The 142280-nt window shown below is 43.6% G+C and overlaps 5 protein-coding genes, 1 long non-coding RNA gene, 1 other non-coding gene and 2 pseudogenes across 7 annotated transcripts in view; 5 read left to right on the forward strand and 4 right to left on the reverse strand.

The window, feature by feature from the left end:
* Positions 1-644: 644 nt before the first annotated feature.
* On the forward strand, positions 645-6438 carry LOC127687064 (SNW domain-containing protein 1-like; annotated as a pseudogene).
* Positions 6413-12756, reverse strand: LOC127687893 (mRNA export factor GLE1-like; annotated as a pseudogene).
* A 902-nt stretch (positions 12757-13658) lies between these two features.
* LOC127687894 (far upstream element-binding protein 2-like) lies at positions 13659-18278 on the reverse strand. The gene is made up of 2 exons (XM_052186714.1): positions 18265-18278; positions 13659-16066 (listed from the first exon to the last, which is right to left on the reverse strand). The coding sequence occupies exons 1-2, from the start codon at positions 18276-18278 to the stop codon at positions 13936-13938; spliced, it is 2145 nt and encodes a 714-aa protein (XP_052042674.1). The 3' UTR covers positions 13659-13935.
* Positions 18279-39278: 21000 nt separating this feature from the next.
* Positions 39279-60681, forward strand: Snw1 (SNW domain containing 1). The gene is made up of 14 exons (XM_052185320.1): positions 39279-39341; positions 42058-42211; positions 45754-45915; positions 49783-49878; positions 49969-50075; positions 50949-51053; positions 51929-51998; positions 52622-52687; positions 54374-54490; positions 55592-55733; positions 56517-56613; positions 58007-58124; positions 59985-60145; positions 60240-60681. Exons 1-14 carry the CDS (start codon positions 39328-39330, stop codon positions 60439-60441), a joined length of 1611 nt encoding a protein of 536 aa, XP_052041280.1. The 5' UTR covers positions 39279-39327; the 3' UTR covers positions 60442-60681.
* On the reverse strand, positions 60637-67554 carry Slirp (SRA stem-loop interacting RNA binding protein). The gene is made up of 4 exons (XM_052185322.1): positions 67323-67554; positions 63464-63522; positions 61593-61700; positions 60637-61185 (listed from the first exon to the last, which is right to left on the reverse strand). The coding sequence occupies exons 1-4, from the start codon at positions 67552-67554 to the stop codon at positions 61114-61116; spliced, it is 471 nt and encodes a 156-aa protein (XP_052041282.1). The 3' UTR covers positions 60637-61113.
* On the forward strand, positions 67524-84093 carry Alkbh1 (alkB homolog 1, histone H2A dioxygenase). Its single transcript, XM_052185321.1, has 6 exons — positions 67524-67706; positions 71717-71825; positions 73548-73710; positions 78610-78700; positions 80303-80496; positions 82470-84093. Exons 1-6 carry the CDS (start codon positions 67524-67526, stop codon positions 82897-82899), a joined length of 1170 nt encoding a protein of 389 aa, XP_052041281.1. The 3' UTR covers positions 82900-84093.
* On the forward strand, positions 74517-74651 carry LOC127688204 (small nucleolar RNA SNORA58). The gene has a single exon (XR_007978614.1). It is a non-coding gene; the product is annotated as a small nucleolar RNA SNORA58 (small nucleolar RNA).
* A 34399-nt stretch (positions 84094-118492) lies between the features above and the next one.
* LOC127687067 (uncharacterized) lies at positions 118493-126849 on the reverse strand. Its single transcript, XR_007978317.1, has 3 exons — positions 126504-126849; positions 119263-120248; positions 118493-119109 (listed from the first exon to the last, which is right to left on the reverse strand). It is a non-coding gene; the product is annotated as an uncharacterized LOC127687067 (long non-coding RNA).
* The window catches only part of Sptlc2 (serine palmitoyltransferase long chain base subunit 2), an 83654-nt gene continuing 67241 nt past the window's right edge, over positions 125868-142280 (forward strand). Inside the window, exons 1-2 of the mRNA XM_052185324.1 lie at positions 125868-126150; positions 139484-139678. Coding sequence (XP_052041284.1) covers positions 126025-126150; positions 139484-139678 — 321 coding nt within the window. The 5' untranslated portion in view covers positions 125868-126024. The remainder of the gene's footprint in view (positions 126151-139483; positions 139679-142280) is intronic.

The raw sequence follows: 142280 nt of genomic DNA on the forward strand, positions 1-142280 counted from the left end.
TCTGCCTCTTCCTCCCCAGTGCTGGGATTAAAGGAATGAGGACCAAAGAAGCACAAGATGCAATTTCTATCCTCAGGTTGCTCAGTCTGGTAAATGAATAGCTAATCATAATGCAGAAAGATAGATGGCCTGCACTACTCTAGAGAGCTTCAATTCCAGAACTGGGGAAGCACCAGGAACTACACAGTGAGTCCCTGTCTCCAGACAAAAGAAAAAGAAACCAATAAAGAAGCACAGTAGCATAGTGTTAAATTAATTCTCCTATAATCTCATTCCTCAAATGGCAATAGGGTAGCAAACTGAATACCAGCCTGGGCCACCTAATTAGACATTGGCGAACAAAAATGAGGAAGGATTCTTAGAAAACCATACACTGGAGGTTGGATTCCGTATTAAGTATAGAAAAACAGTCAGCTATGTTAAAAAAAAAAAGAAAGAAAAAAGAAAAAAAATACCTGTGTTTGACTAAGAATTTGTCTTTGGCATAGTCAAGGGGACTTTACTGTTTGCCTCTAAGTAAATTTTCCTTTTCACACATTAGGATGTAATAAATACTGAATGCTTCTACAAATTGTTGAAAAGGCTATGTGCTGAGCAAAGGAATATCCTAGATGAGGTGTGAAAATTAAATTCTGACTTTGATTTCCTGTAGCTTTCTGCCTGCGCCGACTCAGCCAGCTCAGGAGCAACTTGAAGCTGAAGAAAGGGCAAGGTCTCAGAGATCATCGCAGACCTCTCTGTGTTCCTCTTGAAGAGAGCCTCCCTCCTATGGATACAGGCAAGGCCCACGGTTGCCAGAAGATTTTGGAGATGGAGGTGCTTTCCCTGAAATCCATGTGGCCCAGTATCCTCTGGCTATGGGGAGAGAGAAAAAACTGTCCAATGCTCTGGCCATGCAGTTGGATCAAGAAGGGAAAATTAAATATGATGCGATTGCTCGGCAGGGACAGTCCAAAGACAAGGTCATCTATAGCAAATATACCGACCTTGTTCCCAAGGACGTTATGAATCCGGACGACCCAGAACTGCAAAGGCCCGATGAAGAGACCATTAAAGCAACAACGGAAAGGACAAAAAAAGCCTTGGAGGAGATCTTTGCAAGGAAGCTTGTTGGGGCCAAGCCTGTCCGTGCAGCTGAGTAGCAGCCCCCTTCTCAGTAAGTCCCCTACACGCCATCTCAGCAAGGAGGAGCATTCAACTCAGGAGCTAAACAGAGGATTATTCGGATCGTAGAAAGGCAGGTAGACCAGATGGAGCCTCCAAGATTCAGGATCAGTAAGAAAATTCCCCAGAGACCACCATCCCCTCCTGTCCCTGTAATGCACTCTCCTCCTCACAAGGTGACTGTAAAAGAACAGCAGGCCTGGAAGATCCCGCCAAGTATATCCAAATGGAAGAACAAGTATATCCAAATGGAAGGGTTGGTTATCCAGTGCCCCTGGATAAACGGCTGGCTGCTGATGGAAGAGGCCATCAGACTGTCCGCATCAATGAGAATTTTGCCAAACTGGCTGATGCGCTCTACATTGCTGAACGGAAGGTTGGTCTTTCCCAGTTTGCTGAATCTTCTTGCATCTGTGAGCGAGCCCACATCAGGTCCCCGCACGTCCAGAGGGACACTGTGTGTATATGCCAATGGCATCAGGGGCTAGCTCCAGTTCTGTCCTGAGACCTCCAAGCAGTGATGAGCTCCCTGTTCCAGATTAGTGCTTTCCTAGGGTGATCTAAGGCTTTCAAGAGTCCTAGGTACTGTTGTATGTTGCACAGTTCTCTTCTATTTTAGCTGTTTCCCAAATTTTGGACAGTTGTAGTGAAGGGCGGGTAAACTTTGTCATTTAGTTCACTCACATAATGTCACTCACTGATGGCATTGTCTGTGGACATTACAGATTTAGTGCTATGTTGATATGCAGATGCACATACAGATGAGTGGAGATCTGAATCTTTTATTTTCAGATGTAGGCAAGGATTTTGTCTTGAGGTAAAGTCATACTTAAATTTAGGTAGATTTTGTTTTTTGAGAGAGGAACTGAGTTTCAAGCTCAGGCTATTGTGGCACTCACTGCAATCCTTCTGCCTCAGGCTCCTGATTTCCAGATTCCATGTATGCATTACCGTGTCCAGAGGCATTTATTTATTCTTTGTGCTAGGTGCTGGCTGTTGTGTTCAGCCAGTATTTCATTTTTGGATTGTTCATAAGAAAGCATTAGTAATGTACTCGACTTATAAAATCAACTGGGCTTGCTCTGGTTGTACCATTTAAACATTGCCTAGAGACAGAAGCCCAGCCTTCCGAAGTCATACACTTAACATCTCACCTTTCTAAACAGGCTCAAGAAGCGGTGGAAAAGTGAGCCCAAGTAGAGAGAAAGATGGCCCAAAGGAGAAGGAAAAACATGAAGAGAGACTCAGGGAAATGGCCCAGAAAGCCAGAGAAAGGAGAGCTGGGATCGAAACCCATGTGGACAAAGGTATGACCATGCTCATTGTGGAAATTACATCTTGACAATGTATATGTCATCTTAGAAAGTCTCCATCCACAGAGCATGTATGTGGGAGGGTATTTTACACCGTACCAAAGTAGTTTATATTTATAAGGAAACTTGAGTTATTTCAGAAGTATGTAGAGCTGAGTTATCAAAAGAAGGAAGTACATTGAGTGTCCTTGCTCAGTCACTATTTGCAGACCTGAGAAAGGGTCTGAGTTGGAATCTCACCGGGTGGCTGACTAGAGGAGTTTTAGAGAAACACTACAGTGTCTAGCAGTCTACCTGTCTGCTAGAGATATACACTCAGGGCCTCATGGTGAACAGCGGGCATTTTACCAACTGAGCCATTCCCCCAGCCCTTTCTTTGCCTTTTATCAAGACAATTTTCAAACATTAAGAAGAGGTGAGGAAGCCAGGCAGTTAGGAGTCTCCAGTCTTGATGCATTCTTGGATTCAGTTGGCCAGGATTTTGTTCAGTATTTTTGCATCAATGTTCATGAGGGAGATTGGTCTGAAGTTCTCCTTCCTTGTTTGGTCTTTTCTTGGTTTAGGTATAAGCATTATTGTAGCTTCATAGAATGAGTTGGATAGTGTTCCTTGAGTTTCTATTTTCAGGAACAGTTTGTAGAGTATTGGTATTAACTCTTCTTTAAAGATCTGATAGAATGCAACACTAAAACCATCTAGTCCTGAGCTTTTTTTTTTTTTTGGATGGGAGACTATTAATGACTGTTTCTATTTCCTCAGGACTTATGGGACTATTTAGATCCTTTATCTGATCCCGTTTTAGCCTTGGCATCTGGTATGTATCTAGAAAGTTGTCCATTTCATCCAGGTTCTCAAACCTTGTTGAGTATAAACTCTTGTAGTAGAATCTGATGATTTTTTGAATTTCCACAGTTTCTGTTATGTCTCCCTTTTCATTTCTGATTTTATTCATTTGGATACTGTCTCTGTGCCCTCTGGTTAGTCTGGCTAAGGGTTTATCTATCTTGTTGATTTTTTTTTAAAGAACCAGCTCCTTGTTTTGTTGATACTTTGTATAGTTCTTTTTGTTTCTGTTGATTTCAGTACTATGATTATTTTTGATTTTTATACTTTGATTATTTCCTGTTGTCTACTCCTCAGACCTGGATTTCAATTGAGTGTAAGGAACTTTAAAGGGCTGAGTATGACCACAAAGGCTTGGTGGTGCACACCTGTAATCCCAGTAGCACGGTGGGACACAAGAGCCAGAGTTTGAGGCTAGCCTTGGACATGTCTAAAAAAAAAAAAGAAAAAAGAAAAAGAAGAAAAAAGGAAAGAAAGAAAGAAAGAAAGAAAGAAAGAAAGAAAGAAAGAAAGAAAGAAAGAAAGAAAGAAAGAGAAAGATACAAAGAAAGGGAAAAGAAGAAAAAGTAGAAATACATGGCATTTTTTAAGGTTGAAGAGCCCCTTGTGCAAAATATGAGTAGCTTATAGAGTGACAAGCTAATTTTCAACTGTGTCCACAGAGGATGGAGAGGCCCGTGAAAGAGATGAAATCCGTCATGACAGGCGAAAAGAGAGGCAACAGGAACGGAACCTTTCCAGGGCAGCTCCTGATAAGATAGGAGGAAGGGCAGTTCTTCAGCTTGGTAAGAAATTAAGAACTAAGTTTGCCATGCTCAAACAGTTTATCTTAACAGAACTGAAGGTCCTAGAAGGCTCCCTGTTTGTTCTTCACCTTGTAGAACTAGTAGTTAGTCTTGAGAATGTCTGGGATAGGAAAGGGAATCCAGATCAATACTGAGCAAAAAGAATGGAGGGATTACAATTCTGGTGTGAGCTTTTGGACTCCCAAGTGTGGAATGAGCTGCTCGCATGCCTGTGTGTAAATGGAAAGGCAGCCACCCTGGCCTTAGTGCAGACATCCTTTCTAGCACATGTGCTCTGCCTAGTGCAGGGGGAAGGAGAGTAGTCCAGAAAATACTGTGCTCCAAAGGTGGAATTTAGGGGTTTGTGCTAAATGCAAATAGGAAACTCTTTCTTCCAATATGAGCAATTTTCCATGCTTCTCTTTGCAAAACTGAACCCATGGAGAAGAGAGAGAAATGAAAGACCTATCAAGGTGGTCAGTGAGTTGGGGACTTGCCACGTTGAAAAGTGACCCTGGATCTGTACAGAAATTGGGCTCTTAAAGCTACTAAAGTGGCTGTGAACTTGTAATTGGATGAAAATAAAGTTATCTATACAGTTATTTTAAGACATGAGCACCGTGTAAATTGGTGACAGTTACCTTGGTTTCACTGAGATTGACAGCATTTACACTAAAGCAGCAGAGGAATGAGTGTAATGTCAGAAGTCAGGCAGAGTCATCTAGTCATTGTCATTTTTCCAATGTCAGATCACGGAATCCTAGTAGGGTCAAAATTACTACATGTAGATAGGTCAGAGCTGAGAATAGCCTGTTGAGAAGGATTGAAGGTGTGTGATGCATCCATTTTTATCCAAGAAGCAGTCTCTTCTGTGTTCTTCTGAGCTAAGGGGACTCATACCCACCTTTTCTAAGCATGCATCTCAAGTGCTCCTCAGGGCTGCCAGTGTGAATGTGGATCATCAGACTCTATATGTTCATGAGACCTATGACATTCATTTCCCTTGCTTCTGAGAGTGGTTGTATTTATATTGCATATATTGCTCTTGTCTGTGAAAGTAGACTAATGAATCTGTATTTCAACTAGGTCAGAAAATACAGAGGAATGAAAATAGAGATATCAGTGAAGTCATTGCTCTTGGTGTGCCCAATCCTCAAACTTCCAATGAAGTTCAGTATAACCAAAGGCTCTTCAACCAATCCAAGGTATGCAGAACTTAGAAAACAACTTTATCTTGAGTATAGGTTTCTTATAGTTTCTATTGCTGGGACAAAGCACCATAACTAAAAAGCCATTTGCAAAGGAAAAGGGTTTGTTTTAAAGGCATATACTTTCATATTGCTGTTCATTGAAGATTGTAAGTGCAGTGTTAGCTCAAATGTGTATGAAGATGGTTATATCTGTTCACTTGATATAAATGTTGCTGTTGAGAAATTTCAATTAACTCTAAACATGGAACTATATTGTTTGTTTCCGTTTTTTTATTGTTGTATTTTTTGTTTTTGGATTTTTTTTTTTCGAGACAGGGTTTCTCTATATTGCCCTGACTGGTCTGGAGCTCACTCTGTAGATTAGGCTGGCCTCTAACTCAGAAATTCACCTGCCTCTGCCTCCCAGAGTGCAGGAATTACAGGTGTGTGCTGCTGCCAGCACCACCACCACCACCTGGCAAGAAACTATTAATTCCTATGCTGAATTTAGATTCAGATTTGATAAGTCTTAAGTTTTTTTATGTGTGTGTGTGTCATTTTTCCACAGGGCATGGACAGTGGATTTGCAGGTGGAGAAGATGAAATTTACAATGTTTATGATCGGGCCTGGAAAGGTGGGAAAGATATGGCTCAGAGTATCTACAGGCCCAGTAAAAATCTGGACAAAGACATGTATGGTGATGATCTTGAAACCAAGATAAAGACCAACAGGTACTAAAGCAGACAGTTGATGGCTTGATGGTTGGTCCTGCTTACCCCAGTAAAGCAGAAGTACTTCATGACCTTTTCTCTTTCCTCTCCAGATTTGTTCCTGATAAGGCATTTTCTGGCTCAGACCATAGACAGAGAGGCCGAGAAGGACCAGTTCAATTTGAGGAGGATCCTTTTGGTTTGGACAAGTTTTTGGAAGAAGCAAAACTGCACCATGCCTCTAAAAGACCCTCTCATGGCAGTCGGACCTCGGAACATGAGGCCGAAGGCAAGAAGCAGAGGAAAGAGTAGAGGGGCCTCTTACAACTGATCTGAATGAAGCAGAGGACTTCCTGGCATGGCTTCATGAGAACAGATGTACCTAATCCTCAAGACACTTGGAAGCCTAGGGAGTGGGGACATCCACTAGAAGCAGGGGGAAGAAGAATAGAATGAGGAACTGTCAGGGGGGATCTGAAGGGGAATAAAGACATTAAAAAAATTATATAACACAAACAAAAAAATCTCTCTGATCCATTTTATTCCATGAGATTGAACAGTTGAATATTCTACATAGGAGGGATGCTTATCTGTGTACATGTGTATGCAGGTACATATGCTGCATGTGTACAGTGGGAATCTGTCCATGTGGCAGCCAAGTACAATTTATATCTTTTCTCTTAGGCCACCACCTTTTCTTAAAAAGACAAGATCCCATTGTCCTGCAATTTGACTAGTATAATAGCCAAGTTCTATGGATCCTTCAGTGGGTGCCACCCTGGTGCTGGAATTAAAAGCATATGCTGCCGTACCTGGTTTGTTTTTCTGGGAGGGTTTCAGATAATCCAACTGAAATGCTCATGTTTGGAAGAGAGGTACTTTACTTAACTGACATGTCTTTCCAGCATCCTGTTAGAATCAGAATCCTAAACAAGCTTCTTGGAATAGTATAAATCTGTACATCTTTGAATATGTCCTGTGTACTATGCTTATCTGGATACTTTCAGTATAATTTTGCATTTAATCTTCTTGATATATGCAATCTCATCATTATTATAGCCCATTATTATAGTTGAGGAAACTATGGTCCACAGCCCTAAATGGACAAGATCACACCATAAACCAGTGGTTCTCAGGCTCCTTAATGTTATGACCCTTTAATACAACTCCTCATGTTGAGAAGATTCCTTCAACCACAAAATTATTTTGTTGCTACTTCATAATTACAGTTTTGATACTATTATTATTCGTAACATAAGTATCTTCTAAGCAGGTTATCTGATATGTGGGATCACATATCCCAGTGATGGATTCAGAAAGGAAATCATTTTGGGCAACGATTTAAGGCTAAAGTTTCACCTTAGGGTCTTCAGAGGAAGCCGGGCAGTGGCTGCGCACACCTGTAATCCCAGCACTCTGGGAGGCAGAGGCAGGCGGATTTCTGAGTTTGAGGCCAGCCTGGTCTACAGAGTGAGTTCCAGGGCAGTCGGGGCTGTACAGAGAAACCCTGTACAAGAAAATAAAAAAAAAAAAAAAAGAAAATTCCAAAAAAATAATTTAGAAAAGGGTCTTAGGACGATTTGATTAAGAAATGAGCAAATGATGAAATGTTACTTCTTCATAACTAACCAGTCATTAACTACATTGCCCTAATGAAGGGACAAGTGGAGATTTTGAAGTTGGATTCCAACCCTCACCACACTGCCAATTTGCCACAGGGTCTTGTGTCTTATGTAAAACAAAAGAGGTCTTCTAACCATCATAGTCCATGACTCTTCAATTTTATAGCAACTTCTAATCTCCTGTTGATGTCCACACACTGAAAATGGGCTACTAGTGTGGAGAAGAGTGCTGAGTAAGCCCCTGAGCTGAGTAGTTTCTGTATTTATCCCAGAGCCTTTCTCTCCCCTTCCCTTCCCTGTTCCCTTGAATGCTGGCCACAAGCCCAGGGTTCAGCAGCTTTGTCCAGATACCTAAAACGGGAGAGGGAGGTTCTTTTCGGTCAATGCTTTTGGTGAGTTCTGTCCATAGGCATCCAGCCCACAGTGGAGTGGGCCTATGTGAAGAGCATCATGGTAATGGGAGCATGTGACAGAGAAAGATGGTCATCTCAAGGGCAGGAAGTAGAGGAAGGGAGCCATCATCCTTATTTCACTAGCCTTTAATGTAGTGATACTGCTCACATTTGAGCAGGTCTTAGGTCTCCCCACCTCAACCAACCTAATGTACAAAATCCCTCTGACATCCCTAGAGGTTTGTTTCCATGGTGATAAGCCCAATCAAGAAGGCAATCAAACTGAACCATCACAGTACCAGTGTGGCTTCTCCAAAAATGCCACACTATGTTCCTCTGTTCACGCTCTGTTCCTCTGTTTATCATAAGAATGGCATGCGTGTCTTGTGACAGTGAATCAAGTCAGAATAGAGAGAGGGAGAACATCACAAACCAGGGTATCCTGGGAGTGGTAGTGTTAAGCTTTAATCCAAGCACTCCTGAGGTAGAGGCAGGCAGATCTGTAAGTCTGAGGCCAGCCTGGCTTACATAATTAATTCCAGGACAACCAGGGCTATGTACAGAAACTCTGTCTTGGGAAACGAAAAATGAGAAAGAAACAAGGCTTTTATCTAAAGTGGAAAGAAAGCAAAAGGAAAGAAAACAATGCCCAGATGCAACTGCAGTGAACAATTAGAGAAGACTAGATCAATGCTTTCTGTAAATAGAAGGAGCAAACCCATGAAGAACACCAGAGCTGCTTTGCCTCTATTGACCCACTGCACCCAAAGAAGGTCTAGACTCAGGTGAGATGCAGACCAGGGATTTGAATGTAGGTTTTAGTTGTCCTTCTAAGTGAAAATCTTATATCAGCATCCTGCTGTCAGGAGAGGGACACATGGAACGCTATGCTGGTGGGGCTCGCTTATATGATATTCATTTGTTTTTACATGAATTGCCCTGACCTCAAGACTTCCTGCTTGAGCAGTAAGTACTGCACTGAGTGTACAACCTCCTCCTCAGCCCTGGTCAGCTCACTTCAGCCTCCTCATGACTTAATATTCCATGGGCAAAACTGAGATAGAGAAGGAGAAGGAGGAGAAGAAGGAGGAGGGGGAAGAGGAAGAGAAGGAGAAGAAGGAGGAGGAGGAAGAAGAAGGGAAGGAGAACAAGAAGAAGGAGGATGAAGAGGAGGAGGAGAAGAAAGAGGAGGAGGAGAAGGAGAAGAAGAAGAAAAAAGGAGAAGAAGGAGAAGAAGAAGGAGAAGGAGCAGGAGAAGAAGAAGAAAAAAGAAGAAGGAGAAGAAGAGGGAGAAGGAGCAGGAGAAGAAGGAGAAGAAGAAGGAGGAGAAGAAGAAGAAGGAGAAGAAGGAGAGGAAGAAGAGGAAGAAGAGGAAGAAGAAGAAGAAGGAGGAGGAGGAGGAGAAGAAGAAGACGACGACTATGACGACAAAAGAGCTAACAGTGGGCTGGAAAGATAACTCAGCGGGTAATGGCCCTGACTGCTCTTCCAAAGGTCCTGAGTTCAAGTTCTAGCAACCTATGGCTCACATCCATCCACAATGAAATCTGACACCCTTTTGTGGTGTGTCTTAAGATAGCTACAGTATACTTACATATAATAATAAATAAATCTTTTTATTAAAAAAGAGGTAACAGCACCTCAATTCCCGGCTGTTAGCATGCAGTCATGGGCTGCTTGCATCATGGAGCCCCAAAACTTCTGAAGAATGGCAGGCACGTTCATATCACTGAACACTCCCTGACTCACAGTCTCAATCTCTCTCTCTCTCTCTCTCTCTCTCTCTCTCTCTCTCTCTCTCTCTCTCACACACACACACACACACACACACACATTTCAGTTTCTTAATAGCTAGGGCAAAATCCTTGTCTCCATCTTATTGTGCATTCCTGTAATTCCCAAAGTCCCTTCTCCAGGAAAAGAGAGCAAGTGGCTTCAAAATGTCAAGAAAAAAAAAAAGGATCAACCTAACATGAAGCAATAGACACATGTCATTATGGCTAATAATACAATCCAATAGGGGAAATCTTAAAAAACAAGTAATTAAAAGAAGAGGATAAATCTAAAATATGGTCTGACTTTCCTAACAACTCGAACAAAAGAACACAACTTCAGGAGAAAGCAAAGTAAAGCAGCAGGAGGATTGAAAATCCATTCCAATGTTTAGTTGTGGTCTGCAAATCCAGAGTTAGAGAGAGAAAGAGAGAGAGAGACAGAGAGAGAGACAGAGACAGAGAGAAAGAGACAGACAGAGAGACAGAGAAAAAGACAGAGAGAGAGGAGGGGGGGGGAGAGAGAGAGAGTGTGTGTGTGTGTTTGTGTGTTTTGATCACAACAGAAAACCTCTACCCTCTCAGGTGCAACCTCTTCCCGGGATGTACAAAACCTGGAGTCCCTTTGCTTCCTGCCTGCCTGCCTGCCTTTTCTCCCAGAATCTTACCTCTGAGTTGAACCGAAGTTGGGATCTGTCAGTTTGGTGTTTAATCAACTGAGTTTGCTGGGTGTTTCCTCCTTGGAAAGATTCATATCCCAAAATCTTTCTGGCTCCTTTTCCTTTTTCTTTCTCTCCTTTTCTCTCTGGGAGGGAGTGGCAGGGAAGAAGAGAGAGAGCTGGCGTGCGAAAAGCAGGTCCTGTGTGTCTGGAGCTGCCGGTGGCTGCCTGAGGGGAGGATGCTTTGCCTCTCCCTCGCTCAGTGAGTTGCTTGCTGGACTGAGCTCTGAGCTTGAGACTGCCAGCGGAGCCCAGGAATTTCACGCACTCCAAAGTTGGCCCCTCCCTCTCCCACACAGACCCCGGCATTTAAAGAGACAGCTTGGCTGCCTGGCCCAGGGCTTCGCCACCTCCCTGGGTGTTTTGCAAACAGCTGAGAAGATACTACCAGGGAAGGGGCACTCTGAAGCTAGCGCTCTGTGAGTAAGAACTGGACTCTGGAGTAGCATTTGCCCTCACCCCAGCCTGAGAGAAGAGTTCCTCTCCAGAACTGGAGCAAGACTCCAAATAAAGATTTCTGCCAGGCGGTGGTGGCGCACGCCTGTAATCCCAGCACTCTGGGAGGCAGAGGCAGGCGGATCTCTGAGTTCGAGGCCAGCCTGGTCTACAGAGTGAGTTCCAGGACAGCCAGGGCTATGCAGAGAAACCCTGTCTGGAAAAAAAAAAAAGATTTAAAAAAAAAAAGATTTCTTTAAACGAAATGGAAATCCTCACACACCTGTACACTAAAAGGACTGCCCACTTCCCTGAGTACACTTGATTACTGCTGACTAAAGGCAGAGAGAGGATGCTGACTTGACAGGTACCTGACACTGAACGCCCACCAGATTGGACAGGCTTTCCTGAGAGCAGGCTCTGGGTCTTGTGGAAGACCTCCTTCAGCTTTGAACCCGCAATGCTGGAGATCTGGCTCACCGGGATGGTGGCTGCCTTCTGCAGGTCCATCCTTATCTTTTCCGTTTGACTGTCCTTGCTGCTGCTCAGGTCCTCAAAGGCCATCACACATTCTGCAGAAGCATCCTGGAGTTGCTGGTTCCACTGCATGGTACTATGTTGTTCCTTCCCCTGCAGGTCTTCAGTCTGTCATCCTGCTGGGCTTGGGCTGGGTGCAGGGCTCTGGGCAGGAGCCACTGACCCCTGCTGCATCTGTGACTCCTGTTGCTTTACCTGCTGTCCCCCACTCCTCCTTCTCCTCCTCCTCCTCTTCCTCCTCCTCCTCCTCTTCCTCCTCCTCTTTCTCCTTTTCCTTGTCCTCCAGTTCAGAGGCTCTGGTGATTTCCTTCTCCAAATTCAAAAGGAGGTGCTGCATTTCCTGCAGGCCCAGGTCAGCCTCAGCTTGGTTCTCTGCTGTGGAATAGCCACTCTCCTAGGTGCTGTGAATGATTCCAGAGATGAGGGCACACCAGTGGTTGTCCCGGTCTAGAAGGCAGCCAGGTCCACATTCAGCAGGTCTTTGTGCTGACTGGAGTTGCTGGTTGAGCTGCAGGACCTCCTCTTGCAGGGTGTACAGGCTACACAGACAGACCTGGCCTTCTTCCTTTCGAAGCTGCTGCTACTGCTGCTGCTCTGCCTCTGGAAGCTTGAGGTGGAGAATCGTGACTCTGAGGCGATGCTGCTCAGCCTTCAGCTTCTCCCGAGGGCCCAGGGCTTCTCTGCTGCCCTTCTCCATCATGTCCTCTGAGTCCTGGAACTCCTTTTGCAGCTTCAGCTGCTTCAGCTCGTCAAACCTCTCTAGCTGTTCTCATGCCATCTCTGAGAGGGCTCGCACCTTCCTCTCCTGCTCCTCCTGCCACTGCCTCAGGCCCTCTGTTCCTCCCATTCTGAAGGCCAACGCGAACATTCAGATGCAACCTTCCACTTTGACAGCCAGAGAGGACTGAAGTGCAATAGGTTCTGTGAACGGGGCCTCAGGTGCGCTCTGGGTTCCATTTGGTGTTGAGGCTGAGGGGCATTGTGCGGGACTTCTCACAGGCGACTTGAGCAGTGAACATTGGTACAGGCCTGAAGCAGATCCAGAGGATGGTGGGTTATCCAAGGAAGGAGCATTCTCTTGTATGTGGTGTGAGGTGTTGGGTGGGATTTGATCTATCACCCATCCAGAGTATGAAGACAGTTTGGGAAGAGACCTCCATTCTTCCAAAACATCCTCATAACACAGCAGTCACTCACAGTCGTAGTGCAGGCAGACTTTGCTGGAGTCATGGAGCGCCCTCAGAGTTTCCCAGCAGCGACCCTCTGACTGCATTCCCCTTTAACAAATAATTTTTTTTCTTGAGCTTTCATTATTTGTGAAGTTAAAATGAGCAATAAAAAGTAAAATCTGCCATCCAATTTTTTTTGTTTTTTCTCATTTTTTTTCTCATTTTATCTCATCTTCAGCAGATGACAATGTACCCTGCCAGTCCTGGGGTTGGGGTGGGTATAGGGAGGGGCAGGGAAGAGGGGGGGTATGTAGGGAGTAAGGTGAGAGAGGGAGAAAGAGAGGAGAGAGAGAGAGAGAGAGAGAGAGAGAGGGAGGGAGAGAGAGAGAGAGAGGGAGAGAGAGAGAAAGGAGAGGGAGAGAGAGGGAGAGGGAGAGAGAGAGGAGAGGGAGGGAGGGAGAGAGGGAGGGAGAAAGAGAGAGAGGGAGAGAAAGAGAGGAGAGGGAGAGAGAGAGGGAGAGGGAGAGAGAGGAGAGGGAGGGAGGGAGAGAGGGAGGGAGAAAGAGAGGAGAGAGAGGAGAGGAGAGGGAGAGAGAGGGAGAGAGAGAGAGGAGAGGGAGAGAGAGAGGGAGAGAGAGAGAAGAGGGAGAGAGAGAGGGAGAGAGAGAGAGACAGAGAGAGGAGAGGGAGGGAGGGAGAAAGATGGAGGCAGGGCAGGAGGCATCCATGGATGTGGCATCCATACCTGGTCCAAGAAAAAAGGAAAAAAAGAGATGGCAATATTGACTGTGTCTTTCCTTTTAAAAAAGTTTATTTAACAACAAAAATAGAGCTGTGGACAGTAGGGAAAGAGTGAACTGCTTCCCTCAGAGGGTGGGCTCAGAGGCTGGGATTAGAGATTTATACGTTTCTGTACAGATATTATCTTATAGGTTTGGTTTTGCTCTTTGCAATGTAAAAAAAAATTTTTGGCAGAGGTTACATCCTCACTATTTTCTAAGGATGGCTCAATATGAAGGATCCCGATTTTGCAAAGGAAAAAGCTGAGACACACAGCCTGAGAAAGAGAGGAGGGCCTCAAGCATAAGCCTCTGCACCCATCAAGTGCTCCCCAGTGATGGGACTTCTAGGCTCTGGGAGACTCTGGCCATACACCTGAGGCTGGCATCAAGGGCACACCCTCCAGGGAAAGGGTTTCCTGTGCTACCCACTGAGGCAGGATGGAGGGTGGCCAGGGGTTGGAAGGAGAAAGGAGGGTAGCAGTTCCCACTTGTCTGCTGCAGTCACTGCTGGGTGGGAGGTGGCTGGGGAACACCAGGGCCTGGGGTCTGTCCATAGTAAGCAGCCTGCTGTCTGTAATACTCAGCCCAGGCAGCACTGTAGTCAGGCTGGGAGCCAGGGGGTGCTCCAGGACCCCCACCACTGACTGCTTGTGCTTGTTTCTCGTAGTACTCCTCCCAGGCCTTGGTGTAGTCCTGTTGTGGGGGTACCCCAGGCTGCTGGGGCTGCTGGCCAATTGTTTTGTAATACTCTTCCCAAGCCTTGGTGTAGTCTGATTGGCCAGTGGGTGGAGGCTGGGGGGCCTCACCCTGTGCAGGTGGCGCTGTAATGCCTGGGCTAGGGCCTGGCATGGGATCTGGGGGTGGCTGGTAGTAGTGGGAGTAGTAGGCAGCCCAGGCAGCATTAGGGTCTGTAGCAGCTGCAGCAGCTTTCTTTGGGTCGTGAGGGGCAGGTGGTTGACACTGGGGGTAGGTATTGCCCCAGCCTTGAGTCTGGTACTGGTAAAGAAGGGGACCACCAGCATGCGTGGGTGCCCCTGCAGACCCCTGTTTGAAGGATCCATGATTGAAAGTCCCCATGTGTCCAGCAGGGCCTGGTCCCCCAGGGCCTGGTCCAACTGGGCAGAGGGGACTTTGTATCTTCTCCTCAATGAGCTGCTGTGCATGGACAATCTGCTGGGGCGATCCCCGGATGACAAACAACTTGAAATTGGGGTCCCTGTTGGGAGGCAGCTGCTGAGATATTTCCACAAAGGCGCCTGTCTGCTGGCTAATGGCCTTCACGACCTCCCCGCCTCGACCAATGACCAACCCACACTTATGGGTCGGAATGAAGAAAGTCATCTCCCCTGCAGGAGGACCCCAGTTGCCTTGGGCTCGCCCCCTGCCCCCAGGGGGCGTGCTAGGGGCTCCTGGAGGACGTGGGGGCCCACCCCGACTCAGGAGGAGGTCATTGATGATCTGAGCTGCGTGTTCACACCGATCTGGAGGCCCCATGATGTGAGCAATCTTCTGAGGGCCGGTCCCGTCATCTCGCTTGAACTGGATGTGCACACCAGCATCATTCTGAATCTTCTTAATCATCTCTCCATTCCGGCCAATGACTACACCAACTGAATGCCTGGGGACAGGCAAATAAATGCCTCTGCCAACCAGAGGTCTGTACTCATTGAGGTCCCCAAATTCACCCTGGTCACCTTCTCGCAGGATGTCCATCACCATCTCACAGGCTTGCTGTACTTTGTATGGGTCCCCGATAATCTGCAGTGGTTTATCCACATTTGTGTTCCGGGAGTCATCCTGAATTAAAATCATCTTCACCCTGGCCCGCTTCTGCAACTTGTTGATGGTTTCTCCACCCTTGCCAATGATCACGCCAGCCTTGCCAGCAGGGATCATGATCTCCTTCACTGTGTCATTCTGACCCCCATTGCCTTTGTCGTGGGACTGTCCTGGGAGTTTCCCACGGCCCCGAGTCACGATGTCATCCAGCATCATCTTTGCCTTTTGGACAGACTCAGGTGCTCCAGTCAGAGATACCCTGCGCTGAGAGGGGCCACCACTATCTGGTAAGATCTGAACTTTGCAGCCTGAGTCCTTCTGGATTTTCCTTATCTGCTTACCATCTCTGCTAAGGACCAAGCCCACCATGCCATCTGGAACCCTATACTCTTCTGTCACTGAGGTCCTGTGGGGAGGATGAATGGGTCCCGGTCTAGAACCAATCAAGTCTTCCTGGGAAGTCAGTTTCTTGCTGGCTGGCTGGTCTCCATCTTCCAGCTGTCTCTTCTGGTCCCCCAAACCAATATTAGGAGTGTTGTTATCCTTGGTGGTAGCAGTATTACCTCTGATTTCGGCCGCAATCTGGCGGGTCCGCTGCATGGCGTCATTGATGGCATCCTTCACCACTGGGAGGCTGTGAGGGGCACCAGGATGAGCCTCCTCCACGCCGGCCGCTGCTGCCAGGACCTCCACTGTCCTGGTCTCCTGTGCCTGGCAGGGCCTACTGAGGGCCTCCTCCAGCACCACAGCTCCTTTGTCACCACCAGAAGGGGGCGGCGGCGTGCCAGGTGGAGGACCTCTGGTGCTGTAGTCCAGCTTGGAACAAGAACTGTCCTGGGACAGAGGCTTCAAGCTGAGGAGGAACAAATAAAATTTTAAATAAGTTTTCCTTTGAAATCTATTTGAGAAAGAATTTTTTTATCAAAATTTCTGCACACAACATTGAAATGTATAGCTTAATAAAAATTTCATCTTATTCTGGGGAAAGTTGTTTTATATGTATATAAAAAGAAACAGTCTAAGATTTAATTAAACACTTAATAGACTCAGATACCATTTTAATAAAATTTTTTGGTCTTTTGGATTTTGGTTTTTTGAGACAGGGTTTCTCTGTATAGCCCTGGCTGTCCTGGAACTCACTCTGTAGACCAGGCTGTCCTTGAACTCAGAAATCTGCCTACCTCTGCCTCCCTGAATGCTGGGATTACAGACATGTGCTACCACCACCTGGCTCCATTTTAATAATTTTAAGAAGTTTAGAGTAGCCAAGATTATATGGTCGTTGGCATTCATCAGACGTATAAGATAGCAGTAGAACACTCACACATATGTACCTCTGCACCTTGAATGGGCATGCTCAAAACATACAATAAAAGCAATTTCAGGGCTGGAGAGACTGCTCAGCACTTGAAAGCACTGACTGTTCCTCCAGAGTTCCCGAGTTCAACTCTCAGCAATCACATGGTGGCTCACAGCCATTTGCAATGAGTTCTGATGCCCTCTTCTGATTGCTTGGTGTGTCTGAAGACAGCTAGAGTATGCTCATAGAAATAAATAATGTGTTTTTCCTGATATATGGTTTCTCTGAGTAGCCCTGGTTGTCCTGGAACTACTCTGTAGACCAGGCTGGCCTCGAACTCAGAAATCTGCCTGCCTCTGCCTCCCAAGTGCTGGGATTAAAGGTGTGCGCCCCCACTGCCTGGCCCTTAAATAACTCTTACAAAATTTTTTTCCAGTTCACAAATTGAATGAAAAAATTGAGGAAGCCACAGGTTTTGTTACTTAGTTCTACTTTGGGACACAAAATAACACATGAAAGCAGTTGACATAGACAGAGGTGACAATTACATGAAGTCCCGGTGCATCCGTGAAAACAGAACAAAAAGGCCAACCAGAAAGTTCATCTCCATCTCCTTAAGATGTGAGCAAGGCTTAGCAGCAAACCCACCAGCCAGAATAAGACAAAACAAATTCACAACAGCAACAAAACATCTCCAGAAACACTAGTGAGTTCATTTTGTGTTGGCCGTCCACTTCTGCGTGTGGATGGGACTTTCCCTTAAGAGTGGTTTTGGACATAGTGAGACTCCCTTGGAGAAAACTAACTTTCCCTTTGTGAGCGGTGACGGAGATAGTGTCTGAAAGCAAACCTGGTCCTATGCAAGAACAGCCAATGCTCTGAAAGACTGAGGTGTTTCTCCAGCCGGTGTTTGCTAGTTTTTACACATGACACTTAAAAACATACAAACGAAAGGTAACTGAAAGTTTGGTATTCGCCAAGCCCGGCCATTTCGGGACTTCACTTTTCGCCTTTGCTATGAAAAGCACACCGTATGCCCTGCATGCCTGGTGTTTTTCTTGGGTGCATCCATTTCAAATTCTACCTTTCCCCTCATAGTCCTACTAATCTATGTCATACTGCCTGAAGAAGACTCAGATGTTTGCTACCTCTAAGACTTACTCAGCACAACACACTCTTGTGCCAAGTCTAGGATCACACTAGTGAACATCATCTGTTGATTCTAGTTTCATTTCGGTGGCTGTTGTTTAAACACTCCAGGCGCACACCTTTAATCCCAGCACTTGGGAGGCAGAGGCAGGTGGATTTCTGAGTTCGAGGCCAGCCTGGTCTACAGAGTGAGTTCCAGGACAGCCAGGACTCCACGGAGAAACCCTGTCTTGGGAAGAAAAAAAAAACACTCCAGAAAACCACAATTTACAGGAGGAGATGCTTATCTGGCTTACGATTCCAGGTCACAACCCACCAAGCGATGTCAAGGCAGCTAGTGAAATGCCCCACACACTCAAAGTCAAGAGGGACTTGCTTTCTTGCAGAAAAGGAAGGATGGAGGCAAGAGTGCCTGAAGGCATCTAATGAAAGACCTAGGCTGCTTCTGAGCTGCCTAGTCGCCAAGGAAGCCCGCAAGAGGTTCTAGCTGTGGGTGTGGCCAGGTTACCTCTGCTCACCAGCATGAACAATCCCAGTAGAAAAATGGAAAATATATGTACTTCCAGATCATTCCACAAGCAGAACCCGAATCAACCACTTACCCGTTGAGCGCCATCTTGTCTGAAGGAGGACCAAGACACACGTGAGAAAGATTATTCTTCCTTTCTGAGATAGGATTTGTCTGTGTAGTTCCAGCTGCCCTGAACCCTTTCTGCAGACCAGGTTGGCCTAGAGCAGATTCCGCTTGCCTCTGCTTCCCAAGTCCGAGGCAGCAAGGAGCAACTACTGTGTCTCACCCTGGGCAGACCTTGAGTGTATATACTTTGCCCCAAAGCCTGCCTCCACAGTGACACACCTCTAATCCAACAAGGTCCCACCTCCCTATAGTACCACACCCTGCTCCAAGCATAATTCAATCACCAAACCCACACCAAACAAACAAACAAAAGGACACTTCTTACAGCATACTGCTTTTCTATGGTAATGAAAGACAAGAGTCTACTGAGGACATGGTTAAAATAATGAATGTAGAAAATCAGAAGGGCATAGGCTAAAACCTGGGATATAGAACTGAAAGAAAGGAATGGCTATGTGTTTCTTACAGTCAAGACTCATTTTTCCACAGAGGCATATCATATGGGGTGCTTGGACCATGATGATACCCCATTGTTATATAGAGAACAGCAATTTTATACTACAACACCATTAAGAGAGTAGATCTGAGCCAGCTGATGGTGGCATATGCCTTTAATCCCAGCACTTAGGAGGCAGAGGCAGGCAGATTACTGAGTTCGAGGCCAGCTTGGTTACAGAGTGAGTTCCAGGACAGACAGGGCTTCACACAGAAATGCTGTCTCAAAACACAAACAAACAAACAAACAAACAAAAAAAGTAGATGTGTAAAACTGATTGGGTGTCACAGTGGGTGAAGGCTCTTGCTGCCATGCTTGGCTACCGGAGTACGGTAGATTCCCATTTGGTATGGGGAGTTTTTTGACTCTATAATAGAAGAAGGAGAGAAGAGTCAACCAGTCACCTCTAGTCTCTAAGGTCAATTTAGTTAAGGTCTCTTTTAGGGTTCTATTTATCATCTCTACCTGGCATGGACTCTGGGGTCTGTAAGCACAGTAAGTTTCCAATCAATCCCCAGAATATTAGCTAATGCCTAACTTAACTAGGACACAAGTGTAAGTCCACTGTCTGATCCTATAAACTTAGCAAAAGCATAAATTGGAAGATTTTTTTTGGTAGTTTCTTTGTTTTTCACAGTCTCATGCTTAGTTAAGAAAGCCTCAGTCCGCCAGGCGGTAATGGTGCACACCTGTAATCCCAGCACTCTGGGAGGCAGAGGCAGGAGAATTTCTGAGTTTGAGACCAGCCTGGTCTACAGAGTTAGCTCCAGGACAGCCTGGGCTATACAGAGAAACGCTGTCTCGAAAAAATCTAATCCAAAAAACCAAATTAAAAAAAAAAAAAGAAAGAAAGAAAGCCTCAGTCCATCCTGGAAAAGGTATCTATGAACACCATCAAATATCTGCATCTAAATTTTACCTCCCTGAAGTTCATTAGTCTGTTTTCTGATAGACTCCTGACTTGTTGTTCTGGTATTTAATACCAGGGTTCTTCTCATTGGAAATTATATTATTCAATTGATATTCTTTATAGTTTTTAACAATTTTAGCTCTCAAAGTCAAGTGTCAGTCATCTGTCAAAGTCATCAAAGTTGCCGGGTTGTAGTGGCGCACGCCTTTAATCCCAGCACTTGGGAGGCAGAGGCAGGCAGATTTCTGAGTTCCAGGCTAGCCTGGTCTACAGAGTGAGTTCTAGGCCAGCCAGAGCTACACAGAAAAACCCTGTCTCTAAAAACCAAAAAAAAAAAAAAAAAAAAAAAAAAAAAAAAAAGCAGAGGCAGGCAGATTTCTGAGTTTGAGGCCAGCCTGGTCTGCAGAGTGAGTTCCAGGACAGCCAGGGCTACACAGAGAAACCCTGTCTTGAAAAAAACAAATCCAAAAAACCAAAAAAAAAAAAAAAAAAAACCAAAAAAAAAAAAAGAAAAGAAAAGAAAAGAAAAGAAACAACCAGAAAGTGGTACTCATGAAAAAGACCTCTCAAGGACACACAAAACACAAGTCCAACCATTTAACTCTATCAGGTAGAAATGAGAAACAATCAAAAGTGGTGCATACTTACAAGAAAGAACCAGATTAGTGGGCATCTCTAGGCTCCCATGAGCCCACACCTACCCCAGACCAGAACTTGGGACATCTCCTGGTCCCACTGCAGCCACAGTTTTCAGATACATCTATTTCTCAATGCAATCGGCCACAGGTACAAATCAAGGCCTTGTTCCTAGGTGGGTGGATGCCTCAGCTCCTTGAGCCACACCCACCCAAACTGAGACTCAGGATGTCTCCTGGTCCCATCATTGCCAACACATCTGTCCTAACCTCAAATCAGCCATGGAAAAATTTCAAGGCATTGTTCCCAGAAAGATATGGCACCATTTAAAAATCAGTGAACAGAAAAGGCAAAACTAGAAACAAAAACCAACCTAAATTAAAAAAGATGTAGGCTGAAGTACCAGGAACCAACTAGAAGGTGGCACTCACAGACGATGGATGTGCTGCCACTCAGAATCTGTGACCAGAGACTGCCTGCAAACCAAAACCAAAACCAGAAAAAGATACAGCTCACAATAACAAGAATCAACCAGAAGGAAGCCCTGGAAGATACAGCATGCAGTAACAAGAACCAACCAGATGGTGGAGGTCACACACATGGCAACTGCAGTACTGATGTTTACTCAGACCTGGGAAAAGTACCATGGCAACACAAGTCATTTATCTTTACAGAAGCTTGCTTCTGTTTCATTCTGCAGATCTTACAGAAAGTTCAAATTCACCACTAAGGCAGGCAAGAAGCAGGAAGTTTTAACACAGTGTTACCTAAAAACACAAATACCTAGACTAGTTTTGCTGCCTTCAAGACCGGTCACATCTGTAGTTCTGAAAGTCATGGTCAACTTTTTGGCAAATCACAAAAAATGTAGTACCAGGGAAATGTTAGTGGTCCCCAAAACACAGACATTTTCACAGGATTTTATCTGATGCAACACACAGCAGCATCTTTATTCTATTTGAGCTACCTCCCCCACACCCCAACAATGAAACACTCACACAGGACGATTTTGGTGGTAGGAAAAACAGGAATATTTTTCTCAGAAAGGCTTTGTAGTAAGCAGCAAGCATAAAGTACCCGTGCAAGTATCTAATTAGAAAGCCACTGTGGGGTTTAACATAATTGGCTGGTGCTGGCAGTCAAATCATAAACTTAATTTCTGTTCCCCTCTGCACTGCAGAGGGTGGGCTTATAACCTGGGGTGCAGAACTGCTGGAGGATTAACCTGGAGATGTTCATCTTTGGAGTGTAAACTGGAGAAACTGGTCTTGTTGAGTATTAGCCTGGAGTTAGGCTCAGGTTTAGTTGGGGAGCAACTTGGAAACTTATGCTAGATACCAGCCTGTTAGTTTACCTGAGTTCAAACTTAGATCTGATTTGTTTCTCTTTTTTCTTTCTTTCTTTCTTTCTTTCTTTCTTTCTTTCTTTCTTTCTTTCTTTCTTTCTTTCTTTCTTTCTTTTTTCTTTCTTTCTTTCTTTCTTTCTTTCTTCTTTTGGGGGGATTTGGTTTTTTGGAGACAGGGTTTCTCTGTATAGCTCTGACTGTCCTGGAACTCACTCTATAGTCCAGGCTGGACTCAAACTCAGAAATCTGCCTGCCTCTGCCTCCTAGAGTGCTGGGATTACAGGCAAGCAGAACCACTGCCTGGCTTAGATCTGATTTGTAAAAATGGAGTCTGACCTTAAAAGATTTGGCATCTCAAAATCCTCTGGAAAGTATTTTCTGAGAGCACAAAGGAGCTGTGTTCCAGAGATAGGCAAGGTTGTACCTTGTGCCGCTTGGTAATGTGCAGGTGTTACTAGTTTTGAAGACATGAAGGATTCATAAAGAGCAGCTGAGTCTTGTCACTGTGAGAGGTCATTGAAGACCATTGTTGAAAATACAGTCTCAGTTGTAGTTGACAGCCCAGGACTGAACAAGTCATGCAGAAGGTTTGGTGCTTGGCACCATGAGCACAGCCTATGATCCACTATTGGTAAAGCCTGGCTGCAGCAGAAGACCCCAGTGTATTAGAGATGCCATCACCTTGGGATGATCCCCATGAATAGCAGTGGTAGTGGAGTGAATCAACCTGAGCTTAGAATGCTACAGAGAGCAGAGCTGATGACATGATGGTAGCCCCATGGAGTGGCCCAGAATATCATGTATGGATCTCAGACATTGAAACAAGAAGCTGTAACACAGAGGTTGCCTTGGAGACCCCAAGTTGTTCAAGATGCCATTGGCACGGGCTATCTGCTGAGGAAAACTGATAACAGAGTGTAGAAGCAACCCAGGAGAAAGAAGTCTGTTGTAGTTAATAAAGCCAATAAAGGAGTTGGAGATGTGAAGGCTGTTTGAAATCAGACACAGAGATGCAGAGTTTGGAGTTTTCCCAGCTGGGTTCCTGTCTTGCTTTGAGGATTAATGTTATATGATTGGATGAATCTCAGAAGAGACCTCGAACTTTGGAATTTTAACATTGTTGAAATTGCTATAGTCTATGGGGGCTTAGGCAGTTAGACAAAGTATTTTTTTTTTTTACTCTGCTATGGGTAGGTATGGCCTCCATAGGCTCATGTGTTCAAAGAAGCCTTTGGGAGCCAGGGTGTGGAATGTGATGGTTTGTCTATATGTTTGCTCCAGGCAGCGGCACTATAAGGAAGTGTAGCACTATTGGTATAGGTGTGTCACTGTGATCTTAGACTTCTCCTAGCTGCTTTGAAGTCTTCTGCTAGCTGACTTCAGAACAAGATGTGGAACTCTCAGCTCCTCTAGCCCCATGACTGCATGGACACTGCCATGCTCCTGCCTTGATGATAATGGACTGAACCTCTAAACCTATAAGCCTGCCCCAATTAAACATCATCCCTATAAGTGTTGCCTTGGTCACAGTATCTGTTCACGGCAGTATAGCCCTAAGATATTTACAAAGTATTACACTAATTATTAATATTAACATAGTCCAAAGTGTTAATATCAATAATCAAGTTTTGACTATCCATGGCTTTTGAGATTTGATCCTGCAGCCCCTCTGGACTGAGCTGTTCTTTGGGTGAAGGAGGAAGGAGAAGCATTTCTATTGGAAGCTTCCTTGCTAACACTGATATTTCCTATTTAACATCTCTAAAGGACTTGCAGACCCCATTCCTTCCCAGATTTTATTTTTCCTTTGAAACATTGGCTCAAATTTCAAGGGGATCTGAACCACAAGGATGAAGGTTTAGACCCAAGTTCATTTCTTTTTCTATGGAACAGTATGTCAGGGCAACACGTAACCCCTTGCTCAGAGCCCTGCCATTTACTTGGATAATCTTCATTACTATCAAGCATTCTGTGGGTCAGAAGGCAACCATCTGATACCTGAGGCCAAGCCTTTACAGTCTGTCTTAGTGTTTCTATTGCTGTGAAGAGACACCGTGACCACGGCAACTCTTATAAAGGACAGCAGTGAATTGAGGCTCACTTACAGTTTCAGAGATTCTTTATTGTTATAGTGAGAAGCACGGCAGCATGCTGGCACGAGTGGTGCTAGTGAGGTAGCTGAGAGTTCTACATCTTAACCATTAGGGAGCAGAAAGAGAGTGCCACACTGGGCCTGGCTTTGAGCATCTGAAACCGCTAAGGTGTGTGTATGACGTAAGGGGAACCATATGTCTGTGGAGGTGCATGTGCATGCAGAGATCTGAGGTTGGTGCTGTGCGTATTTTTAGATCGTTCTTCGTCTTACAGATTGAAGCGGGGCTCTTGCTGAACTGGGGGCTCTTGCTGTCTGGCCAGTCTGGATAGTCAGTTTGCTGTGGGGACTTTCTGTATCTGCATTCTGTATGCTGGAATCACAGGCAGGCTTCCATGCACACCCAGATTTTTATGTTGTTTCTGGTGATCCAATCTCTGGATGTCATGCTTACACAGCGAGCACTTTACCCACAGAACCACCTCCACACCGCTTTTAGTTTTTAAATAATTAGAAGCTCATTTCCCTGTAGTAGATGAATACCTCACTCCATGTCTCTCAAAATCACAAAAGCAACAACCTACTTCCAAATGACAGTTCCTGACAAAGTTAAACATAAATGTCTCCCAGTACAATAAGAAGAAGCATCTATACATGAGAGAGTTTATCTGGGAGGGATCCAGAAAACTAAGAGAGTGGGAATTTGGCTTCTATCTACATGGATAAGACTAGAATCAGCCCATAGAAAAACAATGTTTTTCATTGCAGGTAGACGTTGAGCAAACCTACACACACACACACACACACACACACACACATCTTTTAGAAATAGTTAAGGATATAGCAGGCTTAGACCCAATTGGTAGAAAGGCAAATGAAGATGAAGATCATGGGCCTGATCTTTTCAGACCTGGACAGAAGCTCCCTTCTGTCAAAGGCAAAGAGAGATGACAGAGGCCAGAAAAAAAGGATTTTCTTTTTAAAGTTCAAGATTAAATCCATCTTACAGTCAGGAACTCTGCTGGGCTCTCCAGCACCACTCACTAGATTGGCTAGAATCAAATAGACAATAACAGGCTCAGGGAGAATGTGTGCAACGTTCTGTGAGAAAACTCTTCCTGGAGTGATGAGACACTTGTCTTCTCAGCCCAGAGAGGGAAACCACGAAAGACCATAGTATATTACCAACAAAGTCCAGCTTGGTGGACCAATGTATTTTATTGTGGTTATTATAGGAATATGGGTGAGTGGTTGCTTATTAAGTCTTGTTAGCACACAATAATGATTTCATTAGGGGATTTTCATACATTCATTGCACGTTGCTCTCAGTCATCCCTGTTACCCTCCTTCATCCCCACTCTACCGCCTCTCACTAACCCACCCCCCAATAATCCTCTTTCTCCTCTCATGTCTCTATACATGTCTCTATACAACATATGTTATTTAAACTATATTTCACATATGCAATAAAACCTGTAGGAAAGAAGAGGTAAAATTGTCTTTACATGTAGATCACATGCATTTGCGGTTGTTGCTGTTGTCTTATTGTTATTCTTAGTTTTGTTTTCATTATTGGGTTCTCAAGGTTTTGATTATTATCTGCTTTCTTTATATGAATATTTTATAGGATATATTTTAATAATACTTCCCCTCCCTCAGCTCCTCCCAGATCCTCTCCATCTCCCTACCTACCTAATATCTATCAACCTCTATTTATCTATTTCTCTCTCTCAAAAAAAAATGAAAATCAAAACAAGTAGATAAACAAAAACTCAGTAAGACAAAAAACACCAAACAGACAGCAGCAGGGTGGAGGGGATTTGTTTTTGTGGTGGCCAACTGTTTCTGGACTTGGGGACACCCCTGCAGTGTGGCTGATGTACCCAGGGACAATACATTTAGAAAAAACTGATTTTTTTCCTCTCCCAGCAGCTTTTAGTCATAAATACATTCTTGATTAGGGTATGACTTTGTGGGACTCCCACATCTCAGTGCTAGGATTTTGTCTGGTTTGAACTTGGACAGATCTTGTGCATGCTTTCATACTCTCTTTAAGTATCACATATGTCCATTCGTGTCTGGAAGACACTGTATTCTTGGAGTCATCAGCCACCTCTGTCTCATAATTTTTCTGCTTCCTCTTCCACATAAATCCTTGAGCCTTGAAAGCAGGCATTTGATAAAGACAACCACTTATGACTGAGCGTTCCAAAGTCTTTCACTCTCTACACACTGTCCAGTTATGAGTCTGTGTTGATTTTTATCTTCTTCAAGAAGATTGTCTGATGAAGGTTAAATAATACATTTATCTGTGGGTATTGATAGTATGTCATTAGGAGTCATTGCTATAGTCCCTTACCAGAATTCTACTAGCAGGCTTTCCCCCAGTGTCCATGACCTATCTAGTCTCCAGTTCTTGTCCACTTAGACAATGTTGAGTTTTATCTCATGGAGTAGTCCTTAAATCTGATTTTTTTTATAAATAAAAAGTGGCTCTTGATTTCCATAACACAGCTATAGACACCTGATTTTTGACAAAGAATTCAAAGATACACACTGGAGAAAAACAGCATTTTCTAAGAGTGATGCTGGTCAAACTGGATGTACTAGAATAAAATAGATCTATATCTATCACAAAACCCAGAACTAGGTAATGCCAGAACTAGACATCAGAACATCAAGGAGTTCAACATAAGTCTAAGTATTCTAAATTTGGGAAAAGAGAAAGCAGTGAATAGGTTTGAAATTATCATACGATAGACGCTTCTGAACCTGGGTACAGAAGTGGAGCCTGTGCTCTGGATCTTCACCCACTCAGCCAAAAACCAGACCCAGCTAGACCCACAGGAGTTCTGACACACTCAGGATAACAGGACCACAGAAACACAGCATCGCAGGCTCACAGGAAGGACAGGCTCCAGTCAGAGACTGCAAGACCAGTTAACACCAGAGATAACCACATGGTGAGAGGCAGTCACAAGAATATAGGCAACAGAAACCAATATAACTTGGCAATATCAGAACCCAGTACTCTCACCACAGCAAGTTTCAGATACTCCATAACACCTAAAAAAGCAAGATTCACATCTAAAATCCCATCTCATAAAGATAACAGAGGACTTTAAAAAGGACAGAAATAACTCCCTTAAAGAAATACAGGAGAACAAAGGTAAACAAGTAGAAGCACTTTAAGAGAAAACACATAAATCTCTTAAAGAAATACAGGAAAACACAATCAAACAGGTGACAGACTGAACAAAACCATCCAGGATATAAAAATGGAAATAGAAACATTAAAGAAAATACAAAGGGAGACAACCCTGGAGATGGAAAACTCAGGAAAGAGAGCATGAGTCATGGATGCAAGCATCACCAAAAGAATACAAGAGATATAAGAGAGAATCTCAGTCACAGAAGATATCATAGAAAACATTTACACAACAATCAAAGAAACTACAAAAAGCGAAATGATCCTAACTCAAAACACTCAAGAAAAGCAGAACACAATGAGAAGACCAAACCTAAGAATAACAGGTATAGAAGACAATGAAGGTTCTCAACTCAAAGCGTCACTAATATCTTCATCAAAATTATAGAAGAAAACTTCCCTAACCTAAAGAAAGAGATGCCCATAAATATACAGAAGTCTACAGAAGACCAAATAAATGTGACCAGAAAAGAAATTCCTCCCACCACATAATATTCAAAATACCATATGCACAGAACAAAGAAAGAATATTGGAATCAGCAAGGGGGAAAGGTCAAGTATCTTATAAAAGCAGACCTATCAGAATTACACAAGACTTCTCAACAGAGACTCTAAAAGCCAGAAGATCTTGGGCAGATATTATACAGACCCTAAGAGAACACAAATGGGACCCAGGCTACTATATGAAGCAAAACTCTCAATTACCATAGATAGAAAACCAAGATAGTCAATCAATATATTGAATTGGACAAAACCAAATTTAAACAATCTTTCCATTAATCCAGTCCTACAGAGGACAATAGAAGGAAAACTCAAACAAAAGAAGGGAAACTACACCCAAGACAAAGCAAGAAATTAATCTTCTCACAACAAACCAAAATGCAACACAATTCCAACTCTAACAACAAAAATAACAGGAAGCAACAATCATTGGTCCTTAATATCTCTCAACATCAATGAATTCAATCTTCCAATAAAAAGAAATAGCCTATCAGACTGGACCCGAATCAGGACCCAGCATTTGGCTGTATACAGGAAACACATCTCAATGACAAAGACAGACACTACCTCAAATTAAAAGGCTGGAAATTTTTTTCCAAGCTAATGGTACTAGAAACAAGCTGCAATAGCCTTTCTAATATTCAATAATATAGACTTCCAACCAAAAGTTATCTAAAAAGATGGGGAAGGACACTACATACTCATTCAAGGAAATAGCCACCAAGATGAACTCTCAGTTCCAAATGCAAGGGTTCCCATATTTGTAAAAGAAATGTTACTGAAGCTCAAAGCATACATTGAACCCCACACAATAATAGTAGGAGACGTAAACACCCAACTCTCACAAACGGACAGATCATAGAAACAGAAACGAAACAGAGACACAGAGAAGCTTACAGAAGTTATGAACCAAAATGATTCAAAAGATATCTAAAGAACGTTTCACCCTAAAACAAAAGAATATACTTTATTCCCAGGACTTCATGGTACCTTCAACAAAATTGGTCATGTAATCAAACACAAAACAAGCCTCAACTGATAAAAGTACATTGAATTAATCCCATGTATTCTATCAGACCACCATGGACTAAGGCTTGTCTTTGATAACAACAAAAACAACAGAAAGCCCACATATACATGGAAGCTTAACAATGCTCTACTCAATGATAACTTAGTCAGGAAAGAAATAAGGAAAGAAATTAAAGGGTTTTGAGAATTTAATGAAGATGAAGGCACAACATACCCAAATGTATGGGACACAATGAAAGCAGTGCTAAGAGGAAAACTCATACCTCTGAGTGCCTCCATAAAGAAACTGGAGAGATCATACCTTAGCAGCTGAACAGCATATCTGAATGCTATAGAACAAAGAGAAGAAAACACACCAAAGAGGAAAAGAAGGTAGGAAGTAAAATCAGTACTGAAATCAACCAAGTAGAAACAAAGAGAACTATGCAAAGAATAAGCAAAACTAGAATCTGGTTCTTTGAGAAAACTCAACAAGATAGATAAACGTTAGCCAAACTAACTAGAGGACACAGGGACAGTATCCAAATTAACAAAATCCAGAATGAAAAGAAAGGGAAATATAACAACAGAAAATGAGGAAGTTCAAAAAAATCATCAGATCCTGCTACAAAACCCTATACTCTACCAAAGTTGAAAATTTAGATGAAATGGATTGTTGTCTAGACAGATACTAAGTACCAAAGTTAATTCAGGATCAGATACACCATCTAAACAGACCCATAAGCCCTAAGGAAATAAAAGCAGTCATTAAAAATCTCCCAACCAAAAAAAAAAAGACCCAGGACCAGAGAGTTTTAGTGCAGAATTCTATCAGACCTTTAAAGAAGACCTAATAATAACAGTACTTCTCAAACTACTCCATAAAAATAGAAAGAGAAGGAACACTACCCAATTTGTTTTATGAGGCCACAGTTCATGCTGATACCTAAACCATACAAAAACCCAACAAAGAAAGAGAACTTCAGACCAATTTCCCTTATGAATGTCATTGCAAAAATATTCAATAAAATTCTTGGAAACCGATCCAAGAGCACATCAAAATGATTATTTACCATGATCAAGTAGGCTTCATCCCAGGGATGCAGGAATGGTTCAATATAAAGAAATCTATCAGCATAATCCACTATACAAACAAACTAAAAAAAATTGCATGATTATCTCTTTAGATGCTGAAAAGGCTTTGGCAAAATACAAAAGCCCTTCATGTTAAAAGTATTGGAGAAATCAGGAACAAAATGTCCACACTTGAACATAATAAAAGCAACATACAGCAAACCAATGGCCAACATCAAACTAAATGCAGAGAAAATTGAAGCAATCTCACTAAAATCAGGGACAAGACAAGGGTGACTATTCCCCCTCTATCTATCCAATATCATACTCAAAGTTCTAGCCAGAGCAATTAGACAACAAAAGGAAATCAAAAGGATACAAACTGGGAAGAAGGAAGTAAAGATATCACTATTTGTGGATGATATGATAGTATATAAAAGTAACCCCAAAAATTCTACCAGAGAACTCCTTCAGCTGATAAACAACTTCAGAAAAGTAGCTGGATAAAAAATTAACACAAACAAATCAGAAGCCTTCCTCTACTCAAAGGATAAATGGACTGAGAAAGAAATTAGGGAAATGACACCCTTCACAATAGTCTCAAATAATGTAAAATATCTTGTTGTGACTCTAACCAAGCAAGTGAAAGGCCTGTATGACAAGAATGTCAAGTATCTGAAGAAAGAAATCTAAGAAGACCTCAGAAGATAGAAAGATCTCCATGCTCATGAATCGGCAGGATTAACATAGTAAAAATGGCTATTTTACCAAAAGCAATATAAAGATTCAATGCAATCCACATCAAAATTCCAACTCTCAAAATGTCTATTTCTTCATAGAGATAGAAAGAGCAGTTTTCAAATGCATCTGGAATAACAAACAAAAAACAAAAAACAAAAAAAAAAAAAAAACAAAACAGGATAGCGAAAACTATTCTCAACAGTAAGAGAACTTCTGGGAGAATCACGATCCCTGACCTCAAGCTGTACTACAGAGCAACAGTGATTAAAAAATTGCAAAGTATTAGTACAGAGACAGTCAGGTAGATCAATGGAATAGAACTGAAGACCCACGAATAAACCCACACACTTATTGTCACTTGATCTTTGACAAAGAAGCCAAAACCATCCAGTGGAAAAAACACAGCATTTTCAACAAATGGTGCTGGTTCAACTGGCAGTCAGCATGTAGTAGATTGCAAATTGATCTATTCTTACCTCGTTGTACAAAGCTCAAGTCCAAGTGGATCAAGGACCTCCACATAAAACCAGATACACTGACATTAAGAGAAGAGAAAGAGGGGAAGAACTTCAAACACTTCAGCACAGGAGAAATTTTCCTGAAAAAAAAAATGGTTAATGCACTGAGATCAGCAACTGATAAATGGTACCTAATAAAACTGCAAAGCTTCTGTAAGGCAAAGGACACTGTCAATAGGACAAAATAGCAAACCACAGATTGGGAAAAGATCTTTCTTTTCCCTACATCCTACACCTACCCTACATCCAATATAGAGCTAATATCCAAAGTATACAAAGAACTAAAGAAGTTAGACTCCAGAGAATCAAGTAACCATATTGAAAAAAAGAGAAACAGAGCTAAAGAGAGAATTCTCAACTGAGGAATGACGAGAAAAATGGACGAGAAGCACCTGAAAAAATGTTGAACATTAGACATCAGGAAATGCAAATCAAAACAACCCTGAGATTCTACCTCACACCAGTCAGAATGGCTAAGATGAAAAACTCAGGTAACAGCAGATGCTGGTGAGAACGTGGAGAAAGAGGAACAGTCCTCCATTGCAGGTGGAACCGTAAGCTGGTAAAACCACTTTGGAAATCAATCTGGCAGTTCCTGAGAAAATTGGAAATAGTTCTTCCTGAAGACCCAGCTATACTTCTTCTGGGTATATACCGAAAAGACACTCCAACACATAACAAGGACACATGCTCCACTATGTTTATTGCAGCCTTATTTATCATAGGAAGAAGGTAGAAACAACCCAGATGTCCCTCAATAGAAGAATGGAAACAGAAAATGTGGTACATTTACAAAGTGGAGTACTGCTCACTATAAGAAACAATGACTTCAAAAATATATCGAATAAAAAAAAGAAAAGAAGAAAAGAAAAAAATTTAAAAAAAAAGAAACAATGACTTCATGAAATTCAAAGGCAAATGGATGGGGCTAGAATATACCATCCTGAGTGAGGTAACTAAGATCCAAAAGAACACAAGTGGTATGTACTCATTGATAAGTGGATATTACTCCAAAATTTGGACTACCCATGATACAACCCACAAACCATATGGGGCCTAAGAAGAAGAAAGACCAAAGTGTGGATGCCTCAATCCTACGTAAAAGGGGAACAAAATGATCACTGAGGATAGAGGAAGGGAGAGATTTGGGAGGGAGAAAGGAGGAGGGGAAGGGGCAGGATCAGATATTGGAAGGGACAGGAGAGAAGTACAGAAAGTCAGGAAATTGAATAAAAATATGCTGCAGTGGGAGATGAACTGGGGATATCCAGAAGAGAGTCCAAGATGCCATGGAAATGAGAGGCTCCCAGGACCCAATGGGGATGATTTTAGGCAAAATGCCCAACAAAGGGTGATAGAACCTGTAGAGACTGCCTCCAGTAAATAGGCATGGCCCCCAGTTAGATATGGGGCCACCCACCCATCTCAAAATTTTTGACCCAGAAATGTTCCTGTCCAAAGACAAGATAGGGGCAAAAAATAGAACAGAGACTGAAGAAAAGGCCATCCAGAGACTTCCCACCTAGAAATCCACCCCATCTGCAGACACCAAACCCCCAACACTATTGCCAAGAAGTGCTTGCTGACAGGAGCCTGATCCCTGGTTCCCTCAGAAGTTCCTACAAACAATTGACCGATACAGATGCAGATTCTCACAGCCACCCATCAGACTGAGCCCCAATAGAAGATGTGGGGGAAGGACTGAAGAAGCTGAATGGGATTTCAACCCCATAGAAAGAACAGTATCAATTAACTGAACCACCCAAAGCTCCCAGAGACTAAACCACTAACAAAAGAGTACACATGGAGAGATCATGGCTCCATATTCACATGTAGCAGAGGATGGACTTATCTGACATCAGTGGGAGGGGAAGTCCTTGGTCCTGTAGAGGGCTGATATCCTAGCATAGGGGATGCTGGAGCAGTGAGGTGGGAGTGGGTGAGTGGGTGGAGGAGCACCCTCATAGGACATAGGGAGAAGGGAGAGGGGGGATGGGATGGAGTGATTGTGGAGGGGAAATGAAGAAGGAATATATCACTGGAAATGTAAACAAATAAAATGTGTAAAAAAAAAAATTAATGGGACCTCATGAAGCTAAAAAAGCTTCCACGCAGCAAAGGACACCATCATTCAAGCCAAGTGGCAGACTACAGAATAGGGGAAAAAATTCTTTACCAAATAGACATCTCCTAGGAGGTTAGTTCCTAGTATATGTAAAGTTTAGCCATAGGTGAGAAAATAGAGGAGAACACAGCCTTATTACCTGGCAGACAGCCTTGTGTATATTCACAGGGATTGATTACCATGACAAATCCCCACAGTTTGAGTGATTTTAACAATAGAAGCACTTCCTAATGGTCTTAAGGTAAGCTGTCCAAGACCATGGTGTCAAAAGATATGATGACTTCTGCCATTCCTGACTGACTGGATTTAGCATTTATGAATGGACACCGTTCTAGACATGTCCATGAGGTACTTTCCAGAGAAGCTTACCTGAGAGTCCTACCCCATATGTGAGCAACATGCCCCGGCTGATTAAAGTGGGGGAGAAGAGGAAACCTGGTGACATTAGTATTCATCTCTCTGCTTCCTGATCGTGGATGTGTTGTGGGCCACCCCACACTCCTTCCCTACACTCCTTCCTGTTGTCCCTTCCCTACCAGGGCAGACAGCCCCCTCAAACCATAATTGGAAATAAATGCTTTCTTCCTTTAGTTGTTTTTATAAAGAACTTGATCAGTCATCACAAGAAGCAGGTAACACAGTAGGACTGGTTTCCTCCCAAAAGAGCTAACACAGTAGGACTGGTTTCCTCTAAGCCATTCTCTTTGGTTCACAGCACACTGCCTCTTCCTGTCCACACATGGTCTTTTCTGGGCATGTGTCTGTGCCTAAATGGTCACTCCTTGTAAGAACACAAGTAATATTATTGGCACAGATCTCATTCAAACAATCTAATTTTGACTTTCTAGCCTCCTTAATGACTATATTTCCAAAAGTAGTTCTATATGGAGGTATTGGGGATGGGCATAAAGTTTTTAAAATACGAATTTGGGGTGGGCATTTCTGCCTTTAACAGCCCCTCACCCTCTTCCTCCTTCCCCTGCCCTCTCCCATGTCTGCAGCTGCTAGGAGACCCAGGGTTCTTGTCTGTTCCCATCACCATCACAGATCAGGTCAGACAGAAGTGGGTTATTCTTACACACTGTCTTCCACTTGGTTCAAAGCCTACAGACCTTTCTCCCTCCAGGCCCTATCTTCAAATTTCCACCTCTCCCAACCCCCTGCAGATTTGATTGCCAGAGAGGTAGGATACCCAGGGGGCCCTTCACCCTCTCAGAGGAGAAGGGGAGTCAGGAGGGACTTGGGAAGGAGGGAACTGGGATGAGGAACAACGATCAGGTTGTAAAGTGAATTTAAAAATTATAAATTAATGAACTGTCATTGCAATTTACTATGCATTGCATGATCCAATTTGCTTATGTTCTAAATGCAGTTCTGAACAAGATAGTAACCAACTAAGAGCATACTACTACTAGTTTTTCCAGTTCCCAAGGAAGGAAATTGAGGACAAGAAGGAACTTACTCAAGATCATACAACAGTTCCAGTTGGTAAATTTGAAAGTAAGCCTCTATGGATAATAGCCATCAGAACTGGGTCTAAACCAAACTTTATTTTTATATACTTTTTTTGAGACAAGGTTTTACTGTCACTCCACTTGTCCTGGAACTTGCTCTGTAAACCAGGCTGACCGAACTTACAGAGATCCATCTGCCTGTGTCCCAAGAACTGGGATTAAAGATGTGTGCCATCTTTAATCCATACACAGCTTAAAGTGGAACTCCAAATAAAAACAGGTTAACTTAATAGAGAGAGACTCCTAATACTCAATAGAGAAGAAAGAAAGTGGATGGGAAGCCAAAACTTTGTTGCTCTTTATTCCTGGTTATTTTAAAGGCAGACTGAGACAACTGGAGGTTTTTAAAAAGAAAAAAGAGAGACAGGGTTTCACTTTGTAGCTGTGGCTGTTCTGGGACTCCATCTGTAGGTCAGGCTGGCCTCAAACTCAGGGATCCACATGCCCCTGCTCTATATAATCCAGTGGTTTATATGACATTCACAGTGTACTACCATCATGTCCTAATTTTAGAACGTTTTACTTTTCAAAAGTAAATCCTCACCTATGAACAGCCATTTCTCTTTCCCAGCCTCTGCTTCCTACACAGCTCCACCCTAAGCAACTGACAATCTACGCTGTGTGTGGACAAGTCTCTTCTTGTGCAGCAACATGGATTCTGAGAGGGAAATCGAGGCAGAATGCCAAAGTGTGAAGAGACCTCAGGCGGGTGGCTAGTGTGTTGAGAACAGATTCTGGGGAGGCAACTTCAGTGAGACAGCTCATTTTAATGGGAGTAACAAAGACTATTTAAATTGTTGATGGCTTGACAGGGGCTATAGACTTCGGTGTGTATCGTTGACTGGGGCCAAGGCACTGTGGGTTCCTCATTTGCATAGGGAGAAATTCCAGGTGCTGGTGGGCATGACCTTAAAAGGGGTGGGGAAATGTAGGGGCGCAGGGCTACATGGGCCAGATAGGAAGTCCCAGGGCAAGGGCCGGGGTGTGTGTGTGTGTGTGTGTGTGTGTGCAATCCTACTGTTGATCTCAGGATGCGATTTCCAAGGTATGGACACACATCAAACCCACTCTTACTCCAAACCTACTCTCTCCAAACCCCATTCCACAGATCCCTGGCACCACATGGTATCTACAATTTTGTGGAAGATTTCTTTCCCTTAGCAATGTTCCATCGTTCATATATATCTAGATCAAGTTATTGGAGCCTGTATCTGCATATCATTCCCTTTTTCCATCTAAGAGTTTATGATATAGACATATTACATTTGGCTCATCTAGTCCTCCATGATGGACATTTGGGTTGCTTTTATAATTTAAGTATTGTGAACAATGCTGCTGGGGGCATTTGTATAAAGAAAAACATTTTCATGTCTCAGCATGTACACATGGAAATGTGAGTTCTGGGTTATGTGATACCTCTTTGTTTAAATTGTTGAGGAACTGGGGCAGGGATATAGCTTTGTTGGTAGAGTACCCTACTAACATACACATAGCTCTGGGTTCCAACCCCAGTAACACATAAAGCACACCAGCATCTTGGCATGTCCCTGTAACTGCAGTCCTTGGGAGGAAGAGGAAAAAGGATCAGAAGTTTAAGGGCTGCTACATAAAAAGGGTGAAGCCAGCTTGACCTAGAAAGCCTGTTTCAAAAAAAAAAAACTTTAATATTTTGAAGAACTCCCAAACCCTTTTCACCAAATAGCGGTAACATTTTACATCCCCACCAGAAATGCCTCAGATCCTCTGCATGACCCCTTCAGTCCTGAGCCATCAACTGCAACTGAGGCTGCACTTTTATCAATGGCCTTGCATGGCCTCTCACAGCGCCAAGGCTCAGCTGCTCTTCATGACCCCTTCATGTCTTCAAACACGGTGCCACCTGGGTGACTCTGGCACATTGCCAAGGAGAGCTGCAGCACAGGGTACAGCATTGTACACCTCTGAAACACAGCTTCTTCGTGGTCTCAGAAAATACTTCCCAGAAGATTTCAAATCAGCGATGCTGGTCTCCTCCTAATCACCACTAATTTCTTAGCTCCAGTTAACCATCAATTGTCCCAGTAGTCTCCTTTTTCACTTGACTATAGAGCCAGAGAAACATGGCTGAAGATGCCAACATTTTGCTGCATGGAACATGACTCTGTTCTACTATATTATCACCTCTATTGGTCTCAACTACTAGACTTCAACATATGTTCTGTCTCTAGAGTTCAGTCAACATTTCCAAGGCTGAGGCTGTGGCAAGGTTACTATCAACTGCTTTTGCAGGCAGAGAATTCAGGCTTTACCTGCCTGTGGAGCATTGAGACCCCCACATGCCAACACCTGCAACACCCTCTAGCACAGACACACTGCACATGTGGTGTTTGTTGTTCTGGGTGTCCTCTGTTGGGCAAGTCTGCTTGTTCCAAGAATCAATGCTAGTGAGCTGATAAAAGCTCCTCAAAGCTATGCTAGTGGGGCTTGCTTATATGACCTCCATCTCTTTTTCTTTTTACATGAATTGCCCTGAACTCAAGTCGTCCTGCTTGAACAGTGAGTACTGCACTGAATGAGCAACCTCCTCCTCAGCCCTGGTCAGCTCACTTCAGCCTCCTCACAACTTTAGATTTCCAGGGGGTAAAACTGAGATAGAAGTTAGGTCTTCTGGATTTGTTTGCTTGTTTGTTTGTTGTACATTGCTGGGATTGGGGGCTGACACACAGACAACTCAGATATTTGACTAAGTTCCAGAACCAGATAAGTTATGGAAACTCATGAAAATCCAACACAAGGGAAGCAACCCCACACCACTCATAACTAAAGGAAAGCATTGTCTGTGGGAAGTCATTTAACAATAAAATGTATTGGGTTTAAGAGACCAGTTAAGATCACTAACTCCTGACACTCACATGGGGACTCACGAACATCTGCTACTCTAGTACCCAGTGGGTCCAATGCCCTCTCTAGCCTTCTCGGACACCAGGCATGCATGTGGGTACAGATAAACCTGCAGACAAAATCCCCATATACCTAAAATAAAATTATAAATTAAGTTTTGTTACATATAGTGTATAATTGTGTGGATGTAATTCGTGTGTGTGTGTGTGTGTGTGTGTGTGTGTGTGTGTGTGTGAAACTACCACAGCACCCATGTGAAGGTCAGAGAACCACCTGAGAGAGTGTGTTTTCTCCATCTATTTGAGACTGTACTCGGGTAATCAAGCATGGCAGCAAGAGCCCTTTACCCACTGTGATGCCCAATCAGTTTTACACATCTACTCTCTTCATTGTGTTGTAGTAAAATTGCTGTTCTCTGTATAACCGTAGGACTATGGGGTATCATCATGGTCCAAGCACCCCATATGATATGCCTCTGTGGAAAATGAGTCTTGACTGTAAGAACACATACCCATCCCTTTCTTTCAATCCTACATCCCAGGTTTTGGTCTATGACTTTCTGATTTCCCACATTCATTATTTTAACACTGTCCTCAGTAGCCTCTTCTGTTTCTCATTACCATAGAAACCCAGTATTTGGTAAGAATTGTCCGTTTGTTTGTTTGTTGGTGTGATGATTTAATTATGGGTGGTTTGGGGTGTGGTACTAACAGGGGGTGTGGCATTTTGGAGGAGGTGTGTCACTGTGGAGGCGGGGCTCTAGGGAAATGGATATATACTCAAGCTCAGTCCAGGGTGGCCAAGTAGTCTCTCCTTGCTGCCTTCAAATTGGCTTGCTGCACTCTCGACCCCTTCTCCAGCACTATGTCTGCCTGGATGCTGCTCTGATGATAATGAACTGAACCCCTGAAAGTGTAAGCCATCGGCATTAAATATTTTCCTTTATAAAACTTGCCTTGGACCTGGTGTTGATAATGAACTGAACCCCTGAAAGTGTAAGCCATCAGCATTAAATATTTTCCTTTATAAAAGTTGCCTTGGACCTGGTGTCTTTTCACAGTAATGGATACTCTAAGACAGTTGGGTTTTGGTCTTTTGAGACAGGGGCTTCTTTATGTAGTCTTGGCCATCCTAGAACTAGCTCTGTAAACCCGACTGGCCTTGAACTCACAGTGATCTGCCTCTGGGGTTAAAGCTATGTGCCACCACTGCTGGACTAAGAATTGTCTTTCTTGAGCTCCATTCTGTGGCAAAGACCTTTGATCCTAACACTTGGGAGGCATATGCTAGCCGATATCTGATCAGGGCTAGCATGGTCTATAGAAAAGATCCAGAGCAGCCAGGGCTACGCGGAAAAACCCTATCTCAGAAAGAAAGAATTGTCTTTCTTACCTGTCTCAGTCCTACTTCTGCTCCAAATCATCTGCTGAATTAAAGCTAAGCTCCTTAATCTTAATTTCTAGCATCGTCTCTATTTGCCCCGCCCCACAGTTTTTCAAATAATTCACTCGTGAAGCTAAATTTAAAGTAGATGACTGTTAACAGACGATTAACTATAAGCACGGAGGGTGGCTTATAGAAGGGGATCAGTCAGCCTTTGCATCCTATTCAGTACTCTTAAGCAGTACTATCTGTAGCAGCCTTAAGGAGGAGTTGGATAATATTAGTTTCCCAAATTAAGGTTTTATATCATATATTGTATTATCACTACTGATATGTTAAACTCAGAGGCCCTCTCACCTTTAAAATCTACAAAAGTAAGGAATTTCGTATGTTAAGGTAGTTAGTTGTTGATGGCTCTGCTAACCCACTTTCAACAGACTGGCTGCCTGCCACAAGTCCTATCCAAAGAACTACAAGGCCCAGAGGGCCGTTCGGTTTTAGCGCACGCGCAGTGATCAATTTTTTATTGGTTTTTCTCGTTCCCGGGCAAGACTCGCCCCGAGTCGCTGTGGCCTGCGCAGGAAGAAGCGGAAGAAGATGGCGCTCACCAGGTGGGTTGTTGATTTCGGTCCTCGATACGGAAGGGTCTGGAGTACACATCTTTTCTTTTTGCCCACCCGGACTGTTCGGGCTGTGACCTGGCCTGGGGCACAGAAGTAACCAGGCCAAAACCATGGCTCGAACCTCTGGAGGGCTTCCTTCGCGACTAGGCCGCGCCGAAGCCGGGATCTTTCTTTTGGGGTTTCCCGGGTTGAGTTAGCCCCCATCCCTGTTCCGAGAGCCGCGACGTGGCCTCGCCACAAGCACCTCCATGTGCTTCGCGTAAGCGTCGCGGTAGATTGACGAGCGTCTTGTGGACTCCGGGCTGAGGTGGTTGCGTTGCGAAGCAGCGGCTTATTTAACCCTGCTGAGCAAAGCTCGCCAATCTTGTGGGAGGCTTTCCAGCCGCTTGTATGCTTTGGGCTTCTCATTTTCACCTGCTACTCTCTTCCAAAACAAAGATTCTTGCAAAAAACAAAGAGTTGGGAACGTCCAAGAATCGACCAAATTTTTTTTTAATAGACAACTGTACGGGCTGCTATTTACTAAATGTGCGCTGCTCTACCTTTTAACTTTGGATCATAGAATTTCTTTTGTACACAGAACTACCTCCGACTTTTGCTGTTCCTGGTTGCCTTGGTTACCCTATATAAAGTGTTCCCAGCCTTTAAGAAAAAGATGCTAAGTGGGAGACTTCCAAAAAGTTATGTAACTCCTAACTGCTGTAAGTGGGAAAACTTTCCATGCAAACTCAGCTGGAAAAGTCTGATTTTAAAGAAGGTGTAAAGGTATTCATTTTTGGACTTTGGCTTGTGCCTGTTAAACCCACTTCTCATATTTTTCCTGGCTCATAACAGTATAAATCCTAAAAAATATTTTGGTCATGGTAATTAAAGTTTATTGTCCTGCTTTGCCCTAGAGGTTGTATATGCAGAATGAAATCTATTTTTTGTTACCGGGAAGATGGACAAGTAGATGAAACTAGTGCAGGCAGGAGTTCCAAGGCCAGCCGGGTCTGTATAGGTAGTGTAATGCCCGATTGGAAAAAAAAAAAAACAGAACAACACTGTCCTGGTTAGCTTAAACTGTCTTCTTAACTATGGATAAGAAGATATCAGGCAAAAGAATTGCCTAGGTCAGACTGGCCAATGGACATGTCTGTTTTTCTTGCTAAGAGATGCAGGAAGATCCAAACCACTGTGGGCAGCACCATTCCCTAGGCAGGCCTATCTGAACAGTGTGGAAAAAGCTGGATGAGCAGAAGCCACTCTGAGAACCAGCAAGCAGCCTGTATGGTGTCCCACCCTCCTTCTCTGCAAGAAAGCAAGTCCCTCTTGCTCTTGATTGTGGGATTTCACTAGCTGCCTTGACATCCCTTGGTGGGTTGTAACCTGGAGTTGCAAGCCAAATGTACTGGCTGGTTTCGTGTGACAACTTGACACAAGCTGGATTTATCACACAGATAGGAGCCTCATGTAAGGAAATGCCTCCATGAGATCCAGCTGTCAGGCATTTACTCAGTTAGTGATCGAGGCTGGAGGTCCAAGATCTGACTTCCTTTGGTGATGAATAGCAGTGTGGAAGTGTAAGCTGGATAAACCCTTTCCTCCCCCTACTTGCTTCTTGGTCATGATGATTTGTGCAAGAATACATACCCTGACTAAGACACCAAATAAGCCTCTCAGACTTTGATTCTTGCTGGAGTATTTTAACAATGGCCACAGAATTGAAACTAGAACCAACAGATGATGCTTACTAGTGTGGTACTAACCTTAGTCCAGAAAAATGAGAGTGAGTTATGCTGACTAAGGGTTACGGTAGCAAACATTTAAGACTTCCTCCGGCTCTATGATGTAGATTGGTAGGACTATGAAGGGAAAGGTAGAATTTGAAATGAATGCACACAAGTAAACCTCCAGAGGTGCAGTGTGTATTGTGTGCTTATCGTAGCAACGGCGAAAAGAGAAGTCTCAAAACGACTGGGCTTGGCAAATACAAAAATCAGTTAGCTTTCATTTGTATGTTCTTAAATGTCGTTTATAAAAAAAACTAGCCAATATGAGCTGGAGAAACAGCTCAGTGGTTCAGAGCATTGGCTGTTCTTGCAGAAGACCTGGCTTGGTACCTACCCAGCACCTACATGGCAGCTCAAGTTGCTCAGTCTGGTAAAGGAATAATTAATCATAATGCAGAAAGTTAGATGGTATGCACATGGTCTAGAGAGATTTAATCCCAGAACTGGGGAAGCAGCTATATCTACACAGTGATACCCTGTCTCCAAAAACAGAAATATAGAAAACAATCAGAAAGCCCAGTAGCACAGTGTTAAATTCCTCTATAATCTCATTACTCTAGAAACTGAGGCTAGAGAGTGACAAATTCAAGACTAGCCTGGCCTACCTAATTAGACCTTGTTAAAAATTAGGAAGGATTCTTGGGAAACCATGAGCTGAAGGTTGGCTTCTGTATAAAGTATAGAAACACAGAAATCTGCAGCTTATCGGCTCTGCCAAAAAAAAAAAAAAAAAAAAAAAAACATGCAAACAAACTGTTTTTAAGTCTGTACAAGCATTTGCCCTTGACATAGTCAAGGGAGTTTTTACTGTTTGTCTCAGAGTGTAATAAATATTGAATGGTTCTATAAATAATTGAAAAAGTCTGTGTGCTGAGCAGAGGAATATCATAACTGAATTGTGATAATTGAATTCTTACTTTGATTTCCTGTAGCTTTCTACCTGCGCCTACTCAGCTATCTCAGGACCAACTTGAAGCTGAAGAAAGGGCAAGGTCTCAGAGATCACGGCAGACCTCTCTGGTCTCCTCTCGAAGAGAGCCTCCCCCATACGGATATAGGAAAGGCTGGATTCCAAGACTATTAGAGGTAAATGTGGGCTAAAATGTATTTTTGTACATTTGTAAGATAAATTTGAACTCTAGAGGGTGATTTGTGTAGTGGTAAGTTCAGAAAGTGTGCTCTTCCTTGCAAAGACTTTCTTATTTATTGTCAAGGTTGGTGATCACCAAAATCACTATTTTGGTTCTTATTGTGCTGAACTGTTCAGCCTGTTCAAAAGGAGCAGGTATACCTTTACAAATGCAGGCCTTGCAGCACATGAACAATAGGAGAGTGCCGACATAAGCAGGAAGGGGCAGATGGTCCAGCAGGCAGCAGCACTTACTGCACAGACCTGACAGTTTGAAGTTTATTCCACAGTGGAAAGAAACAGCATGTTCTTTGGAGAAACTTTTTTTGCAAGCACTGTGGTGTGGGCATATTCCCCCTCATTTCTCTCTCTCTCCCTCCCTCCCTCTTTCTCTCTCTTTCTCTGTCGCACATATACTAATAATGATAAATAAAAATTGGAACTCTTTGTAAGGAGAAGAATCAGAGTAGGTTTGCATTCGAGTTGTGTTCAACCCCACTCTACCTTCAACAATGAAAATAATACCATGTCATAACTCTGAAGAGATACCCCTCTTCAGGGAAAACCCCAATAGTTGATTTCTCTATGTGCATTTTAAATGTTCAGTTTGATTATGTTAGCACATGCCTGGTCATGATACATACATACATTTTTAGGAGTATGAAAGCTAAACTTTAAGCCAGGCAGTAGTGGCTCATGCCTGTAATCCCAGCACTTGGGATGCAGTAGATTTCTGAGTTTGAGGCCAGTCTGGTCTACAGAGTGAGTTCCAGGACAGCCAGAGCTATACAGAGAAACCCTGTCTAAAAAAAAAAAGGCTAGATTTTGGTTGATTTGGTGGAAGCAAAGATCTTTTTTTAACCTCTGATTTATCTCCAAAGAATATATTTCCATATTTAACTGATTACTTAGGATTCTGTGCATATTTCATTATATATATTTTCCCCAATTTCACATATTTTCCCATCTTCCTTATCTGGAGAAAAGTAAACATTTGAGACTTAACCTTTCTGGGCTAAAGAGATGGGTCAGCAGTTAATAGACTTATAAATTGTGTTTATATCAAATGATCTCCCCTTAGCTCAGATATGGTGATGCATGCCTGTAATCTAAGCATCCAAGAGGCAGAGGCAGGTAGATTGTGAGTTTGAGGCCAGCCTGGTCTTCAGAGTGAGTTCCAGGACAGCCAGGGCTATTCAGGGAAACTGTCTAGAAAAATAAAAGTCAACAAACAAAAAAGAATGAAAGATTAAGGAGATTAAGTTATTTTATATGTCTGGGTGTTTTGCCTGCGCGGTACCACATTCTTGTAGTGCCCTGGAGGTCAGAAGAGGGCCTTGCAACCAGAGTTACAAGTGGGTCCTGGGAACCAAATTTGAGTTCTCTGTAAAGAGCAGCCAGTGCTCTTTAGCAGGGAGCCTACTCTCCAGCTCTGTGTATCACTTTGCTACCTGGTTATGACATCTGCCTTATACATAGGTTGCTGCTACTTCTCAGTCTGCCTCCAGGCATGCTTCTGGCACCTTTGAATAGAAACAGTGCTTAACATTTTGCCCAAAACCTGCACTCTCTCTCCCTTGTTTACCATGCCTCTGTCCACTTTGTCAGGTCAAGAAACTGAGCACCTAACAAAGCCCGCCCTGCCTGCTGTAACATAGTCCTGGGTTTGGTTGGGTTTGGTTTTATCTGTGTTCTCATCTGGTCCTTATGAATCCTGGTGTGTGAAGCCTGTCTTGCTGGTTTGGGGGATTTGGGTTTTGGTTTTGTTCCATCTGGAATCAGTGAGATGCATGACAAGATAGACAGGCATCTCATTTACCAGGCACAGATGATCCTGGATAATCTGCTCCTGTGGGCAGATTGTGGTGGTGGGCATAGTATAATTGTACTTGGTGTCCTTGAGGAGGTTATAGATATGTTGGGGGGGGGGGGCTTTCCCTGAATTACAGAGTGGCCACAGCAGGTTCATTTTTCACACAAGAGAGCCTTTGAGGTTTCTGACATCTGGCGGCTGTTAGCTTTTCTAGTCTTAATTGATTATCAAAGGTTTTATATATCCTGGCAGATCAGAGCAGTTCATTTGGAAATCAGACTCAAGTGGCCAGGTAATCTAAAAATGCCAGGGTGCTTGGGAAGAGTAGCTGTTCTCTGAAGAAGGCATTTTGTTCTAGTTTTCACAGTAAAAGCTGTGATTTTTTCTGGCAGGGTTAATGATCACATAATGCTACAGCTACAGTTGTGAAGTGCTGATTACAGTCAAAGAACTCCAGTGAATCTGAGCATGTGTCAGATCAATGGTCTGAGTACAGGAAGTACTTTTCTTTAGGAAGACTTTATTTCTGCCTAATTTACAAGAATATAGCTCTTTTACACTTGATCTGTTGGTTTTCAAAACTCTTAACCCTCTCCAGTAAATAAGGATATTGAGGCTAGGAATTCACATCTAAGATTTAATGGAATAATCTGTGAAGAAAAAACTTACAAAAAATGATCAGTAAATATTCTCGTTGATGAATTTCACTTTTTTCTAACATTCTTGGTAACGGGGGCAGGGGCTTGAGTATACCGTATATAATCTATTTAGGACCAAAAGTTTTTCCAACTTCAGAGTTTTGGGGGTTTTTGTTTTTTGTTTTTAAGTTTTAAATCAACAAAGTCTATGTAGATCAGCGAAGAATGTGTTGATTTAAAACTATTAGAGAAGCTAGACATGGTGGCATACCTTTTCAATCCTGGCACACACTCACACACTCTCACTTACCCTCCCCTTCTCTCTCCCCCCTCCACTCTAGCTTAGGAAAAAAGAAAAAGAAAATGGTTCCCTTGTGTCTGAATTTGGGTTTTATGGCTGTGAAGAGACACTGTGATCAAGGCCACTCTTATAAAGGAAAACATTTAATTGGGGTCTGCTTACAGTTTCTGAGTTTTAGTCCATTATCATGGTGGGGAGCATGGTACTGTCCAGGCAGACATGGTGACCTGAAAATTGTACATCTTGATCCAAAGGCAGCAGCAGGAGACTGTGTGCCACATGGGCATTGCCTGAGCATATAAGAGACAGCAAAGCCTATCCTCAGTGATACACTTCAGCAAGGCCATACCTACTCCAAGGCTACACCTCCTAACAGTGCCACTCCCTTTGGGCCAAGCATTCATACCCATTTGTCTATGGGGCCATAACCTATTCAAAGGACCACAGCTTAGATCTCCCTTTGTTTGCTTTTCTTGGTGGAGATTTTCACTTGTGTTATTTCTGTAAAAGGCCCTCACAGCCACTCCACTGAAAATATGACAGTGCCTCTTCCCAGGACCTGCAAGATCCTCATGGTACTTCCTACCTCAGTCTGGTTTTATACCTTTGCCCACTAACTGTAGCCTGCACAAGGTGAAAACCTTGCTTTGTTTAGCTGTCACTCATACCTAGCATAGATTTGATAACTTGAATGATTTGCTACTTACTACTAAATATTCTTTTTACTTTTTTTCTTAAAATACACAGGATTTTGGAGATGGAGGTGCTTTCCCAGAAATTCATGTGGCCCAGTATCCTCTGGATATGGGACGAAAGAAAAAAATGTCGAATGCACTGGCCATTCAGGTGGATCCTGAAGGGAAAATTAAGTATGATGCAATTGCTCGACAGGGACAGTCCAAAGACAAGGTAACCCCTCATTGATTTCATTTGTTTGTTTTTCTTATTGATAAATATTTTGTGAAGTGCATTACATTTTGTGGAAATGATAAACCACTTGCCATTGTGGATTATTTAAAAGTAACAGTAAAGTTGGGGCTGGAGACATGGCTCAGTGGTTACAAATACTTGCTCTTGCAAAAAAGATCTGAGTTCAATTCCCAGCACTCACATGTAACTCCAGTACCAGGGGTCTGATGCCTTCCTCTGGCCTCCTGCAGTACTAGGGATGCACATGGTGCATATACATGTATGCAGGCAAAACATTCATGCACATACAATAAAGCAAATAGACCTTGTTTAAAAACAATAGCAGTGAAGTTGGGAGTCTTACTGATGGTAAGTCACCTGCTTGGTGTACACAGAGCTGTGTTTTAAATCAACACAGCAGTAAAATCTCTATAAAATATACTATCTAGCTATAACATAGACTAGATTAATGTTGTGGGTAACAGTGACATTGTGGGTTGGAATTCTGCACAGCTTGGTAATAGCTGCTCTCCCCTTTAAAACATAGTCTCAGCATATAGCCCAGGCTGGCTTTGAGCGCAGACATTCTCCCTGTGCTGTAGGCCACACCCAGTAGTGACAGCTTTTGTACTTAGTTTTTTGTTTTATATTTCAAAAAGTTATTCAGTATTCCAGAAGTGCTGCCAAACTTTTAAAAGTCAGTAATCACAGACTCTTTTAAAAACAAAACAAAAAAAACCACACCAGGTTTTTGGTCTTCTTAGAGATGAAACCCAGAGCCACATGCATGCTATGCAATTAAATGTTCTGCACCTGAACTGTACCCCTGGCCCCAAATCAGCTTTTACTTTTACTTTTGTCAGTAGCAAAAAAAAAAATCCCTCCGTATACTTGAGAAATTCTCACACAGGTGCTTGCTTGCTTCTTCTGGGTGGAACTAGGGATCCAACCTAGGGTGTTTGTGTTAGGCCAAGACTAGGCTCCACCACAGAACTACCTCCCAGTTTTTACTTGAATAGTAAGGTCTGATTCAGTTGAATAAAAAAGGTCTATTTCATTTAGATATTCACAGACTGTTTTTATCACCCAGCATCCTAAAGGGTAATCCAGAGACACAACATAAAAGTTAGTCTCATTGCAGTGTGGCTATACTCAGCTGAGGAACTACTTTGAAGGCCTAGCTTATACTTGATAGAAGCAGAGAATTTCCTTAGATTCAATGGTGCTAAGATATGACAAGCTTTCAGTGGATCTTTACTTCTAGACTTTAGTTTGACTCTCTAGAGCACCTGCTCTCAACATGTAGGTCACAACCCCTTTGGGGTTACATAGTAGACATCCCGCATATCAGATATTTAAGTTACAATTCATAGCAGTAGGAAAACTATAGTCATGAAGTAGCAACAAAATAATTGTGTGGTTATGGTTAACTGCACATGAGGAACTTAAAGAGTCAAAGCACGAGGAAGGTTGAGAACCTAGAGTCACAATCGTGTCCAGAGTTAGCAGTGGGCATAAGAAGGAGGTAAAACACTTCGTATTTGAGAAAAGTCTAAAGCCATTGTTCTCAGTGCACCTGAAACTACAGTGCATGAGACGCTCCTAAGAGAAACCTGTGAGGAAGCAGTTCCTGGGATAGATTCTTATAGAACTTGTGTGGACTGAAGGGATGCCTTAAAAGCCTGGTGTATGCAATTTTCCTTCAGCAACTATTTTGTGGAAAACGTTCTGTGAATGATAGTACCTAAAGGAATGTCTTTAATCCCTCCCCTCCACACTCCAACAGCTTCAGCTGACCCTGTGATAAATCCCATGTTGTTAACTTGTTTCTGTATTGCACATAACATGGTGGAGATGTTGACAGGCTCACCTTTCAGTCAGTCCTATTTTTGTCAGCCCAGCAGTTGGATGACTTGCTGCTTTCTCTTTATGATTTAAAGATGTTTTGTTTTTATATATATGAATATCTTAACTTGTGCAACATATGTGTGCCTGTGCCTGTAGAGGCCAGAAGAGGCTGCATCCATACCTGGGCCTGCTTTTCTCTTGATGAGTAAATCTCTATGTCTACCTTCAGGGTAGCTTTCAGATGACTCCTTCCAGCCATGTTGCGTACTGAGATATGCTGAGTAGGTTTTCAGGCTGTAGAAATCGGGAGTTTATAGTTAATTATCACAGAAGAATCCTGCTCTTCAGATGTCCTTCACGCTGCCTTGTAAGATGCTAGAATCTCACTGATGTATGTATAAAGGTTTAACAACTTTGGAATACCCAGATGAGAAGCAGCAAATGGCTCTTATTACTGAACTAGAATTGAGACTATAGTGAACATACATGACTACTAGGAAGCCATTTACTTAGAAGTTCCCTGTAATGTCTACCGTGTACAAGTGGTTAATTCTTGGAAATCTCAGTGCTGTCTTCTACAGTGTTAGAGAATTTTCAATTTGTGGTGGGGTAGATTTTTCCACCCTAAAAAGAAATAAGACTTCTGAGGCTGGTGACTGCACTGATCCTTACTTACTCTTCTCATTACTGTGTGCTTTTGGGTTCCTTATAAAATGAACACTCAGGTGATGCTATTGATGACTCATACGTCAGTAGTTAAACTTATGCTGAATTCTCTCTTTTCCAATCCTTTTCATTCTTTAAAACAGTAAGCTGGACATTTCAGTTTATAGCTCTGGGAAATTAATACCTAGTGTAGAATGTTCTGAGCCAGGCACTCATGGTATATCTGATCTGTGGTCCTATCTTATTTGAGGATGAGTTAGGAACTTGTTGGTCCTGATAGTATTCATAAAATAGTCCTAAAATTGAATATAGAACAAGTTATATACTGGAATAATTTGTGTTGTCAATTTGCTATAACCCCAGAATCACTTGGGAAGGGAGCTTCACATTTGAGGAACTGTCTAAATGGGGCTGGCCACATGTTTGTGGGGACTTTCTTGATAACTGATAGAAGCCAGCCCACTGTAGGCACCACCATTCCCTAGAAAGAGGCTCCTGTACTGTGTGAGAAAAGAAAGCTAAATGGGAGTGAACAGCAGAGGATCATTTATGTCTCTGCTCCTGCCTGGGGCTAATGTGACTAGGAATGTGAGTTCCTGCCTTGACTTCTCTCAGGAATAGACTCTGTGACTTGGAATTGTAAGCCAAAAAAAAAAACCCTTTCCTACTTGAGGTTTTTTGTTTTTGTTTTTGTTTTTTTCTGTTTTTTTTTTTTTTTTTTTGTGGTGGGGGGAAGGTCAGATTATTTCTCACAAAGACAGAAATGAAAGTAGAATTCACATATAAAAAATGTAAAAGAAAATACTCTTCCCCCCTTTGTATTTGTTTTTATTTTTGTTTTTTACCTTTTTGTTCTTGTTTTCTTTCCTAGTGTGTGGATAGAATTGATTCCAGAAAACAAACATTATAAATAAGATGAGATCAGTGGAACTTTCTAGGCTCAGTGAATTTGGAAATTATTTAGTAATCTGACTTAAATTCTGATGAGTTTTTAATCCAAACAATGGAGCCATAGGCAGTTTATATCATCACTAATTTCAAGTCCTAGTGAGCCTCAAATAGAGATCAGTAATGCATAAGATCTTGTTAGCAGAATGTATTTGGATACTGACTTGATTGGAAGATCTCAAATAATTTAAATGTATATGGGTTCAAGGGAAAGTAATTAGTTTCAAGCCAGAGCAGCAACATGTGTATATATTTTAAGTAATTTTAGTTTTAAAATCTGAACAACAGAGCTAGGTATCCTAATGTGTAAACATGCTACAAGGTCGTGTCAACCTCTGCACTGACTGAATGAGCCTGCTTTTTCCATTCTCTGTCCCTAAGCCTGCTTGTGTTTGGACACTCTAGGTCATTTACAGCAAATACACTGACCTGGTTCCAAAGGAGGTGATGAATGCAGATGACCCAGACCTGCAAAGACCCGATGAAGAGGCGATTAAAGAGGTAACCAGGAGTGGATACATGTGATTACTTTAGATGACTTTATGTCCTCACTAATTTCCAAACCACTCACCATCATGTTTCTTATTTCAGATAACAGAGAAGACAAGAGTCGCCTTGGAGAAGTCTGTGTCACAGAAGGTTGCTGCAGCCATGCCAGTTCGTGCAGCTGACAAGCTGGCTCCGGCTCAGTATATCCGGTATGGAAGAGCTAGTTGCACGTCAGACTCCATAGGTGGGGTTTTGACAACTCTCACCAGCCTACAAAGCCAGTTACAATCACATTGTCTTAAATAATGACTTTTGAAGCCTTTTAACTCTTGCTTGCAGAAGTTTTTACAATACCCATGTTAGGATGGCAACTGTTATAAGCTGGGCGGGGTTGCACATGCATAAGCAAAGTCCTGTGGATCTTTGAGTTGTAGGACGGCCAGGGTTACTTGTTGTGAGACTCTGTTTCAAGTAAAAGAGATGTTAACCGTTGTGATCTTCAGATGGTTGTTTAGGGTTTTGATTTTCGGGGGTTTTTTTTAGAGAATAAACCATTTCCCGTGGTATATGACCAAAACTATAATTGTTTATCATTTTTATTATATTTAATAAGCATTTATAACATTGCTAAATGTTGAGGGCCTTCAGTGGACTGTGTGGAATGATTGGAACTAGAAGTAAAGGGAAACATGGAGTTAGCAGGGTTTGCTTCCATGCCCAGTGCCCTGCAAGGCCAGAAAGGGGAGGAAGTCAGATCCTGTGGGATCGAAGTTGCAGGCAGTGTGATCTGACATTGGTGTTGGAAATTCAACCTGGTTCCTGTGGAAGAGCAGTCCGTGCTGTTAACTGCAGAGCCGTCTTTCTAGCCCTAGAAATTGTTTTCCCATAATGTAGAGATAAGTAGGTGCTAGTTTTAGACCTGCAAAGCTGAGGAGTTGTACTTCTCAGGTGGGATGTGGGAAGGATAGGAAGGAAAGTCACTAAGCACTTGAGTCAGTTTCAGTTGCTTTTCTGGTCTGTATCTAGCTACCCTGTCTAAAATATGGTAATTTTATATCAGAATTTTAATCTACTTTCTTTAGCTACACACCATCTCAGCAAGGAGTAGCATTCAATTCTGGAGCTAAACAGAGGGTTATTCGGATGGTAGAAATGCAGAAAGACCCAATGGAGCCCCCAAGATTCAAGTAAGTATATGGCTTCACAAGGACGAACTGCTGCTGTTTTAAAGTATCAAACCAAGGGACTGGAGAGAGGTCTGAAGTTCAGTCCCATAAACCACATGGTGGATCAGAACCATCTGGGATCCAGTGCCTCCTTCTGGTGTGTCTGAAGACAGCTACAGTGTACTTCTATAAATATATTTATATTTTTAAGTATCAAACAAGAAAAGTGTCGCAAATGTTCATCAACAGGTGAATAGATAAGCAAACATTGGTACATCAGTGCCTGGAGTATTATTGGGCTGAGAAAAGTCTTTTCAGATGAGTCTGAAAATAATTATGCTGCATAAAAGAAGCCAGACAGAAACACATAATGCAATGTTATGGTTCTGTGTGTAGATATAAAACTAGACAGCAGTGTCAGCTGGAAGGCTCATAGGCTGAAGACATTTTCTGCCAATCCAATGAGCAGAGGTCAGTTCCTTGAACCCACTCCTGCGTAGTTCTCTGCCCACCATACTTCCCAGGGTACGTGTATACCCACCTCACACACAGACGTTAAATGAATTAATTTTAAAGAATTCTAGAAAATGCAAATTTACACTTAGAGACAGTGGATGAGTGGTTGAGCCCATGGAGAAGTGGGTGGGTGTGGGGAAAGAAGGGGAGTGACGTGGCTCATGCACAGGTTGAGGTGATGAGGAGGCTCAGTCTAGTTCGTGTTACCCAGGTGACTGGATTGTATGCGTCATGTTTAATTATGTGTCACTTATGTCAAGCTGGGAGTGTATTGTACTATGCTGTGATAACACTGAGGTGAGTGGTGACAGTGGCCATATTTACTGTCTGACAGAAGCAAGCTCTGTGCTCTGACTGTTTCACTCTGGTTTATTCTCCAGGATTAATAAGAAGATTCCCCGGGGACCACCGTCTCCTCCGGCACCTGTAATGCACTCTCCTAGTCGGAAGGTAATCCTGCTCTAGTCAAGTGTTTCTCACTTGTGACTTTAGTTTTACCAACAGTCCCTCTGCCTTAGGTACATGTCACCATGATGATTACACTATTGTTTTTAATGAACGTTACGAGATCAGAGATGGAGCCAGTTGAGACTAAAGTAGAGTATAGTGTGCTTATGAGAACAAATGTGTGGGAGCAGCAGGTATTTCACCTGCAGTAGCTTGAGCTCTGAATTGAGGGGAGTGGGCAGTCCTGTCTGACTTGAGCTCTGAATTGAGGGGAGTGGGCAGTCCTGTCTGACTTGAGCTCTGAATTGAGGGGAGTGGGCAGTCCTGTCTGACTTGCACAGTTCGAGTTTTCATCCGGAAGCTGCCACTGTGCCCCGCTCCTCCACGTCAGCATGTTAAGTATAGGAGAACACTGTCAGCATTTGTGATGACCTCAGCTCTTGTCCATCCTTCACGTAGTGCTCCTGTGCCTACAGTGCATCCCAGGAACACAGTGTCCACTATTGCAGACATTTTACTGCAACTGACTGTCCTGTGTCGCTGCATGTAGAGATATCCTTGGTGAGGGTTGTCTTTGGGTTTTGAGTTAGACTGTAATAAAAACATCTTTTCTCACCTGTTTTCAGATGACTGTGAAGGAACAGCAAGAATGGAAAATCCCTCCTTGTATTTCCAACTGGAAGAATGCTAAGGTGATTACTTGTCACACTGTTGAGACTGTCCCTGGGGATTGCTTAGGAAGGAGTTGCAGCCTGGGGACATTCCTTGAAGCCTTATCTCCTCAGTTAGCATAACATTCTCAGTAAGAAATGACCCCTGCTGACAGCAGAGCTCAGTGGAAGTCCACATACTCAGCAGCTGAGACCTGATGTGTCCCCAAGAAGTAAAGAGACAGGTTCATGAGGGCATTTTAAACGACACTGGAAATGTTGCCATGCCAGGCACCTGAATGCCATGAAAATCTCTCTTGTATATTAGCTGCCAGAAACACAGCTAAGATACAGCTAGGATAAGAGAAAAAAGAGAGAGAGAGAGAGAAGAAAATACCCTATTGATTGAAGATATAATTCTCCATGAAGGTCAAACTTCTAGCTTGGAATTCTTTCCAAAAAAAATTAAACCAGTCTCTATCTATGTTCACATAAAAAAAGGCAGCAGTGTTGAGGGGTGGGGAGGTGGTCGGGGGTTCCCTGCTTTCTTTATGTCTGGCTATCCCGCTGTGTAACATTCCTACTCGCCGTATAGTCAGTGCTGCTGCATGCCTGTGATTTCCGCACGCAGGAACAAGCAGGAGGGTAACAAGTTGAAGGCTACTCTGGACTGCATAGCAAGATCCTGTCTACAATAATAAATCCTAAAAATAAAACTTTTGTGTTGCAGGGCCTGGTGGCATACTTGAGGCAGAGGGGAGCAAATCGATTGGTTTGAGGCCAGTCTGGTCTGATACTGAATTTCAGGACAGCCAGGGCTGAATAGAGACCCAAATACATGGACTCAAAAAAAAAAAAAAAAAAAAAAAAAAAAACCAAACAAAAATCAGCTGCCAGAGCTTCCAGAGCTAGTGAAATAAGGGATACATTTCATAATTCCTATTCCTTAGAAGCTTGGAGTCCAACTCCATGACTCATATTGATGGGCAAAGGCAGCAACTTTACGCCAGGAATTAAATATAAAATTGCATGGTCATCCTCCACTGGACAGGCTCTGGACCATCGTATGTGGGTTAATTAGTATCAAGCCTGTTATACAGGGTGATACTAAATGGGAGGTTCTTTGTATTTTGCTTTGGTGCCAAGGTCTCAGTCTGTAGCCTGGAACTTGCTCTGTGGGCCAGGCTGGTCTTGAACTTGTAATCCTCTCAGGCGTGGTTGCAGACGTGGCAGCACACCCAGCTAGCACTGCTTCATGGTAGGAGTCAATGAACTTAAGGCTAGGGGTTGATAGACGAGTTAGAAAGGGAAGATATGATTCCAACAGATGTTCAGCATGTTCCCTGTGTTCTAGCACTTTGTCTGCATTCTTATGAGTTCATTTAACTGTAGTTTGACTATTGGACAGTAGTCTTCTTTTAAATGCTTGGGCTCTTGCATCATAATATTACTGATTCAGTCTTAGTTCATCTGTATACTGACTCCGAATTTTTCGCCGTCCCTCTACACTCTACCTCACCTCCCTTGAGATGAGGAGTTGAGTTGCCAATCTAATGTATTTACTAGGGAGATTAGAGCCTGGCCCTTCCACCCAAAGCATTTACTATTGTGTTAAAAGAACTATGAGAAACAGAAATGTGAATGGTTCTCAGAATGGGCATGTGCTAGTTAATGACCCATGATGACTGCAGCCCCACGGTGCTGACCTGTCCTCTGATGTCATTTCAGGGGTATACAATCCCATTAGATAAACGGCTGGCTGCTGATGGAAGAGGACTTCAGACTGTCCACATAAATGAAAATTTTGCCAAACTGGCTGAAGCACTCTACATTGCTGATCGAAAGGTTGGTCTGTGCTGAATGTTCTTGCAACTGTGAGTTCACATCAGTTCACTACAGGTACCAGAGGGACACTGATTGTGTGTGCTGATGACAGCAAGGGCTAGCTGCAGCTCTATCCAGAAAGATGACCGCATGTGCCAGGGTAGTAATTTCCTAGGCTGACCTAATGCTTTAAAGATTATAAGGTACTATTGTGTGTTACACAGTTTTCTTATATTCTAGATCTAGATGTTCCCCAAAAGGACAGTTGTAAGGGAAGGTAGATAAACATTGTGATTTAGATCACTCACATAATGCCATTGATGGTATTGGCTATTGACATTACAGATTTAGTGCTTTATTGATAAGCACATGCAAATACAAATGAGTCAACTTTTTTTATTTTGTTTGATTGTTGTGCTAAAGTCTTTCAGATGTAGGCAAAGATTTTGTCTTAAGGTAAAGTCATACTTATATTTTGCTGGATTTTGGTTTTTGAGATAGGATTTGAGTTTCAAGCTCAGGCTATGCTGGAATTCATTGCAATCCTTCTGCCTCATGCTCCTGATTTCCAGATTCCATGTATGCATTACCGTGTCCAGAGACATTTATTTATCTATTTACTTACAGCTTGGGGCTGCATCTCACTATGGCACAGGCTTGTTTCCTTCGTTCTTGAGACAGCATCTCTCTACATAGCCCTGGCTGTCTTGCAACAAACATACAGGCTCAGCTGCATCTGCCTTATGAGTGCTGGGGTTGATGTCATGCACCAGCATGCCCAGTGGCTCCCATTCTGGTTTTGAACTCATGGACTTGTGATATTCTTTGTGCTAGGTGCTGGCTGTTGTGTTCAGCCAGTATTTCATTTTTGGATTGTTCATAAGAAAGCATTAGTAATGTACTCGACTTATAAAATCAACTGGGCTTGCTCTGGTTGTACCATTTAAACATTGCCTAGAGACAGAAGCCCAGCCTTCCAAAGTCATACAGTCTTTTTAGCAGCAACAAACTTTAAATCTGTACACTTGCTTTTACAGGCAAACTTTAGTAAGGAGTTTGGAGATAGCTGTAAGTATGTATTCCATTATGAGTTCCACTTAACATCTCACTTTTTCTAAACAGGCTCGAGAAGCTGTGGAAATGCGAGCCCAAGTAGAGAGAAAGATGGCTCAAAAGGAAAAGGAGAAACACGAAGAGAAACTTAGGGAAATGGCCCAGAAAGCCAGAGAAAGGAGAGCTGGGATCAAAACTCATGTGGAAAAAGGTATAACAACTTACATTGTGAAATTTATGTCGCGTGACAATGTATATGTCATTTTAGAAAGTCTCCATGCACAAAGCATGTATGTGGGAGGGTATTTTACAGCATATAAAAGTAGTTTATATATCTACAAGAAAAATTGAGATATCAGAAATAATGTAGACTTGAGCTATCAAAAAATGAGGAAGTACATATCTAAAAGAATTCTTATATATGGGAAGCTCACTTGGTAGTATACTTCTGATCACAGCACTGAGGAGGCTGAGGCAGGAGGACAGAAAGTTTAAGGACAGCCAGGGCTACAGAGTAAGATCCTGTGTTAAACAACAAAAAAGCAAATGAAGTCAATCATGTAGTCTATGATACAATGGATAAAGAAAAATGAAACATGGGGGATATAAAAATGTCAGAAGGAATGGCTTGGCAGAAGCCTTACTTGTAAAAGCAAATATTAGTATAAAAACTTGGAAGTAAACCATGTGACTATGTGATAAAAGAACATTCTAGATGGAAAGACAGCTGACTACAAAAACCCTTGAGTTTACCCCAGTATACCGGATTCTCGTCATAGGATATGTGTCAGAGTAGTTAGGGATCTGACCCCAAAGCAGTGGTGCTCACCTGTAATCCCAGTAGCAGGGTGGGACACAAGAGCCAGAGTTTGAGGGTAGCCTTGGACATGTCTCAAAAACATTAAAAAACAGCATTTTCTAAGGTTGACGAGCCACTTGTGCAAAATATGAGTAGCTAATAGAGTGACAAGCTAATTTTCAACTGTGTCCACAGAGGATGGAGAGGCCCGTGAAAGAGATGAAATCCGTCATGACAGGCGAAAAGAGAGGCAACATGAAAGGAACCTTTCCAGAGCAGCTCCTGATAAGAGGTGGGTTGCTACCTAACCTAAATGTGAGTCAGGAGGAAGGGCAGTTCTTCAGCTTGGTAAGAAATTAAAAACTAACTTTACCACGGTCAAACGGTCTAACTTAACAGAATTGAAGCTCCCTCGAAGTCTCCCTGTTTGTTCTTTACCTTGTAGAACTAGTAGTTAATCTTGAGAATGTCTGGGATAGGAAAGGGAATCCAGATCAATACTGAGCAAAAAGAATGGAGGGATTACAATTCTGGTGTGAGCTTTTGGACTCCCAAGTGTGGAATGAGCTGCTCACGTGCCTGTGTGTAAATGGAAAGGCAGCCACCATAGCCTTAGTGCAGACATCCTTTCTAGCACATGTGCTCTGCCTAGTGCAGTGGGAAGGAGAGTTAAGTTTTGATGAAGATTCTAGACTCCCATGAATAGTTTATTTAACATTCAGAACAGGGTTCTGTATAGTGGGAAAATGAAGTGGTGTAAAACAAACACAATACATTCATAGAAACAAATTGGGAATCAGCAAAGTTTGTGATTCACGGGTGCCTGAGGACTAAGGTTGCTTCAACGTCCAGAAAATGCTGTGCTCCAAAGGTAGAATTTAGGGTTTGGGCTAAATGCACAAAACACTTTCCCATATGAGCAATTTTCCATGTTCTAATAATGCTAGACACTGATCTAATCCACAGTTTCAAGTTAAAACCAGTAAAGTGACTGTGAACTTGTAATTGGATGAAAATAAAATTATCTATAGAAATATTTTAAGACATAAACATCTTGTAAAGTGGTGACAGTTACTATGGTTTCATTGAGATATTGATTGCATTTATCAGCAGAGGAACTAGTGTAATGTCAGAAGTCGTGCAGAGTAATCTAGTCATTGTCATATTTTCTATAATGTCAAGGAATCATAGTAGGATAAAAATTACTTGGCTGGAGAGATTGCACAGTGGTTAAAAGCACTGACTGCTCTTCCAGAGGTCCTGAGTTCAAATCCTAAAAACCACATGGTGGCTTGCAATCATCTGTAATGAGATCTGATGTCATCTTCTGGTGTTTCTGAAGACAGACAGCTACAGTGTACTTACATATAATAAATAAATCTTTAAAAACAATCACTGCATGTAGTTAGGTGAGGGCTGAATGTGGCCCACTGAGGAGGTTTGGTGGTGTGCAATGCATCCATTTTTATCCAAGAAGCAGTCTCTTCTGTGTTCTTCTGAGCTAAGAGGACTTCTGCCCACCTGAAGTGCTTTCAGGGATGCTAGCGTGATTGTGTATCATCAGACTATATATGTTCATGAGACATAACACATTCATTTTCTTTGCTTCTGAGAGTGGTGTGCTACTTATATTGCACTGAAATGTGTTGACTGAAAATGTGTTGATGATTATGTATTTCAAATAGGTCAAAACTACAAAGAAATGAAAATCGAGATATCAGTGAAGTCATTGCTCTTGGTGTGCCCAATCCTCGAACTTCCAATGAAGTTCAGTATGACCAAAGGCTCTTCAACCAATCCAAGGTATGAGGAACTTAGAAAACAACTTTATCTTGAGTGTAGGTTTCTTATGGTTTCTATTGCTGTGACAAAACACCATAACTAAACAGAGAGTTGGGAAGGGGTTTGTTTAAAGGAATACACTTCCGTATTGCTGTACATTGGAGATAGTAAGTCTGGTGTTCTTCCTGGGGATAACTTGTGACTAAATGGTTTGATATTTACAGATAGCATGTTAAGTAAGTTCTTCCAAGAAAAAAAATACATTTTTGATACTTTTTTTATGTTCCTGGCATTGTTCCAAGTCTATTCATTTCAGTCTTTCAGAAAGAATAGAGGGGACACACAACATATGAAGCTGGACTATTGATTTTTGGGGGGAGGTTTGTTTTTCTTTTTTTCCATTTTCATTTGTAGGCATGTCTGCATGTGTGTACATGCATATGTTAATGTTGGAAGGTGATGTTGGAAATTGTCTTTATTACTCTTCCTTCCACCTTATCACTGAGGCAGATCTCTCAGTCCATCCCAGAAGTCACTGAGAGAGCTAATCTTCCTACCCAGCCTGCTCTGAGGTTTCCTGCCTACATCTTCAGAGGATGGAGTTGCAGGCAAGCTTCGACACCCACTTATCAGTTACATGGGTCCTCGGACTCCAAACCTGGGCCTCCGGCTTTTTAGAGTGTGCTTTCCCTGAGCCATCTCTGCAGCACCGTTCTCTCCCCTAGAGTTGAGACGGGGTTGGGTAATTGATGGGACTGAGATTCAACCTTTTGAATGCTTTGACTCCCAAGCTTTCTTCTTAACTGCTGTGCAGTGTCAGCTAAGCTGAGCAAAAGTCAGGGTCAGAGTTCCACATAAGTGAATGTTTCAGAATAGTCATCTCTTCTAGCCTTAAGCCAGAGAAACGTTAAGATCTTTATTGAGGGCCTTATCTTGTGCTTTAATAGTCTCACTCCCGGCCAGTTGAAGCACCATTTCTCAGCATCATTGTCCAGTACCTACAATACAATCCTTCAATTATTTTTGTTTGGTTTTGATTTGGTTTTTTCAAGAATGGGTTTCTCTGTATAGCCCTGGCTGTCCTGGAACTCATTCTGTAGACCAGGCTGGCCTCGAACTCAGAAATCCACCTGCCTCTGCCTCCCAGAGTGCTGGGATTACAGGCGTGCGCCACCACCACCCGGCTACAATCCTTCAATTTTAATATCACTATTACTTGATTTCTTTGGAATTCAGTTTTTTGAGAATTTCATACAATTAAGTTTAAGCATATTCACTCTCCTCCACCTCCTCCCATATCCACCATACCTTCTCTACACACACAACTTTGTATCCTCCTTTTGTTTTGGCTTTGGTTGGTTGGTTTTGGCTTTTTGAAGATGTGTTCTTTGTGTATCTCTGGCTGTATTAGAATTTACTATGTAAACAGGCTGGCCTTTATAAACCAGATCTGCCTGCCTCTACTCCTGGGTGTCTCAATTAAAGTTGTACACCACTACCTAGGCCCAGCCATGTGTCCTTTATTTTTTGGCTAATCAGAATTTGTTGTCATTTGAGACAGGGCCTATTATATAGCTCTGACTATCTTAGAACATATTTGGACCAGGCTGACTTGAGACTCAGAGAGATCTACCTGCCTGCCTCATTACTGCTGGACTAAAAGCTTGCAACACCACACCTACCTTAATCTAATGAATACCTTGATGTAATTTTAGTTTTTAGGTAAGACTCAAATGTATATGAACTTTTTGTTTGTAAATGTATATAAATGTTGCAGTTGAGGTATTTTAATTGGCTGTAAACATGGAACTATTCCTAAGCATTCAGATTCAGCTTTGGATGAGTATACCTTTATGTTTAGTGTCATTCATTTTTCCACAGGGTATGGACAGTGGATTTGCAGGTGGAGAAGATGAAATTTACAATGTTTATGATCAGGCCTGGAGAGGAAAAGATATGGCTCAGAGTATCTACAAGCCCAGTAAAAATCTGGACAAAGATATGTATGGTGATGATCTTGAAACCAAGATGAGGACCAACAGGTACCAATGCAGACAGTTGACAGTTTGATGGTTCGTCCTGTTTATACCAGTAAAGCAGAAGTAGTACTTCATGACCGTTTCTCTTTCCCCCCAGATTTGTTCCTGATAAGGAGTTTTCTGGTTCAGACCGTAAAAAGATGTCCTCCCGAGAAGGACCAGTTCAGTTTGAGGAAGATCCTTTTGGTTTGGACAAGTTTTTGGAGGAAGCAAAACAGCATGGTGGTTCAAAAAGACCCTCCGATAGCAGTCGGCCCAAGGAACATGAGCACGAAGGCAAGAAGCGGAGGAAGGAGTAGAGGGGCCTCTTCAAACGAAATCTGCCGTATACAGCAGAGGATTGCCTGGTCTGGCCTCAGTGAGAGAAGATGTACCCACCCCTCCAGACACTTGAGATCCCAGGGAGGTGAGGGTGGGGACATCTTGGGAATGGGGGAGGAGGAATGAGATGAGGAATCATTGGAGAGATGACCAGGAGGGGGATAAAGACTGGACTGTTTTAAAAACAAAAAATTAAAAAAAAAAAAAAAAAAAAAAAACCTTGTTGATAGATCCCAGCACTCCTTTTTATTCAGGAGATAGGGGCGTTGACTATTCTATTTCGGAGTAGGTTTTTTTTTTTTTTTTTTTTTTTTAAAGGATGGGTTATGTTTGTGCTTCTCCAATCTTGCAGCACTTAAAAGAAAACACTGCCCCACACAGAACTGATACTACTTCCTTGTATGCCACACTTATGAGTCCAGGGTTTAAATTTTCTGTAAGAACTTTGAATAAACTTTATGAATGACATCACCCCAAATAGTTACTGGGATAATGGTCACACATGGGAGCTGTGCTAGCAGATGCATTTGCCCTGTTCTTCTACCATGCCGTGGGGAAACTAAGGTCTTGCTTAGTGCACCTCCTTTCAAATAAAAACATGTAGAAAAAGTTTCAGTTCTGTTTATTTAATGGACAGTACACTGGTCGTCTCAGAAATCTTTTTCTTCATCAGATGTTTGAGCTCCATGCAAAATCTTTGCTCTTTGAGCTTGAACATGGACCTATGGGAGGGAAAGCACTGTCAAAAAAGGTAACTTTTTAAAGAAACATTAAAAGAATAATTTACCTCTGTCTAAGATTAGAGACTCAGACCCAAGGTCCCATGCCTTGTCTTCCCTCCTGTAATCAACTAAAATGTAAGTCAGTGGGAATTATAGGGGTCAGCTCCTTTGTCTAGACTGCAGTTTCCAACGTTCTGTGTTACATACACACTGATAAGTCATCAAAGGGTTTTCCATGTAAGGATGTAACTTATAAGAGAATATACTTAGCATACATGTGCATTCTGCATTCAGTCCCTAGCACCAAAACTAAAGATTGGTCTCCATGGACGTCCCTTTTCAGACCTTATATGACATCAACTACTCTTTAAAGGGATAGGGAACACACATTGGACAGAAATACTCACTTTTACTCCATCAATAATATGATGTTCTTGTTGTAATGCGTTCTGAAGTTCTTCCTGTGAAGAAAACTGAACCCAACCCATGCCTCTGTGAAAGCCAGTCTCTTTGTCCTAGAATTGAAAATAGAAAAGGATTAACCATGAACATCACCTTTCCATAAGCTCCATTCACATAAAACTACCAACTTTGTCATTTGCCAAAATCAGATCTCAGCAACATGTGTCAGTAGCCCTTATGACATACCCTACTGGTTACTGGAAATTGAAGTCCCAACAGAGCTTTCTGCAAGTACATCTGGTACAGTCAAGAGTCCAAGAAGCAAACCACTAACAGTTTTAGTCAAAGGAATTGCCACTGAAGTACTAGTGTTTTTCTTTTTTCTTTTGGTTTGGCTTTGTTTTGTTTCTAATGCACTCCTTATTAGAAAAGCCCCCATAGGTAGGTGCGTCTGGTCATTCCTGAGATTAATAACCACATCACCACTACCACACCATTGCATGCTTTGTTCATGAGTATGTGCCTGTGTAAATATATGCCATATGTATATAGGTCACCATGGAGACCAGAAGAGGGCGTTAGACCCTGTGGAACTGGAGTTAGAGGTAGTTGTGAGCCATCCCATGTAGGTGCTGGGAATCAAACTCAGATCCTCTGGAAGAGCAGCAAGTGTTCTTTGCCACTCTGCTCTTAAGTGCATTCCCCAGCACCCTCAAGCTCAACACCCAACATAGCTCCAAGCTTCAGGTGAAACAGTTTGCTGCCTCCCCTCCCTGTGGGAGAGACAGAGTGTTTATCATCTGGCCTAGTATCAGGCATACAAGAGATTTAGTGTGCTTAGAGGCACTCTGTCTCATCCTCCTGCCCTCTAGTAGAAGACATTGATGTTTGTTTAGTGAAGATGTATATTTGGCCCTTATTAGTTTCCTTAAAAATACTGTTCCAAAAAAACAAACAATTGGATATTATTACTTTGAAACTTCAAAGGTAATTTTGTTAACATAGGATGTAGGAAAAGTTGGTGGTCCAGACAATGACCCAGTCCTATGCTGGATCTGATAGGATAGTCCTATCCTATGTCTGATGCTCAACTGGGACATTATGCTCACCTGATTTTCACAAGCCAAGGCATTAAAAGTTTATGCTAAAACTGAGATGATAGTTGGGTATAATGGCACACATCTGTAATTCTAGCATTTGGCAAGCAGGCAAGATCTGCATTGATTTAAGATTATTCCTGCTAAGCAAGTTGGAGGCCAGCCCAGGCTATATGATTTCCTGCCTGTGCTAGAAGATTCCTTTTTACCGACTGGCTCTCATGATGCCACGTGGTACTGTGCAGGCTGCTATGGGATAAAGGCAGTGAAGGTCTAACCCAGCTATGGGCTCTGAACTATAATACCAACCCAAATTATAATAGCAATGGAATATATGAGATGGGTTGGAAGTAGGAAGGGGAAGGGAGAAATATATAATACTATAATTTTTTGTTTGCTTGTTCTGTTCAAGACAAGAGGTTTCTCTGTAGCCCTGGCTACCATGGAACTCATTCTGTAGACCAGACTAGCTGCAAACTCAAATCCACCTGCCTCTGCCTCCCAAGTGATGGGATTAAAGGTGGTTGCTCCTGCCACCTCTGCCACCACTACCACCACAGGATAAAACAAATTTTAATTAAAATGTATAAACATCCGTGATTATTATATGCTTCAATCAGTATCGCCCATTCAAGAATTAAGAGATTTTCTTTTCCTTCTGACAGTCACAGTCTGAGGATCAAACACAGATGCTCATACCTACTAGCCAAGTGACTTACCACAGGGAAATGTCCCCACCCCACCCACAGTAGTTTTTTTGTTATTGTTTCAATACTCACAAAAGGCACAGAGCACCTTCTTACATGGCCAAACTGTGCAAAATGTTCTCTGAGCTCACCTGTAAGAAGTGACAGTGCATATTAAAATAATTTCATATAGCTTGCATTTTGTATTCTAGATTGTAGATAAACTCAGAAAAATTCCAGAATTCTTGAACTAACTTCTCATAAACAAGAACTACTTTGCATTTCCTGAGTCTGAAGACTCCAGAACCAGCTACATAAGTGAATACTGTTGTCAAGCAGCAGCAGAAGCTGGGATGGGAACATGGACAGATAGTGAACTGCCTAGTCTCCATAGCCATACCAGGCACTGTGTACCAGGCACTGATTCTCTCACACCAGGCTCAGAGTATTAGCTCTCAAAGTGGAGTGTCACTGTGTGTGAGTACACTCCCTGTAAGCAGAAGGCAGAAGTGTGACAGCCCAGTGTCCTGCCAGATACATTAGAGATTTCCAAACAAGATCTCAACTTACTGGTCTTGGATGAGTCCTAGCACTGCTGTCTGTTTTATCCCTATTCCTTGCCTAGTTACTGCTAAGTACAGAAAACTCAATTCCCTGCCCAATCCTGTGGATTCCCATCTTTACGTATGTCAGTGCTCTTCCATATGCCAGTACTCTCATCTCTGACCTAAATTGTACAGTTTTTTCCCCAGGCTAAACTAATACACCGACTAATATCTTACTGAGTTCATACTAGATAGAATACAATACTCTTCCTGTGAGATCTCAAAAGGTTTCCATTACCTGATCTTAAAGATAGAGGTACATGGTTCCTTTCTCTCTACAGTGGTTCTGTTTTGAAGGTTTACATTTTAATATTACTTATGTCCCTGTGAATACTTGATCTACAGTTGGTGGAACTGTTTGGGAAATATGAGGAGGTGTGACCATGCAGAAGGAAGTAGTCACCAGGGATGGGGATCGGCACTGAAGTTTCAAAAGCCCACAAAATTCCCAGTTGTTCTCTCTACCTCTTTATGTTTGTCTCGGGATATGAGCTCTCAGCTACTATTCCAGTGTCATGTCTGCCTGCCTTGCTGTATTGCTCCCCACTATGGTGGTCATGGACTCACGTTCTGAAGCTGTAAGTCCCCAATAAACTCCTCCTTTAAATTGCCTTAGTCATGGCATCTCATCACAGCAACAGAAAATAAGACAGTTTCCAGTTAATCTAAGCATCACTGGTCCAACTGTCTGTACTTTTTGTTTGTGAGTCTCCATCCCACCACTACACTCACTACAGGCTAAACAAGGAACTCCATACTAATAGTGTGTTGTACAGTAAAGCTTTTCAATCATGGCTGAATAAATGATTAAACATCAAATAATCCTTCAAGAATCAGTTAAATTTCTGAAAGGCCCTAATGCTTGGCAAGATCAGGGCCTCAGAGAACATAGTAACTGAAGATTAGGCAAAATAGCACCAAACATACACATCTTAAAACTAGACAGTAAACATTCTAGGAAACAATTCCAATCTTATGGTTTGGATTATTCATATTCCTCATTGGCCCCTATGCTAAAGACTTGGTTGCCAGTCTGTGGTGCTATTGGAGGTTGGAACCTTTTAGGAGATAGTGGAAGGATGTCATAGCAATGGGAGGCCTGCCCATGAAGGAACCCTGGGCCTCTGACTCATTCTCTCTTGAAGTAGACAGCCTTCTTCCACCATCTGCCACCAACATGATATACTATGCCAAGACAAACCCAAACAAGCCTGGGTAAAACTGGACTGAAAGATGGACTAAAACTATTTCTTCCTTTAAACTGTTTATGTAAGATATTGACAGGGCAACAGAAAGCCAGCACACTAAAGAAACCACTTCTAGAAGGTCAGCTTTTTACCAAACCACTTCAGTACAGTACGCTGGAGGTACTAAAAGCAATGCCTAGATACCATGTAAGTGTTTGCTAAATGAAAGGATGAACTGGAAAAAAAGACAAACTGTTTCAAAGTTGCAACGCTAAGGAGTTTGACAGGTTTCAAATCACCCCTGGTAGAAAGGAAACTTGAACCTACTAGATGGTGGTGAAACTCCTCAGGCTCTCTACAAAGTTTAACAGAATGTAAGGGAGAACTCTATAGTGGATCTGGCATTGACCAAGAAGGGATACAGATCAATCACAAAACTACATCTGAGTCACAAAAACTATGAAATCACTATATTCTATGCTCTTAAAGGAGCTGATCTATACATTAAGAACTACCAAAAAGTTGGGTGGTGGTGGCACACGCCTTTAATCCTAGCACTTGGGAGGCAGAGGCAGGCAGATTTCTGAGTTCGAGGCCAGCTGGTCTACAGAATGAGTTCCAGGACAGCCAGGGCTACACAGAGAAACCCTGTATCTAAAAAACCAAAAAAAAAAAAAAAAAAAACCAAAAAGCAAACCAAAAACAAAACCTACCAAAAATGTTCTTGGGTTTTAATTTTTGATGAGCAAATGTAAAACTCTGAACTTAGCAGGACATTGTGTCTCACCTATAACCCTAGCACTCAGTGGGCAAATGTAAAACTCTGAACTTAGCAGGACATTGTGTCTCACCTATAACCCTAGCACTCAGTGGGTTATAGTATGAGATCCTGCTTAAAATAAATAAATAAAGGTTGGAGAGATGGTTCAGCGATTAAGAGTACATACTGCTCTTACAGAGGACCCAAGTTCACTTCTAAGAATGCACATGGGGAGGGCTCAAACCGCCTGTAATTCCAGCTCCTGTGGATGCAATGCCCTCTTCTGTACTACATGGGGCACCTGCACTTACCCACACTGACAAACAAATACACAAATATAAATACTTTAAACTGCAGCTGACAAAGCAGAAGTGGTAAGTCATTTTAGAACTACCCTCCTCTCTCTATCACCAGACTAGTCTTTTCTGTGCATCAATTTTAACAACCATGCAAGCAGAACCACTATCACTAAGTACTTACATTCTACCATAAATCTACCAAGTTCACCTATAAACTTATTTATTCCTCTCCCCAATTTTATGGGGGGAGGTATTTTAGAAAAATAAATGAGTTCTTCTAGAATACCCTTTCCCATATTGACTTCAGTTATTCAGATTATACAACTATTAAAATTACTAGTTTGGAATTCTAACCCAGGCATTCTGACTTCAAGAATCCACTTTTCAATCACAAGCTACAACCTCTGTCCAAATGCTGTCTGGTGACCCCAACAAGCAGCTCAAATTCACATACTACAACTTTTACTCTTCATCTTCTCTAGGTTTGTTCTTCTTAAATCTTCTTAAATTCTAAAGCCCCAGGTGATCTATGCTAGGAATCTGGAATGTACACAAAACTTAGTGATTCCGACCCCTCCCTTTTATCAGTTTCCTGGTCCAAATTTCATCTTTGAACCAAATATGAAATCTTTACTCTCATCTCCACCCCCCGCCTTCTTGCCACTTTAAAGGCAAGCTCCCCTAAGGTCAAAATAGCTTCTTCTGACTCGTGAATGTCCAAGTAAGCAAATAATAAATCTTTCCACCAAATCATTTCCGAGTCGCTGGGTTCTGTCGATTCTCGCCCTAAAAGCTCGGAGAACTGGGGAGGATCATGCCTAAACAGTTAACGGGAATCAGATTTTTCTGCCCAAGAGTTTACTCAAGAACAAACCACTTGTGTTCTTTTCAAAAGAGTTCAGCATGGGTCCTTGGTGACAAGCAAATTTATGAAAGCGCTCCTTAAGAAAAAAAAAAAAAAAAGTAAACCGCCTGACCTAACCCATCGACCATGTTGACATAGGTTCTCTACAGAGAAGTTAAGTTTTGCGAGTTTGTACATAGGTTTTACGCGTTACTTAAAACATAAAGACTGCGCCCTTCCTCGTCTCCGTCACTCACTCGTTGCCGCGGTCCAAGGAATTTTTCTGATAAACGCAATAGGCCGAGCCGTACCGGAACGCAATGCGGCTAACCTCTTTACGGCGGAGGCTGCCATCTTAACACTGAATGAATCAAAACCTGGGGTCATGACCCCGGAAGAACCTGCGGGATCCGGAATTTGGAGTTCTGCTTCCGGGCCAAACTGTTCGCCTTTTCGAGATGGGGAAGATGGCGGCTGCGGTGGTTTCATTAGCCACGCTGGCGACTGAACCCAAAGAGGACGCTTTCCGGAAGCTTTTCCGCTTCTACCGGCAGAGCCGGCCGGGGACAGAAGACCTGGCAGCGGTCATCGACTTCTCAGAGGCGCACGTGGCTCGGAGCCCGAAGCCCGGCGTGCCCAAGGTACGAAGGGTGGAGTAGCGTGCGCTGCTCCGCACGCCTAGCGGCCCGCTGGGCCTCCCGAGACCTGTCCGCCTCCGGGCCGCCTTTGGAGGGAAGCCCTGCAGGGCCTGCTCAGTGAGCGTACAGCCGAGCGATGAGCGAGCGACCGGCTGGCTGGCTGCCCCCAAAGCTCTGGGCCGCCCCTCGTTTCCTGCCGCCATTTTCCCCCAACCCACGCGACCTTGCTCTTCCCCCCCACCCCCACCCCCCCAAAAAAAGAATCTGGAAATGGCTCGTACTTCTTTAACTGTCCGCTTAATACTAATACGCTATTCTGTGTAAAGCCCAGGAGGACATCTTCGTGGACGTTACGGTAGCCTCATAGCTTCAAATAAAACCGGCCATTTAATAAGTCTCCAACCGTTAATCTGTTGGGCCTCAAACTCGGCCCTGTCTTCTCTGAGACTTAGAAAAGAGGTGGAAAGTAATGTAAAATTAGCAGGGTTTTTTTTCCCCCTAAGAATCTAGGAGCCTGGAGAGATGGCTCTGTAGTTAAGAGCATTTACTTACTGGTGTTCAAAAAAACTTGAGTTTGATTCCTAGCCTCCACGTGGCAGCTCACAGCCGTCTGTAGCTCCCCTTCCAGAGAATCAGACACCCTCTCCTGAGTTCCCATACACATATAAATAAATGTCTAAGCTAAATCTAAACAGCCTATATACCCTACCTATTTCTGCGTAAAGAGAACATAATGAGAAGGAAGGGGAGGCAGAGGGTAAAGCGTGGCTGTAGTGGTGTGTGTTTATTTTCCATGGTCACATTTTGAATTTTTATTCATGGTTTTTCAAGACAGGGTTTCTGTGTATCCCTGCTTGTTCTGCAGGACTAGGCTAGCCTCAAACTCACAGAGATCCTCCTTGCCTCTGCCTCCTGAGTGCTGGGATAAAGGCGTGCACCACCACTGCCCGGCATGTTTTAAAACTTTATCTTGTTAATGAGACAGAGTCTCATTTGGGAGCCCAGGCTGGCAGCACACTGAACCACCGTGCCAGGGTGTTTTTGTAGTCACTTAAGAGGGAAAACATGTAACCCCTTATTTGCCCTTGGTCGCTCCTGTGCAGGGGTGTTCAAGTCAGAAATTCCTCACTAGCACAGAGGTAAGTGACATTGGCGACCAGGACTTAACTTCTCAGAAAGGCTGATAACAGATAGGGTTTTAGACATGTGAATTACATGTGGTAAGCGTGTGCCCTGAGATCAACAGTGGACTCAGAAGAGCCCTTGGGACAGGACTCCTTTGCCTCCATTCTGCTGTAAGTTCATGCCTCCTAGAAGCGCCTTTTTGTTGCACAGTGCTCAAAAATATAGTACAGATTGATTAAATGAAAGCTTGGCTTGTCAGTTTCACCAGCTCAGCAGGTTAAAGGTAGCGTTTTAGAGAAGCTAATGTCACAAAACACCAGGTTAGAGCAGTGGAGGAAAAAATGGCTACAGAAAATCAGAAAGGGAAAAATTTTCCCCCTCAAAAAGCTCAGTAACTTGGTTCCTTTAGCATATAGAGTAAGTTTGTAAGCCTTTTTTTTTTTTTTTTTTTTTAATTTGGTTCCCCCCACCACCCCCAGACAGGGTTTCTTTGTATAGCCCTGGCTGTCCTGGAACTCACTCTGCAGACCAGGCTGGCCTTGAACTCAGAAATCCGCCTGCTTCTGCCTCCCACGTGCTGGGATTACAGCCATGTGCCACCACCGCCCAGCTTTTATTTTATTTTATTTTTAAGATTTGCTTATTTATTTAGTGTATGTGAGTGCACTGTAGCTATCTTCAGATACACCAGAAGAGGGCATCAGGTCACGTTACAGATAGTTGTGAGCCACCATGTGGTTGCTGGGAGTTGAACTCAGGACCTCTGGAAGAGGCAGTCAGTGCTCTTAACTGCTAAGCCATCTCTCCAGCCCCCAAGTTTGTAAATCTTAAGAGCTGAGGATGTTTCTGAATAATAGTACAGTATCAAATGTTGCCTATTTAAGAACTCATGAATCTGAGCAGTGGTGGTGCAAGCCTTTAATCCCAGCACTTGGGAGGCAGAGGCAGGCGGATTTCTGAGTTCGAGGCCAGCCAGGGCTACACAGAGAAACCCTGTCTCAAGAAAAAACAAACAAACAAACAAAAAGAACTCATGACCAAATATTTTTACAACAATAAGTAACTAGAAAACTTAAGCTGATCAAGACTCAGAAATTATCAGATAGCCATTTTATTATAAAGACTGGTGGGTTGGCGTTGAGCTCTGTGATGGAGTGTTTGCCTCATATGTTTAGGGGACTAGATTGGTCATTGGCTTCCCAGTAACAATGGGTAAGGAGTGGGGGCTGGTAAGATGGCTCACCGACTGTTCTTCCGAAGGTCCTGAATTCAAATCCCAGCAACCACGTGGTGGCTAGCAACCATCCATAATGAGGTCTGACGCCCTCTTCTGGAGTGTCTGAAGATAGCAACAGTGTACTTAGATATGATAATAAATAAGTCTTTTTTTTTTTTTAAAGCAAAGATAATATAATGCCTTTGAGTCAGATAATGTCTTGTGTAAATGTTTAACACAATGGTTTTAGCTTCAAGTGTTAAGAAAAAAAGAGAAAGGATTTTTTGTTGTTTGAGGCCTGTTTATATACCAGTCATTTCTATTTTGTCAGGAAATTTCCATCCTTGGCGATTGTTTGAGACAGAAGCTCATTTCTCAAGTCAGACAGGTGGCACACCTTTAATTCTGGGACTTGTAGCTAATTTATCTTTTGGAAAAAGAGGCATTTTTAAGCAAGATACCTCTATTATTCATGGGAAAATGAAGTTGTTCTGATGGGGTTTTTTGTTGTTGTTTTTGTTTGTTTGTTCCCCTTATAACATTGGGTTTGGGGGTTTGGGTTTCAGTTTTTGTTTGTTTAGGTTTTAGGTTGTTTGGGGTTTTGTTTTTTTGTTTTGGTTTTGTTTTGGTTTTTTTTTTTCTTAAACATAGATTGTCTTTTTGTATCCCTAGCTATTGTCCTGGAACTAGATTTGTAGACCCTACTGGCCTCAAAATCACAGCCTCCTGGGTGCTGGGGTTAATGGTGTGTGTGCCATGACACCCAGCTACCTGCTAGGCCTTAACCAGTGCAGTGACTCATCTATAAGGTGTCCTTTATGTGCAAAGAAAACTTTATGAGATCCTAATAATTTTATTTTTTAATAACAAAAACAAAGTTCTAGCATTAGTATTTCATCAAAGAGTAGCAATGTCAGTAAATGGACCGCCTGTGGCTAGAGTACTCTATTTTCTCAGCCAACTCCTGCCTCGTATTTTCCTATTGATAACTACAACAGAGTGCTTCAGAAGCCATGTTTTAGCACTGACCAGACCACATAGCATTGTGACCTGAGATATATTACATTTGCAAATGCTTTTTGTGAATCCTCTTAAATTAACAGAAGAGTGTTCTCATAGGAAAAGGTTATCTTTGGGCTGGAGAGATGGCTCAGAGGTTAAGAGCACTGGCTGCTCTTCTGAAGGTCCTGAGTTCAAATCCCAGCAACCACATGGTGGCTCACAACCATCTGCAACAAGATCTGATGCCCTCTTAAAACAAAAGGAAAAGATAATCTTGAAAGTCAAAGCTAGGGGCTGGAGAAGAGCACTCGCCACTCTTCTAAAGGACCTGGGTTCAGTGCCAGGGAATCAGCCTGGTACCTTTGCCTCCACAGGCGCCAGACATGACACAGCACACATACATGCAGGCAGATGACTCATACACAAAATGAATGTGTCTTAAAAATAAAAGAAATCCAAACCCAGCCTAGCTTAATTGTCCTGTAACCACTTAGCTTAATTTTTCACAAAATAGTATTTGTTAGACTACGGATACGGAAACAGGCCGTAAGTCAAGTAGATGGGGGAGCTAATATGAAGAACCTATAGCAGAAATGTTTTTTGAGGTGTCAGGTTCTCGGGTTGACCTCTACGATAACCTACCCTCTGACTTAGGTGTATCTCCTTCCAGGTGGTCAGATTTCCTCTGAATGTGTCCTCTGTGACTGAGCTTGACACCTGTAGGGCAGGACTTCAACCTGTGAGCAAGTGGCAGGCCTACGGACTCGAAGGCTATCCTGGTAAGTGTACCTGAGAGAAAGTGAAATTACTCATTCTGATTTCACAGAAAGAGCTGTGAATAGATAAACAGAGAGCATACCTAAAACACAGTAGTGCTCCACCCGGGAACCTGTCCTATTTGTGCCTTCTCTGGAGTAGTCTATTTAATAATGTTACCAAAAACTTAGGAAACTCAGAGGTGTCATAAAAAATTAAATGAAAAAAATTAAAGACAGACTCTAAACTCTGCCATAACTATGAACCTCAACTCTGCCAGCATTTTAAGAGATAGAATAATAGACTGAATAATAGACTGTCTCGAAAAACCACAAAAAAAAAAGAAAGGAAATGGAGCTCAACATATGATTTGAATGAAGGTTGCAGCCTAGAGAGATAAGAGTGCATATTATTCTTCAGCTTAAAACTGGCTATGACTCCACTGCTGGAAACATGGTTAAAATAAATACTGTAAAAGATCATGGTGGTTTAGTCTGAATATACCTGTAAAGTGCTTCAATCAATACCTGAAATGTACTAAGTTGTCTGTCAATAAATGTTGATTGTAAAGCTGTAGGTGTTCAGGTAGCAAAATCTAGGTAAGAAAAATGAATCTGTGGAGGAGGGATTGGATGGGGGCAGCATTTGGGGTATAATTAAGTAAAGTTTTACAAATGAAAAGCTGTTTTGGAGCAGGTGTGGTAGTGCGTGCCTGTAATCCCAAAACTAACTCAAGATGCTGAAAGCAGGGGAACCACTGCAACAAGGCCAACTTCCACAACCACATGTAATGGGATCCAATGCACACTCTTCTGGTGTGTCTGAAGACAGCAACAGAGTGCTCATATAAATAAAAATAAATAATATTTAAGGGGGGCAGCTGGAGAGATGGTTAAGGGCACTGACTGCTCTTCCAGAGGTCCTGAGTTCAATTCCCAGCAACCACATGGAGGCTCACAACCATCTGTAATGGGATCCAATGCCCTCTTCTGGGGTGTCTGAAGCTACAGTGTATTCATATACATTAAAATGAATGAATAAATCTTAAGAAAACAAAATGAAAAAAGGATGGTACAATTCATTTCAACTACAATAATACAGTCATATCTCAAAAAATAGAAACAATTGATTTAGAATTGCAGGTGTCAGAACCCCTAAACAATGCACATTAAAGAAGATGTACTTAATCTGAACTAGGCTGCCTAGAGAGGCATTAAATTGCAACTTTGAAAGTGTGCACTGGATCAGACATTTTTTTATCTATCTTTTGGAAATGTTAGAATAGTATTTTCTTAGTGTGAGTGTGCGATTTTTGCCTGCACTTAGTCTGTGCACAACATGTGTACAGTGCTGGTCAAAGCAGGAAGATAGTATCAGATGCTCTGAAATTGGGGTTACAGTATTGGAGGTAGCCTTCTGTGTGTGCACTAAGTGAAACAGACGTGGAGGAGTCTTGTGATATATTGGTACTGGGTGAAAATGTAATGGTAAACTTTCAGTTCTAAAGTTGTTTTAGGATAGCACCATTGGCAGCTAACCTTGTAGATTATTTATTCCTCTTGAGAATGTCCCCCAAAGTCAGATAGATATTTACAGAGTATCTCATGTTCATCAGAAGTTGGTTTTCATTACCTTTAAGTAGAAAGGACATGGGAAGTAAATGAAAGGATAGTGGGCTTAAGAATATGAAAAAAAGAAACCAGAACAACTTAAACACACACACTACCATCTTTTGTCTTTTATAGGGTTTATTTTTATTCCAAATCCCTTCCTTCCGGGATGCCAGTGGCACTGGGTAAAGCAGTGCCTTAAGTTGTACTCCCAGAAGCCTAATGTATGTAACCTGGACAAGCACATGAATAAAGAAGAGACCCAAGGTCTGTGGGAACAGAGCAAAGAGTCCCTAAGGTTAGTGGCTGTGTTGGGTTTTGTTTGGTTCCCCTCCCCCCTCTTTGTACACAGCACCGTTCTTTTCTTTCCAAAAGAACATTCAGACAGATGCTTTGACAGTTAATATTAAACTGAGATCCACTTTGAAGGTTTTTATTGTAGCTTAGAGACTGAGTTCATCCACACTCATCACGTTTGTATTCTGACTCAGGCATTTTTATATACAGTGTGTTTCTTTAAAGACTCGTAGGAAGAACTGTTGCTGATAGCACTTTGTCGTACATGGAGTTGCTCCTGCCAGCTCTTTCGTGATGGATCGGTTGTTGCTCGTGGAAGAACTAGTGTTTGGATCTTGATGTTTCAGCATTCATTCCACAAATCCTCATTGCAGAAATCAGTTGGGCACCAGGCATGATGCTAGGCACTGGAGGCACAAAACTTAATTAATAGGATGTGAACACTCTTCTTATTGAGTGGTCTTCCAAAGTAATTATCTATGAAAGTAATTATAATGGAGCTAAGAACATGTTGTAATGGTGGTTAGGAACTTGGGAAACATAGGAAATCTTCAAAACAGGCTGAAGGTATCCAAGAAAAATTACTTTTTAATACAGTTTTTTTATAATTGTATCTATTTTTTCTCTTTCTCTGGTCATTTCAACTATTCTTCAAAAATGACTAGGGATTTGCGGTTCAGGACAGTGGACCATCTAGGTAGGGGTTTTAATCAGCCTAAGCAGAGGTTTGGTATTTGAGACAGTATGTTCTGTGAGGTATGTACTTCAGAGTGTTTGAGATTCAAAAGAAGATGGGAAACATTTGCGAGGCATATCCGTAGACCTTGCTTGACTCTGCCTGTGACCAAGCAAGGGGGACAGCGTATGCAAGAGTAATTGGAGTTCATGCAAGTTCTAACCAGCTTGATCAGTAGCTGGGTGAATTGCAGTACTCCAACATTCTGCTTCTATCCTCTTACAGTTTTCATGCTACAGGGAGCTGGTGGTTAACCTGTTGTTGATTTCAGTTCTAAAAAGGGGGGGAAAAAAACAGTTTCTGACTTCTATGATTTTTGTAAAACTGTAAAGAAATAAAGACATTTAAAAAGATTCATTGGCAGAATCAAGTGTGGAACTTATAGATTATTACGAGAATAGTCACTCGCTTGGCAAGGTTGTAAAAATTATAGGAAATGCTTCCTGGCAGCCCAGGAACAGTAGACAAAGCAGGAAGTGGGCATTAGGTAGAGTGGACCAGTTGCACAGGCCTTAGCAGTCTAGAACAGCAGCTCTCGAGTCAGATTGCTCAGGGCCATAGAGGCTGGTCGTCCTGAGCAAGGTTTTTAACATTTCCTTCCTGAGAGTTGTGAGTGTAGGTGAGAAATCCTCAGAAGATACTTGTTGGAATTACATCAGCTTGGTGGCTTATCTGCCCTTCATGCCATGAACCATTAGGCTGATTCTAGGAGGGAAATACAAGATTGTCTTATATCAGAAGGGAAAGGATAACTACCACTAGTGGGTTTCCTTTAAAGCTTTCTTGGTCCATAGTTTAAGGTACATGTAGGAGCAGCGAGGGAAACCTTTCCTGCTCGTCAGCTTTTAGTGCTTGCCTTAGAAGGCAATTAAGGGAAGATGTGACTGAATGAAATCACAGTGCTTAATAGCACTAAACCAGCCTGTTCTCGCATAATGTATTCTTCTGATAATATGATTACAGGAATTTCAGCTGCATTCTAAAGTAGCTTAGATGAACCTCTCTAATAAATCAGTCAATAGGCAATGGGGGGATACTTTTCTAACAAATTAGCAAAAATAAAAATGGTGGTGGTTATACCTTTGTCACCAAGAAGAAACTGATATTTTGGGAACCTGTGCTGACAGCATTAAAAATCAATTAGGTCTCTGTTTCTCATCCCGATGCTGTAACATATGTTTCAGTTTCCTTACGTGGGAAATGAAGGTGTTAGATGGGGTGAACCATCCAGGTATTCGAGTCATGATCTGCTACAGTCCTGTGAGCAGTGCATGAAGCTCTCTCTCCACTCCCAAAGGCTGTAGAGTAAAAAGCGTCCACTGTTCAGGAAGCTCCCCCGAGATAATGTGATTACCCTAACATCTTTCCTCGTTGGGAACCAGGAACAAAGGGACCTCTCAGGACTTTTGTCTCTGTAGAACTCTGGCCCTTATAAAAGGAAGTAAAAGTCAGGCGTGGTGGCGCACACCTGTAATCTATACAGAGAAACCGTGTCTCGAAAAACCAAAAAAAAAAAAAGATAAAAATAATTTTTTAAAAAGGAAGTAAAGATGTACTATGAACATTCTAGAAAAATAGGACTTCAAAATTATTTCATTTCAGTCTTATCTGTGTTCAGGGTACTATAGCTAGAGTCTTATTCAAAAGCAATTGGGATTGGATAATGTAGCTGTATTTGTCTAGGCCCTGTGTTCTAAAGTATGATGTGGGTAGATGTGCAAATTTAAAGTGCAAGCACCTTTATTACAGCCTTGTTGGTCATCAGGAGACCAGTAATCAGTCATGGCCTGTCCCAGAAATAGGATATACCCATTAAAAGGCGTTAAATTAGTCTCTTGCAAATAAAGTAGGCATTAGCGTCAAGTTAAACTATCATTTCTCTCTGTCTTTATCCCTACCTTAGTCCAAGTCACTATTCATGTTTTCTACAGAATGCCAAATGGCCTCCCAGCCATCTTCCTTTTGCCCCCTTCAAACTACTTTCTACATAGAATAAAGAAGCCATGTCATTTTTCTCACGGCTTCTTATCTATAGTTTAATTCTGGTGAAGCTACCCAAAGGTAGCACAAACTCTTTACTCAGACATCAGGTTTGAGGACTTTCTAGGCTTCTCATACTTATGACCACTGATTATAGCTTCAAGGGTATTTCATGACCCCTTTGTATTTAGTAATTTACTAGAAAAGGCCCTAGAACCCAGGAAAACACGGTATGAGTGCTCTTTAATCTCAAATCAGGACATAGTACATGTTGATTGATAAACCGGCCAGTGAGTTCTAAGTTCTAGTGATCATGACTTTTTTTATAATTTTGTCGAATTTTGTCACTACTGATTAAAACATTAGTCATTTGAGCTTGGGAGGTGGCTCCAAGAGGAAAGTTTTTCCTTATTAGAACATGGACCTCAGTTCAGTTCCCCAGAACTGATTTATTTTGTTTTAGTTGAGAGGGAGCAGGGAGCCAGGCATAGCCTTGCCATGATACAAAACTGGGGAGATGACTTGATTGGTAAAAAGTTTGTTATGCAAGCTTGAGGATCTGAATGCTAAACAACAAAAACACGCATAGTGCCACTTAACCTGTGATCCATGTGCTAGGAAAATAGAAACAGAGCCATCCCTGGGGCTTACTTTCTGGTCTAATCAGGAAGCCTCTGTTAGGTAAAAGCAAGATAGACAGACACCTTGGAAATGACACCCAAATTGACCTCTGGCCTCCAAGGGCATGCTCATTCATGTACATGCACGGACTTATACATGAACATATAGAAGTCATTAGCCACGTGATTGAATTCAGTCTTAAGGCCACACCCATTCTGGAAATCCAATTGATACCACATAACTTGAATCATCACTCCTTAGCATAAACCCAGGTGTGATGCAAGGGCCTACCATGATTAACAGTGGGACTGCTGTCAGGAAATTCTGAGGGTTTAGAGTGGGTGTAACTCAGTGACAGAACACTTGGCTAACATGCAGAGGGCTCTTGAGTTTTATCCCCGGGACCGGGAACGTAAAAGAAATTTCTATTTTAGAACAAGAGCAAAGAACTAATCAAGTTCTTTGTTATATGACACTATAGACTCATTTAAGCATGAATCTATCAGTTCCCCTTCTAGCTCCCAAATAATTGGTACAAAGACCTAATAAGTTTATTAACAAGCTGCAAGCGTAGGCTGGGTAAGTGCTGAGTTATTCTAACCCTCTAAAGCCGTGTTCCTTGCCATCTGGCTTGCCCTACCTTGCTCTGGTCCATGTGTGTCCGCATGTCTTTCATGGAAACATCATGGTCTCTTACTTCCTTGGCCCTGGGAACGGGAATCCAGGCTTCCAGTCTCTTCCACCCAACTGTCTTAGTCAGGGTTTCTATTCCTGCACAAACATCATGACCAAGAAGCAAGTTGGGAAGGAAAGGGTTTATTTAGCTTACAGTTCCAAATTGCTGTTTATCACCAAAGGAAGTCAGGACTGGAACTCAAGCAGGTCAGAAAGCAGGAGCTGATACAGAGGCCATGGAGGGATTTTTCTTACTGGCTTGCTTCCCCTGGCTTGCTCAGCCTGCTCTCTTATAGAACCCAAGACCACCAGCCTAGAGATGGTACCACCCTCAAGGGGCCCTCCCCCCTTGATCACTAATTGAGAAAATGCCCCACAGCTGGATCTCATGGAGGCCCTTCCCCAACTGAAGCTCCTTTCTCTGATAACTCCAGCCTGTGTCAAGTTGACACGCAAAACCAGCAAGTACACCAACCATAGACTGATGAATTCTTTATTAACCAATCAGATCATTTTTAAAACAATATTGATAGGAGATGATTTGATAATCATGACAATGGGTATACAGTGGAGAAGACCGACGCCAACAGGATGCCATCAGAGTTTCTTACTCCGATGTTGTTTTGATATAATGTCTTTCTATCTAGTCCTGGAGCTTGCTATGTAGATCGGGTTAACCTTGAACTCATAAAAATCCTCCTGCGTCTGCCTTCTCAGTGCTGAGATTAGAGATATGTACCACTATGCCCAGTACCATCGTTGTTTGTTTGTTTGTTTGTTTGTTTTAAAGAGCTAACAGCTTAGGCTAAATGCATAGACTCAGGTTCATAGAAAGGGCTGTTGATGCCATTCAAGATGATTAAATTCTATTGGTTACAATCTTTACAGGTCTAAAGAAATGAATAAACGGAGACCCCGAAGTTTACTAGAGAGACTGCGCTGGGTCACCCTGGGCTACCATTATAACTGGGACAGTAAGGTATTTGCTTTATTTTTGTTGTTGTTGTTGTTGTTGTTGTTGTTGTTGTTGTACATTTATTTGCTCTTGGGCCTGTGTGGTTGAATTTGTTCCTGAACAAACATAAAAAACAACCATAGCAAATACTGTCAAATACACGAATGTACCATTTAAAGAAGGGGCTGTGATTACTGCCTGCTTTCCTTCTCCCTTGGAAAGTGATAGTGGAAGCACATGTCTCTAATCTACCTCTAACCTCAGGAGGCTGCGACAGGAAGTGCACTAGTTCAAGTCCAATGTGGTATATGTAATAACAATATCCTTCTCAAAGAATTAAATTAGTAGATAGAAATGGCTTAGTGATTAAGAACATCTATTGTTCTTACAGAGGACTAAGTAAATGGGCATCAAGCCAGGTTGCAAGCTGGCTATAGTGTTTTAATAAATATTAAAATGCTTAATAATACTTAATAATCTTGGAAGAAGGATCTCACAGAACCCCACCCCTTCCAGCTGAACTATACACTTGCTGCCAGAGGCAAAGATTCTCTTCAGTAGTAGGCACTGATAAAGTACCAGTGTTACTATAAGTACCACTGCTGACACTACTGCATCACCCAAATGTAAGAGTAATGGGAAGACGTGAGAATAGAAGAGAGAACAAGAGCTGGGCGGTGGTGGCACACGCCTGTAATCCCAGCACTTGGGAGGCAGAGACAGGCGAATTTCTGAGTTCGAGGCCAGCCTGGTCTACAGAGTGAGTTCCAGGATAGCCAGGGCTATACAGAGAAACCCTGTCTCGAAAAAACCAAATCCAAAAAAGAAGAGAGAACAGCCAAGGAGGTCAAACAAGAGGCTTTAAGGTGTGGCTATGGTAAAGAAAAATACATTTTATATATATATATATACACACACACACTCTAAAATGTTCTAATTACACAGATTATCTATAATTAATATATTAACACAAATGTTCACATATACAAAAATTTGAGATGATAGTACAAAATGCCGTGCCCAATTATTTCTGACATCTTTTACCAAGAAAGTGTCTTTGTCTCAATGATCCACAATAATAGTGAAGGGGATAGTTCTTCAGACTACCTCAGAGTGTCTCACAGTGCGGGTTTACACTAATCATCTTGTTCCTTTGGCTCTCTTGGTCACAACAGTCCTGAGTTGCTCTTAACTTAGGAAACTATCCTGCTTAGGATCCAGATATGCTAGGGTGGTAGAGAGGTTGCTTCTGTATATATGCCAAAAAGTGAATTTGTGTGACCACTCCTTGCATGGTAGGTGCAGTATAGTAAACAGTTCATTATTAGATTTCCATATTGCCTCAAGGGTGGGGAGATACCCAGCCAGGTGTCAGCACACACACTTGTTTCCTAGCACTTAAGAGGCAAAATCAGAAGGATCACTACCAGTTAAAGACTGGCCTAGTGTGTAGTGACTGGCTAGTGTTCCAGCTAGCCAGGGCTGAGTTGCAAGAACTTATCTCAAGAAAGAATGGGCTGGGGTGATTGGTCGTACCTGTGTGGTGAGGTAAAGGATTTTACTCGACAGTTTCCTATGGTCTGAGATCATTGTTTATTTTTCCTATTTTCTCTACTTTTACCAAAGAAATACTCAGCAGATCATTATACACCTTTCCCTTCTGACCTGGCTTTCCTCTCAGAGCAAGTCGCCAGTGCCTGTGGATTTCAGGGTTTCCGGGCAGAAGCAGGTATCCTGAATTACTACCGCCTAGACTCCACACTAGGAATCCACGTGGATAGATCTGAACTAGATCACTCCAAACCCTTGCTGTCCTTCAGGTAACTTAATTTCAGGAATTTCAGATTGGGGGGGTGGGGCTTTTTGTTTGGTTGGTTTTTTGTTTTTTGCTAAGGGATTTTTAAAGCTGAAATGCTGAAATTAGTGAAGATTTAAGTTTTATAAAGAGAGATATTGTCATTACTAAGTGAGAACCAATTTTTATTTTGTTTTTAAGAAGCAGAGCAAAATAGAGAGTAAAACATGAAGCGTGAAATTTTAAAAGAAAAGATGCATCAACAAAATTTAGATATGTTGAGATTCAGCACTTGCTTTGCATATCTTCTGCATCACGTTTTATTTTGCAGCAGGTCTATCTGCTGTCAATAATGTTTGGGGAGCAGATCATAGGTTGGTCACTCAGAAACACAAGCCAGAATGGTTTCAGAGTGATGACTTGTGGGCTGAGGAGACAGCTCAGTTACGTAACTTGCTGAATGAGGACCTGAGTTCAGAACCCAGGAAAAATCCAGCATATGAAACAGCTCGTGCTTGTAATCCTGGGGCGGGGCATGAGGCCTGTGAGATGGCGCATCAGATAAGGCTGCAAACCTGTCAGCCTAAGTTCAGTCTTTGGACCCTGTTGCAGGATATTTGATCACACTGTGATCCCCAAGATTGTGTTATTTACTGGGGCTGGGCGAACTGTTTCTAGTTGTGCTGTAGCTCACCCTTAGTACACACCCTTAATCCCAGACAGTGAAGGTAAAGTTTGTAGACAGAAGCACCCATGTTTAAAAGTGATGTCTAATTGAGTGGCAGACAGTGTAGAATCAGAGAAAGACTTGACAGACTAGGATATGTCCAACTCTCACAAGACAGAGGAAACAGCTTGAAGAAAGAACAAGCTAGACCCTAGTAAAGAATGAATGAGAAGGAGCCAGAAGGTTAGAACAGATGACTAGAGTTAGTCTGAGACCAGTTCAGTAAGAAACTGGGAGAAGCTGCATTGAATCAGTCAGCGTGGAGAGGAGGTTTGAGCCAAGACTGCTGAGTTGAACTATCAAGCCCAGAGCTCAGAAAGCTAGTAAAAGTAAGCCTGTAAGATTGTGCAGAGGCTAGAAGCTTCCAGGGCTTGATCTAGGTTAGCAGATGGGGGCTGTAAGCCAGGAGAGGACAATTACTTCAGGTAAATAAGTTACTTTCACAGGACTCATGTGGAGAAAGGAATAAAACAACTTCTGGAGTTATCCTGACCTTTCACACATGCACTGTGGCGTGAGCACAGCCACACAGAAATGAGGAAATGAATGGGCGGAATCTCTAAAAGGTGGTAATATGATGACTCAGTGGGCAGAAGCCCTTCCCTAACAAGCCTCCTGGCCTGAACCTGGTGCCCAGGCTCCACAGTAGGAGAGAACCACGTGTGCTCCATAGCACATTCACACACATGGTAAGATGCAGGCAGAAATAATGAGGTGTAATTTTAAAATGCAGAGCTAGAGGGATGATTTGGATTAAAACTACTTGCTGCTCTTCTAGATAACTAAAGTTGATTCTCAGCACCTGCACAGTAGCTCACAGCCACCTGAAACTCCAGCCCCAGGCACTGTTGTGGCTCTGAGGACACTGGACACGTGTTCAAGCATACATGTGGACAACATCCATACACGTTTGGAAAAACAGAATAAAAAGATGGAAGCACGATTATGTAAGACATCAGCATTAACTTTTGGCCTCCACAGAGGTGCACATGGATCAAAAGTAAGAATCATGAGGTGGCTTAGCAGGTGAAGTCACCTGCCACCACTCATGTCCCGAGTTAACCACTGAAAGCTGTGTAGCAGAAAGAACTGGCTTCTGTAAGTTGGCCTCTGGCTTCCACGCTGGCAGATTAAGTAAAGGAATATAAGAACTTGGAAACCGTGCCCCTCTGAAATGAGGAAAGAACACGGTTGGCAGTATACTTTCACAACTCTAATAACAGAAACCTTTTTTTTTCTTTTCTTTTTTTTTTTTTTTTTTTTTTTTGTAGCTTTGGACAGTCTGCCATCTTTCTCCTGGGTGGCCTCAAGAGAGATGAAGCCCCCACAGCAATGTTTATGCACAGTGGTGACATCATGGTAATGTCGGGTTTCAGCCGCCTGTTAAATCATGCAGTCCCTCGAGTCCTTCCACATCCTGATGGGGAGTGCCTGCCTCGCTGCCTGGAGACTCCTCTCCCGGCTGCCCTCCCGAGCAATTCATTGGTTGAACCATGTTCTGTGGAGGACTGGCAGGTGTGTGCCACCTACTTGAAAACTGCTCGAGTTAATATGACTGTTCGTCAGGTACTGGCCACAGGCCAGGACTTTCCTTTAGAACCCATGGAGGAGACAAAAAGAGACATTACTGCAGATGGTTTGTGCCATCTGCATGACCAGAATAGCCCAGTAAAGCGGAAGAGGTTAAATCCTAACAGCTAGAACTAAGGGCCTGTATTCTCTACTCGGGCAGGCTTTTGTTGCCACACCTGGACAGGAAGAAGTCATCTGTCTGCTGCTGCCTTGGGCCATCTCAGCATGAACTGATTAGAGTTTGTCCAGAGAAGTGTCCTACTCGGTCCAGTTCTAAGCTCTTAGGAGAAGGTGTGTGTGTTTATCAGTATAATGATCCACACAGACATAAGCATCTGGGGGAAGTGAGTTCTGTGTCTATACTGAGTCAACACCTCGTTGCTTGTTAACAGGCAATAGTGTCTTCTCCCAGCACTGCGATCTGTTAACCAGAATTCCTAACTCCTAGTCATCAAATTCTTTGGCTCTTCGCTCTTCTCTGCTCTCACAGAGAAATCTTAAACAGACGAAGACAAGATTAAAGTGTCCCTTAGGAGCCACAATTGTCACTTGATGGGAAGAGCACATGCCTACTGTGCTCTAAGCCCTGGGTTCAATATGAGTTCAATGAGTGTCACATAAGTCAGGTGTAATAAGCGCCTGTTTGCTATGCACTCCAAGGGTAGAAGATGAGATGGTCAAGGCCTTCCTGCATCTCTAGACTTTTCCTAGTAGGCTTTTGTTTTAAATGACTAAAAGTCTTTAGGGTGTTTCGTAAGCTGTTTCCTCCATGAATAGACCTACTCTATTTTAAGTTAAAGATCTGTGTCTGCCTTTGAGGATTGCTGTATCAGGGATTGACTTCCTCATTTTGCGTTATATCTTCATGCTATTGAAGTCTCTAGCTACTTCACCCCTAAGTATTGTGTTGTGCGGTGAGAATGTTCCTTGGCCGACTAGTCACTGATGTCAAAAATACCCTGTCATCTTAATGGGGAAGTCTTGGTGCTCCTTTCTAGAAACTGGGTGTGCATGTGAATTTGGGAGACAGGGACTAGCTGGAAACCACTGTGCTGTATGCTGCCTGCAGTGTTCAATTTCCATCTTTCTCTGCCCTGTCCCCCCCACTCCCTTTATTTATCTGCACTTGATCATTGGGTTTGTGTGATACAGTGGGTATGGAATTTTTAATAAGGAAAACAATTAATACTAACCCCTTATATAATCTGGATTCTAAAATTAGTGCAATTTTTAGGAAATTTTTATGTAACTCGCCTTTGGGAAATACTCCGTAACTTTTCTTTGATAGAAGTTCATTAAATTTAACCCACGTGAAACCAACAAGCTGTTTTTCTGGTTTTGTTTTGGTAAACCCAACAGGAAGCTTATCATTGCCATTTAAACCGTCTCTTTAGCTGTGTGGTGGTAGTCCATGCCTTAATCCCAGCACTCAGGATGCAGAGGCGGGATCTCTGAATTTGAGGCCAGCTTGGTCTACAGGGTGAGTTCTAGGATAGCCAAGGCTGTTACACAAAGAAACCCTGCCCCCCCAAAAAAGACACAGACTCTGTAGAGTATCAGGTAAAGGCACTGGCCTGTGTTTAGGAACAGGCTGGAATAGGCTAGCCAGGAGCATCCTAGCCAGGAGCATCCCAGGAGCTGCTCCATAAGTCAGAGATCAGCACGCTGCAGCCTAGCTCCAGTTCTGTTGCTGTTTGCAAGCAATTTCTAAGTGGCTCTGGGCAGGGTTCACAAGAATATTGCTGTGACACAAAAAATTCTACAAAGTTCTAGCATCCAGAATTAATATGTTTTGTTTTTTTGGTTTTGGTTTGGGGGGTGGTGCTGGATTTGGTGTTTTTTAAGACAGGGTTTCTCTGTGTAGCCCTGGCTGTCCTGGAACTCACTCTGTAGACCAGGCTGGCCTCGAACTCAGAAATTCACCTGCCTCTGCCTCCCGGAGTGCTGGGATTACAAGCGTGCGCCACTGCCATCCTGGCAGAATTAGTTTCTTAAATGAGGGGCAGCTGGAGAGATGACCTAAAAGAACCCAGGTTCAGTTCCCAGCACCCACGCACATGGCAGCACATGGCACATAAGTATCTGTAACTCCAGTTCAGGGGGTCCAGCACCCTCTCTGGCCTCTGGTCCCCAGGCTCACATGTGACACATGCAGAGGCAAAATAAACATAAAAAGTGTGTTTAGTGGGGTTTATGTGTGTTTTAAAGATTTTAGGAACAAATACCTTTAATTGTGTTAAGAGTGCACAGTTAGAGCTCTACAACACCCAGAAGATCTGATTGTCACCTTGACAGAACAAGTTTAGCCTCCTAAGAAACTGAAGGAAAAACCCAAGAAACGAGCCTGGCACCTAGGAAAGAACAGGGGAAGTACTGTTTTCCAAGACTGAAATTAAAATGCAGCAGAGTCCAGTGCAATGTCAGTGCAGAGGTGCCAAGAGGGAAGCTTCACCATGCTCCTGCTCTGTGAGGATGTAAGTGCTGGCCGGCCACTTGGGTGTTTGCACTGTAGAACATGGTCCTTGTCTCATCTCAGAAACTGAGAAATCACGTGGCCATTCTAAATGTTTTCAGGAGTGTTCTTGAGCCCAATAAATTTCATTACTGAGATTTGAGTCTACAAAAGTTATTAGCCATTCAGGGAGGTTTTTGTTCAAGAATGTGTATCAGAGTGAAGCAGGTCCCGCATCCAGCCTCAGGGAGTGGTGGCTCAAGTCCTCCTTTCTCACAGATGGTTCTGGAGCTCCTTCCACTAGGCAGTGCACCCCCACTCCCGGAACTAGAGTCGCTTTTCAAGGACAGCAGGAAAATGGGGAACTATTTATACTAAAGAAAGTCTGATCATTAACTGCACAGAGCAACATTTTTTACAGAATGTTAAATATTTCTTAATTTTTATTTAAATTTTGTATGTTTGGTGTTCTGCCTGTTACTGGTGTTTCTGTTTACATATTTCTAAAAGAGAAACTTCACCAACATGTGAATGTTTTTTATGCTTCCCTGTATTTCTGATTTATATTGATAATCTTTTTAAATACTTTCTTTAAAAAAATAAAATTTTATTTTTTTAAAAGGTGGTAATTAAGTTTTATTTATTTCATATGTGTGGGTGTTTTGCCTTATTTGTCTGAATAGCACTTGCATGTCTGGTATCTGTGGAAATCAGAAGAGAGTATTGGATTCTCAAGAATTGGAATTAAAGATGTTTGTGAAATTCCATGTGAGGGAGGGAATCATTTTGATCCTCTGGTGGAGCAGTAAAACAGTCTTTCAATTATAGGACCATCCCTCCAACCTGAAAAGCATACTTCTTAAACCTGGCAAATCTACCTCAGTCTTAAGTTCAGAATGCAAATCTAGAAACAAGAGCATGGTCTAGCAAAAAGGACTTGTTTGTTGAAATTATGTTTTAAAGTACCTGTATCATACCAGGCTTAGTTATGTGTGCCTATAATAAATTCCTGGTCTTTCAGAGCTACATAGTAAGACCTTGTCTTGGAAAAATAAACTCAAAAAGTTGGGGGGTGGGGTATTTAATTTGGAAGGAATTCCTAATATGTTAAACTGCAACAGTCCCGGTCTTATGTAACTCCAGATCCAGGGTATCCAGCACTCTAACCCCTGAGCGCACTAGAGGCATGCATTGGTACATAGGTATAGTGCAATTAAAGCACCCATGCATGTAAAGAGTAACATGTTTAGCTGGGTGGTAGCTGCTCATGCATTCAATCATAGCACTCAGAGGACAGGCAGTGGAGTTTGAAGGAACCTGGCCTTACAGAGTTCCAGGACTGCCAGGGCTATACAGGAAAACCTTTACTCAGGAATAATTGGGGGAAAAGGAAATACTTTTTAAGTTGGTATGTGTATAGAAAAAAGTATATATTCTCAATTTTTTTGTAGCCAGCATAAAATGCTCATTAGAAGGCCGTGTGAAGGGGATCCTTTGAAGGGTTGGGTGAAGCTCAGGGTTCCGGGCAAGCATCCTTCCTGGTGTCTCCCCTGACCAAGCGTGACAGCTTCTCTCTGAGTACACAAAAACCTTGCTGAGCAGCTCTGATTATTGCTTAATTCCTAGAAGTGAAATTAATGCAAAGGGTCTACTTCTGACAACCGTGGGAAGGCCACATGATTCCCTGGGTCCTTCTATGCTTTCTGCCTGTGTCTTCCCTGCTGCCGTGCCCAGCCCGTGTCTGGTTTTCCCTAGAGGGGTCCCAAGGCCTTTGTGAGGCACAGATGTATTGCTAAACCAGCAGAGTCAGCAAGATTTAGCCTTCCCGGGTTCCAGTTTTCTTAGTTCCTTCTTCACTGAGATAAGTGGTCTTCCTCCTTTCCCTTAACCTCAAGGCTGTTTATTAGAGTTGAGAAAAGAAAAGGGAAAGCCCTAAAACCCTAGGGATTCAACTGGGGCAAATTTGAATGGTAATGAAGCTGCTAGGAGCTTGGAGGTGTGACCACTGATCTCAGCAGCCCCAGAGGCTGAAGGAGCTGGGCAGGAAAGACCCCTCATCCAGGATTCCAGCTTCCCAGGATACTGTGGGAAGAACAGCAGAAGCCTGTTCTTAGCCAAGGGGTTTGCTTTCATTGATTTTTTTTTTTAACATGAACTCCCCTGAAGATGGGCTTACTGCCTCTCTGTTGGTTTCACTGGTAAATCAAATTTCTGCTAAAATGCTGGGCAGTGGTGGCGCATGCCTTTAATCCCAGCACTTGGGAGGCAGAGACAGGTAGTCTACAGAGTGAGTTCCAGGACAGCCAGGGTTATACCGAGAAGCCCTGTCTTGGGGGCGGGGAAATACTAAAATAAGATGATTGACTAGATGTGAAATTTTTAGTTACAGTTCCAACACTTAGCAACAACTTCAGAGAGCTGGTTATCTCCTTCCAACATGGATCTGAGTTTATCAGGCTTGCCGCCTGGTAAGCATTTTCCCCACCGAGCCATCTCCCTTGCTCCTTTACCCTGTATCTAATCCCCCAAGAAACAATTTGCTTTAACGTTTTCACGTTCTGGTCCCTTCTCAAGTCATTGTTAAAGATTTATTTATGGCCAGGCAGTGGTGGCACACCCCTTTAATCCCAGCACTTGGGAGGCAGAGGCAGGCAGATTTCTGAGTTTGAGGCCAGCCTGGCCTACAGAGTAAGTTCCAGGACAGCCGGGGCTACACAGAGAAACCCTGTGCAAAAAAAAAAAAAAAAAAAAAAAAAAAGTTATTTATTTATTTAATGTATATGAGTACACTGTAGCTGTACTGATGGTTGTGAGCCATCATGTGGTTGCTGGGAATTTGAATTCAGGACCTCTGCTCACTCCGGTGGGCCCCGCTCATCCCAGCTTGCTTTAGAGATTTATTTATTATATGTAAGTACACTGTAGCTGTCTTCAGACACACCAGAAGAGGGAGTCAGATCTCTTTACCATGTGGTTTCTGGGATTTGAACTCAGGACCTTCCAAAGAGCAGTCAGTGCCCTTAACCGCTGAGCCATCTCTCCAGCCCCTCTGAGGTCATTGCTACTCCCCTGCCCCGGGCCACTGCCATCTCTGCTGCCTCACTGGCTCCTCCCATTCATGACTCTGCTCTGTGTCTCCATAGACCATATCCCTCCTCCTTCCGGAGTCCAAGGCAGAATGTCAGCAGTCACCTACAAATCCTTACCCCAGCTGGGCCCTGATTTCTCTTGGCTTCTCACTCCCATCCAACCACTCTGACCTCATTCTTCCTCTGTCGTTCTCAAGTCTGCATAGGTTACTAAATATTGTAATGAAATATGATCATTTAAATATGACTAATAATTACTGTTTTCCTCCCTAAGGCTCTGGGTGCCACAGGACAAGGATGTGTTCCGTTCTTTGTGGCATATAACTTCCAGTGTTGGTATGGGTGTGTGGAGAGGCTGTGACCCACACTGCTGTGGGAATGTAAGTTGGTAAAACTCTGGTAGTTGTCAGTGTTGACATAAACTTTAATCCAGTAATTTAGGTCTTTTCCCTATAGAACCTCCACATGGGCACATACTGTGTAAAAAGATACTCATAATAATGAAAAAACCAGGGACTGGAGAGATGGCTCAACAGTGAAGAGCACTGACTGTTCTTCCAGGGGTCCTGAGTTCAATTCCCAGCAACTACATGATGGCTCACAACCATCTGTCATGGGATCTGAAGCCCTCTTCTGCTGTGTCAGAAGACACCAACAGTGTACTCATATAATAAATAAATTAATCTTTAAAAAAAAATAATGAAAAACTACTAACAACCCAAAAGTTGGTAGCAAGCAACTAATAAGAGTATATGCACAGCCGGGCGGTGGTGGCGCACACCTGTAATCCCAGCACTCTGCGAGGCAGAGACAGGCAGATTTCTGAGTTCGAGGCCAGCCTGATTTACAGAGTGAGTTCCAGGACAGCCAGGGCTACACAGAGAAACCCTGTCTTGAAAGAAAAAAAAAAAAAAAAAAAAATATATATATATATATATATATATATATATATATATATATATATATATATGCACGCTAAGACACATTAATGCTGAGAAGGACATGGTGGCCCACACCTGTAGTTCCAGCACTCAGGATGAAGAAGCAGGTAGAAAGTTTGAGATCACCCTGGCTCCAGACCATCGACTAGAAAGAGAGAGAGAGAGAGAGAGAGAGAGAGAGAGAGAGAGAGAGAGAGAGAGAGAGAGAGAGAGAAAGGAAGGAAGGAAGGAAGGAAGGAAGGAAGGAAGAAAAGGCCAGGCGTTGGTGGCGCACACCTTTAATCCCAGCACTCTGGGAGGCAGAGGCAGGATTTCTGAGTTCGAGGCCAGCCTGGTCTACAGAGTGGTTTCCAGGACAGCCAGGACTATACAGAGAAACCCTGTCTCGAAAAAACCAAAAAAAGAAAGAAAAAAAAAAAGAAAAAGAAAAACCAAAACAACAAAGAAAAAGAGGTACTCAGCAGAGGGCCCCCAGGCTCAGCCATGGAGAAAGAGTGGACAATGCTGTGCCTATGTTTTTGAAGCCAGTCATGTTCTATCTGAGCCATTAACTGTTACCTCTTCGTTACTTAGGCAGGGTCGTATGTGAAAGAGCTATCTAAAGACACAAAGCATGCACTGCCCATCAGGCATCAGGCCCTGGTTCTTCCAGCAACTACTGGACATGGGTGGTAGGATCATCATGAAGGTCGAATGCTAGACGGCATCATTTTTCACCCTCAGGTCTCCTGGGGGGTGGGAGAAACATCTGGATGACCATAAGGATATGATAATGGGCCAGGCACAAGGTGCACTATCTGATCCAGAGCCCAAGGCCCGCCCTCCTGCAGCGAAGACCGCCCTCCTGCAGCAAGGATCGCCCTCCTGCAGCGAAGACCGCCCTCCTGCAGCAAGGACCGCCCTCCTGCAGCGAAGACCGCCCTCCTGCAGCAAGGACCGCCCTCCTGCAGCAAGCGGCTGTAAAAGCTGACCGGGAAGGAGGAAACTTGGTTCCACTCTGCTACTATCTGGGTCAAAGGGCAGCTAAAGGTTCTCTCAGTTGTTTCATCCCTCTTGTGAAAACCAAAGCACCTCCAGCATTTGAGGACACTTTTAATCTTGATGTAACAGTATTTGTGACTCATCCGGGAGAGTCATTCTTTGTATTCATAGCCCGCAGCACTAACCTGACAGCATTTATTCTGCCTGTTATTTATGTTCTCCAGAGGACAGACTCCTCAGAGGCACTCTCTTTTGGAGCTGCTTCCCTGACGCCTGAAGCAGTATGCAATGCTTGGTAGCTGCCCGGGTGAAGAAAACCCCACCTTGTTCATAGTCTCACCTGACACTGATCTCACAAAACTCTTTGCAGATCAGTAGGCATGAGAGCAAAACATTCTGGAGCCAGCCTCTTTGTCCTTAACTGCCAGTGAGATCGTGTAGAAAAGACACGTTGGGCATCACTATCAGAACTTGACCCAAGTACTCAGGTTCTAAGGTAGGGAGCACGTCGAGCAGGAAACAGCCAACAGCAGGAAGCAGATCCTAGCCTCCAGGAAGTAGGATCAGGAAAAGGTATCAGAGCACAGTGGCCGTCCTCTTCCCTCCCTCTGTGGTCTTAGCTGCTTTGTTTGCTGCCTTAGTCCAACTCTGATCATTTTACTTACTCGAGGCTGTTGTATCCGAGTCTCGGCACCAAATGATGGGTTTATAAAAGAGAGAAAGGAGGTTAGAGAATGTGGCATACGGCGGCGTGGGGAAAGGGTGCCTAGGCGGGCCCATGCTAAGGCATCCCTTACCCCTAGGGACCAGACGCACACAGACATGGTATAGAATAGTTTATTCAGGGCAGAGGATGGGAGTTAAGCAGAGAGAGAGAGAGAGAGAGAGAGAGAGAGAGAGAGAGAGAGAGAGAGGAGAGAGAGAGAGAAGTGGAGGCTGGCCATGACCATGTGGAGAGAGGGGGGAGGGGAGGAGAGCCCAAGAGGGGCAGAGAGGTCAGAGTGCCAAGAGGCAAGATCGATGAGTGAGGGAGGGGGGCAAGTAGCCCCTTTTAAAGTGGGCCAGGTCTATGGGGCGGGGCATACCTGGCTATTACCAGGTAATTGTGGGGTGGAGCTTAGACAGAATACTAACAGCAGCTACCACCACTACTTGACCTGAATGGATGGAAGACCATCAGCCCGGCCATCTTTGGGTCATCTGTGGCCCAGACCAGTTAGGTACCTATGATGAAGGAGGCAGAGATGTTTGATGACGCATAGGACCATAGCTCTTCAAAACCCAAAGGAAGGACAACAGATGGGCAGAAAGGAAGGCATTACCAGAAGAAGTGATTGACATGTCTAACCACATTCATTGTACGATCCTCCTTTTAGACTGAAGTGCTGGAAGACATTAAGCCCAGATCACTGGTTCAGAGATGATAGGCAGGGAGCCTGTCCAGCCCCCTTAACTAATGACTGCTTACAGACTTTCCCCCAAACAAAACCCCTTTGGGCCCCAACATATCACCCCTTAGGCTCTATTTGAAGGTTGGAAATGAGGTTGAGGCAGCTGGTGTCCCCACAGTCCCATTGCTTTGGAGACTAGAAGCAATTGAGGTGCTTTCAGCCAGAAAAATATAATTTAAGGGCTGGGAGCTGAGAGGTGTGTTGCCATGGAAACACCTCGCTTCATTTAACATTAGCATGTCCCTGAGTTTGGACACATGCACGCCGAGGCACACGTGGCTAGTACCCCGTCAGCAGCCTCCCCCAACACACACACCCGTTTAGCATGCACACGTCTCTGGCAGAGCCCCTTCCCCGCCCCTCCTCCCTATCATAGATACCCACACTCCTCCTCACCCTTTCCTGAAAGGCCTCAACCAATCACCTCCATGCAGCATAGAGCACTCTAGGGACAGTAGAGTGACACCTGACTGCAAGTTCTCTTCACTAATCTTATGCAACATAGAAGGCCACTCGGTCCACACACTTTCCTGGTGGCCCCAGAGTGCAGCTGTGTCACTACCCTCACAAGTCTACTGTGTATATCTTCTTCAGTGCTTTAATAAAGCCCAGAAGACAACATTCAGGGAGAGGAGTAGAGCAGTCACTACACCCAAATGTTTCTCTATTTGCTTAAGAGAACAGAGGTTACTGTCTCCAGCCCCAGGCCAATCTTTCAAGGGAAAGGGAAATAACCTTTTTAAAAAAAAAAAAAAAAAGATTTATTTATTTTATATATGTGAGTACACTGTTTCAGTCTTCAGACAAACCAGAAGAGGGCGTTAGAACCCATTACATCTGTAATGTTGTGAGCCAGTTATATGGCTGCTGGGAATTGAACTCAGGACCTCTGGATGAGTACCCAGTGTTCTTAACCACTGAGCCATCTCTCCAGTCTGGACAATAATCTATTGGTCCCACAAAGAGCACAGTCCCATCACAGAGGGGCGTGTGGATTGGGATGGGAAGACACTGTAGACATTAGCTTGATCTGCCAGCCCTTTAGTGCGACTTTTGTCATTAGGAATAAGTGTGTAAGGCTGGAGAGATGGCTCAGCAGGTAAGAGCACTGACAGCTCTTCCAAAGGTCCTGAGTTCAAATGCCAGCCCCACATAGTGACTCACAGCCATCTGTAAAATGATCTGACTCCCTCTTCTGGTGCATCTGAAGACAGCTACAATGTGCTCACATATAATTATATCTTTAGAAAAAAGAAAAGAAAAAAAGAAAAAGTGTACAGGGGCTGGAGAGATGGCTCAGCAGTTGAGAGCACTGACTGCTCTTCCAGAGGTCCTGAGTTCAATTTCCAGCAACCACATGAGGGGGGTGGGGGTTACAACCATCTGTAATGGGATCTGATGCACTCTTCTGGTGTGTGTGAAGACATCTACAATGTACCGATATAGATATAGATATAGATATAGATAGATAGATAGATAGATAATTTCATATATATATATATATGAAATAAACAAATCCTTTTTTTAAAACATAAGGAGTAGGTGTGTATGCGTGTATATTGCCACTGAGTGACAGGGGATAAATAATGGGATTTTTCACACTCTGCTAAGCAGTTACCAACGCTCAAGCCATTGTGTACTTGAAAAAAAGATGTTACATGGCTTTAATGGAAGGCTGAGGCCAGGGGATTGCAAGTCCCAAGCCAATCTGGGCTTTAAAGTGAGATTCTGCTTCCAAAAAAAAGAATAAAAGAAAGAAAACATCAGACCCACAGTGCCATCCATAAAATACAATGGTCCTCCCTGATAAGGACTTGGGTTTTGTTTGTTGTTCTTGGGTGTATGAGTACACTGTTGCTCTGTTCAGACTCACCAGAAGAGGGCATCATTGGATCCCATTTCAGATGCTTGTGAGGCACCATGTGGTTGCTGGTAAATGAACTCAGGACCTCTGGAAGAGGAGCCAGTGCTCTTAACCGCTGAGCCATCTCCCAGCCCAAGGTCTTCATTAAACTAATTTTACATTTGTATGCTTTTTCCACTGAGGCGATTTGCTCTATGTGTGTGGATGATCTAACAAAACTTCAGGCTTGGGGGGAAAATCCCTATTTTCAAAGCAACAAGTTTAAGAGACACGGATACAGCTCACTGGGGGAGCACTTGCCTGGTGTACCTGAGGCCGTGGTCTTCATCTCTGGACAAGTCTGGAGCATCATGGCAGTGGCCACGGAGTCACAAGCAAGGGCCTAGCCTGGAGCAGCATGTCAGTATGTGTTCCTAGGACACCACAGAGAGAGGCAGGGGAGTACAGTTGTTGGATGCAGGGATGGAGAAGGGTACCAATCCCAGGGGGAGAAGATGGCAGGTTCGTGAAAGGCTCCCTGCCCCCAAGGGAAGGGAAGAATCTGAGAGAATCCTTTTTCCTCATGGAGCTCAGCTTTCTGTTACTGTAACAAACAGCTGCAATCCCTTATAAAGAGGAGAGACCCCTGGCCCACGGTTTGAAGGTTGAAGTCTGTCCTTCCAAGGAGGACATCATGACCAAAGCATTGTGGAGTTAAAGCCCTCAGAGAAGAGATGGAGAGGAAAGGGGACAGATGGAGGAGAGGGAAATGGGGTCTCAAAATACCCTTTAAACATGCACCCCAATGACCTAAAAAAACTTTCAGAAGGTCTTACTCCCTGAAAGTGCAGAGCTCCCATGCGGAGCAAGCCTTTACCACAAAGGCTTCTGGGGGCTGCTTAGTAATATAACTACAACAAATCTCCTCACTTTTCTTTCCCATGAAGACAGTTTCATTGATAGAATTTCTGGAACTTTCTACCGCTTTGCTCCTTCTTCCTCTGGAGGCTATAGTAGAGGAACAAGAGAATCCCCATTCTTGATTGGGAACTAATACCTGGGTAACCTTGGCTCAAACCTACACCTTTCTCTCTTGGGCACGAGCACACCTGGAGACATGACCAGTGGTTAAGAGCACTGGCTGCTTGTCTAGGGGACCAAGGGTTCAATTCCCAGCATCCACATGGCAGCACAAACTCCGTAGCTCCAATTCCAGGGGATCTGGCACCTTCACAGTCATACAGACAGGCAAACACCAATGCACATAAAATAAAAATAAATCTTAAAAAAAAAAAAGGAAATGCATGTGCTCTGTATTGAGAGCCTTCTAGAAGCCTGTAATATAATGACTATTTATAGCTGTGTGACTAGCCAATTAGCCCAGTTTGTGACTTTGACTCTAAGCACCTTACCAAGCTTGTGTGTGAAGTTCAGAGTCTCTTGAGAAAGCCTGATGCCAGGCAGTGGTAGCACAGGTCTTTAATCCCAGCACTCAGGAGGCAGAGGCAGGCAGATCTCTGAGTTCGAGGCCAGCCTGGTCTACAGAGCAAGTTCCAGGGCAGCCAGGGCTATACAGGGAAACCCTGTCCCGAAAAACAAGTAAACAAAAAACAAACACAAAAAAAAAATCAGAAGAGAAAGGCTGTCAGGAGCACAGTATACAGATGGGGTGTTAGGACCAGGGTCACCCCCCGCCCCCAAGAGTTCTCAAGCTGCAAGGATACTAGAGCTCAGTGGGGCGGGATCACTGACTTCCAGCCTGGCTGTTGACACGACAGAAGGCCTTCAACAAAGCGCTGCATCATGGGAGTCTTTCCACAGGATAGCCTCAGCGTCCACAGGATAGCCTCAGCGTCCACAGGATAGCCTCAGCGTCCACAGGATAGCCTCAGCGTCCACAGGATAGCCTCAGCGTCCACAGGATAGCCTCAGCGTCCACAGGAAGTGGCATTTGTCTTCCCTTGAGCCACGAACCTAGCGGCAAGGGGGAGGAGGAAGCCAGAGCACCTTTTCTCTAGTTTCTAACTTTGACTATGGACACTTCAGCTTTATTTTTTTTAGGTTGGCAGTTAAACAGCCAGGGAGGGAAAGTAAACCTTCGTTTGTTAAGAGCAAAGAACTGCAGCGCCCTCAACAAAGGAAAGACACACAAAGAAAAATACTGGGCTGAGGTGGGGCTCAGTGCTACAGCTCTTGCTTAGCATGGGTAAAGGCTTGTGTTTAATCCCCATCATTACCAAGGAAATGGAAGGAGGAGAGAGAGGAGGGGAAGAGAGAAGAGAGAGCAGGGGAAGAAAGGACGGAGCAAAGAGGCGACGGGACAGGGTGACATGAGACACTGCAATATCCCTTTGCTCCAGAGTAAGTGTAAAAGGACATATATCCATCCTTAGGTTCTCTGGTGATGTTTGGTCACATAGACCCAAGTGACACTGTGTGACCGAGTTATTTCTGATTGGTAAATAAAGATGCTGACAGCCAGAGGACACAGGTGGGGTTTAGGATTTTCAGGCTTCGTGTCAGAAGAGACCCACAAGGAGAAGAAGGTGGAGGAGAAAGGAGAACCCTTTAGGAGTCAAGAAAACATGACCCTGAGTGTTGTGTTTATAAAAAGATAAAGAGAGGGGGGATATGTTTTGTGGATGTGGAGTCAGGTATGGGGGAAGGGTGCCTCTGTGGGCCCATGCTGATGCGTCCCTTCCCCCTGAGGGACCAGCCACACCATGGTTATAGTATGGAATAGAGTTTATTTGGGTCATGGGAAGGGAGTAGAGACAGACGGAGAAAGAAAGACAGACCGATAGACACAGACAGAGACAGACAGAGAAGAGAGGAGGCAGGACTCAAACACGTGGAGAGAAAGGGTGGAGGGGAACAGGGAGAGAAGGAGCAGAGTGTGAGGAGGAGCAAGCGAGCCCTTTACACTGAGTCAGGCACACCTAGCTGTTGCCAGGTAACTGTGGGGCGGAGCCTAGACGAAAGGCTAACAGCGTCTACCCGTGGCGCTTAGGGAGACAAAGAAATGGAGATTTTGCGGAAAGCCTACCATACCGCACGGAGCAGGTTGCCACAGCTCCTTAGGGGACCTTCCTCTTCTTCCCACCCTTGTGGATAATCCAGCAAACCCACCTCTGCTTGTGTAAGTGGGGCTCTGACCACTTTGGTTGTCCACGCCCCGCAGTGAAGGACCTGACACCCCTCCACAGGCCAATGCTGTGTCACTTCTGAGCCCAGCTCTCCCTCTAGCGGCCACTCAAGGAACAGCAAGCAGGCTCCTTGCTCCCTCAGCAGAAAGGACAGACAGCCTTTCCACTTTCCAAAACATCCTGCCTCTCATCCTTTGCTTAGAACCCCTAAAGACAAAGACTCAAACCTGCAAAGCTCTCCCTCTCTCCATAGGCCTTCAAGGAAAAAAACAGCGAAAGGCCTAGAGCCTGGTCAATACTGTAGCAGGAGCGCGTCATACCCTGGCCCTTCAATGTTTTACATTTTACATTTCCAACACCACTCAGACTTAGCATCCTACACACACACACACACACACACACACACACACACGGTCTCTGTTTGCACATAACACACACCCCTATACTTAAGTCATGCTTTTCAGGAACACGCCTTGGACGCCTCTCTTGCTTGTCTAGTCCTACACAACCAGCCTTTTTTTTTTTTTTTTTTTTTTTTTTTTTTGCCATTAAGGTTCATGTCACAGCTTCTTGAAGCTTTCTCTGGTCCCTGTGGGAGCATAGTTGTCCTCACTGGATTTCCCAAAGGTTTGTTTGTTTGTTTTTCAGAATAATTGCTGACATTTATGGAATACAACATTTTTGCCTCTGTGTTTGACCAGGGAGGCAGAAGCAGGTGAGTTCTGCTGTGTCCTCTGTGAGTTCAAGGACATCCTGGTCTACAGAGTGAGTTCCAGGACAGCCATAGAGCTACACTGAGAAACCTTGTCACAAAAACAACAGGAAAAAAACAAAAAAACAAAAAACAACCAAACATCAACCAAAAAACCCCAAGCAAACAAAAAACAGGATAGTAGCTTTATCATTTTCTTTAAAAAGAAATAATGCCAAGTGGCAAACGCCTTTAATCCCAGCACTTGGGAGGCAGAGGCAGGCCGATTTCTGAGTTTGAGGCCAGCCTGGTCTACAGAGTGAGTTCTGGGACAGCCAGGGCTACACAGAGAAACCCTGTCTCCCTGTTCCTTGAAAAAAAAAAACACATTTTCAAGATGTATTTTGTTTGTAATTATAAGTATGTGTGTGTGCCTGTGTGCCTGTGTGCCTGTGTGCAAGTGTGTATTCATGTGAGGGCAGTTACCCCGAGAGGCCAAGAGCCAGTACTGGATTCTCTAGAGGTGAAGCACAGCTGTGAGCAGCCCAGCACAGGAGCCACACTCAGGTCCTCTGTGAGCACAGTGTACACACTTAATTGCTGAGCCAGCTCTCCAACCCCAAGAAACGAAAAATTAAAATTTTCTCCTTTATTTATTTGCATGCGTGTGTGGGTGTCCGGATGCCGGAGAGTTGTATGTCAGACATCTTGCAGAGGTGAATTCTCCCCTTCCATTGTGTGGATGCTCAGACTGAACCCCCGCTGTTGTCAGGCACACTAGTTACTAAATATGGAGCTAAACATTCATTTGTCCTTTGGGGAGATGGTTTCTGTTTTTTGAAACAAAGTTTCTCTGTACTGTAGCCCTAGCTGTCCTGGAACTCGGTCTGTAGACCATAGGCTGGCCTCGAACTCACAGATCCGCCTGCCTCTGTGGTGCTGAGGTTAAAGGCGTGTGCCACTACCTCCCCTACGCTTCACCTCTACAACACTGTGGAGGAGGGCACTGCTTTATGGCCCCTTTGCAGATGCTTAGAGCACATAAACAGGGCCTTGGGACTCAGGACTAAAGCCCAGGTCTTTCTTCCACTAAATCCCTCATCCTGAATTACTTGCTTTTCCAGACTCCCCATCCCACAAACCTGCCTGGGATCCGGACTCAAAGCAAGGTGGAGACTCAGCACAAGCCAGGCGTGACCCATCTTCCCGGGGACCAAGCTCACAGCACTGGATTCTACCGGGAGAGTGTAGGCCTGGCAGCCGAGGCACCGGAGCTGAAAGCCTATTCTCCTGAAGCTTACAAATAGATACAAATAGAACGAAGTTACCCAGCGTAAGACTTCCAAAGCCGCCGGGGTCCCTGTGTCTTCCCTCAGTGTCCCTCCCTGATGGCCGCTATCCACAGGCCGGCCCCTCCCCTTGTCGTCCTGGGGGGGCCCCATCCCTGCTTGAAGGTTCCCTTTTCCACCTCTTCTCCTACACGCCCCATCTCAGAGACTGCAGTCCTGTGACCCCCGTCAGCCTTCAAAATGCTTGTCTTTGTCGTCAGTATTTATGTGAAATAGTAAATGTCACACAAAAAGTCGACTTGTAACTAAAACCAACAAAACCCCTTCCCCACCACCACATAGCAACAACAGCCTGGAGCTGCCCCGGCAGGCTGTCTTTTTTTTTTTTTTTTTTTTTTTAAATATTTAATTATTTTGTAGATTTGTTTTGAAACCTGGTTTTGCTGTGTCACCTGGGTTGGCTGGGAACTAACCAACCTAGGCTGGCCTCATTCACACTTATGGTAATCCTCCTGTCTCAGTTTTCTGAATGCTGGGATTGCAAGCCTGGCACGAAGCCAGCTTTGCTCATCGCTTCTCCAGTTCTCAGTCCCCTCCCTGAATACAACTTTGCTGACCCCAGATGGAGGTCCTTACTGTCCCCACCCCACCCCTACCACTTGATATGTCTCTGAGGACGACTTTGAACACCTCCTCATCCTCCTGTTCCATCCCTTCACTATTGTAGCCTTGGCTGACCTAGAGCTTGCTAAAATATTATTTATTTATTATTTATACGAGTACACTGTTGCTGTCTTCAGACACACACACACACACACACAGAAGAGAGTATCAGATCCCATTACAGATGGTTGTGAGCCACCATGTGGTTGCTGGGAATTGAACTCAGTGCCTCTGAAAGAGCACAGTCACAGCTCTTAACCACTGAGCCATCTCTCCAGCCCCCTAGATATACAGACCAGAATTTGCAGTGGTCCTTCTGCCCCTGATCCCAGCATGTATTGGGACTTCAACTCTCACAGTAATTGGTGCCACTACACTGTGGAGTCAGCGATGGGATGGATTCCCTCCTACTCCACAAGGTAAAAGGGAAGACCACATCTCTTCTCGGGCTCTTTCTGAACACATATCTTCTCACACTGAATTCTTTAAGTGGGAGTGCCAGGAATGCTTGCACCCTGAACTCAGCTGAACACCAGGCTACGTCCAGATGGCCTGTCTGAGAACACACACTTATGGAGCGCCAGTCAGCCAAGCAACGAAACGTGAATGCCCTCAGTGCTCAGGAAGCAGAGGCAGGAGGATCACTGCAAGTTCAGGACCAGTCTGTCGGGTCTACCTATCAAGATCCAGACCAGCCAAGGCTACAGTGGTGGGGTTTGGGGGCTGGAAAGCTAGAGGAACAGGAGTTCAGGATTATCCTCAATGTCTCAAGTCCCAGGCCAACCTCGGCTACATGACACTCTGCCGAGGAAAAACCAGAACCTAAAAGAAATGTCTTTTTAAATTTAAAAACAAGAGATAGCAGAGAGCTTGTTGGTGATCTCTGTGATGGTCTACACAGAGAAGTCACACAGTACAATGGAGCATCCCATAAGCCAAGGGAAGAGGCTGCAGAATAAAACCTTACCAGGCCCTTGACCTTGGGTTTCTAGCCTCCAGAGCTGTGAGAAAGAAGTCTTACATTGTCTGAACCCTTCTGTTTGTGTTTGTTTGTTTTGTTACTGTGTCCCAGAAAGGCCAAGATCTCTGCACTTCAGATACTGGTAGCTCTTCTATCAACAATTCCTGGCATCAAACACACTCTGTTTGAAGTACTTTTTGTACTAATATCCTTGTTCTTGCTTGGACCTGTTGTGACTGACCGCCCCCCTGAGCAGAGCCACCGCCATCTTGGGGAAACTCCAGCCTGTGCCCTTTTGCACAAGGCTCATCCCAGCTGGGGTTGTTGACCCAGGAGAGGTGGAGTGGGTCCTGAGGCCCTCCCCCAATTGCTCCCTAGCACTTGATATATATGCAACCACACCTTAATTGTACATAGCTTCTGCGAAGGGCTAGAGTTTAGGGGCGGGGCTTACCGCGATGTATAAAGTCTTTCCAGGTACAGTCTGTTGCCCAGAGCAGCAGCCACACCCCTGTTAAGTGACTCCTCACCTGTGCTCTGAGAGGAAGCACAATAGACTTGCTGGGTCCCCAGTTTTTCTTTGAGGGGGCATATGTTCTTTCTCCTTCTGGGAGGACATTTTAGCAACAGGACCACTCATCATTCTTGCAGGCGTTCCATGAGCTATGCTATATGTAATTATAGTCATTGGAAATACAAGGTGCGACTTAAGAATAAATTCTAAATTGAGGCTGGGAATGCTGCTCAGTGGTTAGCACTTGGTTGGTATGTTTAAGATCTCAGCCTTGCCAAAAATAAGACAAAATTATACCGGCCCCTGTTTGAATCTTAATTACATCCATTTGCCAACTGTGTTGCACTACTTTCCCTATGCCTCATTTTTTTTTCTCATCTGCAAAATGGGCACAATACCAAAAGCCATCCGACAGAGCAAAGAGTGTTTGCATTAGGTGTGATCCAATAAAATAGGAGACAGGACAGAGGCTGGAGAGAAGGTGACAGTGTAATTTCGAGTGTTCTCATAATTCACAAGGTATATGGTTGCTCTCTAGAGTACAATGGGCCTCTTGAGATATGGCCTAGGGATATGCTTACAAAACTCCACAATGCTCAGAGCAGTGGTTTAGAAAGTATGTGCATCTTCATAAGTCACAGTGTTCTTGATTTTGTAATTCCCACAGAATTCCTCACATTAAACCTGTCCTTACTTTCCACGGCTCCCACGCGAGCCCCAATCTTGTCCTTGGCTTTTTCCAAAGGACTTAGGATTTCTCTTGTCTTCCGTCCCCACTCTTACACACCCAACGCTGACCCTAGTGTTTGACCTGATTCCTCATCCAAAGGAAGTGCTCAGACTCCAGAACAAAGGTCAACAAGCCATTCCTGTAAAGGGCCAGGCACTCACAGTCCCTAACTGGTTCCGTGGTCGGGACATTTTCCTTCCTCGTTCTTTCCTGCATAAAACGAATTCATCAGAAACAATTCGTGGGATGAAGGCATAACAGAAGTGCACAAGTTCCTTCGTCCTGCATGATCCTCTTAGCGTCTGTGCACTTGTGCGTATGCACTGCGGGTCCTCAACTTGTGACTGAAGTGTTTCTGAGCCCCCTGTCCAGGAGCTCTTTCTCCAGAGGGGCGGAGACGTCAGTCTGCAAGAATGCAGGGAGGAGGGGGAGGAGGGGGCGCGGCGGGCCAGTCTCGGTTCCCAGAAACCACGCCCGCTGCAGCGATCGGCGCCCCTGATGATTTCCTTCCTCTGCACATCAGCCTCCCGCTTCGCCAGCACGCAGAGGCCCCTGAGCGGTGCTGGAGGTGGCGCCCTTCTTCCCTGGTCCCCCTACCGGTCCCCTTTCAAAGGATCACGGAAGGATTCTGCCACCCCCACCTCCAGCGTAGTGTTCTGGTTCTCTGCAAGAACCGCTGTCAAGGCTAACCCAAATCTGTTTCGGCGGCAAACGTTCTAGAGAGAAAGGTTGTCGCCATTAAGTGTCTTGGAACACGCAAAGCAGGCAGTCCCTTCGCGGTGGAAGTCTAAAATAACCAGCTGACCTGATTTTCACTCTGTGGGGAGCAGAGGGCCATTGGGGGTGGAGAGACCTGGTCCTCGGTCTCCTGGTGACAATGTTTTCTACTCTGGACTCCTTGCCTTCCTTATTCTTTGACCAAATCCTTAAGAACCTGGAAATGAAGCCTATCCGGTCGGTAGAGGGCCTCTTAGCCTATATGCGCGTGCGCGTGCACACACACACACACACACACACACACACACACACACAAGGCAGGCGGATCAGATGTTCAGGGGTCATCCCTGGCTACATAGTGATATCCAGCCTGGGCTATAATGAGATTCTGTTTCAAAAGGGACTGAAATTGTCCCCTTAATTGTCACAACTTGTGGGTTGTGACACCTTGTAGAGAGGTCAAATGACCCTATCACAAAGGTCACCTAAGACCACAGATACTTACATTCCATTTCACAACAGTAGCAATATTACAGTTATGATGTAGCAACAAAAATAACTACAGTTGGGGGGTCACCCCAACAGGAGGAACTGCATTTTTTTCTAAAAAGATTTATTTATTTTTATTTATATACTGTAGCTGTCCTCAGATACACACCAGAAGAGGGCGTTGGATCCCATTACAGATGGTTGTGAACCACCATGTAGTTACTAGGAATTGAACTCAGGACCTCTGGAAGAACAGTGTTCTTAACTGCTGAGCCATCTCTCCAGCCCCAGGAGGAACTAACTGTATTAAAGGGTCACAGCATTAGGAAGGTTGAGAACCACTGCATTAGAGTAAACTTGTACTTTGACTGGGGTCTTTAGTCCTAGACCTTTGAAGGTTGAGGCAGGAGGCAGAGTTTGAGGTCAATCTGCTTTTTTTTATTTTGTTTTGTTTGGTTTTTTTTGGGGGGGGGCGGTTTGAGACAGGGTTTCTCTGCGTAGCCCTGGCTGTCCTGGAACTCACTCTGTAGACCAGGCTGGCTTTGAACTCTGCCTGCCTCTGCCTCCCAAGTGCTGGGATTACAGGCGTGCACCACCACTCCCCAGCTCAATCTGCTTTTTAAAAAAAGAAGAAGCCGGGCAGTGGTGGTGCACACCTTTAATCCCAGCACTTGGGAGGCAGAGGCAGGCAGATTTCTGAGTTTGAGGCCAGCCTGGTCTATAGAGTGAGTTTCAAGACAGCCAGGGCTACACAGAGAAACCCTGTCTCGAAAAACCAAAAAGAAAAAAAGAAAAGAGAGAGAGGGGAAGAAACTGAGGAATTTCCCCTCTGAGTTGGATCTTACTAGGCTCAGCCTCTCTACCCACTGGAGCCTTTGTCCTGTCCCTTCCTAGTGCATTTCTTCTTTCTGCCTCAATATAAAACAACGGACACTCCAAAGAGCTCTTTGAACTTATGCCTGACTTTTTCTAAGAAATTCCCGGGCCTAGAGGCCAGCCTGGTCTATAGAGCTGGTTCCAGGACTAGGTGTGGTGACACAAACCTTTTATCCTAATCCTGGAAGGGGGGGGGGGACAGGCAGATTTCTCTGAGTTCAAGGCCAGCTATGTCTATAGAGCCTCATAGCAAGACCTTATTGCAAATAAATAAATAAATAAATAAATAAATAAATAAATAAATAAAAAGATTAAAATCTTCTATAAACTCCTGAGGTGGGCCTTTCACCCTTGAATTTAAGCATGTGCCTTTAGTCCCATGGCCTTGTTCACTGGGCCTGGGTGTAGATGACTCAATGTCAAATCCACACATTCTGTCTTCTGGGCTTCGGAAGGAGGCTCCATTAGCAGTTGTAGGCCTAGCCGTCCAGGATACTGGAAACCCAGACCCGGCTCTCCCTGTGGGATGTTGAGTCCATGGAAGCTGGTCTGCAGAGAGCGCCGAGGACTGATGCAGTCCTCAGAGAGAAGTAGAGGTGAGGCTGGAGGAGCAGCCGCACCCTGCAGTGGGACAGCTTTCCTGGTTGTCCCTACTTCCTCAGTTCAGGAGTAGCTAGCTGCTCCTGGTTGCCTCGAGGCTCACGGTGGCTCATGGGCGAGCATGGCTTGCATTTGGATGAATGTGAACGTATCTGAGGAACAATGAGAGACCAACCTAAAAGATGACTTAAATCCCCAGGGCAAGTTGTTTCCTTGGGAAGAACGGAAGAGGGCAGAGATTACCTCCATTCGTTGGCCTCCACATGCTGGTTTGTCATTCAACCTGTTTTCTCCTGCTCTCGGTGTAGCTCCCCATGGCTCAGGACATCTTGTCCTCACATCCCAGCATCAAGCAAGAAGGGAAGAAACCAGAAGGAAAGGGGCTGGGTCTTTTGTTAATAAAGACAAATCTCTCTTTGAGGCCCCATAGAAGGGCCTACTGTGTCTAGGAAGTGGGTCACTGACCTTGTACAAGGAAGACTGGAGACTGAAGGTGTGGCAAAGGATAATTGGATTTCTGTTATTACCTTAGCCCAGCTATGAATCACGAGCTGGCAAGACTCTGATCTGAGATCAAGGGTTTCCTCCCAAACAGAATCAGGAGAGGAAAGAGAGAAACGGCTGTTGGGGAGAAGCTGATGTTACACAGGAAACGGTATCCAGCACACCTTTCCCAAACTGTCAGTTCCACTGACGCTAACTTAGCTGTATTTGTTGCTCAAAGCCAAGACTCTCAAGTCAGATGTCTGCGGAAGAGGAAAGCCTTCACAAAACAGCACGCACCTGTACATCTAGCTACTCCACAACAAGGACTTGGGAAGAAGGTTATCATGAGTCCATAAACTCAGAACCAGGCTGGGCATTATTATGATGAGACTTTATCTCTTTTATTTTTTTTTTTTAATGAGCAGGAACCCAAGCTTGGTGGCACAAACCTTTAATCCCAGCACTCTGTGAGTTAGAAAACAGCCTGGTTTACACAGTGAGTTCCAGGACAGACAGGGCTACACAGATAAACAAACAAAAACCGAACAAACAAACAAAAAGGCAGGGAGGTAGAGACAGGATTTTCAGGAGTTCCAAACCACTGTGGACTACACGAGACCATATCTTAAAAGAGGAGGAAGAAGAGGAGAAAAGAAAGGGGGAAAATCTAGTAGAGCAGAGGGCAGAGTGGGGTGTAACTTAGTGGAGCATGAATGAATATAGCCCTGTGTTTGAACCCCAGCATTGTGTAAGCCAGGCATGCAGTCAGTCATGACTACGCAAGCCCATAACCGCCATACATGGGAAGCAGGATAATTAAAGTTCAAGGAACTTTAGAACACGCGTGGAGGGACCCATGGCTCCAGCTGCATATGTAGCAGAGGATGGCCTTATCTGGCATCAATGGGAGGGAAGGCCCTTGGTTCCGTGAAGGCTCGATGCCCCAGTGTAGGGGAATGCTAGGGCGGTGAGGTGGGAGTTGAATGAATGGGTGGGGGAGCACCCTCATAGAAGCAGAGGGCAGTGGGATGGGAGAGGGGGTTTGCAGAGGGGAAACCAGGAAAGGGAGATAACATTTGAAATGTAAATAGATAAAATAACCAACCACTAAAAAATTTACAAAAAAGAAAAAAGATAATAAAAGAACTTAGTAGTCTGATGCTGGTTTGTAATAGCTGTCACTGTCTCAAAAAAGATGTGGAGGAGGACAGGTAGACAGGTGGGAGGAAATTCACCCTTCCCCATTTCTAGTCAGGCTCCCCTCTTCTTACAGATGGATGGGTTCTGACCTACATGCACACTTGCCGCCAGAGACGGGGGATGTCAGTGATTCAGCTTGGGGACCTGGTAGCTGCCTTTTTCCTCTCCACCAGGACAGTGAGAGAGCAGCCAAGCTCTCGTCTAGGTGGGCCGCCCCTGGTCTAGAGAGGAGGCCAACAATTGGCCTTCACATCCAAGCCACACTCTGTGGGGTCACATGAGAACATTGGTAAGGGTTAGACGTTTCCAAGTGGCTTTATTTTTTTTTCTGAAAACAGTTATTTGAATTGCAATAGTTCAAGAAAGTGGGACACAACCAAATCACCGTGTGACACTGTTGTCAACTACCCAGGTTGTAGGGTCCAGTAAAAAAAGAAAAAGTACTAAGACTTTCAAGATGTAACAGCAGAGAAGTGGACACTATGCAAATCCCAGGTAGCCTGTCCCTGCCTCCAGCCGTTTTATTTTCTTTCTGTGTCTTTATTTCTTTAATGGGCATTGGTGTTTGTCCTGCATGGACGTCTGTATGAGGGCATTAGATCTACTGGGACTTGAGTTACACCGTTGTAAGCTGCCACGTGGGTTCCGGGAATTGAACCCAGATCCCCTGGAAGAGCAGTCAGTGCTCTTAACTGCTGACATCTCTCCAGCCCTGTATTCTTTCTTATTTGGATCAGAACTTGGGTGAGGAATGGGATTACTTGCTCCATCTCCTGAGTCCCGGCAACACCTAACAGGGATTTTTGGAGCATACCTGCCTCTTCCCTTGTCCCACCTCCCACCACCCTTCAGGCACATCCATCAACAGTCGTCTTAAGTCAAAAGAACTTAGGCTCACCCAAATATTTTTTTAAAGATCTATTTATTTTATGTTTATGACCACACTGTTGCTGTCTTCAGACACACCAGAAGAGGGCATCGGAGCCCATTACAGATGGTTGTAAGCAACACCATGGGTTGCTGGGAATTGAACTCAGGACCTCTGGAAGAACAATCAGTGCTCTTAACCACTGAGCCATCTTTCCACCCCCCCCCACCTGAATATTTTTAATTCAGTCTTTAAACCTCAGCATTAAAATTATAAAAATGGCTGGGCAGTGGTGGTGCATGCCTTTAATCCCAGCACTTGGGAGGCAGAGGCAAGCGGATTTCTGAGTTTGAGGCCAGTCTAGTCTACAGAGTGAGTTCCAGGACAGCCAGGGCTACATAGAGAAACCCTGTCTTGGAAAAATAAAAAAATAAAAAATAAAATTATAAAAATGAATATGCAGAATATCATTTGATACAGACTTGGTTCTGATATTTTTCATCCACTGACCATCCGTGTCTGAATCTGTCACTTATTAACTCTTTAAAAAACCTAGTTTTGCCAGGAGGTAGTCGTGCACACCGGAGGCAGAGTAGGTGGGTCTCTATGAGTTCAAGGACAGCCAGGGCTACACAAAGAAACCTTCTCTCTAGAAAACAAGAGAGACCCAGTTTCCAGCCTGGTGGTGGTGCCTCTTGCCTTTAATCCTCTCACTCTGAGGCAGACACAGGTGGATCTCTGTGAGTTCAAGGACAGCCTGGTCTACAGAGTGAGTACCAGGGTAGCCAGAGCTACACAGAGAAACCCTGTCTCAGATAAAAAAAAAAAAAAAAAAAAAAAAAAAGTATTCCACATGTAGCCAGGCTATCTGTGAGCCACCTGTCTCTACTTCTCTAGTGTTGGAATTGGACGTATCCACTATATTCAGCTCAATCATTTCTTTTAGTTACTGCTAAGTGTTTTATTTCAATACATACTGAACATATTGGTATATACTAGATATTACGGAGTTTAAAAACCTAGTCCCTGAGAGAGAAAGATAACTCAGCAGGTAACGGTATGTGACCCCGAGACTGATGACCTGATTCTAATGTTCAGCACTACTATATTGAACAGAGAGCAGATTACCAAAGACCTCTCCTCTTCCACATGCACGGCGTGCCCCACCCCCATACACAAATAAGTAAATAAGTGCAAACCAACAAAACCTTGTCCCGTGTGTGTTTTAAATAAGGTATCTTGGGTGTTTTGTTTTGTTTTGCTTTGCTTTAAGAACTTAATACAGGCCTGGAGAGATGGGTCAGCAGTTAAGAGCACCGACTGCTCTTTCAGAAGTCCTGAGTTCAATTCCCAGCAACCACATGGTGGCTCACAACCTTTACAGACTTCTGGTTTGTAAACCTTGCCCTAGAGACCCTGACTACTTCCCCAGGGGCATAAATACCCCTTTCTTCCTCCTCCCCCATTAGCTGAAGCCAGTTCTCAGAAGGTGTTCCTGGGTGTGTGAATTTGCGTTCTTTGACCGAGTGTACTCACCGCCCCAGGCTAAACTTATCTTCCCTCCATCTAGATCAGGTAGTGAAAGGATCCTGGCTTCTCCCCAAGTGGGAGAAGCAGACCTGGACAGCAAGTCTTGTCCACAGAGTAAGTTCCAGGACAGTCAGGGCAACACAGAGAAACCCTGTCTCCACAACCAAAATAAATAATAAATAAACACACAAAATAAGTAAAAGGAGATAAATAAAAGTACACACACATAAATAAAAACACAACACGTGGTAGAGAATGTTAGGATTCTGTCTAAGCTCCACCCCACAGTTACCTGGCAACAGCCAGGTATGCCCCTCCCCACTGTTTGCCAGGTAGGCCTGGCCTACTATAAAGGGGGCTGCTCACCTCCTCCTCTCTCTCTTACTGCTCTCTGGTCTCTTATCTCTCTCTTACCTCTCTCACTCTCAGCCTCTCTCTTGCCCCCTCTTAGGCTCTCCTCCCTTCCCCCCTCCACATGGTCATGGCCGGTCTCTGCTTCTCTACTCTCTCCCTTTCTCTGCCTCTACTACCCCTTAAGTCCCATCCCATGCCCTGAATAAACTATTCTATACTATGCCGGTGTGTGTCTGGTCCCTCAGGGGAAGGGACGCCTGGGCATGGGCCTGCTGGGGCACCCCCTTCCCCCCACCTTGCCGCAGGACATATTCTCAAACCTCTCTCTCTTTCTCTCTCTCTCTCTCTCTCTCTTTTTTTTTTTTTTTTTGGATTTGGTTTTTTCAAGACAGGGTTTCTCTGTATAGCCCTGGCTGTCCTGGAACTCACTCTGTAGACCAGGCTGGCCTCGAATTCAGAAATCCACCTGCCTCTGCCTCCTAGAGTGCTGGAATTACAGGCATGAGCCACCACCGCCCGGCCCTCTTTCTCTTTTTTATGATCACAGCAGAGAATAGTGTTTTTAGTGTACATATAGCTTCCCAGCCATCACCGTAATTCAGTTTTAGGACAGTTTCACCCAAACTCCGTAAACACTCCCAGTCAGTCCTGTCCTGCCTCCTTCTCCAGCAGGACTCAGCCTCATCCTCAACCTAGGTCAATGAAATCGCACCTGTGTCTGCTGCCTTGGCCATTTTTAGAACTGTATGCACTTCTTTGTGCCTAAAGCCCAATGCTTTAGAGTTCTCCTATCCTGTATTAATATCTTATTCCTTTGTGTTGCCGAATCATATTCTATTTTAGAACATCAGCTGGGCGGTGGTGGCACACGCCTTTAATCCCAGCACTTGGGAGGCAGAGGCAGGCAGATTTCTGAGTTTGAGGCCAGCCTGGTCTACAGAGTGAGTTCCAGGACAGCCAGGGCTACACAGAGAAACCATGTCTTGAGAAAACAAAACAAAACAAACAAACAAACAAAACACCCAAAACAAAACGGAATATCAACCGTTTGTTTATCCATTCATTCATCAGTTGATGGACATTTGAACTGTCTTCACGTCAACTATTGTGAAGGATTATGAACATTTGTATACAGGACTTTGAGTTTGACATATTTAGTTCCTCCTGGGGAGAAACACAGGAGAGAGTTGCAGGGATGGCTCTGTTTCACATCTTACAGAGTTGGACAACTGTTTTCTAAAGTTGCTGCTGTACTGTCTCTTCCCAGCACCACCATGCAGGGCTCCAGACAGCTCACCCACACTTGTTTCTGTCTGTCTGTCTCTTTATCTTCACCACCCCAATCCTACTGAGTTTGAAGTGTCTTCTCATTGTGCTGTCTCTCTGTCTGCTTTTTGTGGGGTTTGTTTTATTTTGTTTTTGTTTTATTGAGAGAGAGAGAGAGAGAGAGAGAGAGAGAGAGAGAGAGAGAGAGAGAGACTTATTAGGTAGCCCAGGCTGTTCTGAATCCACAATCCTTTCTGCTCTGCCCCAGAGCAGAAATTCCAGACATTCACCATTATACCTGAAAGCCTTTGATTTAACCTCTTAAATTGCCCTAGCTACAAACTGCAGTACACTGTTGAAAACAAATGGTGACAGGTGACCTTTGTATCTTTGTTGTGATCTTGAAAAAAAAATCCAGACTTTCACCACTAAAGTAATTCTAGCTGTATGTGTTTTATGAATGCTCTTTATGGGGCTGTTGAAACTGGCTTTTCCTAATGGTTTGTTTGTTTGTTTTTGGATTTGTTTTTTTCAAGACAGAGTTTCTCTGTATAGCCCTGGCTGTCCTGGAACTCACTCTGTAGACCAGGCTGGCCTCAACTCAGAAATCTGACTGCCTCTGCCTCCCAGAGTGCTGGGATTACAGGCGTGTGCCACTACCACCCGGCTGTTTTTTCCTAATGTGCTGAATGGTTTATCATTTAAAAAAAACACAAATGCTTTTTTGGCTCTATTAAAATGACTGTGAGGGTTTTTTGTACCTTATTAATATGTTTTGTTTAGTTAATTGCTTTAGTTATTAAAGCAAGCTTGTAGTTCCACTATTATTGGGTTTTAATTGTAGTTATAAATAGCTGCAACATTAAAACAGGGGAGATACTTAAAAGTAGAAAGCCAATTATCCATAACAGGAACTCAATATTTTGCGTCTAATTATTTGGTATATAAAGGCACAAAAAGAAACACAAATAGCTCAGCGTGGTGACACATGCCTTTAATCCCAGTCCTTAGGAAGCAGAGGTAGGTGGATCATTGAATTTAAGGCCAGAGTGAGCGCAAGGACAGCCAGGGCTACACAGACAAACCTTGTCTCAAAACACAAAAACAAAAAAAGAGAGAAAAACAGAAAAGATCCCACCTTAAGTCAGGTGTAGTGATTTATGTCTATAATCCCAGCACTTGGGAGGTTGAGGTGGGAAAATTTTGAACTCTAGGCTAACCTGGTCTATATAATGATACTGTCTCAAAGCAGCAAAGCAAAACAATTCTGCATGAGCACGTGACTACTGAAGGTGTGATGCTTACTACCAACTTGAATTGGATTAAGAAAGAAACGCCCCATGTTGGAGAGATGGCTCAGCGGTTAAGAGCACTGACTGCTCTTCCAAAGGTCTTGAGTTCAAATCCCAGCAACGACATGGTGGCTCATAACCATCTATTATGAGATCTGATGCCCTCTTCTGGTGTGTCTGAAGACAGCTACAGTGTACTCACATATAGTAAACAAACTAATAAATAAATCTTAAAAAAAAAAAAAAGAAAGAAAGGGCCGGGCAGTGGTGGTGCACGCCTTTAATCCCAGTACTCTAGGAGGCAGAGGCAGACAGATTTCTGAGTTTGAGGCCAGCCTGGTCTACAGAGTGAGTTCCAGGACAGTCAGGGCTACACAGAGAAACCCTGTCTCGGAAAAACTAAATCAAGAAAGAAAGGAAAGAAAGGAAAGAAAGGAAAGAAAGGAAAGAAAGAAAGAAAGAAAGAAAGACAGACCCTGGGGTCTGACAGATGGCTCAGTAGGTAAGAACACTTGCTATACAAACATGAGATCCTGGGTTCAAGTCCCTATCTCCCCCATAAAAGTTGAGCATGAGGGCTGGAGAGATGGCTCAGCGGGTAAGAGCACTGACTGCTCTTCCAAAGGTCATGAGTTTGAATCCCAGCATCCACATGGTGGCTCACAACCATCCATAAAGAGATCTGATACCTACAGTGTACTTACATATAATAAATAAATAAATAAATATTTTAAAAAAAAGTTGAGCATGACTGGCCATATCTGTAACCCCCATTTTTGAGGAGCATGGATACACAGACCTAGGAGCTCACAGACTAGCCTAAAGGGCAAGCTTCAGGTTCAGGGAGATAGCCTATTTCAAGGGAATAAGGGCTGTGGGCACACAGGAACATGCATACTCACATGTGAGTAAACAGGCATGCACCACCACCACCCCCCAGACACCCACCCACCCAGAGCATCGTGATACCCAGCATGGACCAATAATTACACATATGAAAGGTCATCAAATTATGCATTTGATTGTGTATAATTTAATTAAGTTTCATTAGACCTCTTAACTGCTGAGCCATGTCTCCAGCCCCTCAGTAGACCTCGACAGTGTTATTAAAAAGATTTTGATGAACTGGGAATATAGCTCAGTTAGTAGATTTTATTTTATTTTACTTTACTTTATTTTATTTTTGTCTAGCATTCACAGAGCCTGAGTTCAGTCCCTAGTACTGCATAACTGGGCATGGCGGCTTATGCTGGCAATTTCAGCATTAAGGTAGGGGCAGGAGAATGAGACATTCAAGGTCATCCTTGATTACACAGTGAGTTTTATGCCAGCCTGGGTTACATTACACCCTGTTTCATTAAAAAATAAAAAAAGGAAGCTGGGCAGTGGTGGCCCCTGCCTTTAATCCCAGCACTTGGGAAGCAGAGGCAGGTGGATTTCTGAGTTCGAGGCCAACCTGGTCTACAGAGTGAGTTCCAGGACAGCCAGGGCTACACAGAGAAACCCTGTCTCACAAAACCAAAACCAAAAACCAAAAACCAAACAAACAAAAAAAAAAAACCAACAAAAAAAACAACTGCGTGCTTATAGTCTCAGTCTCTCAGTCATGTGCGTGCGCATGCGCGTGCGCGCACACGCACACACATGTGCACATGCACACACGCACACACACATGTGCACATGCACACATGCACATGTGTGCGCATCAACCTACCTCTTCTGGTACAGCAGAGCTGACAAGTTTAGTGCAGACTGCAGTCATCCTCCAACAACAGCAGCCTCCCGCCTTGTCTCTTGTACCTAGTTCCTCCATATTGAAACAGTCCTCACTGGAGACAGGCAGGAGGCTGACACATCTCAAGAAGCTAACAAAATTTACAAAACTCGGGGATCTGAGAAATGGATCGGATTCACAAGCCGCCTCCCTAAGGATACTTAAGCAGTGAGCTGCGGCTGACGGGAGGAAGGACGCCATTCATCTGCAAGTTGCGTGGGGGCAGCTTTCCTGTCACCCATGATGGGCTGGGCTCTTTCGGTGATGCAGCTGCCTTGAGTCACCTACGCTTCGGTGAGCTACCCCAGTAAACTCACTAAGTTAGACTCCACTGTATTCGTTTGTTTGTCTGGGAGTTGGTGTCCCGACTAGTGAATAGGCCTCTGTTCATAGCTCTCCTAGAAATATCACACTACAGTCACATGGCCCACTTCCTGGTGTTAACTTTCCTACATGTTTCCCGTGGTAGCCAAGTGGCTGTAGCTCATGTGAGCCTCACAGCTCCCTGACACACCTCTCAGAGCAAACAGGTTTCCTTCCCTGAGCCATGTATGACTCAATAAATATCCCTGTTCTGGACTTGAGCAATCTTCAACTCACTCATACATGACCCCTAACCAGAGAAGCAAGTATAAGTCATCCTAGCTGGGCGGTGATCGTGCTCCACTTTAATCTGAACACTTTGGGAGGCAGAGGCAGGTGGACCTCTGTGAGTTTGAGGCCAACCTGGCCTACAGAGGGAGTTGCAGGGCTACACATAGAAACCCTGTCTCTAACGAACAAACAAACAAACAAACAGTAAGAAATAACAAGACCAAAAAGAAAGAGACATACCAGGGAGAAGCAGGCAGAGTGGTCAGCACAGGAAAGTCTGGGTGAAATAAAAGCGTGTTCTCAAAGCTCCCACTTAAGCTTAGAAGCTGATACCATATATGTGAGGTGTACTTACTAGACGTGGGAGCTGGAGAGGCGGCTCAGTGGTTAAGACCACTTGCTCTTCTACCCTGAGGCCCTGGGTTCAATTCCCTGCACCCACATGACAGCTCACAAGTGTCTGAAAGTACATGAAATAAAAATAAATCACTAAAAAAGTGTATCAGCCGGGCGGGTGGTGGAGCCTGTCTTTAATCCCAGCACTCTGGGAGGCAGAGGCAGGCGGATTTCTGAGTTCGAGGCCAGTCTGGTCTACAGAGTGAGTTCCAGGACATCCAGGGCTATACAGAGAAACCCTGCCACGAAAAAAAAAAGTGTACCATACTTGGAAATATTAAACGATCAAGGGAATTTAAAAAAGTATTTATGCACAGTAGGGCAGTGGTGGCACACACCTTCATTTTTATTTTTCCTTAATTTCTTTATTTATTCACTTTAAAGTCCCCTTCCTTTCCTCCTAGTCCAACCCCCATACATCCCGTCTCCCCCTCCCCTTCTCCTTTGGCCCTCCCTCCTCCATGGGGACCCTGGAGATCTCCCTGGCATGTCTAGTAGAAATAGGACTAGGTCCATCCTCTCCCACTGAGGCCAGTTAAGGCATCCTAGCTAGGGGAAAGGGATCCAAAGACAGGCGACAGAGTCAGAAGCAGCATCTGCTCCACTTATTAGGAGACCCACATGACACTGCACTGCACAACTGCTACATTTATTTGTAGGGGGCCTATACCACTTGTGGTGGCAAACTCCTCTAATCCCAGCACCCAGGAGGCTGAGGAACGTGAATCTCTGAGTTTGAGGTCAGCCTGATCCACAGAGGGAATTCCAGGACAGTCGGGGCCTCACAGAGAAACCCTGTCTTGAAAACCAAACCAAAAATCGGGATGTGTGTGTGTGTGTGTGTGTGTGTGTGTGTGTGTTGAGTGCTTGTAAAGCCCAGAGAGTCAGTTCTCTGTACCCGTGTGTGTCTGGGGAATGAATTCAGGTTTGGTAGTAAATGCTTTAACCTGCTGGACTTTCTCCGCAGTCCAGGATCAAAGTCTTCAAGCTTGCACAGGGAGTTTCTTTCCTTGCTCAGCCTTTTGGACTCCCCTGTTGTACTCTCTCCCTCTAAGCTCTGTGCTTTTTAGAAAACCAACTGAGAAAACCTTTGCTGAGGAGTTTGAGGCATCCTGGGAGCATAAACAATCACTCTTCAAGACGTAGGTCAGTGTGGTCCCTCCAGACACTGGGGGCCAATCAAAAGAAATTGGCTATGGGGACAATACAAGGAGAAGGGGAAGAGGAAGGGGAAGAGGAAGGTGAAGAGGAAGAGGAAGAAGAGGAGGAAGAGGAAAAAGAAGAGGAAGAAGAAAATAGGAGAAGAAAATCCCAGATCATTTCAAGAAAATTAGATATATTGTTCAGAATGTGCCATTACCAAGTAAGCGTACAGTATGAGGGAGAGACTGAGACATGTTTGGAAGGTTCTGTAATAATATGAAGAGAGCAGTGCAGTGCCTGCCTTTAACCCCAGCGCTCAGCAGGCAGAGGTAGGTGGATCTCTATGAGTTCAAGGCCAGTCTGGTCTACAGAGTGAGTTCCAGGACAGCTAGGGCTACACAGAGAGACCCTGTCTTGAAGAAAAAAAAAAAAGTGAAGAGAAATGACACCTTTGCATCTAAACTCTGTTCCTGGCTGTTTTTACTGCTCTGCAGTTTTTGAGCCAGGGTCTCATGTTGAATAGACTGGCCCTGACAATCCCTTGACCCTTGACCCTTGTGCCTTCACCTCCCCATTTCTGAGATTACAGGCCTGGCTAGCTATCCTTTTCCAGGAAAATACCATCATCCCAGGAAATAGGCGCAGACCTTGCCTAGGAAGAACACTCCTTCTTTACGACTCCTCTTCTTTCTAAGGCAGGAAAGATTTGTTTTGTTTCATTGTGACTGCAGTCCATCTTGCCAGGGACAGCATGGTCGCTGACATGTCTCAAGGTCACAGCGATGGGAACATGAGGCAGAGTTAGGCTATGCTTTCTTGTTTTTATTTTAAAATACTTTTGGGATATTCTTTTGAGATTTACTTCACAGATAATACAATTCAATTTTTCATTTTAGCTTAAAAAATTCATATTCTGGGAATTGAACCTCATACCTCATGCATGCTAAATGCTTACTGTTCCACTGAGCTATACCGCTACCTCTATGGGGCTTTAAATTGACAACATATGACATTCTTAGAGCCAGTATGGTTGCATACCAGTCCCCAGTTGTTATAAGTGCTGTTTTAAAGGATTTGTTTTATTTTATTATTTATTTTTGTTTGTGCGTTTTGTTTTGTTTTGTTTTTTGGAGACAGAATTTCTCTGTATAGCCCTGGCTGTCCTGGAACTCACTCTGTAGACTAGGCTGGCCTTGAACTCATAGAAATCTGCCTGCCTCTGCCTCCCGAGTGCTGGGGTTAAAGGTATTTGCCACCATGACAGGCTCCTTCGGTACTATTGTTAGTACTTAGATCACACATGGCTCCTAATGTTAGTACTAGATCACACTGAATGATAAACACACACACACACACACACACACACTGTGACCACAGAAGTTTTTTTTTTTTCTTTTTGGTTTTTCGAGACAAGGTTTCTCTGTATATCCCTGGCTGTCCTGGAACTCACTCTGTAGACCAGGCTGGCCTCGAACTCAGAAATCCGCCTGCCTCTGCCTCCCAAGTGCTGGGATTACAGGCGTGTGCCACCACTGCCTGGCTCACAGAAGTGTTAAACAGGCCACAGAGTTCAAGTAGTAGAGGGAAAGACTCAAAGAGACTCCCTGCAGTGGTTAGACAAAAAGCTGAGGCCTCCCCCTACAGCCAGCATTTTGTCTAACCACTGTACCATTGTACTGGGGATACAATGTTGAAGAACAGGTCCAAATAGACCTATGGACGGATGGCAGACAGCAGTTCAAGAATGCCATATCAAACAGGGGACACTGAGGTGAGCTGAGGCCCCAGGACAGTCAAGAGGTCTTTACCTGTCACAAGACCCTTGATGGGCAGACAGTGAGGAGACAAGTTAGTGAAGCTATCAAAGTGTTAAGTGTCCTTTTTTATATGGGGTCCAGGTGAGGGTATTGTACCCTTTGTTAGTGTGTTTGTTCAATGAGATCCCAGCTCACTTTGTAGCCCAGGCTAGCCTTGAACTCATACCAATCCTCTTACCTTAGCATCCTGCTCCCCACTACACAAGCCATTGTGCCTGCCTTTTTTTTTTTTCTAAAAAAAAAAGTTCTTAGCCGGGCGGTGGTGGCACACGCCTGTAATCCCAGCACTCTGGGAGGTAGAGGCAGGTGGATTTCTGAGTTTGAGGCCAGCCTGGTCTACAGAGTGAGTTCCAGGACATCCAGAGCTACACAGAGAAACCCTGTCTCGAAAAAGACAAATCCAAAAAACAAAAAACAAAAAACAAAACAAACAGAAAAAAGTTCTTAAAAAATGTGGAATTGAACCCAGGGTCTCCAACATGCTAGACAAACATTCCACAACTGAGCTACATCTCCAATCTCTTAGGGTCCAGTATTTATTTATTTATTTATTTATAGACAGGGTTTCTCTGTGTAACTCTGGCTATCCTGGAACTCACTCTGTAGACCATGATGGTCTTGAATTCAAATATCTGCCTGCCTCTGCCTTAAAGGTATGTATGTATCACCACTGCTAGACAGGAGTCTGATATTTCTAATATGGTTTTAAAATGCCCATGTAGACATATGTTCCCCATTTACTTTGATACATTGTTTGTTTGTTTGTTTGTTTTTTGAGACAGGGTTTCTCTGTGTAGCCCTGGCTGTCCTGGAAAGTCACTCTGTAGACCAGACTGGCCTCAAACTCAGAAATTTGCCTGCCTCTGCTTCCCAAGTGCTGGGATAAAAGGCGTGCACCACCACCACTGGCTGATACATTTATAATCTAGTGTCCTTCTTACTTTTTGAAATAGATTATATGTCTGTGCCTCATGGGGCTCCAGACAGCTGGTTGTATTAATATAAACAAGAAGATATTGAGTCAGTCTGCCTTTGTACATTCAAAATAGAGCCAAATGTGGCCAGACACACCCTGAAAGCTGCTCCTTATTTTCCTACTGTGGAGTCAGGGTACTGTGATCTCCACACCTAAACAGTCAAATTCAATATTCACCTGAGGCAATAGCAGAGAAAGTCTGCTTAGGGATGGCAGTGCCTCTGACTTAGGCGGTTTTCTGATTCTCTCTCTCCCTCTCTCTGTCACTAATTTAATGTGATTTTCTTCCTCAGATACACAAGAGGATTTATGCCACTAGAACAGAAGATGTGGACCACTCATATTTCCAGTTCAATGGGAGGACCCACTTAGTCTTATAGTAATGAGCCGACGGGTAACTTCTGCTCTCTATCAGAATCAGGCAAATTTAGCATCTTTTTCTGTTCCTCTCAAGATGCTTGTGGACTTTGATGTCTTTCTTTCGTTTTTAAAAGCATTTTTTATTAATTTATTTTAATTTATTTATGTATTTACATCCCAAATGCTGCCCCTCCGGTCTCCCCTCCCAGGGTTTCTCCCCCCATTCCCTCTCCCCTTCGCCTCTGAGAGGATGCTCTCTCCTCACCCTGGAGCATCATCAAGTCTCTGCAGGATTAGGTGCTTCCTCTCCCATTGAGGGCAGACAAGGCTGCCCTCTGCTTTGTACGCGCCCTGGTCCGGGACCAGCTCATGTATGCTCTTTGGTTGGTAGCTCAGTCTCTGGGAGCTCCCAGGGCTCCAGATTAGTTCCATGTCTTTCTTCATCAAGTGGTAGAGATCCCCAGGAAGATCAGAGGAAGGCCTTTGGACTTAAGGAGTCTCAAGATTTTGTTCTGAGTCACAAAATGGACCTGTGCCATATCACGTGAGTCCCTTGGGACGGCGCCTGTTTGGGAGGGAGTAGGGCTTTTCTTGGCCAGTTTGAAAATCTGTTCCTTCACATCTTCAGAGGTGAACTTTAGCCAGGTACGCATTGACTGGGACAGGCCCTTCCCACTAGAGTACATGTAACCCGTGATGGCCGCACTCTGGCAGCAAAGAGAGCTGGTTTCTCACTTTATGACAAATATTCCCCGATTTCTTCTGTTCAAAAGTTCTTTGAGACAATTCCATCAGCCTTAACCGATCAGAGAATAGAATCATCTGACTTGCTCCTCCTGGGAACAGCTCCCTGTAAGAGAGCAGAAGTTTTAAACTGTCCAGTAAACCTGCCAGTGATCTCTGTGAGTTTGAGGCCAGCCTGGTCTACAGGGTAAGTTCCAGGAAAGCCAGGGCTACACAGAGAAACCCTATCTCGAAAAACCAAAACCAAATCAAAACCCACCTGTGATCTTGTCAAACGCAGCCTCACTCATCTGGATGGATGCAGGTCCTTGGCACCAATGATGCAGTTGCTTGTTGAACATTTGTGCGGCACCTACAGGTCCAAGGACTAGCCAGCCAGCCTGGTTCCGCACATCAAAACTGTGCCTGTCCAGTGCGTGTGCAGAAAGGAAAGTTGTTTTGCTTTGCTTTGTTTAATTTTGTGGTGCTGGGTTGGCACTCAGAGTTTCCACATAGTTGACAAGCGCTCTAACCCTGAGGTAGAAACCATAGCCTCTGGGAAATTCCAAGGCTGTTCCAATGAAAGCATGCTTTCCGGGAGACAGGCCGTCCTAAGGTAAAAACCATCTGAGAGGGAGCCTGTGTTGGTTAGTTTTTGTCAACTTAAAGTAGAATCACCTGGGAAGAGAACCTCAGTTGAGGCTCCATCAGACTGACCTGTTAGGCATGCCTTGTGGGACATTTTCTTGATCAATGATGGGTGAGGAAATCCCAGTCTACTGTGGGAGTGATCCTCCTGCCTAAGGACTCCTGGTTTGTCTAAGAAAGCAAGCTAAGATAGCCGTGGAGAGTAAGCCAGTAAACACGGTTTTACACACACGGCTCTGCTTCTGTTCCTGCTGCCTCAAGTACCTTTCCTGAAATAAACCCTTTCCCCCCCCCCAAGTTGGTCAGTTTTTTTTTAAATCATAGCAAGAGAAAGTACCTAGTACAGATGCCAAGCCAAAGGTAGAAACATATTCCCAGTGACATTATAACGCCACTTAGATCCAGTCTGATTAGATAAGCTAATAAATCTCTCCTGTGCTTAATCCAATCTGAATTCCATTGCAAAACTCGCTACTCCAAATCTCTGGAGCCAGAAGCAAGAGTCCATTTCCTGGAGTTCAACTCAGAGGATTACAACACCATCTGGCTTCGCGTCCACAGGAAGCCTAGGGTGGCAGCTTGGGGTGTGGTGGTTGGATAGGAAGCGCTGAGGTTCTTCTAGAGCAAAGGAAACACAAAAGCAGAGATTTGCCATTGAGACAAGCCCTGGCCCATTCCCAGAACTCTTCTCTTACCTCAGAATTCCTATTGTCAATGCTTGGTAAGACACAGATTAAAATCATCCTATTGCAAACTCAGTGGGTACCACCATAGGGTGTAATCAGGAACCATTATTCCTCCTACAGCCTCACATTCCCATGCAGTCAGTTCTTCACATGGTCCAGTACTCCTCTTAAGGGTGCACTAGGGGAGGCCAGAAGAAGGAAGGACAACTCTTGTCTTACCTTGGAAGATGCAAATATTGTGTGGAGAGTAGGGTCAGAAATCCAGGGAGAATAGCAGCCTCTTTCCCTGGCTGTATTGTATTAGCGTAGGAATGATGGAAAGGGAACTAACTGGCCAGTGCATCCCTTGCAAATCAAGTCTGAATCCAGACACGGTGTTCTGTCTCTATATTCCCAGCACGTGAGGTGTGGAGGCAAGAGGGCCAGGCGTCCAAGACCTATCATCTTTGACAAGAAAGATCTTGGGCTATAAAGTAAATTCAAGGCTTGATTGGGCTATACAACAGTATTTTTTGTTTTTGTTTTTGTTTTTTGGATTTGGTTTTTTCAAGACTGGGTTTCTCTGTATAGCCCTGGCTGTCCTGGAGCTCACTCTGTAGACCAGGCTGGCCTCAAACTCAGAAATCCACCTGCCTCTGCCTCCCAGAGTGCTGGGATTACAGGCGTGCGCCACCACCGCCCAGCTCAACAGTATTTTTATAAATAAATAAATAGGCTGGAGAGACTTCTCAGTTTACCAGTATGCAGGACAAATTGAGTTCTTTCTTCAGAATTCTCACAGAATGCCTAGTGTGACTGTGAGCCCTTGTAATGCCAGCACTGGGAAGCTGGGATATAGGTGACTTCAGGCCCTTTCTGTCCTGTTAGTCTTCTGTAGTCTCTGACAAGGCATGCTAGAAAGACAGGGAAAATTAAGGGACATGAGAAGGGGAAAACCCTTGCTCTGGAACCTAATTTGTTTCTCTTGTTGATGGACAGTCAAGATAGAATTGCCTATAGAAATAATGCAGGTTTTCCTAAAGACATCTCAAATAAGGATTCCTCCCCCCCCCCCCCCCGAGACAGGGTTTCTCTGTATAGCCCTGGCTGCCCTGGAACTCACTCTGTAGACCAGGCTGGCCTCAAACTCAGAAATCTACCTGCCTCTGCCTCCCAGAGTGCTGGGATTACAGGCATGTGCCACTACCGCCCGGCTCAAATAAGGATATTAAAACAACAAATGTGGGCTGGAGAGATGGCTCAGCAGTTAAGAGCGCTGACTGCTCTTCCAAAGGTCCTGAGTTCAAATCCCAGCAACCACATGGTGGCTCACAACCATCCATGATGAGATCTGATGCCCCCTTCTGGGGTGTCTGAAGACAGCTACAGTGTACTTACATATAATAAATATATAATAAATGAATCAATCTTTAAAAACAATAATAAATGAGGGCCTCAGTAACGAGGAGGACTGGCTGCTCTTCCGGAGGCCCCGGGTTCAATTCCCAGCACCCACATGGCAACTCACAACTGTCTGTAAATCCAAGATCCAACACCCTCATACAGGCATGCATGCAGGCATAACACCAATGCACATAAAACCAAAAACAACAGAGGAGATGGGTAGTGGTGGTGCATACCTTTACTCTCAGCACTTGGGAGGCAGAGGCAGGCAGATCTCTGTGAGCTCAAGGCCACCCTGGGTCTACAGAATGAGTTCCAGGACCACCAGAGCTACACAGAGAAACCCTGTCTCAAAAAACAAACAAACAAAGAAAACCAACAAATGAGCTGTGTCCAGAATATTTGTAAAATCTTGAATCTTACTGAATTAACACTCTTCTTACCTCTAAATGTAAACAGTATATGTCATGAGACCACATGACAATGTTCTTTACAAAATAAAAATATTTGAAAAATGTATTTGTTTGTTTGAGACAAGTCCGGGTTAAAATTCATTTTTATTTTGGTGTGTGTGTGTGTGTGTGTGTATGTGTGTGTGTGTGTGTGTTTATGTGAGTGTGTATGTACAGGTTCCCGTGGCAGTAGGCTAGAGGAAGGCATCAAATCCCCTGGGTCTGGAGTTAGTTTTCCCAGCTCAGGGAAGCACATGTATTCCATTTTACACAAACAGGAGTTGAGTCACAGAGAAGCGAGACTGCTCTGCAGGGTCACAGGTTTGTAAGTGCCAGAGCTGGGTCTTCAGTTCCTCGGTGTTTGACAGTAGAGCTCTTGTCTATAATCACTCCCTCTCACAGAATTCCAAAGCCATGCGACATAGGCTCTGTCTAATTTTATAGGGATGATGAACTTCAAGAAAAGCTTCACAGTTGAAATGGCTTGAGGCATCTTGGAAGACAAGGAGACCTGTGTTTTGGCACCTTGCATGAGCCTTTGCATATAAGTTCTGTATGTGAAGTAGATATATTTGCCTCTAGAAGGGACCATTTTCTTGTTTTTGTGGATGCTGGGTGTTTCCTACTGAGGTATCTTTTTTTGTGATTTAGCAATGGCCTATTGAGTAACCACATCATTTGGGTATTATATCATGGGTGCGCACAACTGTCTACTGAAGGAAGAAGTGCAGAAATTGACCTCAAATGGGGAGTGAGGAAATCAGGGCTGTGTGTGCATGACTCCTTTGAGGCTAGTGGTGAGTAAGCGGTAGAACAAGACAAGGAGCTGCTGGTATCCTGTCCTCAGGAGGAAGGGACAGGTTCTTCCCAGGATCCAGGCCAGGCCAGCCTCTGCCCAGCTCTGGACAAGCATGGCTGTGGGTCCCTCCCCCCAGGACAAACTCCTCTGCTCATTCCAAGCCAGTTTTCAAGTCTTGCTCATCCGTCAAGGTCCAGCTAAGAGCACATCTTCCACCCAAGCCTTTTATACATTCTCTCAGTCCACTAAGTGTGGGTCAAACCTCTTAACTTCTCCTTTCAACTAGATTTCTGCCCTGAGCACCTCCACTGCCTATGGTAATCTGATTAGCTGCTGTCATCCAGAATCCCCATTTTGGAACTCCTATTGCCTCCTCCTCCTCCTCCTCCTCCTCCTCCTCCTCCTCCTCCTCCTCCTCCTCCTCCTCTTCTTCTTCTTCTCCCTCCTTTGCTTCCTCCTCTTCTTCTTCTCCTCTTCCTTCTCCTTCTTCAAAAGGTTGCCCTTCTATTTTATTTAACTTCATGTATGTCTTTTCAGGGCATCAGATTACCCATAAAGATTCTTATGATCTCTCCGGTAGGTTCAGGCACTCAAATCTTCATCCTCTGGAAGAGAAGCCAAAACACGGAGCCACCTCTTTAGCCCCATATCTTGATTCTTGAATGTAAGCTTCCTGAGGCATACACTTTTGTGTGTGTACATGTGTATGTGCATGAAAGTCCAATGTCAGCATTGGGTGTCTTCCCCAATTGTTCTCTACTTTTCTTTTTCTTTCCTCCTCCCTCTTTTTTTTTTTTTTTTTCTTCAAGACAGTTTCTCTGTGTAGCCCTGGTTGTCCTGGAACTAGCCCTGGTTGTCCTGGAACTCACTCTGTAGACCAGGCTGGCTTCGAACTCAGAAATCTGCCTACTTCTGCCTCCCAAGTGCTGGGATTAAAGGCATGTGCCACCACTGCCCAGCTCTTTTTGGTTTTTCAAGAATGTGTTTCTCTGTGTAGCCTTGGCTTTTCTGGACTTGTTCTGTAGGCCAAGCTGGCCTTGAACTCACAGAGATCTGCCTGCCTGCCTCTGCCTCCTGAGGGCTGGAATCAAAGGCATACATCACCATCACCCATTATTTTTGAGACAGGGTCTTTGACTGACATTGGAATTCACCAGTTCAATTAGACTGGCTGGCCAGAGAACTCTAGGAATCCTTTCATCTCTGTATCCCCAGCACTGGGATTTTAACTAGATGCTCAAATCTGGACTTAACTCTTCTTGTTTTCCTGGTAGCATTCCATTGATTGAGTTATCCCCACCCCTCCATGTTTAAGACAGGGACTCCTATTTCCCAGGTTGGCCTGGAACAGGTTATATTCCCAGAGATTATCTTGACCATCTACACTCCTGCCTCCACCTCAGGAGTGATGAGGTTTTATTGGTGCATTACTATGCTTAGCTTAAAGGTATATAGAGCTTTAAAAAAATGCAAGTTTTAAAAAGGAGATTTTATGTCTGTGGGCGTTTTGTCTGCATGTATGTATGTGCACCAAGCTTGTGCCTGGTGCCCTGGGAAATCAGAATAAGGCTTTGGATGCTCTGACATTGGAGTCATGGATAGTTGTGAGGCACCATGTGGGTGCCAGAAACAAATCCAGGTCCTCTGTACAAGCAGGGGTGCTCTTTACTGCTGAACCATCTCTCCAGGCCCCATATAGTTCTTTTTGATTTTCATGTTCACTTTGGGAACAAAAGGTTTGTGACTTGAAAGTTTTGTCCTCTCTCCATTTTGCTGTTAAAAGTAGTCCTCTCCTAAATCGAGCAAAGCAAATACCTTGTCAACACACTTCTAAACTCCAGGTGAGTAGGGGTTGTGTGATGTAGGGATTCACACAAATGCATTCAGCAATTAATAATAACCAGCACTTAATGAATACTTACTAATTGCCAGGTCCTACATAAAATCCATTACAAGCATTAACTCATTAGATTCTCTTTGGTAACTGTTATTATCCCTCTGAGCAGAGGAACATAGAGGTTACTTAGCTAGTAGGTGAGACAGCCAGGATTCAAACCTAGACTGAGTCATACTCTTAATTATGACACTAATTTTTTTTTTTTTTTTTTTTTTGGTGGGTAACTAAAGGTCTCTGTAATGCTGTAACACAGATCGATTTCTTTTCTTTTGCTACTGGTTTGGATTAGGTATTTTGGTGTCCAGCACTTTACTAATGTAATTCGTACAAATGAATCTATGAAGCAGGAAGAATTTTAAAAGAACTTGGCTCCTAAAGCAGTTAATTCCTTAAGTTTCAGTTTGTTTTAGTTATCACAAGATCTGGAAACAGATCAGGTCTCCTGACTTTCAAGGAAAGTCTTCAAAGGAAATTGCCCTGGGAAAACCCAGATAGAAACAAGTGATGAGCACGCGAGGCGTTCGCGTAACTCACAGTGAAGAACGGTGAGGGACTGTCAAAAAGGCTATTCTATTAACACCCACAGAGGAATTTGCTAATGAAATAAGGGAGCTGCCTGTCTCGGGCTTGGATTCAATCCGAGAGCCTCTCCCGGGAGGAAGGGCACAAAGGGCAACCACCACCTGTGCTGGAGAACCCGGAACTGGCTCTGGAAATAGGCTCAGCCCCTGTTTCTTTCTCTACATGCTAATTGGCTTGTTCTTTCCGGGCCCCGCCTCCTTCCCAATCTGGACCATTAGGAGGCAAAGCTCCACCTACGATTTGGCTAGTGCTCCAATGAAATGCCCAAGTCTCGAATTCCTCTGAAGAAGTCCCCTTGATGTCTGCAAGCCGCTTTTATCTCGCTTTTGATTGGCCAGAATCAGCATAGGATCCGCCTTTTCGGCCTTTGGATTGGTCAATCGACAATAGGCTCCGCCCCATGTTCCCTCCGGCTGCTGGGCTTCAGCGAGCTCCGTCTCCTCGGGTGGCCCCGCCCTCGCGTGACGGCCGGACCGGGAATTGGCAGCGGTGCTGCAGCCATTTCCGGTTTCGGAGAGGTGGGTGCGGTGCGGAGCGGGAGTTGGCGCCGCCGCCGCCTCCAGAGCCTGTCCTGCTGCCGGGTGCTGCCGGGAGGATGCGGCCGGAGCCCGGAGGCTGCTGCTACCGCCGCCCGATGCGGGCGAACGGCTGCGTGAAGAATGGGGAAGTGAGGAACGGGTACTTAAGGAGCAGCACCGCCACCGTCGCGGCTGCCGGCCAGGTACGATGGGACCGAGAGGTCGGGCGGGGTCGGGGCGGTGGGCCGGGACCCCCGCGAGCCGATGCCCGGGCCGGGTCGGGGAGGACGGGCAGCCGCGCGGGCCGGTCAGTGACCGGCTGACGGCTGGGCGCGGCTCAGGTGTGCTGAGCGACGGGGACCCGGCGCTGACTGGGCCTCCCCCTTAGCGGGAGGGAGACTCAAGGGCAGCGCGGGACTCAACATCCATATGGGGCTCCCTCACCAAGAGGGGCTCCCCAGTTCTGCCCGCTTCTCCAGTTCTTCGAGCCTTCCCAGTTCTGCCCGGCTCCACAGTGATGAAGGGCTCGCTGCCATGCGGGACTCCCCAGGCTTACCTGGCTGCTTAGGTGTGCGGTGTCCCCCTAGTTCTGCCCGGCTCTCCGGTCTCCACGGGCTCCCCAGCCACGCGGGACTCCCGAGGTCTGCGCAGCTCCTCAGCTATGAGGAGCTTCCTAGCATTGGCTGTTCTCAAGGGCCCTGGAGGCTGGACTTGCTCTCCAAGTCTCTGGTTCTTAACCATGCGGATCCCCGCAAAAAATTTTTTTAAAAAATAAAAATGCTGGTCGCTCCCAGTGGGAAGCAGAGGATATCTTTCCCTCGAAGTCCGGCGATACCTTCTCTGCTCGGGTCCCCTTAAGTACAGGCTTCCTGTAGAATCTTGCAGCCCCAATAGGAAGCTGAGGCCCCGAGAAAGTTAGGCAGTGCAGTTGTGCAAGGACAGCTAGACAGCCTCTTCCTATCACATTCTGGACTTCCTTTACGAGGAAAAACGTTGGCAGGGAACCTCCTCGGGTGTCTTGTCTTGAAAGTTGTACTGTTGTACGACTGGTGAGACCCTCATCCCACCATCCAGGTTGGATTAGGTGGCCCCTTCACCAAGCAATAGATTTGTCATGGAGGGCATTGCTTAATCCAGTGGTAAACTGTCATGAGTCCTTATATTAATTAACTGAAGTTGAATCATCAACCACATTCTTGAACTTCTAAACTACCTTACAGAATTCTGAATTCCTGACAGTATTTGTTTTGGGACATGGTTTCTTTGACTAACAGCCCTCCCTGGCTGTTCTGCTTCGTAGACCAGGCTCACTTCCAACTTAAAGAGATTCTCCTGTCTCTGCCTCCCAAGTGCGACTAACACCTCCCACACCTGGTTTTCCTGACAGTATTTTTATTGATTGATTTTTCTGAGACAGGGTTTTTCTTTGTAGCCCTGGCTGACCTGGAACTCACTCTGTAGACCAGACTGGCCTCAAAATTCACAGACCTGCCTCTGCCTCCCAAGTGTTGGGATTCAAGGCATGTGCCACTACTCACTGGCTCCTGGCAGTATTTTTTTAAACCAATTGTGCAAATATGTCTTAAAAGTTGCTTGTTCCCCTTAGCAGAATTGTGATTGCAGTTTTGATAGGACAGTGACCCTAACTTCACCTTCAACATAGATACTAAGCAATAACAACCTGTTCCTTGCCTGAATCAGTAGCTCTGATAGATCTATTAATCCTGAGATATGAAAGAGTTATCTTCAAGTCAGGTTGAGTTCTTAAGACTCTGGGGAAGAGTTGAGGGTTAGGATGGGAGTACATAGAAAAGACTTGGCCTCCCTCGAATGTGTAAGGTGTTAAGAGTCAAAAAATTGCTTCCAAAAAAAGAATTGTGAGAGAGAAGATGTGATAAGAGTCAGTTTTGCAGTTTGGGGCTTGATGACACTTGTTTGTAATCCCAGCCCTCAGGCAGGTGCATCTCTGAGCTCTGGCTGGCCTGGTCTGCATAGTGAGTTCTAGGACAGCAGAAAGATGAAGAGGGACCCTGCCTGCAAAAAAGTGGATGTGGGGAGGAGTCAGTTTGTTATGAGCCATGAAAGAATGCGCTGTTTTCCCTAGCGGTATAGAATGGCTAATGAGACAACATTGTGGAGGTATAGAATGTATCAGGGAGGTTGACTAGCTGGAGCTAGGAGAGAACAGGTGAGTGGGTGAGTTAGGACTTTTATGAGGAAAAAGGAAGTCCAGACAAAGCTGGTCATGTGTTAGAAGTGCTTTCTAACATAACCCACTAGGGGTTATGTTCTGACTAAATAGTCCAGTTCCGACCTCCTGGAATCCCAACAATTTGTCATTTGTAGGCATGGTATTTCTTCAGAGGCTGGCAACTATTAAGATGAAATACCAAGTTATTAAAATGAAATATATAAAGCTGACTAACGGGGTGGGGTGGCAAATACCTGTAATCCTAGCACTTGAAAGTTGAGGCTGGAAGAAAAGTTCAAAGCCCGTCCGAGCTTTCATTGCTGCCTCTGTTAACCGACTGTGTTGACCGTTTTCACTCAAGCTCAGAGGCATTTGGAAGAATGGTCTAATGGAATGTTCTAAGGGCTGCAATATCTTTTTGAGAAAGCTATTTTTTCACAAATTATTTTAAAGCAGGTACTACGTTTATGAGGAATAAGATCTCTTAAGTTTATGAGAAAAAGAGAATATTTTAAAATAGTTCATGAAGTTGGTTGTGTTAAATATGCTCCAACTCCTACCTGTCTTTTCTTGCATCCTGAAGGGGGAGTATTGGAGTATTGCCATTTTTTTTTTTTCTGAAAATATACCGTAAGATACAAACTAGATCTGATATAAGGGTCATGCTTTCACTAAAGCACTATCACATGGATGAAATGTAAAATTGTTTCCTCATATCCTGTCTTAATATTGCTTTTTAATGCACAGGAGAGAAATTATAAACTTGTAGGCTTTCTTCTCTAAGGGGAATCAGCTACTTCTGATGCCTGTATACACTCACCAGGATATGGTTGAAGAGATTAATGCCTGTGTTAAGAGCAGCTCCTGGATGGGGCTGTTTGATGAGTAGCTAATGTGGTAAGGAGGTATTACAAAACAGAGGTTACTGTTGTTCAGTGATGAAAGGTAGCCAGAGTTTCCACTAGAGGAGCAGCTAGATAACAAAGCTGTGAGTTTCCCTGCTGTGAAAGGAGTGTCAGCCTTTATTTTGAAGGTAAAGGGTACCTTGTAGCCTGAGGTACATTTGGCCACATTAAAATTGGAAAGAACTTTCAAGATTGTCTTTGTAAATCAGTCAGTCCTTTACAAGACTTTCTTAAAACCAGTCTCTTTGTGTTCCTGTTTATGGGATGGATGGATGGATGGATGAATTGCTTCTAGGTCTCCTTTAGTTCAGTCTGGCCTTGAACTCTTCTATTGTGCAGTCTTCACCTCCATCCAGGTGCTGGGAATTCCTATCAGTTAGTTAACAGGATTCTTTTTTTAAAAGACCTTTTCTTTATAAAAGTTTTGATTTGGAGTTAGATTTTGTTTTTTTTAAAAACCTATTAGTAAGTATGAAAGTAGAAGGATATTGTCACTGAAGCAGTTTTGAAGTTTCAAACATGACTTAATTCCATTTGGGGGTGTTTTTTTGTTGTTGATTTTTTGGTTTTGTTTGTTTGTTTGCTTTTTGTTATTTTTTGAGACTGAGTTTTTCTGTGAAGGTTTGGCTATCCTGAACTCTCAGATTTGCCTGTCCCTGCTTCCCAGGTGCTCGGATTAAGGGCATGTATCACCACCACCTGTTTGGGAGTAGTTTTGATGAGAAATTTATAGGGATAAAAGACTTCTAATTGCCAGAATCAGTAGAATTCAATCATAAAGAGGCACTAGGGCATAAATTATGTTAAACAGAAGTCAGGCATAGCAGAGACAAATGTAATGCCAGAAAGAGGGCCGGATAGCTAAGGGAGGGGCTTTACTTGTAGCCTTTGTTTCCACTGAAGGGAAGCTAACTGGGGATTTATGATAGTATGGGATAGTATGAGGGGGAAGGGAGTTATTTATAAGTAGGAATTAGAATGGTAGTCATAATAGGAGTTGTATATATTGGCTTTGGCAGGGTGAGATACCTTAGGCTTCAGGTCTTGCAAAAAAAAATGTAACTACCGATGACCTGTGAGATTTTTTTTCTTTCAAATGCATTTTGTCCCAAGGGGAAGAACATTTAGTTTTTATTAGCTGAATCTGGGAGATTCCAGTCATTTGTGGGACTCAAGAAGTCTCTTTAAAACAAATTCTTGGAAAATTTTAAACCATTTGGTTCCTAAGATAGTATTTAAAATGGATATTCAGGGCGGGCAGACTTGCCAGTTTCTTAGGTGGACTCAGGTTACACTAGAAGTTTGTCCTCTAAGCAAGAGAGCCAACTGCTTGATTCAGTTATTGAAAGAAAGGAGCAGTGTTTATTGGTAGAATGGGCAATTGATAGGCAGTGTTTGCACGCAGAGTGGGTATGCCTTACTTGATTAAATGGTTTGTAGCCACAAGTCACTTGCCTTCTGAGTAGTTTCTTTTTTTTTTTCTTTTTGTTTTTTTCAAACTTTATATTATGTGTTTATTTAGATTTGTTTATTTTTTATTTTATTTATTTATTTGATTTTTTTTTTCTTTTTCTTTTTTTTTTTTGGAGACAGGATTTCTCTGTGTAGCCGTGGGTGTCCTGGAACTCACTCTGTAGACCAGGCTGGCCTCGAAGTCAGAAATCCGACTGCCTCTGCCTTCCAAGTGCTGGGACTAAAGGCTGTACATTGCCACTGCCGGGAATTCTGGGTAGTTTCTAAGAAGCTTCTATAATATAATTTGTGATTTGTGAATATTAAGAAAGCCTTTTGCTCTTAACCTACTTAATCTCAAACATTTTGTTTTATGCTCTGTATATTCAAGGCCTTTAATGAAGGTGAGGCAATTTTTCTTTTTTTTTAAAAATTTGTTACTCTTGGTTATAGAAATGGTGGATATTTGCTGAATTTCTGAGACAGGGTTTCTCTGTAGCCTTGGCTGTCCTGTAACTCACTCTGTAGACTAGGCTGGCCTCGAACTCAGAAATCCACCTGCCTCTGCCTCCCAAGTGCTGGGATTAAAGGCGTGTGCTATCACTGCCAGGCTTTTGCTGAAAGATCTTAAAACATTGGAACAATTGTTTTGTGTTCAGGTTTTTAAAAATCAGTTGATAGAAAAACATTAAAATTGTATCTGTAATATTTTGATAAATGTACACACATGTACTTCATGTAATATTTAAATCAAGTTAAGCATGCCTATCTCTTGAATCATTTATCATTTCTTTTTTTTTTTTTCATTTATCATTTCTTTAAGGTGAATATTTCAAACAAGCTCAAAGTTGCTATATAGTGAAGGGTGACCTTGAACTTCTCATCCTCCTGTTTCCTACCTCCCAAATGCTGGAATCATCAGTGTGTAGTGCGTGACATTGGGAATCTAAGCATTTTAAGCAAGCACCCTACCAAATGAACCATGTCCCAATGTGATGACCTCAAGTCAGTTTAAATAAGCCTTTCTTTCTTAATTTGGAAACCCTAGACCAAATATTTGGGATTTTACTGTTTTTATTACATGTGTACATGTAATAGGGATTCAGAAGATGCTATTTGAAGGAATGGGTGGAGTAGTCTATGAACTATGGCATTGGTAAAGTATATACAAGATGTCCATAAGCTAAAAGAAGAGATTCCAAGGTCATAAAACTTAAGAGTCATAATGCTTCTTGGAAAAGATACACAGAGTTGCAGACCAGGCATGCACAGCACAATTAGGGAAGAGATGGTTTGGAACAACAACAAGAAAATTCTAGGTAAACAGTGACTCTTTCATTAAGGAGGATAAGCAATGTTTTCAGGCCATGAGAAAGTGTGAATAATAATAGTAATAGAGAGGACTGCAGGTGTGGCTCAGTGATAGAGTGCTTGCCTAGCACACCCCAAGCCCAGGGTTCAATCCCTAGAACTGCATAGAACCTGAGTGTGGTGTGGTGCAGCACGGGAGTCGGGGCAAGAGGACAGAGAAGCTCGTTCCACAGTCGGTTTGAGCCTGGACTACATAAGACCCCATCCTTAACAAAAAAGACATCTTTTACAAAGCACCTACTGTGTGCTGGAGAACAGGGAGGAGAAATGTGAAATGCTGTCTTCAGAGTATGACACAGCCATTGCAAACATGATCTTACAATTGCCTGCACTGGCCAATCGTGGATGGATGGGGAGGAGTTTAGAGGGTCTACCTCTCCCTACTGAACTATTGGCTATTGATGGATTCTGGGGAAGGGGCAGTTGTTGCCTTCAGTTAAGTACAAAATGCAGGCGCTAAACCTGTGACCACACATACTATCCTGGTTAAAATCATAGCATAATAAAACAACAAAAGACTTAAATTGAGGAAAGGATCTGTAAGGGGAAGAGGTGGAAGACAGGTGAGAGGAAAGTAAGAGAAGGTGCAAGATGAAAGAAATAGAATAAGTGTACTATATACATGTCTAACATCAGATAAACTTAGTTGATTAAAAAGGTTTAAAAAAATGAATGAAGAACCTTTCTAGGTAAATAGTATTCTCATTTTGCAAATTAGATACTAAAGTCCATACCTTTAAGTTACTCAGTTGGAAGAATCTTGGTGGTATTCACTTTGTCTGACTCTACCAGACCATTGAATTCCGAATTCATTCATAGGAGCTGGAGAGATGCTCAGCTGGAGTTCTGACTGCCCTTCTGGAGAGCCTTGTGTTCAATTCCCAGTATCCACATGATAGTTCAGAATTCATTAGCAGTCTGTGAAACATTAAATTAGATAATTGAGAATTGGTTAAGGAGGGATGAGTGGTAGTTGAAGTAATGGAGTTGGTAAAGTATGTGAAAGAGGTACCAAAGATAGAATGCTTCTCAGATAACACACCTGCAACACCGACAGAACTCTGAATGTACAAGCACACAGTTGGGGGGAAGTGGTATGAGAAAAGCCCATACAAACACAGGCTGGCCTTTTCTTGGAATTTTACTGAAGTGCACGAGCTTCTCCTACAGCATACCACACATACTAGAGAGAATAGTGTGAGCCTTTGTGTAAATCACACAAGCTATGCCAAAGCTGGCCATGGGTTTATCAACAGGAAACATTTGCAAAGAGGTTACCATATCCTCTTTTACCAGATAAAGTCTCTCGACAGTATCTATCCCATGTGAAGTGGACTGAGACTAGCTTCTAGGGTTTACTGGAAAATATCACTTGACATGATTTTTATTATCCTACTCTAAACCAGCTTTATATGGACTGGAAGGTGTCCATTGAGAGGCCCATTGGGAAAGTATGTCTGCAAGAGTTAATGCCTGAGTTAGTTACTTTTCTCACAGTTGTGACAGAATACCTGACAGAGGCAGTTTTAGGGGTCCAGTCCATCATGGTGGTGAAGGCATCATGGAACAGTTCCATGCAGACAGGAGTGTATTACAGGAACATGCTGCTGACCTTGTGGCTGTGGACAGGGAAACTAGAACTCTAGATTAGGCTCCATGATAACCTTCAAGGTGACCTTCCTGGTGACCGATTGCTGCCAGCTAGGTTTCTGGTCCCAAAGACTCAACCACAATGCTACCAGATTGGGACCAAGTGTTCAGCAATATGATCTTGTGAGAATATTTGAATCTTATATTTTCCTAACTCACTACCCATGCTTCCACTGTAACAGTTTCTGTCTCAGTCAAGCATCAGCATGACAGACAGGCTCCAGCAGGAGGCCAATTTGTAAATGTAGCTCTGCCACAGTCCCAGTCTTTATCCCAGGTCTCACATGTCTCCGCATGCTGATCTTGTCATACCAACCTCTTTGCTTAGCTAGTTGAGTGTGAAAGCCTGTGTCAATTTTTCTTTACTGAGAACACTTTTGAACTGATTGTTCTTCCAGAGGTTCTGTGTTCAATTCCCAGCAACCACATGGTGACTCTCAATCATCTGTAATGGGATCTGATGCCCTCTTTTGGTGTGACTGAAGACAGCAACAGTGTACTCATATACATAAAATAAATCTTAAAATTATTTTAAAAAATTCAGTGCTTTTAACCACTGAACCATCTCTCCAGGCCTGGCTATATAGTGAATTTCAGGCCAATCTGGGTTATATAGCAAGACCCTTTCTCTCTTTTTTGTTTTTGTTTTTGTTTTTGTTTGTTTTTGTTTTTTGTTTTTGGAGACAGGGTTTCTCAGTGTGGTCCTGGAACTCACTCTGTAGACCAGGCTGGCCTTGAACCCAGAAATCCACCTGCCTCTGCCTCCCAGAGTGCTGGGATTACATTAGCATGGGATTACCGCCCAGCTGACCGTTTCTCTTATAACATTTGTAATTCTGACGTTAGCACATCTATATACTTATCTGTTTTCTGCCTCTATCACTGGACTATAAAATGCCTCTGTTTCTCTAGTGCTCAGGTTGGGCTCACTTGCTTGTATGAATGGTTCAGTTTACTAGATATCCTTGCCATCTAAATGTCATGCTTTTAAAGAAGACAGGGTATTACCTTGTTCACACAACATAGGTCTCTAGCAGGCAGGTATATTTCAGTTCCCCTCATATTATACTACATTTATTCATCTATTTGTTTGCATGTGTTAGAGACAGGAGAACAAAGGTTTGTTTCTGCACACCAGAAAGGGAATTCGATCCCATGATACTACAGTTATAGATACCATTGGGTGCTGAGAATTGACTCCAGACCTCTAGAAGAACAGCCAATGCTCTTAGCTGCTAAGTCACTAAACCATCTCTTTGGCCCATTTTTGTTTGTTTGTTTGTTTGTTTTTGTTTTTGAGACAGGGTTTCTCTGTGTATCCCTGGCTATCCTGTAGACTAAGCTGGCCTTGAACTGACAGAGATCCACCTGCCTCTGCCTTCTGAGTGCTGGGATTAAAAAATGTGCACTGCTACCACAACTGACTTCAGCTCCTGTTTTAACTTTTATTCATGTGCATGTGTATGTATCTGTGTGAATCGACTACTTTTATGCTCATGTCTGTGTGAACCAAAAAAGCGTGTCGGGTCCCCGGAAGCTGGAGTTAGAGGGAGTTTTGAGCTGCCTGATTGAGGGTGCTGAGAATTGAACTTGTATCCTCTGGAAGAGCAGTAAGCACTCTTAATTGCTGAACTATCTCTCCAGCCCATGTATTTCATACATGAGATTTATCAGGGTTGGGGAGGTGACTCAGTGGGTAAGTGCTTGCTATATAGGCATAAGGGCCTGAGTTTGGATCCCAAGACTGCATAAAGCTGGACTTAATGCCTGAGTTTGTAATCGAAACATGGGGGAAATTTGGGGAAGCAGAGACAGGAGGTTTGCTGGTCTAGTCTAGCTGAATTAGTGAACTCCAGGTATAGAACAATTGAGGAAGACATGTGACATCAACCTCTGGCATCTATATCCACATACCTGCATGTTCAAATGTGTGTGCACATACACACAAACACTTATGCATGCATGTGCAGAGAAGAATTTTAACTTTTACTTTGTAGCTTGTACTTTGGCGGTTTTAGGGAAATTATTGTATACTCCCAAGATTCCCTCCACCCCCCAAGACAGGGTTTCTCCATGTAGCCCTGGCTGTCCTGGAACTCACTCTGTAGACCAGGCTGGCCTCGAACTCAGAAATCCACCTGCCTCTGCCTCCCAGAGTGCTGGGATTACAGGCATGCGCCACTGCCGCCCAGCCTTTTTTGTTTGTTTTTTTGTTTGTTTGTTTTTTACTATAGATCTTTAATTGTTCTTATTTGATATGATTCCTCCTATTCCTTTATCTTGAAGATCACCTTTGTTCTTGTTTTCCTACATGAATTATAAGATTAATTTGTTGAGAAAAATTAAGGTTTTCAGTAGAACATTCATATCAAGGAGTATGTGTTTGATGACTAGTTGGGGAGCACTTGTCCGTTGCACATGAGACACACTGTCTTAGTAGTTAGTTACTGTTCTATTGCTGTTCTTATAATTAATTAAGGCAGTTCTTATAAAAGAAAACTCTGATTCACTGTGCTGCCCAGTCAAGGCATGGGACTCACTTTCCCAAGTAGTGTAGCCAATAAGGGAGCTGGGCCAGCTTTCCCACTTTTCACACCTTGGTGTCTGTCTGTCTCTTTGCCGTCAGGGCCAGCTCTACTGTGTTGCCCAGGTGAGGTGCAGGGCCAGCTCTCCTGAGTACTACAGTCAGTTAAAGGGGCAAGACTAGCTCTCTTGGCTCTCTCATGACTGGGAGTGAGGTGGGGGTGGGGTAAGATGGCTCTTCCCCTCACCAGCTGCAGCACTGGGGCCTTGTACCTGGCCCCGGCAGCAGCCTTGATTTTAAAGAACAGAAATGTGTGGGGTTCCCTTACTGCAGAAGGTATAATAATTCATGGATTTCTGAAGAGTAATGGGTGCTTATATTGGACATTAGGTTTATTTTACTTTTTTATGTATAGAGACTGTGTGTGTGTGTGTGTGTGTGTGTACGCGCATGCGCGCGCACATGTGTGCTTGCACGCTCATTAGAATAATTTTAATGAACACCAAGGTGCACTTGCTTCAACAGGAATATTATTGTTCAAGCAAATGCAAAAGGAAACAAAAGGGAAATTTTCCCCATAGCCCCAGGTAATACTATAATACCAACATAAAACACACTGCAAGACAAGGGAAGAGAGGAAACAAAGAAACAAACTACTGGGGGCTGGAGAGATGGCCAGTGATTAAGAGCACCAACTGCTCTTCCAACAGTCCTGAGTTCAAATCCCAGCAAACACGTGGTGGCTCACAACCATCTGTAACGAGATCTGACTTCATCTTCTGGAGTGTCTGAAGACAGCTACAGTGTACTTACATATAATAAATAAATAAATCTTAAAAGAAAGAAAGAAAGAAACAAGCTACTTTGTCTATAGCCTTCTTGCTGACTATCAACTGTACCCATGAGGTAACTGAAAAGGCACTCTTAGGGGCTGGAAAGATGACTCAGTGGTTAAGAGAACTAGCTGGGGCTGGAGAGATGGTTCAGTGGGTAAGAGCACCAACTGCTCTGCCAAAGGTCATAAGTTCAAATCCCAGCACTGACATGGTGGCTCACAACCATCTGTAAAGAGATCTAATGCCCTCTTCTGGTGCTGTCTGAAGACAGCTACAGTGTACTTACATATAATAAATAAATCTTTTTTTTTTTTTTTTTAAAAAGAGAGAACTAGCTGTTCTACTAGAGGACCTGGGTTGATTCTCAGCACCCACATAGCAGCTCACAAAAGTCTATAACTCCAGTTCCAGGGGATCAATGGACCTGTCCTGGCTTCTACAGGCACCACATAAGCAAGTGGTATACAGATACTCATGCAGGCAAAACACTCAAACACATAAAATTTAAAGACAGAAAAAAGGTACCCTTAACCAAAACAATAATGGAAACATGCAAACAAAAGATAAACCATGCACACAGACACATATACACATACAATATAATAATATATGGGCATATATACACATATGTATGCATATATATGTATATAGCATGCATGTATTAATACATATGTGTATATGTATGTATGTAAAACTGCCTAGAAGTGAAGCTGGTAAGATAGTTAATTCAGTGGTTAAGCACATTGGCTGCTCCAGAGGACCTGGAGTTCATTAAACTTCATAGTTCATGAAAGGTCAGTCAGTTCCAGGGAAGCTGACATCCTCTTCTGACCTCTGAGAGTATTAGGCACACAGGCACACAGATGGCATGAAGACATATATATTCAGTCAAAATACTCATATACACTGAATAAAATTTAAAGAGAAGAAGAGTAGATAGCAAGTGAGTGTGGACAATTCTATAGCATCTTCTAAACCATTTTGATTCTTGTTTGATTAGGTTTTTGTTGTTTGTACAGAGCTTTACTTTACTAGTCCAGGCTAAAACTCACACTCACTATGTACCTAAAAAAGCTTTGAAATCTCTAACCTTCCTACCTCCCTCTTTTAAACTCTGATTCTCATCTTTTTTTTTTTTTTCTTCTAGTCAATACATACTACTGACTTCACTTAAAGTTTACCACTGACTATTCACTATGTGGATGAAAACAACTAAAAGCTGCCTGTGTCTACCATAACTCAGGCTATCTGACTACCCTTCAACATCTCCAACCTTTCGAAACTGCAACATAACACTATTATCTACAAATGTCACATTTAAAAACCAAAGAACATGACCCTTAGACAATATGATGTACATTGAAAGGCAAGCAGATCTCTGTGAGTTCCAGACCAGGCAGTATAGTGATTCTGTCTCACAAACAAACCAACCTTGCAACAAAACAAAAATAAACCTTAATATTTTAAGCAAGTTGTGTGTGTGTGTGTGTGTGTGTGTGTGTGTGTGTGTGTGTTGGGCTACATTCATAGCTATCCTGGGCACAGGCTGAACATTCCTGAGTTTGACAGCCTCTGGGAATCTTCATCTGTATATTATCACTATTACCTCTTTTGGTCATTAGTGTCACCATCCAGTTCACCCAGTCTCCCAAGTTTGCAGTTATCTTTTTTAAACTTTTTTTTTTTTGGTTTTGTTTTTTGGATTTATTTTTTTTCGAGATAGGGTTTTTCTGTATAGCCCTGGCTGTCCTGGAACTCACTCTGTAGACCAGGCTGGCCTCGAACTCAGAAATCCGCCTGCCTCTGCCTCCCAAGTGCTGGGATTAAAGGCGTGTGCCACCACTACCACAATTCTTACTTTGGCTGATACACTCTACCCCTTTCCCCCTTTCTCCTCCCACCCCTCCTTTAAGGACCCTTTCTCACTTGGCTGTATTACATGTATTATTTATGGATGTGTGTGTGTATGTGCATGTGTGGGCTCCTGTGTTGATGTATGGAAGTCAGAGGACAATTGTGGGAGACAAAAGACAGTTTATGAGGGAGTCCGTCATGTGGGTCCTAGGGATTGAACTGAAGTTGTCAGCCTAGACAGCAAAAGCCTTTAGCTGCTGAGTTCTCTCGGCAGCCCTTCCTTTACTGTTATAAGTGTATTATCACTGGGGAAAGGCAATAAAACGGTCTGCAGCCTAGTACTGATAAGTCATTTGAGTGTTTTTGAATGATTTATAGCTGAGTAGTTTTAGGAATGGCTTGTAGAAAAACATTCACACACATTTTTGTTATAAAACTGAATTTCTTTTGAACATGATCACTTTGTTGGTAAGCTAATACAATATTTTTTAGGCTAGGCATTTTCTTTATATATTTTTACTTTATTAGGATAAAGGAAAGCATGTTTCCTGAAATCATAGTGTATTTAGAATGTTTCAGGAAATTAAATTATGATAAAAATCAGTGTTAGACATTGTTGACTCGTTTTCATTGCCTCCTTTTACCCCTTTACTGTACATAAATGATTTTTAAATTATTACTCTTGAAAATAAACATTACCTTAGTGTTTCATTGGTTTGTGATTGCAATAAACATTTTTAATTGCTCTCTTAGATTCATCATGTTACAGAAAATGGAGGACTGTACAGAAGGCCGTTTAATGAAGCTTTTGAAGAAACACCCATGCTGGTGGCTGTGCTCACATATGTGGGCTATGGCGTGCTCACCCTCTTTGGGTATCTTCGAGATTTCTTGAGGCATTGGAGAATTGAAAAGTGCCACCATGCAACAGAAAGAGAAGAACAAAAGGTAATTGTCAGGGAGTCTTTGATTCTGCAAATAGACTGTGTCCATGGAAATGTTGTCATCGTCACACAGTCTCTCCCACTCCCCAGTAGAAAGTGGGCACATGGGGTTCAATTTTTTTTTTTTTTTGTTTGTTTGTTTGTTTTTTGAGATAGGTTTCTCTGTGTAACCCTGGCTGTTCTGGAACTCACTCTGTAGACCAGGCTGACCTTGAACTCAGAAATCCGCCTGCCTCTGCCTCCCAAGTGCTGGGATTAAAGGCATGCGCCACCATGCCCGGCTTCATGGGGTTCAATTTTAAGGTAGGAGGATTGCTGTGACTTGGAGGCCAACCTGTGCTACAGTGTAAGACTCTTGTCTCTAAACAGAGCAGAAACCAAGTAACAACTGTGACTAAAAACTCTATAAAAATATTCCACAAGGAAAGCTGAAATCAAGGTTGAAGGCCTAAAAGAGCAAAGCAGTTGGAGCTAGAGAGATGGCTCAGTGACTGGGAAGACACTGACCTTTCAGGGGATATCAGTTCTGTTTCCATCATCTACGTGGTGGCTCCCAACTATGTGTTCCAAATATCTAAAACACTGACAGAGCAAAGCATTTTTTATTTCCCTTTTTGAGACAGGATTTATCTGTGTAACCCTGGCTGTACTGGAACTCAGAGCGACCAGGTTGGCATGGAACTCAGAGATTCATCTACCTCTTCCCAAGTATTAGGATCAGAGGTGTGCACTGCCGCCTCCTGGCAACTTTTTTAACTTAACCTACATTATACTACAAAAACTGAATGAAGCTGAGAACAGTAACATTATTTCATTGATAAGAAAGCTGCCAGCAATGTGTCTACAGTTCCCTAGTGTTACAGCTTATATGGTGCGGAATAAAGGTGAAATCTGTTCATTCTCCCTTCTGGATCTCTGCACTATGTTTATTGTGATCTGCAGGGACTAAATTCTCTTAGACCCATTGGATATAGTTATCTAGTTCACAGATTAGCACCTCTCCCCAAACATGTCCCCAAGCTGAGTGTGTGAGGCCAGCCTGTTTACAGCAGCAAAGGCTCTTGTTTTAGTAATGGTAAAAAGAGAGGTAGTGGCTGTCTCCAAAGAGGAAGACCAGATTCACTTCTAGTCACTCTTCTCATAATACACCTGTATTCCTTTACAGCTTTATACAATGCACATGTGTTAAACTATTCCTAATAAACACCCAGGCTTGAAAAAACTTTAAAAAGTTATTCTTTGAGGATTTCATATAGTGTGTTATGGTCATATTCACCTACCCATCCCTGTTTTCTCCCCTTCCATTCACTCTCCTTTGGCTCCTGCCAACCTCATGCCCTTTTTCTTTTTCTCTTCCTCTTTCTCCTTCTCCTCCTCCTCTTCTTAAACATTTCACTACATCTTGTTAGTTCTGCCTGTATATGCTGCGTGGGACATCCATTGGAGCATGCTAACCTACTAGTGGCTGACTAAGATAATTCCATTGCCCCGCCTCCCAATAATTAGTTATTTACATTGGTCTCATTCTTGTGAGACATAGAGTCAGATATATGGGTAGTAGTATCATCTGAGAGAAACCAGTAAAGGAAGAGAGTACACCAAGAAAAAGCAGGAAAGATAGGCATGGTGGCTCATGTCCATAATGCCAGATCTTGGTAGGTTGAGACAAGAAGATTGCTGTGAGTTCAACAACATCCTTGGCTACATTGTGAATTTCAGAATAAACTGGACTATTGAGTGAGACTGTCTCAGAAACAAAATAAATAAGGGAAAGGGTAGACCTGGTGGCTGGTGTGTTGAAACTAAGATATTTGAGAGGTTGAGGCAGAAGGATTGCATGAGATCAGGAGATCAACCTGGACAACCTTGTGGGAAAATAAAGGGCCTTGTCAGGTATTAGGAAAACAGAACCATTCATTCATTCATTTGTATACACACACACACACACACACACACACACACACACGTATTAAAATAAAGTCCATATCCCTTAGGGCTTCAGATATGTCTCAGCTGCTCTTCTGGAGGACCCTAGTTTGAGTCCCAGCACCCACAATAACAGCTCACAACTCTGCATCGGTAACTCCAGGCCCAGGGATTCAAACCCAACATGGCCATCTGTTTTGTTTGTATTTTGATTTTTTTTTTTAAGATTTATTTATGTGTATGAAAACTACTTGTATATCTGCCTGGAGGACAGAAGAGAGCATCAGATCTCAGTGTAGATGGTTGTTGGTTGCTGGGAACTGAACTCGGGACCTCTGGAGGAGCAGCCAGTGCTCTTAACCTCTGAGACATCTCTCCAGGCCTCTTTGTTTGCTTTTTGAGACAGATCTACATAGCCCTGACTGTCTTGACTAGGCTGTCCTCAAATTCATAGACATCTGCCAGTGCTGGAATTAAAGGCAGACCATTCTCTCACTTCCAAGGGCACTAGGCACATACACATAAACAAAATTTTAAAGAAGAAAATTTGGACACCTGAAAACTAACTCACACTCTCTCTCTCTCTCTCTCTCTCTCTCTCTCTCTCTCTCTCTCTCTCTCTCTCTCTCTCTCGCTCTCTCGCACTCTCGCTCTCGCTCTTTTTTTCCTGAGACAGGATC

This window comes from Apodemus sylvaticus, chromosome 6 (genome assembly GCF_947179515.1).
Source record: "Apodemus sylvaticus chromosome 6, mApoSyl1.1, whole genome shotgun sequence".
Lineage (NCBI taxonomy): Eukaryota > Metazoa > Chordata > Mammalia > Rodentia > Muridae > Apodemus > Apodemus sylvaticus.

Coding starts and splice junctions, on each gene's coding strand:
- Snw1 (XM_052185320.1), top strand. Junction 49,879..49,968: donor ATGAAGAGGCGATTAAAGAG/GTAACCAGGAGT, acceptor TTCTTATTTCAG/ATAACAGAGAAGACAAGAGT. Junction 54,491..55,591: donor TCTACATTGCTGATCGAAAG/GTTGGTCTGTGC, acceptor TTTTCTAAACAG/GCTCGAGAAGCTGTGGAAAT.
- Alkbh1 (XM_052185321.1), top strand. CDS start 67,524: ATGGGGAAGATGGCGGCTGCGGTGGTTTCATTAGCCACGCTGGCGACT. Junction 67,707..71,716: donor CGAAGCCCGGCGTGCCCAAG/GTACGAAGGGTG, acceptor ATCTCCTTCCAG/GTGGTCAGATTTCCTCTGAA. Junction 71,826..73,547: donor CGGACTCGAAGGCTATCCTG/GTAAGTGTACCT, acceptor TGTCTTTTATAG/GGTTTATTTTTATTCCAAAT.
- Slirp (XM_052185322.1), bottom strand. CDS start 67,554: ATGAAACCACCGCAGCCGCCATCTTCCCCATCTCGAAAAGGCGAACAG. Junction 63,523..67,322: donor TCCTTGGACCGCGGCAACGA/GTGAGTGACGGA, acceptor CACTTCTTACAG/GTGAGCTCAGAGAACATTTT. Junction 61,701..63,463: donor GAAGGTGCTCTGTGCCTTTT/GTGAGTATTGAA, acceptor TTTCAATTCTAG/GACAAAGAGACTGGCTTTCA.